Source organism: Nilaparvata lugens, chromosome 3 (genome assembly GCF_014356525.2).
Source record: "Nilaparvata lugens isolate BPH chromosome 3, ASM1435652v1, whole genome shotgun sequence".
Taxonomy (NCBI): domain Eukaryota; kingdom Metazoa; phylum Arthropoda; class Insecta; order Hemiptera; family Delphacidae; genus Nilaparvata; species Nilaparvata lugens.
Window position 1 is genome coordinate 62748764 of NC_052506.1, and position 140805 is coordinate 62889568.

The 140805-nt window shown below is 34.3% G+C and overlaps 4 protein-coding genes and 2 long non-coding RNA genes across 9 annotated transcripts; 4 read left to right on the forward strand and 2 right to left on the reverse strand.

Annotated features, from left to right (window-relative positions):
* Positions 1-20674: 20674 nt before the first annotated feature.
* On the reverse strand, positions 20675-89976 carry LOC111044187 (general transcription factor IIH subunit 1). 3 transcript variants are annotated; one of them, XM_039424303.1, is made up of 14 exons: positions 89848-89976; positions 87097-87263; positions 85588-85789; positions 84932-85088; positions 83696-83939; positions 80028-80175; positions 72044-72236; positions 70006-70098; positions 69413-69547; positions 68608-68704; positions 67744-67919; positions 65900-66600; positions 65395-65396; positions 63413-64298 (listed from the first exon to the last, which is right to left on the reverse strand). In XM_039424303.1, exons 2-12 carry the CDS (start codon positions 87248-87250, stop codon positions 66475-66477), a joined length of 1725 nt encoding a protein of 574 aa, XP_039280237.1. In that variant the 5' UTR covers positions 87251-87263; positions 89848-89976; the 3' UTR covers positions 63413-64298; positions 65395-65396; positions 65900-66474. The 3 variants fall into 3 exon arrangements, with proteins under 3 accessions (XP_039280236.1, XP_039280238.1, XP_039280237.1); XM_039424302.1 differs by lacking the exons at positions 63413-64298; positions 65395-65396 and adding an exon at positions 20675-25543 and having other exon boundaries at positions 66395-66600; XM_039424304.1 differs by lacking the exons at positions 63413-64298; positions 65395-65396 and adding an exon at positions 54479-54716 and having other exon boundaries at positions 66395-66600.
* On the forward strand, positions 37530-39281 carry LOC120350528. Its single transcript, XR_005570858.1, has 3 exons — positions 37530-37652; positions 38168-38367; positions 39078-39281. It is a non-coding gene; the product is annotated as an uncharacterized LOC120350528 (long non-coding RNA).
* On the forward strand, positions 50846-52153 carry LOC111046286. The gene has a single exon (XM_022331801.2). It carries the CDS (start codon positions 50846-50848, stop codon positions 52151-52153), a length of 1308 nt encoding a protein of 435 aa, XP_022187493.2.
* Positions 89977-91877: 1901 nt separating the features above from the next.
* On the forward strand, positions 91878-95332 carry LOC120350269 (protein ANTAGONIST OF LIKE HETEROCHROMATIN PROTEIN 1-like). Its single transcript, XM_039422862.1, has 3 exons — positions 91878-91887; positions 93117-93271; positions 94213-95332. The coding sequence occupies exons 1-3, from the start codon at positions 91878-91880 to the stop codon at positions 95038-95040; spliced, it is 993 nt and encodes a 330-aa protein (XP_039278796.1). The 3' UTR covers positions 95041-95332.
* Positions 95333-112165: 16833 nt separating this feature from the next.
* On the forward strand, positions 112166-139440 carry LOC120350529. 2 transcript variants are annotated; one of them, XM_039424306.1, is made up of 7 exons: positions 112166-112353; positions 130355-130551; positions 131157-131350; positions 132045-132303; positions 132778-132898; positions 137147-137551; positions 138793-139436. In XM_039424306.1, exons 1-7 carry the CDS (start codon positions 112326-112328, stop codon positions 139212-139214), a joined length of 1626 nt encoding a protein of 541 aa, XP_039280240.1. In that variant the 5' UTR covers positions 112166-112325; the 3' UTR covers positions 139215-139436. The 2 variants fall into 2 exon arrangements, with proteins under 2 accessions (XP_039280240.1, XP_039280239.1); XM_039424305.1 differs by lacking the exon at positions 112166-112353 and adding an exon at positions 128547-129457 and having other exon boundaries at positions 138793-139440.
* Positions 134447-137362, reverse strand: LOC120350530. The gene is made up of 3 exons (XR_005570859.1): positions 137128-137362; positions 135756-135979; positions 134447-135188 (listed from the first exon to the last, which is right to left on the reverse strand). It is a non-coding gene; the product is annotated as an uncharacterized LOC120350530 (long non-coding RNA).
* Positions 139441-140805: the final 1365 nt, after the last annotated feature.

Sequence of the window (140805 nt, forward strand, 5' to 3'; positions counted from 1 at the left end):
AAATGAACCACATGTTGTGAACATGGTCATGGAATTAACCACATGTTTATGTTTTGTTCTAAAGATGACGAATAAATCTAAAGTATTAAATGTGAAAGGGTTAGAGGTAAGGTTATATTAAATAATGTGTTATTAGGATAGATTAGGTTTTTGCTTTGAAATTGCAATATGCTAGAAGGGGCTAGGGTGCAGTTAGAGTTATGTTTTTTGATGTTTCAAATGTGAAAGGATAAATAAATAAATAAATAAATTTGTTTTATTGACCAATAAATACATTTGTACAGTACATTTCAGGCCTCGTCAAAAGTTCAAGATTACATGATGTAAGTCACTAGCATAAATACATTTTTCGTCAACATCTTATTCTTAATAAAACTTGAATGAACATTTTCAATAACATCAGTAGGTATAGCAAAATATTTCGAAACATTACATTTACACAGCATATAGATAAATAGCAATTCGTAATATATTAAAAGAGAAACACAAAGACTAACACTACAACTAGTACTACTATATAAAGTCATAACATAGTAATCACAATACTATTCTTACAATGTAAGTTACATTTTTATTCTAAGTAGAAAACGTTATATGCTATCAATTAAAAACTCTTCAGTAGAGTAGTAAGCCTTTTCTTTTAGCATTTGTGAAATGGCAACTTTAAATTTTTCTTGAGGCAGGTTCTTAACTTCAATTGGTAGTTTATTGTAAAATAACAACTGTAAATAGGGGTAGCTTTTCATGCTCTTACTCAATCTGAGATTTGGTTTCATAATTTTTTCCCTATTCCTAGTATTGTAAGCATGATATTCATTATGTTTGTGAAAGTTGTTAGAATTCTCCTTTACACTTATCAAATTGGAATATATATATAGAGATGGCAGAGTCAGTATACCCAGTTTGATGAAGTGAGGCTTGCAAGTTTCTCTTGGGGAAAGGTTCAAAATAGCTCTAACTGCCCTTTTCTGCCATATGAAAACTTTTTTATGTGTTGGGCAATTGCCCCACATTCTTATCCCATAACTAAGATGAGAATGGAAAAGTCCGTGATAGGTCATCAACAATACTTGCAGATTAACAGAACTATTTAATCTCTTGAGGAGGTATGTTACCCTTGAAAGTTTTTTACAGAGACTATTCACATGTTCCTCCCAACAGAGTTTACCATCCAATATTACACCTAGTAATTTGACAGGCTTAAGATTATTGTGGTTCAGAGTATGCCCTAATGTAAATGTTATTTTCTCTGTTTTCTGCTCATTTAATTCTAGGTCATTAGATAGATACCATGATTTTGCCTGATTCAAGGAAATGTCAAGTTTATCCTGAAGTTTTTCGATTTCAGCATCTGATTGGATTATTGAGGTGTCATCAGCATACAATACAGAAAGACCTGGTATATTGAAACTGAAATCATTCACGAAAACCAGAAAAAGGAAAGGCCCAAGGACCGATCCTTGAGGTACACCTGTATTTATGTTCAATACATCAGAGCATTTACCTGCACACTTTACCATTTGTTTTCTGCCAACCAAATAACCTTTCAATAGCTTTAACTCTCTATCTACTATACCATAATGTTCCAGTTTTTTGAAGAGAATCACATGTGAAACTCTCTCAAATGCTCTGCTAAGGTCTAATAGGGTTGCCCCTACTGCACATTTATTTTCAAAACATTGATGTACAAAGTCTACAATTTTCTCAACAGCGTCTATTGTAGAGTGACCTGGTCTAAAGCCATATTGATGGGGATATAATAAGCCATTGAAAATGAAATATTCATAGAGTTGCATTAGCAGACAAAATTCTATTATTTTACTGATGATAGGCACAAGAGCAATTGGTCTGTAATTTTCAGGATTTTTTGGATCTCCTTTTTTCAAAACAGGTGTAACACTGGACACTTTCAAACAATCCGGAAAGTAGCCCATGACAATAATAAGATTTATAATATATGTTAGAGGAAGCAAGGTTGAGTCAATTATTTCTTTGATCAAGTAATAGACATTCCAACACATCCTCACTACAAGAATTACTCATTCTATTAACGATGGATTTAACGGTTAACTTATCAATTGTCTTAAGTTTAAAATTGTGTGAGGCTTTGGAGCATTAATCAGAAAATTTTGAAATGACGTATCAATTTGGTCCTGTCTATCATCCAACCTTCTGGTTGGTACATTAACAAAGAGCTCATTCAATACATTCGGAGAGATTGGTATTGGTTTTTTACAAGCAGGCATGAGATTAGATTCTCTCTTGACTATTGACCAAGCAGCCTTACACCTATTATTAGCATTTGCAATAAATTCACTATTTACCTTTATTTTCGCTTGTTTCAACTTGAATCGGTAGTGCTTTCTTATATTTTTATAGACTTCTTTATCATATTCACTAAGTGTATTCTTGAATCTACTGTAAGAAATCAATAATAGAATGTGTAATTTTTCCAGTTCAGGTGAGAGCCATTTTGAAGAGGATTGTTTTTTACTTTTATTTTTCACCAAAACTCTAGGGCAGGAGCAATTTAAGGATTCAACTATGATATTTAAGAAACTATTAACTGCCATATCAACATTATTGTCAGTTTTATAAATTTTCTCCCAACAAATATTCATAAGAGACTTTCTCAAATGTAGCAATCTTTTCTTGGTAAGAAGTCTTATAGTCATGTCTCTATTTAATTTATTACATTCATTAGAGATTTTTGAAGATAACTTTCTTTCTAGATCAAACGAACACAAACACCAGAATGGTCAGATATTAAACCTTGTTCTAAAAGCGTTACTCTAAAATAATCCGCAGATATATTTGTAATTACATTATCAAGACATGACTCATACCTAGTTGGAGAGTAATTCGTACAGTAAAGGTTGAAAGATCTCAATAAATTCAAAAATTCTTGTGTGTCTGGTTCAAAATTTTTAAGAATGTCTACGTTTAGATCACCTGCTGGTATCAAGAATTTAAAGCCATTTACCTTACTTGTTACATATTCCAGTAATTGTTCCAAATTAACCATAAAATCTCTGAAACGGGAGCCAGGAGTGCGGTAAATACTAATTACTAGAGTATTTAATCTACCAATCCTAACAGCTGTTGCCTCACAAGAACCCTCATAACAGAAAGAGGTAATGTCAATAATATTAAAATCAATTCCTTCTCTCACAAATATTAAAGAACCACCATATGGAGTCGGTCGACAGTAAAAACCAGCTAGTTTGAAGTTTTGAGGAACATAAAAATTAATCTCTTCCTCACGTAACCAGTGCTCACTCAAGCAAATGACATCAAACTCATTACGACTCAAAATAGTCTCAAGTTCAAGTAACTTATTTCTCAGAGATTGAATATTTAGAGCGCAAACCTTCAAATCAGAGCTACGGTCCTGTTTTCTAGAATATTCTAGGATCGTTGTGTTTCTACCTATATGAACAGGACCACTAATTAGTTCCCCGATGACTCAGGTCATATTGAAGCTCGATAACTGTATTATTACCCTTTTCATCTAATATTGTTTTGATTTTATCAGTCATCCTCTTCTTGCCTCTCCAGTTCAGGTGTAGCCCATGCCTAGTAAAATGCTCTCTTTTAAGATCAGTAAGATCTATTACCTTAACATTTTGCATCCTTCCACAATACTGTTTTATTCTACTGTTAGTTTTTCTAATCTCTTCGTTAACACATGACCACTCCGGTAAATCATATCTTATTGGTATTGTAGAAATTAATACATATTTGTAAAATTTAGCACCTGAAGTAGAGAAAGCATGCTTTTTAGAAAACTACCAGCTTGATTACAGTATACATCATTTGCTCCTCCAACAATGACCACATGATCATTATTGGATAGATCTCTAGTACCACTCTTAATATTATTTACTATGGGGTTGAATTTGGCACTTGGCATGATAAAACCACTAGTTGTCTTTTCAAGTTCAGATCTATTCAAATTATCTACTAAATCACGACCATGACTGTTGCCAAAGATTCTGACTACCTACGTTTTTTAATGGTTTCATGCTAGCTGACTTTTTAAGTTTAGTTCCCAGAGAAATATCACTAGTCTTGGAAATCGTTATCTGTTTAGAGCTAGGATATGATATGTTCTTACTGCATGGAGAATCATTAGAGACTAACAAATCACAAGATTTGGGTTTTAGAAAATTACAAACTTTAGGTTTGGGGGCTAGGATTTTGCTTTGAAATCTAAATTATTGAATGTGAAGGGGTTAGGGGTTAGTGGTTAGGTTTTTTTGGATTATATTTAATGATGTTCCATAAGGTTAGGTTGGGTTTTTGCTTTAAAATTGCAATATGCTAGAAAGGGCTAGGGTCCAGGTAGAATTATGCTTTTTGATATTTCAAAGGTGGAAAGATAGGTTAGGATTTTGCTTTGAAATTGCAATATGCTGGAAGGGATTAGAGGTTTTTCAAATAGTTATATTTATTGATGTTTTAAATGTAAAAGGGTTGGTTGAGGGTTCGGTTTCTGTTTTGAAATGACAATATGCTGACTTAGTTATAGTGTTTTTTAAACATCAGTTGAATAACAACTGTTATATTTTATTAATCATATTTTTCAAAAGTACTCTTTCTTTTATTAGATAAAATGATAATATATTGATTATTATAATTGAATTTAATGATAAATCATCAATGGACAATAATATCTTCATCAAATAGAATGACGATTGGCTCCAGTTACAGTGCTCGGTAACCATCATCACAAAGAACGTTACATTCAAAGAATGTAACGGGAAAAACCCCGTTGCTAGCTAACACGTGCGCGATACGGTGCTGTCTGAGACAGAGAGTGGTTTGTATGATAACCTACCGTTTCAATCATGAAGTTTACATTAGAGATGGGAAGTTCGGATCACTTTACTGATTCGGGTCAGTCATTCACGTTCACTGCCGCGACCCGTTCAAAAAGACCCGTTCAATTGAACGGTTCAATTTTCTATAGCTTTCCTATAAACGAGCAAAAAAAAAAAAAAAAGGTTCACCACGGTTAATGTGTGTAAAGACAGTTAAAACAGGGGTTTACCCCAGTTGATGAACGGGTCAGGTCAAATGAACGTGTTTTTTGAATAAATGTGATCCGGATCACTCGTTCACCTAAATGACCCGTTCAATTCGAATGGGTCATGACCGAACGACACATCTCTAGTTTACATCCTTCCAGGATTTGAAAAAATATAGTGATGAAAAAGAAAAAAAAATAAAGGATGAGCTTGCATATTATGAATTGAAGTATAAATGTACTCATGGTGGTATAATGAAGAGTAAGTCCAAGTGGTAATCCCGTCCTGTCCCCAAACCTATGGATTGAAGTACAGTTAAGATTTAATTCACGAAAACGTCGACAGCCCCAAAAGTAAGTCTTTAATTTGCACTAACCTTGGAACTAGCGAGGAAGTGGACTGTATCTCATGTGTAGAAGTTACTGCTGACGATATCCTGTCTTTATGCATAGGCCTATATGATATTGTACATATATCATGAAACGAAACAAGGTAATTGCGTTCAGCTCGAACGCCACGGAACAGGAGAAACGGAACAAAACGATGTTGACTTCTCGAGCACGCTTCTTGAAGTGCTGGGTTGGAAGATAAACGAGGATGATGAAGGAGGGGTGAGGGAGAGAGGTTGCCTCCCAAAGAGGCAAGATATCCGATCCTCCGATCCTGCCGATCCTCCGTGAATCCACCATCTCCGCCCACCTTGGAATGCCCCATTTCCAAGAACATAAACTCAAAAAAAACTAAAATTTAAAAGTAAAAGAAAAACAAAAACAACATGCACTGAACGGTAGAAAAGGAAAAACAAAGGGAAAAAGAAATAGGAAAGGAAAACGGAAAACTTGGTGTGTGGGTTAAACTAATAGGGAAGAATGGGGGCAAGTTTCCTAACTGGCCTAACATACTCACCAGAGTTAGTTTTCACGTGAGCTGAGCGCACAACACCCTTAGCATCACTTATGATTTGGGTGACTCTACCTAACGAGTATGATAAGGGTGATGAATTGTCCTCTTTAATCCATACTAACTGCCCTACCTGAAGGTTTGTGTCACTCTCAAACCACTTATTCTTCTGTTGAAGAGTGTGGAGGTATTCACTCTCCCACCTCTTCCACAATCTCTGAGTGAAGCGATTAACCTTTTCCCAACGAGACAGTCTGTGCTCGTTGACATCACTCACGTCAATTTCAGGAACCGCCAACAGAGGGCGATGAACAAGGAAATGTCCGGGAGTCAGTGCCTCGTAGTCATCAGGAGATGAAGAGAGCGCATACAACGGTCTCGAATTGAGTATCACCTCAATTTTCATCAAAAGAGTGGAAAGCTCAACAATAGTTAGGACCGAATTTCCCACTTCATGAAACAAATGGAATTTCACATTTTTAATATTAGACTCACAGATTCCATTCATGAAAGGAGCATGTGGAATATTAAAACGAAATTGGATGCTTTTAGATGACATCGCATCACAGATGTTGGATTGATTTTCTGATGATCTGAGAAATTCAACAATTTCCTTCAATTGTCGCGCAGCACCTTTGAAATTTGTCCCTTGATCACAAAATATTTCTTTAGGCAATCCACGCCTAGAAACAAAACGATGGAGAGTGTTAATAAACTCTTCGGATGAAAGACTTGTAAGCATCTCAATGTGACAAGCTTTTGTTGCCAGACAGACAAACAGTGCAAAGTATGCCTTGTACATACAAGCTTTGGGCCGAATACTCTCTTTGACAGTGAAAGGACCAGCTAGATCGACCGCAGCCTTCAGAAAGGGAGCACTGGGAACAACACGAGAGCTGGGAAGATCACCCATGACAGGAGCAACAGGAGTTGCATTGAATAAACGGCAACGAGTACAATTGAAAATCACATTTCTGATAACACTGTGTGCTCCAACAATCCAAAAATAGCACTGAATAAGAGCACGCACTATTCTTGGTCCAGCATGAAGATGAGAAATATGATAATACTCAATGAGGAGTTTAGTAAAATGACTATCTTTATGTATCAAACAAGGATACTTGGCTTCATATCCTAAAGCACTATTTACCAATCTGCCACCAACACGAATCACACCATCACAATCCAAGAATACAGACAATTTTTGGAAACTCTTATCACAAGGTTTACCCTCTTTCAATAGGTCGAGTTCACGATTGAAATGACACTTTTGAACAATTTTAACACAATAAATTTGTGCACATTTCAACTCTTGAACACTAAGTGCGCCTGATTTACGACAGACACCACTAATTGATGCTTTACAGTTATTCACGAAACGTAAAACATAAGCACAGGAACGTAACAATCTCATGTATGAGGAGAAACGTGTTATCTGAATAACAGCAGTCTCTTCAGTGATATTCAAAACAACACCTTTATTTTGTTTCACATCAGGCAGAATTTCAGTAGCAGGGTAAGTCATAGATGACAACGGCCAACATGACAACGAATTAGAACACCACATTGGAGCATTGAACTAATCTTGCAAATTGCACAAGTTTTGGGGAGAAACGCCTCTTGTACCAACGTCGGCAATATTAAAATCAGTACCAATGTGATTTCAATCTGAAATATTAGTCAACTCTAATATTCTCACAACACGATTTGCAACAAACGTTTGCAACTTGTAAGGAGGTATATGCAACCAAGATAAAACAATAGTTGAATCACTGAACAGAAACGTAGATTGAAGATTGATTTTTTCCAGTGAAGGAAGGACTGAAACATACAATCGCAAAAGCAACAATGCAGCTTGAAGCTCTAATTGTGGAATAGACAGAGTTTTCAACGACACAACTTTAGTTTTAGCTTTCAACAGGAAGCATTTCACCGTAGATTCTGACGACACAACTCTCAAGAAGATACAAGCACAGATTCCTTTCTGCGATGCGTCGGAAAACCCAAGTATTTGACAAGAAAAAGCATCACCATAAATGCATCGAGGAATTGAAATTGAAGTTAGAGCAGGAAGCTCTCTCATCAGCTCGTTCCAGCATTCGTTGTAGTCAACAGGAATCGGCGTATCCCAATCGATGTCCAACTTCCACAGCTCTTGTAAAAAACATTTCATTTTGAATATTACTGGAGCTATAAAACCGAGAGGGTCATACAGACACACGATAACGGACAGAACAGTGCGCTTAGAGTTTTTCTTTTGAAACTCTGGAATGGAGACTTTAATATGAAAACAATCAGTAGTTGGGTTCCACATTATGCCAAGAACTTTCACATTTGAATTAGGCTCATCACTGATATGAAGTGGTACTTGAGTGTTTTCAGAACGAATCAAATCCAAAAACTCAGGAGAATTACTGCTCCATTTATTCAACTTGATATGAGCACAGTTTAGAAGATTACAAAGTTGTGATTTTATTTCACAGATTTCTTCCAACGAATTAGCACCTGTGAGAAAATCGTCATGATATATATCATCACGAATAGCTGCTGCTGCCAACGGAAATTTATCTCCTTCATCTTTTGCCAGTTGAATGAGAGCAAGTTGAGCAAGAAAACCAGACGGTTTCAAACCATATGTGATTGTTTTGAGCTCATAAACGACAATATCATCGAAAGGATCTTTACGAAACAATATGTGAAGGAAAGAACGATCTTCTTCATCAACGAGGATAGCACGATACATTTTCGTAACATCACACGTGAATATGAATGAGTGAAGTCTGAATCTAGTTAACACATCACATATGTCATTTAACAATTTTGGACCTGAATGAAGAACTTGATTCAACGAAATGTGACTCTTTTTAGCAGACCCATCAAATACAACACGAACCTTTGTTGTAGGTGATGACGGATTGAATACACAAAAATAAGGAATAAAATATTTACCTGGTTTTTTAGCAACTTCCATATGATCCAAAAGAAGATACTCTTCCATAAATGATACGAAATCAGATTTCAAACGAGCATCACGCAGCATACGATGCTCCAACGACAGAAAACGATTTAAAGCAACATCATGAGATTCATGAAACTTGAGTTGATTAGTGTCAACTTTGAAAGGGAGACGAACAACATATCTTCCTTCAGTATCACGCGTGTGAGTTTCAGCAAAATGTTTCTCACAAAACTCATCATCGGGACTAGGAAATTTATGATTAGGAATTTCTTCACTTTCCCAAAACTTATGAACCAAATTATTCAACGAGTTCTCAGAGGTGGGACACGTCATTAATGCAGTCAATGACTGATTAAGAAGACCGGAATGATTTGGAAATTCACCCAAAATAATGTCACCAAACACGGTAGGAATCACGCAAAACGAACACTCTTCACTAGATGAGACTTGACTATGATGACGTAATATTTTGTTGAATAACTGACATCCCAATAGAAGATCAATGGAACGTTGTTCATAGAACACAGGATCAGCAAGGTTGAATTTTTTCAACTCATTTTGCACTTTTGAACTGAGATAAATAGGGGGCAATGAACCAACTATTTTATCAATCACATAAGCCTCAGCTTCTAAACGAGGGTGATTTGAGCCCTTAGGTTTCAACAAACATTTCACAACACCAGAAGAATTCCCTACACTCGAGGAATTCAAACCAGAGAAATTTTGTTGACAATCATGAACAGATAAACCAAGTTTCATAACAAGATCTTTTGTGATGAAATTAGCAGTACTACCAGAATCAATCATTAAACGAACACCAATAAACGAACCAGATGAATTTTTAATAACTGCTTGAGCAGTACCTAGAACAACACTCGCTTTAGGAATTAATCTAACAATTGATGACTTATCAATAACATTATCAGTGATATCACAATGCTTAGAAGAATTTGAATTCTCAACAACATTCATAGTGCTATCAGTTTGAGTGATCGAATCAACGGATTTCGATTTCAAAGCAACTTTAGAGATGTTATCAGTAGACTTCTGATAACGAACAGGAAAATTCGAACGGCTATTATCACTACTACGAGGATAATGAAGTAATTTATTATGCATATGACCACAATAACACAACGATTTAGACTTGCATTGGTTTACAGCATGAAATTTGGAGAAGCAATTGAAACAGACTCTCAATGATTTAATAAATTCATTCCTAGCTTTTGGATCTCTTTTCATGAAAGCAGGACATTTGAATAACGAATGATTCGTTGAGTTGCAAAATGAGCATTTTGTTTCAGCACTATCATTCAATTCACAAGTAACTGAGCTGCTTTTATTTCGAACGCTGTTATCAGCCTGAGTAGATAAGACAACCTTTTTCTGAAAAGACTTATTTTTCGGCTTTTCGATAGATTTTTGTTCATTAACAGATGGCACATCAGATGCAGATAATTGATAAGATCTAACTCTCTTATTCACGAAATCAATCAACTGTTGACAAGAAGGAAAGCAGCTACCTCGAGCTCAAACAATTCATGTGATATTTTGTCTAATTGACAAATAGCCATTGAGTACAAAATATAATCAGCCAAATCGGGAACTTTCAACGACTTCAGAGTGGTAATACTATCACCTACTTTAACAAGAAAATCTTGAAGCGATTGTAACAAAGGTTTGAATGGGATTGAACTAGTTTTCAAAATCTCATTTACGTAGTAGTTAGCTAACACCCTATCATAACTCTCATAACGCTTGCATAGAGTTTTCCATGCCAAATCAAAATCACTACTTATCTGAAAAGATTTTTACTACTCTGGCAGCTTCACCTTTCAACAAATTACGCAAAATATGGGATTTATGAACAGGAGAATAATATTTATCATCCACAATCAATGATGAAAAGATATTTTTGAATCTAGGCCAGTCTGAAATATCAGAGCCATCAAACGGTTTTATTTCAGTTGGAGGTAATATCATGTTCAAACGGGGAGAATGAGAGGTTGAAGTTGAGGGTTCACTTTTCTCCTTCGGTTTCTCATTTTTAATTTGATTCAATTTATCACGAGCATTTATTATTGCACAGGATAAATTATCAATAGCGGTAAGTGATTGATATTCAGGTTCTTTAGTAGGTTCAACTTGAATAGATAATTCATTGATTTCATCTAAGAGTGCAGAATATTCTTTCACAGTATTTTCAATAGATATGCTTCTTATCAAAAATTGAGATTGAATTTTAGGATCATTGATGTCCTTCAACAAGTCATAAGCTTGTTGAACACAGCTAAACAAAGTTTCTTTCTTCTTCACACGAATAGTAAGCAAGGCTTGTGGGCTTGCCATTGTAACTAAGTAACTGATTAGATAAACAACGAGATTTGGAAAGGAACTTTGTAACTGGATTTAACATGGATATCAGTGCATGTATCAACAAGTAACTCTACTATTAACGAATTGAAATTTAAATTGAAAAATAAATCTCTTGGAAATAGAACATATCCCAGGCCTGGTCGGACCATGTGGTAATCCCGTCCTGTCCCCAAACCTATGGATTGGGGTACAGTTAAGATTTAATTCACGAAAACGTCGACAGCCCCAAAAGTAAGTCTTTAATTTGCACTAACCTTGGAACTAGCGAGGAAGTGGACTGTATCTCGTGTGTAGAAGTTACTGCTGACGATATCCTGTCTTTATGCGTAGGCCTATATGATATTGTACATATATCACGAAACGAAACAAGGTAATTGCGTTCAGCTCGAACGCCACGGAACAGGAGAAACGGAACGAAACGATGTTGACTTCTCGAGCACGCTTCTTGAAGTGCTGGGTTGGAAGATAAACGAGGATGATGGAGGAGGGGTGAGGGAGAGAGGTTATCTTGCCTCTTTGGGAGAGGGGGAAGGGGAGGAAAGCACAAACCAAATCAACCTGCAATCAAGGCTGCTGATCCTCTATGAATCCACCACCAAGTGACATTGACCAAAAAAAGTAAGTTTAAGGGATAAGATATGCAAAAAGCCTTTAAACGAATCATTATAGACCTAAGCTATTTATTACCTACCTAAGCTCCCGATTTTTTTTTGTTGTGTTGGAGAGGGGCGTAGGGGGTTCTGTACCCAAAACCCCGAAATATAGATTAGGAAACAACTTCAGAAGTGATACTTTCAGTTTCAGTTGGTGTTCAATTTTCAGCTGCTCTAATATAATTATTATGCTCTATTCAGATTATGCTACACCATACATCTGCACTAAGCTCACCTTTTCTAAATACAGTATTGTAATGCGTTTATGGATATAATATATGAGCATTAGGGTACGTTTATGTCAGAGCTGCGATTGGTGATAAAAGCTGCAATTCTAGCAATGCGTACATAATACCAATGTGCTTTCTAATAGGCCTGTTTATGTCGGAGCTGCAATGAAAATCGATCTTGGGTCCTGTTCATGGGAGGTTGCGGTACATGTACGATTTCGACCAAGGACACGAAAATGCGTTCGGTGGGAGCTTTTGACAGTTTAGGTACCGGTCGCCATCTTGGAACAGAGTGGAGTGGTGCATGCTCACTTGCACCACGTACATGCTCACTTGCACCGCTCGAAAAGTATGTTCCACAAAACCGGTACCGGGATCAACGCTTCTTATTGGTCGCGAGTTAAAGCGTTGGTTGTCTGCTGTTTTGTTAGGTTATGTCTTCACATCCAGAATCTACAGACTAAAAAAGGATGAGGCGTACAAAGTATTTCATACCATTGATGGAATTAATTACAGGATAGTCGAAAAGCAAGAAATTCATTCATTATTAATTGGCTGGAAAGTTTATTATTTTTCAGCTTTATCGACTAATCTACTAAAGTAAGATGTGTTTATGTTATCTATTAGTCGAAATACTATTATTTTGTTGATTCATTCCTAGGCCAGGATCTATCCAGATAGATCTATCTGGATAGATAGATAGGTCTGGATAGTAGTCATAAATCAAGAAACTTCAATTATTAACATTTTGCTAATATTCCATAAAACTTTTTATTCATTAACACCAATTGCATAGAAAAAGTAGTCAATTTTTTTAAATTAATTAATTAATTATTTAAAAAAACTTTTCAAGGAAAAACATGATTAGCCTAGTGCTTCTATAAGTACTAATAGTCAAATTTTTATGTTTATACATTCATCCACTCCAGCTTTGTTGTGATAAGATAACATAGGTCTGTTGCAACCTACATGAAATATAATATTGGCTTGGACAAGCTTGTATAATAAATTGAAAAATATATTTTTTTCAAATTATAAATTAATAATTATTATTGATTCAATAATGATAAATAATAGCTGAAATGTTCATATTGATAACACTTATATTATTTTGTCAACACCAATCTGTAAACGATTTATTTCAAAAGTACGCGCCAAAAACGGTGAACCAGAATTCGTTTTTCGTTCGGTGGGAGCAAGTAGTGGTGCACCACTCACGTGGTTTCTGGTTACTGCTCACTTCGCCGAAGCCGTACATGCACCGCAACCTCCCATGAACACAGTCAAATTAAGAGCATGGATAATGGCTCGGTCCATTTTCGAAGCTATTATCAAGGCTAGTATCGAGTTGTAGACTACAAAGTACAAACATGGACCAATATTTTTTCATGATTTGGGTTGATTTATATGTGGAGTTTCGTAAGCAAGTGACATCGTCTTTACTTTATTAAACTATTTCTTATTCAATTACAAAACTCTATCATGTTGTCAATGATAATAATGAAACATAATATAGACCTCTATGTATGCATTTCAAGAATAAATTCAATTGCTTCTATTCTATCAAAGAATATAACTTTTTTGTATAAACCTACTTACCTTAATGTAAGCATTAATCGCTCCTCTGTCATGATAGGACTTATGTGATAATTATTCCAGTCCTTTTGGAGATTATTGGAAACTCTCGTCAAAATGTAGTCGAAAGTTTCTATTTCCATTCTCATATAGTTAAAAAAATTGTTGGATGCTGTCTTAAATCTTTATTCAAATGATGATACTCCCCAAATACATTCCTCTCCACATTGATAGGATGTGCATAATATTCAAGTTCTCTACAAACTAGTAAGTAATGCTTTACTGAATTCGATGCAAAAATAAAATCTTCATCAGAATCACTCATTATAGCATAAACAAATTGGTTTTTCAAAACATGAACTCACGAATCAAGCTTTAAGCAGGACTGTCGGCATGAACAGTCCATAGAAGCTGAGCGCTACTCCCTATTAGCATCACTTCTTTCATCGGTGCTATAGTGAGGTCCACGTTATAATGGCAGTGGATAAAGATAGGAGAATAGCGATGCCGATTCTCTGCATTGATTAATTATTGTATTTCTGCACTGTCAGAAGCATAATTGGCATCGTTCTGGACCTAGAAAAGGATAGTACCACCGGCTTTGTGGAATGATAGACAAGGATAGCAAAAGCAAAGTTGATCAAATGCTGTCATTATAACGTGGACCTCACTATAGGATCGTTTATCACAGGTCCGACATAAACGTACCCTTATATGCTGCATTTAGACAAGGTAAGCTCAGGTGCTGTGACAAACGAAGTTTGTTGACGCATGCGCAAAAGAAGTCAACGTTACCGGAACGCGAACTGGAGCTACGGTTACCGTAACTGTAGCCACTGCGTAAAATATAACCCTGGGAAAGTAACCCCAGTAAATGAGTCTGTTATCACTGAAATGAGCCACATCAATTTAGTCGACAGTTAAACTCACATACAGAGCTGCAGGTGTAAACTTTTTAAACTAAAATACTGGTTAGGGTTACATCTTCTATAATAAGAGAGAGTAGGGTTGTGTTTGTTCGTGTGTTGGCATCAAAACATCTCAACTTGTGGGCATGTCATGTCATGCTTCCAGTTGTATAGACGCAGCTGAACATTTCTTTAAGGGACATTAGATGATTGGTATGATTATGGATCCTATTCAAATAAGAAAAATCTGGTGTGGCGCACTCACACAACTTTCCTTCCCGTTATGAAAATTGATCACCTGACGCTAGTGTACTCGCGCATCTCAAATCTACTATTCAAAGATATGAGACAGCTGGTGATAGGACAATAACGCTAGAGACACACGAGGTCTGCTATCTCTTCATAGTGAATGATTTAATAGAATCAACAGTTGCCACCAGTTCGCAATTGAATAATTATATTTTCTCAAATTTCAAGCTTATTTTCAATTTTGGGTGAAAATGTTACTGGACATTAATTGAAGAGATGTCCATGCTCAATCGTTTCTACTAAATTTTTTTGTTTATATCTGAGACCTGATAATTGGAAATCTAAAATCAAGCTTTGCATAGATGGGGCGGAGCTCCTGAAATTTTTACAGATATGGGACTTGTGGCAGTTGATATAGCTTATCAATGACTATTTTAGGTATAAATTTGATCAAAATCGTTGGAGCCATTTTCGAAAAAATCGCGAAAACCCTGTTTTTGACAAAATTTTTGCCCTTTTAGCCTCCATCTTGAATCGCATTTGATCGAAATTGTTCATGTCTCGGATCGTTATAGTGTAAGGACCTTAAGTTTCAAATTTCAAGTCATTCCGTTAATTGGGAGATGAGATATCGTGTACACAGACGCACATACACTCATACACACACACACATACAGACCAATACCCAAAAACCATTTTTTTTGGACTGAGGGGACCTTAAAACGTATAGAAATTTAGAAATTGGGGTAGGTACCTTATTTTTTTCGGAAAGCAATACTTTCCTTACCTATGGTAATAGGGCAAGGAAAGTAGCCTAATAATTGATTTTCTGTCGCATCAAAATTTTGTTCCGCCATTTTGAATTCAACTTCATTTTTTTTAGTCATATGACAACGTTAAAGACAGAAAACTAACGTTGGTCATATGATACAGAATTTCAAGAGAAAATGAATGGTGAAAACCGCACCGATTTCTCAAACCATTCAAAAGTTATTCTCATTCAAAGATACTGATAAATCATCCATCTATCCATCATCTTTACTATAATAATGGGAAGAGCTGGCTCATACACGTACCGTAGGCCTACGTGAAATTATGTAGGAAAATCATGTTTGACGCATCATCACGTCTGAACTACTGGACTGATTGATTTGAAATTTTGTATAAAGTTTTTTATTCTCCGAGGATGGTTATAGGCCTATTTTCAAATTTCGAATTTTTTATTACGTCAAGTTTTCAGTTTGCGAAGTTTTAAAATAGACCCTTGTGAAGCACGGGTTACCTACTAGTATATACTATCAGTCTAGTCATGTCATAGGGTGGTAAAAAGAGCCGATTCATTTGAATTAATTCCGAACATGCAAAATTTTATGTGCAATGATTCTGTTTTTATTAAAATTTGTTTTGAAAAATTGTGACAAAACACTCAATGAAGATACAAAGCTCCGACTTATTCCATTACATTCAACACTTTATTTTGAAAAAAGCAAGAGTGATTTTTTCTGTCCCATGACTCAATTTGGCAAAATTCTCAAAGAATTGGAGAATGAACCGAAAATCTGTTGTTTTTGGGGCAACCTCTGAAGAGCTTCAGGGCTAGGTCAAATTTTTGTAAATAATATGTTCAATACTCCAGAATTATTTGAATTTTATATCGGAGCTTAGCCTATATGGAATTATAAGTAAAATCACTTACCCATATTATTTTATTAAAGCACTAGCTGGCCCGGCGAACTTCGTACCGCCAAATAGTTAATGAATCTCATGACAAACTTTAGCTGGATGTGCACCTGAGGAGGCGCGATGCGGCATTTTGAATCCAGGTGCTTCTTTCTTACTGGTTTGAATGGAAGAACTCACACACACTGAATCGGGAATGGTGTGTTAAGGCAATCTCCATAAGATCAACACTTTTTATCGCCAAGCCGCGCCTCCTCAGGTGTGCTTAGCCTTAGCTTGATCTGATGCACTATATTTTTATGAAAATTATTATCCAACAATAATTAGTATTTACATTTATATCTCAACAATATTGACTTCCTTTGGGCTTAGTTAGTTGTGCAGCAGTTGGTATTTTTAGATATACCGTAGTTGAATGCAGCTTGCTGGGAAATTGAATGGTGTATCTCCTTGCTGCTGATTTTCCCGTGCATATTATAAATTTACAGCATTTCGAGTTCTACGACCCAGGTTTGGACGTCGTTCGTACCGGGGCATTATTATTGGAATTATGTGAATCAGTAGAAAGAAAATAAAAAATCTGGTGTGGCGCACTCACACAACTTTCCTTGCTCATTGAACTGTAAGCCCCATTCTCAAAGGAGAATAATTTAGGGGAATAGCATAATGACGATTGGCGGCAACATATTTGAAACTATGATCAGACTACTGTATATGTGTATATATAATTGTTTTCAGAGTACTTTTTCCTTTGTGTAAATTGTGAAATTCGATGATATTTTTTAACAGTCGTCAAAACAGCTGTTCTAGAGATGAAATATCTCGACTATGTGTTCTTTTTATGAACTGCTCAACCTACTACCTACCTCATGCACGAGAAGGAGGTTACAAAGTCCATTTCTCAAGGATGAGGTTTAGTTGGTTTAGTAATGGGGGATTAGTTTCCCAAAAAGGAGTTTCATGCCAGTTGATAGAGCTGATAAATAACTATACAGGGTATGAATTTGAAAAAAATCGGTCAAGTAGTCATTTTTGAGAAAATCGTGAAAAACACGGTTTTTTAGTAATAATCCGCCATTTTTCTCAAGAATATTAAGGAGCTCCTGCAATTTTCCCTGAAATGAGACTCATGTCAGTCGATAGGGCTTATGAATAGCTATCCATGTTATAAATGTGACGAAGATCGTTAGAGCCGTTTTCGAGAAAACCGTGAAAAACATGGTTTTTAGTAATAATTATCCGCCATTTTTTCCGCCATCTTGAATTGAATTTTATTGAATTCCTTATTGTCGGATCCTCATGGTATAAGAACCTTAAGTTAAAAATTTCAAGTCAATCGGTTGATTAGGAATGGAGTTATCGTGTTCACAGACACACACACACACACACAGACCAACACCCAAAAATCATGTTTTTGGACTCAGGGGACCTTGAAACGTATAGAAAATATGAAATTTGGGTACCTTAATTTTTTTACTTTCCTTGCCCTATTACCATAGGTAAGGAAAGTATTGCTTTCCGAATAAAATTAAGGTACCCCAATTTCTAAATTTCTATACGTTTCAAGGTCCCCTGAGTCCGAAAAAGTGGTTTTTGGGTATTGGTCTGTATGTGTGTGTGTGTGTGTGTGTGTGTGTGTGTGTGTGTGTGTGTGTGTGTGTGTGTGTATGAGTGTATGTGCGTCTGTGTACACGATATCTCATCTCCCTATTAACGGAATGACTTGAAATTTGAAACTTAAGGTCCTTACACTATAAGGATCCGACATGAACAATTTCGATCAAATGCGATTCAAGATGGAGGCTAAAAGGGCAAAAATTTTGTCATAAACAGGGTTTTTCACGATTTTCTCAAAAACGGCTCCAACGATTTTGATTAAGGTTATACCATCGATAAGCTCTATCAACTGCCACAAGTCCCATATCTGTAAAAATTTTAAGAGCTCCGCCCCATCTATGCAAAGTTTGATTTTAGATTGTCAATTATCAGGCTTCAGATACAATTTGAACAAAACATTTCGAATGGAAAAGATTGAGCATAAAAATCTCTACAATTAATGTCCAGTAACATTTTCACCTAAAATTTAAAATAAGCTCAAAATTCGAGAAAGAGTTATTATTTCAATCTGTTGGCAACTGTTGATTCTATTAAATAATTCACTATGAAGAGATAGCAGACCTCGTGTGTTTCCAGCGTTATAGTCCTGTCACCAGCTGGCTTAGATCTTTGAATAGTAGACTTGGAATTCGCGGGAACACTAGCGTCAGATGATCAATTTTCATAACGGCAAGGAAAGTTGAGTGAGTGCGCCACACCAGATTTTTGTAAAGCAATACTTTACTTTCCTATGTTAATAGGGCAAGGAAATTTAAAAACTGATCTACCGACGGCTGTTGGATGACGCAATGATTATAACAGCTGATTTTTATTTCTGTGTGTGGCCAGCTCACAAATCTTCTCCCATAAGGATTACATGTAAATTTTGAAGGACCATAGGAAAGAGTCCTGAAGTCGGATTATAAATTTGATAGGCCATAAACCTGGTCCTGAGCGTAACGAACACAACTAAAAAAAAAACATCAAATTCGGTGCACACATAAAAAAGTTATTTAATGTCAAAATTTGAGGCTCGATTTTTATTTATATAGATATTTTCGTGATTACCGACTTTGATATAATCTCTTTCAAGTTAATTTTTATGTTCCCAACATAGTTTTAGAACTTCAAACAGTAAGTTAAATGGTAGATTATCGCGACAATGAATTATGAAATCTCTTTATTAAATCATTGAAGAATATATTCTATTGACAAATAATGTAATAATTGATTATTTTTAAGAAGAATGAACAATTTTTATTAGATTGGATATACTGAGAATGCTATCTATCATTGCTGACAATAGTAAAGTAGAGAATCAGCACCTCTGTTGTCCTATATTTCCCACTGTCTTCTCAACATTCTCATATTAATTTATTGATTGAATGTCCTGGTGTTATCTATAGAGAACACTTAAAGTGAGTCTCACTACAGTTGTAGCACTCCTTGAGGTTGTGTTTAACACCAATTTTCATTTGTTTCAGTTTAAAAATGCCCCCTCTCTTGACTGTGGAAGAACGAGCCGAAATAGCAGCTCGTTATGTGGTCTGAGGATCTGTGGTGCGAGTACCACCTAATCATATTTAGCTCATTCAAGAACTGGAAAAGGAGCCGAAAATCTGTGGTTTTTGGCAGAAAGCTCCAGGGTTAGAAGGTTAACTTCATCTTGTTTTTAGGATGTACAATACTCCAGAATTGTTCACACATTACCTGATGGAGTGGGCATAGTTATTAGAACCACAGACAAAATAAGTAATAGAACTCACATGATGGGAGTTTGGCCCGCTGCAAAGTAGACCCACGCTAATCCACGGAAAGCAACCCACGCCATGGGATGTTTTTAAACCATTGTTATAGAATTATTCATAACCAATCAGCTGAAAAGTGGATTATTATTCATTGCATGTATTATTATCATTACACAGATGTCTAGAGAAGCCTAGCAATGGTTTACAAAACATCCTACGGCGTGGGTTGCTTTTCGTGTATTAGCGTGGGTCTACTTTGCGGCGGGCCTTATATTTTCACTGTACCGGTCTCTGTACCAAGCGCTTTACTCATGCAACTCCCTACAGCCCTATATCAATTCTATGGAAAAAGAAGATGGACTGACAGAAGAGCATTGGCCAACTTTACCTACATTGAAGTTTTAACTTGAAAATCTTGAAATTTAACACAAATAAGAAGTAACACAATGATAAAATGAAAGAAGATTGGCACCCTAATATTGCAATTTCATAAGATGCTTTTGGCGTCTTGGGAAGGAACATTTAATCAGGTCAAACAATGGTTTATTGAAAATTTATGCAATATATTTCATTTTGAAAATAAAATAATTGTAAACTGTTAATATCATGTAACTTAATGGATCAATACAGAAGTTTCATAATAAAATCGAAATTTCCAGTAAATAAGTGTATTATATTAATCTAAATTACCCAATTCGAATTTGTAGTTATTTCAAATCTAATAATTGCTCAGCTCTGAATATAAATGTTATAAAGAAAGAAAACATAGGTATTGCAAAGTAATACATTTTATTTACTTTTTTTGTGTTGAACAAAGACAATTCAATAACAACAAACATTGTTTCACAATAATTAATAGTAATCCTTGATACTTCAATCAGGTATCAAACAATTGAAATCAAACAATAATCAACACTTTGACATTAAAATTTGTACACTGAATTCAAATTCCAACATACATAACAGAGGAAAACTTACATTAACTTTTCTCAACAGAAGAATAATAATAATAAATGTAATAATTGAATTATAGTATACCAAATGTATGATATTACTATAGTATTAATATTGTAAAAGTATAAAAATGTTTTTTTTTTTAATTATATATTATAGGATAGGCACTGTAATACAAATTCTATAACACTATTGTGTGTAATAATACCATAGAGAGAAACAAAACAATTGTAAAGATTTTTGGTCAATCAACAATTAAGTGGTTTATAAGAGGAAGAAAGTACAACTGATATAGATGCAATAAATCATTATTTCAACAGTATTTAATTTTTACATATTTGATGGAGTATTTTCTCCACCTTTAATACATCCTTCAAAGAAATAAAATAGAAACAGAATTATAGAATTCTTGTTCTTCTACTCTTGTATCCAGCATTACTGGCTACTACAAATTTCCTCTACAACTCTGGCTGACAAAATGGGAATCGCTTGCTACAGCTCTCATATCCAGCATAACTGGCTCACGCCAAAAAGCTCGAACGCCCTCGTATCCAGCATGGCTGGATATTGCTGTTCAGCAACTTTTTTATTTTTAATAGAATCAGGATCGGATTGGTGGATGACTTCAACTGGGATTATTGTTCAGAACAACCACATGAATCAAAACAGTCACTTCTTCCATTGCAGAATGTTGTTAATGTGTTTCAAAAAATAAGCTTTTTTGAGCTTATAATAACCATTGCAACAAATGAATGTATTTTTCTAATATTAATTTTATTTATTTTTTAATTAAGCGATTAAAAATTAAAGCTGAATAATAATATGTCTTCTTTGAGCAAAAATAACAGGTGTTTTGAGTTGCGTAGTAACAGATAATACTCTAATGCCTAAATTGAGTTCAAACAAACACAATTTCAATTCTCAACATGAAGTAGGTAGTGAATTATTTTAGAGTGTAAGAGTGTAGAGTATATTATATTTTAGAGTTATTACCAAAGTTGCTAGTAAATATAAGTGATGAACTTGAGGAAGTGCTTCGATCCGATTCTATCAGGGACTTGCTTTTTGATGATGGGACAAAATTATGATATTGATATCATCATTAAAGATGACGGTTGGATGGACGATTCAGCAGAACTGCATGAGAGTGACTTTTTACAAAATTCAGAAGTTGTGAATGAATTATCTAGAGGTCAATGACTTGGAGTTGAATGGTGATCATGAAAGTAATTTGCCTGAAGAACAAGATGAAGACGATATAACTGACAGTGACAATAAAGACGATGACCCTTTTCCTAGGTTCAAGTGTTTACTAGAAAAACAAAAAGGATTTATAATTCTTGAAAATTTTGACAGGTCCTGTGAAATAAACTTTTTTAATCTGTTTTTCACCGATCAGTTACAACAAATAGTCCTGGAAAGCAACAGATACACCAAAGAAAAAATATTGACCACTGCGTAAGAACTCCACATGGCATTCATGGTACGGTATTTCTTTGCCTGAGTTAAAAGCATTATTGCTGTTATATTGAACATTAAACTCCAAATCAGAAATTGATGATTTCTTCTCTTCAGACTGGCTGGACTTTTTTTCAAAGACATCTTCAGTAAAGAGAGGTTCTATCAAATTTTTTGGACTCTCCATCTGTCACCTCCACCTAGCACTGGGCCTATATTAGGCACACTAACAAGATTGGGAAAGGTTAGACGAGTGATGGAGTATTTAGAGAGGAAATTCGCATCTCATTTTTGTCCCTCTGGAATGCTTATAATTGATGCTATAAAGTACAATTGGCTTCAAGGGTTGTATTTCATTCAAAGTTTATAATAAAGAGAAACCTACGAAATGGGGAATAAATGTATTATGTAGTTTGTGATGCTGTATCGGGATATGTCTGTGCAATGGAACCTTACATAGGATCTGCTATGAAAAACACAATGGTTAAGCCATATTTATTGGTAACAAGTAGTTGTATTGCCACTTGTAGAGAAATTGGAGAGATGTTATGGAGATGTCAGAGGGCTCCACATATTCACGGACCGTTATTATACAAGTGTCGAGCTAGCAAAAGAACTTTATTTGAAAAACATGCACCTAACAGGCACTGCGAATCGTCTAAGGAAGGGATTGCCAAGTGAAATTAGGAAGAAACCTAAGCTTAAAAAAGTTGAGACGATTTCTCTGAGGAAAGACCACACTCCAATCAACCCAGCATTTGAGCATGTTCTTGAATGGAAAGATAAGAGACCAGTTACCATGCTCTCTTTATTATATAATAATACAATTGAGGAAGTGAAAAGGATACTGAGAGGGGGAGTAACAGAAACTAATCAAAAACCAACTATAGTAAGTCGTCGTTATAATGATTTTATGGGCAGTGTCGACTTGGCAGACCACTACATTTCATCCTATTCTTTCACCAGGAAGTCTGTTAAATGGTGGTGAAAAGTATTTTTTTGGATGCTGGAAGTTTCTGTTGTGAATGCATTTCTTCTGTCCAATAACAATCGACCTCCTGAAAAACAACCAATGAGGCAGAGGAGCTTTAGAAGAAATCTTATCATGTCTTTAGTTGGTGATTTCAGAAACCCTAAACCGTATAGAATTCCTTCTGAGAAACATGATAAAGTGAGACTAAATGGAGGACTCCATGTGCCCGATCTTCTGGAACCAAGTAAGAGCAAGGATTTTCTTGTTTGCAGTAAGCAAAAAACTGGCAAGTGACAGGAAGAGAACCAGGAATTTCTGCCAAACTTGCCCCAACAAGCCCGGTCTTCATCCAGGATTTTGTTTCAAAAAGTACCACAAAGTGAAAAAGTTCAAAACAGAATAAAATGAAATCTATTTTTGATTATTACTTTTTGAAGCTACTTGCTGACTTGTCATACAATTTTACATTTCAATTTTTCCCCATAATATCTCGTACTGTATGGTTTCTTATATTTTTATAATAATTACGTCTTATGAACATTTGAAAATATTTTGACCAATTGATTTTTTTGTCAGTTAAAACATTCGACTTCTCATTCCTCATTTTTAAAAAGGTTCATGAGGTTTTTTCAATTTTATCAACCTCTATTATTCAAGATTTTTATAAAATATGTTCAATCTGAATAAAAAATTATTTATCAATCTGAAAAATTCATTTATAACCTTTTAATCCAGAAAATAACAATCTGATATGAGATTATATAAGATGTATTTAATAAAAATAAGGATTTTTTTATTGACTTATCAAAAAACATGAAATATATGAAATGAACAATACGATGAAATAAAATTGTACTTTGTAGAATAAACATAACATTCTAATATTTGGATACCAAATAATGCATTTTGATAGATTTTGAGAGTTACTACTGTGCAAGTGCCAGAGCTGTACGGCCAACTATGGAAATTCCGAGCAGAGATGTAGCAGGAAAAAAGGTTAGCCAGCGATGCTGGATATAAGAGCTGACGCACAGACACCCCTCTTTTAATTTCAGAGCTGTAGTGAGAAACGCAGTATCCAGCTATACTGAATATAAAAGCGCAAAGGGTTAAAATAGGGAGAGTAGAAAAGAGCCTTAGGTCGAGAATGACAGTAGTTGAGAGTTTAAAAAAAGTTGTTATCAAAGTAGAAAACTAGTGCAACACTGACTGAAAGAGAGTTTATGATGTTGATAAATATTACAAATCAAAAAATACAAATCTGTATTATTGTTTTTCCCACCAACTCCATTACAATAGTCTTTTGTTACAATAATGATGTTGAGGAGCAGTTCATTAAAATTAATAACATTCAACTAATGATATTCAAAAGCCCATAATTGTTTCAAGCTTAATCAAATATTTGTGAGAGTGCTGAAATGGTCTTGGAACAAAATTAAATTATAGTGAACTATGAAAAAATACAATAGGCTAGTGAAGTGTGTCAGTGTAAAATATAAAACTAATTCAACACCAAATCATAGATACGAGAAAGATAGAATTATATTCTAGGATGAAATTCAACTTTTTATAATTTGAAAAATCGACAAATGCTCTAATAATTTACTGGTGGAAGTACATTAAAATATAATTTTTTGCTCTCTATTTAGGCACACATGGAAATTTCAGTAGACTATTGATCTCAACAACTTTCAGACTATTTCACCCCATAATTATTAAAGTTTACTAATATTTTAAAATGAAAAAAAATCTAGGTAACTAACATTTTTAATCAATGAATATAAACATGATCAAATTATGTCATAGACCAATTATATTTTATAAAATACAATAAAAAATCGAAAACACAATTTTAATTTCAAAGCACGAAACTATTTTCATCAGTTTATACACGAAATCCAACCTGCAGAAATTAACTAAGATTTTAAGGTTAAAAATTTCAAAATTATATAATAATGACGAAAAATGTCTGAATAACAATATCGAAAAATACTGAATAAAAGGAATGAAATCAAAGTGAAAATTATCATACTGTAAAAATACATAATAATTTATAAACTTCAGTCATATTCATTTTAGTTTATAAATATGATAAAAAAATCTCAACCTTTCTTTTACAGGAAATTTTTAATGGTCTAGGAATGGTGTAAGATCAATAAATTAATTTATTATTCATTCATAAATGAAAATAACTGAACTTGCCAATCTACCGATGGACTAGCTCCGTTCTCTGGAAGAAATCCATTACTGAAAGCTGGAAAAGACAACTTATTATTATTATTATTATTACATTCTTTGGCATAGATTAGATTATATATGAGACACAACATGGAAATAATGTAGGGGAAATTATTTAGTTTCCCTAATGAAACGCCATTACTTAGACATCTGGGGGTGACAGTTCAACTATCATAATATTATTGTAGCTATTGTCAGCATTTTTTTTGAAGTAATATCAAATTCAATTATAAGCAGGTTAACTTATTGCTTTTGTGTTATCTATTTTCGCTTCTAAATCAATGCCTCACAGCGTGGAAGGAGGGACAAAAGTAGAGTGTTCAACAAGATATTGTTTTGCGGTGCTAAAAAAAACTTGAAAGACTCAAAAAAAGGAAGCTGGATAGGAAGATATGGAGAGATGAAGATATCAGTTTGGCATCTAGCAATGAGGAATGAAGTAATACATCTATTAAAGTAAAAAAACAATTTAAGAAGCTTTTGAAGAAAAGATAGAAGTTGTTCCAATGAACAACTTAGTTCTAATCCAGCAGTTGGTAATCTATTATTTTTCTTGTTCTATGCTCTCTGTTACTACTGGTGTTTCTATCCTTGTTTATAGCCTTTCTATGCTGTTTGAGCTGTACAAGTGCTTTTCCATTATTATTGTATTGAGAATGATGTGTTATGATAAATATTATTGATACCACAATACATGCAAGCTATATGAGTGAAAACTGCATAGAATTACAATTAACTTGTTTAGTCAGCATAGTCGTAGTGGAAGACAATATTGTATTCAGAGCTCAGTTCCTCCCTAGCGCACATAGCGAACGGACCTCATGAAGAACTTTGTAATGTTTTGTAATAAATAAAATTGTTAACCCTTTCGCTGCCAAATTAATTTCACAAAGTTGTGCCCACGGTGCTTTTCACGTTTATATACGTTTTTGCCAATTTGTCTGGACAGACAAATCCCGTAAATACCCGTTTTCAACTTTGAGCTCATTGTGCTATTAACGTATATTTACCATCTTGTTCATAGTGTATTAGATAGATTCCTTATAGTATTGCCAACATAACAAGCCAAGTTTCAGTCGATTCCCATTTTGTTGGGCGAAGATATCTAGGTTTCAGTGAGCAGCTGCACAGGCCACAGGCCCACAGCTGTGTTTATGTTCAGCAAGTAGTGTTGAAGCAGCTGAGTTCACAACATGTATTGAAGTTTTCTCATTTGAAACAAGAATGGATAATCAGCCGAGTACCAGCAAAAGATTTTCGGAACGTGAAATTCAAGACTTTCTCTTGGACTCTGGTTCAGAACTTGAGGAATCAGAAATTGAATTATATTCTTCTGATAGTGACGACAACCAGCTATCTCCAGTCTCAAAGCGGAAGCGATGTAGGGTTAGAGTGGATGAGCAGCATGAGATTGGTGATGGAAGAAGAGCTAATAATGTAAGTGATTCTTTTGAATGGGACTATAATAGTGAATTTACTCCAGTTGTTTTTGATTTTTGTGATGACGAAAGTGGAATGAAATTAGATGGTATAACAGATGAGTCCGAGGAGATTGATTTTTTTCTAAAGTTATTACCAATCGATTTCATGCAGAGAATTGCTACAGAAACGAACTATTACCATGAAAAAATCCTTGAAGAATTCTACATTCCTCCAAAGTCTAGGCTAAAGCAGTGGACTGAAGTGACTCATGATAAACTCTATCTATTCTTGGCTCTAACAATGCTCATGACCAGAGTAAAAAAATTGAGAATAAATGAGTATTGGTCTAGAAATCATCTCATATCCACGCCAATTTTTTCCCAAGTTATGTCTCGCAATAACTATCTCAATATTCTGAGTATGCTACATTTTGCTTCAAATGATCAGAAAAACTAGCAACCACCTGACAAACTGCGAAAAATTAGGCCAGTTGGTCGTGAGACCATTTTCGTGAAACCTTCAAAAACAGTTTCAAGCCATTTCAAAATTTATGCATTGACGAGAGGCTAATTCTTTTCAAAGGACGATTGGGTTTCAAACAGTACATTCCTGCGAAACGAAGTAGATTTGGAATAAAATTATTTGTACTATGTAATGTTGAAACAGACTTTATCCTTGATTTTATTGTTTATGTTGGAGCAGGAACTGAAATCACTGATTATTATGAGGTTGGTATGTCAGGGTCAGTTGTAACTACTCTTCTAAAAGACTATTTAGTAAAAGGACATACGGTTTACTTGGATAATTGGTATTCAAGCCCAATGTTATTCTTGGACCTTCATGAGCTTCAAACAAATTAATGTGTGCGGTACTGTTAGGAAGAATAGGAAATTCATGCCAAAGCTAAACAAAAAGTTGAAAAGAGGTGAAATACAATCCAGTCATACCAACAATCTTTTAGCAATGGAGTGGATGGATAAGAAGGAAGTTTGGATGTTGACAACACTTCACAATGATGCAAGCATTGAAAAAGTACAAAGAAATAATATGATCAAGTCAAAGCCAATTTGCATTGAAGATTACAACTATGTAGTGCAGTTGATAAGACTGATATGCTACTCTGCAACCTGAAATGCATGAGGAAGACTATCAAGTGGTTCAAAAAATTGGCTTTCCATTTCTTTGATATGGCATTTCTGAATTCATTTTTTCTATAAAAACAAAATGCAGGAGTATGCAGGAGAGAGTTCTTGCTCATCAACAACTAATGACAATATGTGAAGAGATAAAACCATACGCGAATGCCAACTTTTGCGAAAGGTTGTATGATAGAATGAAGTAGACGTAGGGATAACAATCTAATTATGGGCAACTATTTATTTATTCAATTGTTACTAGAGAGAAAATTTATTTTATATGTAAATGTTATTAATTATTTAACCATTTGTATTGTGTATTGTAATAAACATGTACAGATTTTCATTTAACTAATATTCAACAATTGATCGAGAAGTTTCATGTCCCTACTTATAACAAAAAACGAGGCAGACCATCAAGCATTGGCGCACCATTGAGCATTGAGGTTGACTGAAAGACATTTCCCCAGTGCTGTTCCTCCAACAAAGAAGAAAAAAATGCAGCAAGAACATGTACTGGTTGTGCACGTGCAAAGAAGAGGAGAGAAACCAGATATATGTGCGCAGAATGTGATGTTGGATTTTACATTCTTCCCTGCTTTGAAATCTATCATTCTCAAAAAAGTTTTGAGTTTCATGTGAGTAATTTACATTTGACAATTTTTTTACAATGACATTGACATTTACATTTTTTAATTATCTACATTTACATTTTATAGACGTTTTTCATTGATATTCACATAATATAATTGACTATTCTATTTGAAATATGAGTTATTTTTTCCCTAGATATCGAATTAAAAAAAAAGAAAATTATGGTGAAAATCAAAATTTTTTGTTGAAATTATGATAAAAGTTGACTAATAGCCTCATTAGTAAAAGGTCTAAAACAAGGTTTAAAGTGGAAATTTGAAAAAAAAATAATTTGGCCTGGTGGACTTGACTAAGAGGGATTAATTGGCTTGGTGGGCTCAAAGTTGTAAAATATACAGGGTGGTGCAAAAGTCACTGGACAGTTGGCTAAAAGAAAAAAAAAATAACAGGAAGATGTAGTACAATAGTTTTAGCCCATGATGTTGGTATTACAAAATGTTGATTAATTACGCCTCGTCAAGTTGGCAATACCATGCAATGACAAACACAACAATCGATCTAGTCAGTTTTTGAAAGCGTGTTCTGTGAGATGTGTTCGAAGCTGTAGTTTCCGAATTAGTTTTTTTTTTTAAACAGTTGTCACGATGTTAACAAAAGAAGAAAGAATCTTCGCTTTAAAAACATTTTATAAAAGTGGTGCTACTGCAGTTGGTAATGAATGGGGTAGACACTTTACATCAAAATCACCATCTAGACAAACAGTATACAACATAAGAGATAGATTTGAACAACATGGATCTGTTATGGATGCACCAAGATCTGGCCGCCCAACAACAGTCTCAACTGAGGAAAATGTGTTGCGAGTATGTTTAGCTGTGACCAACAGTCCACGATAATCAACCAGACGATTAGCATCTGAGCTGGATTTATCATGAAGGTCTGTGCAAAGAATATTACACAAACAGAATTTCAAAGTTTACATTCCACGTTTGCTACATGGGTTACTTGAAGATGATCCAGATCGACGTCTTCAATTTTGTGAATTGATGCTTAACCAACAGAAACACGATACTAACTTGTTCAATAAAATTGTGTGGTCTGATGAGGCTAATTTTAAGTTAAGCAGACAAGTTAACAGATATAACTGTACTTACTGGTATACTGACAATCAAAATCTTTTGTTAGAACAACAACTAAATCAACCTGGTGTGAGTGTCTGGGGGGCAATATCATCATTTGGCGTTCTAGGACCATATTTTTTTGAAGGAACTGTGACAGGAGATAAATACTTGGATATGCTTCAGAATTACGTGGTACCAGGACTCATGACGTGTGCTGAAAACTTTCAAGAAATTTACTTTCAACATGATGGTGCTCCACCACATTATGCCACTAACGTTCGCGATTATTTAAACGAAACTTTCCACAGAAATGTGATTGGACGAGGGGCAGATATAGACATGCCTCCACGTTCACCAGATATCACGCCCATGCACTTTTTCGTATGGGGTGTCATCAAGGACTTTGTTTACTCTCGAAAGCCTCAGACAATTGACGAACTGAAAGACTACATACACGACGCATTTGAAGGTTTGGACAGTGATACCAGGCTATGCCATAGAGTATGTCACAGTGTTCCCGAAACACTGGAAAGATGTATTAATGAAGATGAAAAACACTTTGAACATAAAAAATAATTCTAAGTATTTTTGTAATAAAAAAAATTCAGTCTTTGTTTATAGCAGTGTCCAGTGACTTTTGCGCTACTCTGTCTATATACACGTGATTGGCAGTGAAAGGGTTAAAAAGTAATTTATTGACAAACTATAACTGGCGCAGTCAGTAGGACGGCTTCAGAATTAGTAAATTCGTGAAATAAGTGAAAAAAAATTTCCGAAACATTGAAATAACTCGTCGGTTTTCACCGTTGAGAAGTCGTCGCGAACATCATTTGTGTCAAGTGAATATTGCCACAGAGAACTTCATTTGTGTCAAGTGCATATTGTCATCAGTGAAATAGTGTTAAGAAATCATAGTGCAATGTTGGATATTATCTTGTGAGTAGAAACAATTATTTATCTTTTGAACTATTTTATTATTGTGACATTTTTGACCCACATATTCATCATTACTTATTAAAAATGAATCCAGCACCACCTGCCCCTAAATTGCCAGCAGCAGGATCTTCTGTACCACCAGGTACTACTCCTGTTCTCAAGAAGGAGTATCTTGACATGATTCCTGAGTTCTTTGGAGAACCAACACTGTTGAACAGATTCATAACCATTGTAGATAAGTCAGTAGCTAAGTTTTATGTAAAAAGTAGCCCAGATGATTTTCAAAATGAGTATTTGTATTCAACAATTCTGTCTAAAATCAAAGGACAAGTCAATGAAGTAGTGAGTAGTTCAGGTAGCTATGATTGGCCTGACGTGAAAAACATAATAACTAGTATTGCTAACTATTTATCTAGACAAGAGGGACTGTTTCACTTTGAATCTAGAATTGAGTGAATTAAAACAAGAACCTGGCGAAACAGCTTTCAACTTCTATCAGAGAATCCAAAAACTTTTGAATCTTCAAATCGCTTATTTTGTTAACAAAGAACTACATGCCTCCAATGTTCTTTGCCAGTATGTATCACAATTAGCATTAAGAGTACTTCTGAGAGGGTTACGTGAACCCGTCGGTTCCCTAATGAGAACGAAAAACCCAAGCTCTCTTGAACAAGCACTCAACATGTTGTGTAACGATTTTCAATTCAAAATGACACCAACTCCAACACAAAATCACCAAAAACCAAACTTAGCAAGTTACTACCAACAAAAAAGAACCCCTGTTTTCAATGAACTGTCAGGCAACCCGCCAATCAAAAGAAATTTCCAAGGAAACCCAAATCAATTTCAACCCCGTCAATTCCAACACAATCACCACCAGTTTCAACCCCAGCAATTTCCAAACAGACAATTTCGACAACCACAACAGTATCAACACCCTAAACCACCACCACAACAACAACAGTACCAGCCTACCCCAATGAGTATTTCCACTCAAAACACATATGATGGACCAGCCAAGAAAAATCCACGTCTATTTCAAATGACTAGCAACAAATCCAGCAACAAAATCAAGTAGACGAAGCTACAAACAGTTTTAAAGAAATACCCAAATTCCAAAATCTATCGCTTGAAAATCAGCAGAACAGTCAAATTCATTTTGACGAACAAAAATTCAATGAAATTGAACAATCTGAGGAGAACCATTTTTTAGGTCACACCAGCCTACAAAACGATTCTCCATAACGAATCTCTGAGATAATGAGCTACCGTATTTCTATGACCCCAAAACAAACTTGAAAATACTAATCGATTCCGCAAGTACAAAATCTTTTATTAAACCATTTCTCGGACAAGAACTCTACAAAGAAACGATAGTAAAAGATCCCTTCGAAGTAACCACAGTTCATGGAACTTCAAAAGAAAACTTCAGTTGTGACATCCAAATTTTAGGAAAACAAAAATTGAAATTCCACCTATTTGATTTTCATGACAAATTTGATCTGTTGGCTTAGATAACATTAAGAAATTGGAATGCTCGTGAGACTTTGTAAATAATGTATTAATATTGCATGGGACAAAACTACCTTTTTTCTATCACAATCTAGATCAGAGAGAGAAGGCAAATAAAAAGGTAATAGAAAGTCATCTCATTGAAGCCAGAACATCGCGTATTGTTTGCATGAGGGTCAATGGATTTGTGAATGGTGATGGTGTATTACATTACAGAAACATCAAAGGCTGAGTCGCTAGTTAAAGTGACAGATGGTTGTGCATTGTGTACAATAATTACGAATCCCACTACGGAAAATAAAACTCTCAACTTCATTCAACCAATCAAAATTGAACCTATTGAGAACTATCAATGTGTATCACCCGAAAACTTTGAATCCAAACTAAATCATCCAAATTTCAACATGTTTAACCACAGTAAACCTACATTGGACCTCAACAAAATTAGGACAGACCACATGAACAATGAAGAGAAATATGAGATGACAAAACTTATAAGAGATTATAAAGATATATTTAATGTTGAAGGAGAAAAACTTTCCTTCACTAATCAAATCAAGCACGTGATAAGGACAACAGACGAGATCCCCGCCTACACAAGAAACTATCGATATCCAGAAGTCTATCAAACTGAAATCAATAATCAAATCGATGACTTGTCTGGAAGAAACATGGTGCTGGTAATGAAGCGGCTGACAAAGAATGCATAAGAAATGGAGAAAAAGCAGCTCTGGAACTCCAAAAGAAAATCAGGCAGATAAGAAATGTACTGAAAAGAAGACTGGAAGACCTTTATGAAGCAGATGAAGACCCTGACAATCCAGCTTACTGCGCAGGAGGATACTGATCTGTGAGCTACAACAAATATTATATTTTTTTGGTTTTCTTCACTTCTTGAAAAATTTTATTTTCAAACACTAAATGACATGTAACTCAATAACTATTAGAGATAGAGCTCTCAAATTTGTAGCACAGGTAGCTTAGGTGTATATCTAGTTCCACTCACAAGATTTTTGGACAAGGTTTATTGAAAAAAGAAATAAGAGTACATCGAATGAGAAAATTATGAGAAAAAAATTGTGTTTGAAAAAAAATCATAACTTTCTTTTTTTATTGTTGATTTGAAAAAACCTGTGGTACAAACTAGATATTTTGATTATCTTTCAAATAAAAAAAAATCAAGGCTCTATCTTCATCCATTCTTGAGATATGTGTCATTTAGTTAACATTGCTTGTATAGGGTTTTCGGGTGCCCTAGTATTTTGATCATCTTGAGACTGAGTTGAGAGATGTGCCACCATGCAATATAATCAACTATGATGAGACAAATGTTACCAATGATCTGAGCCGGAAGGTGGTCATATCTCAACGAGGGACAAAGTATCAGGAAAGGAAAGGGTAATGAACTCGACAAAATCCTCAATATCTGTTATGTTTGCTGCTGCAGCTGGTAATGCAACTGTTTTCCCACCATACGTTGTCTATACAGCACATCACATATTATATGACAGCTGGAGAGTAGGGGGTCCACTGAACTCCCCATACAACCGAATGAAGACAGGTTGGTTTCATTCATATTGCTTTCAAGACTGGGTTGAAACAATTGCTATAACATATTTGCCCAAACTTAAAGGAGTCAAAATATTGTTAAGTGGTAACCTGGCCTCACACCTTTCTGTAGATGCAAACAGGCTACGCCAGGAACATAACATGGAATTTATTTTCTTAACAACTAATTACATTCTCTTAAAGAGATGTATCACTGGAAGAAAGTAATGTTGTTGCGGGCTTCAAGAAATGTGGCATTGTTCCACTGGACAGGGAAAAAGTTCTAGAAATGCTGCCTTCATCTTGGGGCTCTATGGATTCGGGAGGTACCGGTAATGAAGCTGCTGCTGAGACAATGGATGCAACCTTCAAACAATACATGAAAACATTATGAGCATCTGACACACCCATGGCAAAGAAGTGTCAGTTCTTCTTGTTAAAAGCATTGATGTTGCTGACTTTCAACCTGAGATCCCTACTGGTGATGGTGATGACTATTCTTCAGGAGGACCTAGCAGCAAGAACAAAGAACAGAAAAGTGGAAGAAAGTATGATGAACAATCAGAGTCATCTACAGAAGAGTCAGTCTGAGTCAGAATCCTCTAAGGAAGATTTGCAGGAAAAACAATCAAATGAAAACGATTTGTCACAATTTTCTCTTGGGGATTATGCTGTGATCAAAGTAATGGGAAAGACCATCAATTCATATCGCTTGTATTCATATCGGATTGAATACATATCGGATTGACTATTCTTCAGGAGGACCTAGCAGCAACAACAAAGAACAGAAAAGTGGAAGAGAGTATGATATATAAGAAGAAGAGGGATATATTGGAAAATTTTATAAGAAATCCACCCATGGATTGAAATTTTCTGAAACGGATGAGGAAGCACTCTTTAAAGCTCTGGAGGATGTTATTTTCAGACTTCAGAAACCAAAACTGTGCTCATCTACAAACTTTTTTAATGGATGAATTGCATTTGAAGTTTAGATGGCTCAACTGTATTAAATCATGTAGTTGTTCTTGGAACACCTTTACAATTAAACATTTTTCACACCTTCAGAATTACAAAAAAATTCAATGATCTTGATTTTTAATTTTTCTCAATGTAAAATACTGAACAAATTAATACTGTGTGTTGTTATTAACCCTGTGTCATTTTAAACATGAACAACAGTGCATGCTTATGAGTGATGCTATTCACCCCAATTTGAGAAGTGAATCACAACAAACATATTTCTATTTTTTTAAATGTATGGTACAGTTCTTTCATTGAGTAATTCAACTAATAAAAGAGTATAAGACTGAAGTTTTAAAATATTAAAAAACGTTTTATAGCTTCAAAGTAGCTGTACTGGTGAAAAATGTGTAAACTGTTGCTATACACTCCATTCTACAGGATATAAAGATAACATTGAAAGTGCATAAGAAAAAATTTGTTTTGATTCATCATTTAAGGCCGTTTGCATAGTATAGATCACTAAACTCGATTAAGTTAATCTAGTTCAAGTTAAACTAGTTTAGCATTAAGTTGGTAATGGAATTGCAAAGTTTATAATATCAAGAAGGCAGTGCATTCAATTCAATCTAATTCTCCATCAATCCATGACCAGCTTGTGCTGGATAAATTTTGTTAGTGAAAAATTATACTCAAAAAACACAAAAGTCCACACTAATAACACTTAATCAAGATGGCATGCCAAATAGGTGGATAAAACTTGTGATCTCCTCATCGCCTGATGAGTAGAGTGGGAAGATAAGCAGTTTATCTCGCAGTACATTCCTGAATGACTTTTCTTCTAATTCACGAATACACTGGGGAAGTCTATTAAATATCTTCAGTGTGCAGATGGGATAGCTGCTGTGTGATTTAGTTAGTCTTGACTAAGGTAGGTTGATGTCATTTCGCCTCCTGTCTAACTCCGAAGTTTAACTTCGGGCTCACCAAAGGAAGGTGGACTACGCTTCAAGGTGCACAGAATATTTTGTGTCTTGGCCTCGTTCATGCACAGCCTGTTGACTCTAAATCACGAGCTGGCTTCCTCCAGCATTGAGGTTATGTAGCTACTCATTCGGAATTTGTGAATATATTATGATCTACAGAGCTGTATGGTGATGGAAGAGAAAAAGCGTTCAAAGAATTTCTCAAATGATGAGATACAATTATTATTAATTGTTAAAATATATTTTAGAATCTAAGAAAAGTGATGTTATTACACATAAATACAAAATGATGGCATGGAAGAAAGTAGAAAACAGTTTCAACAAATTAAGTAGAGAAGTGTTTCGCGATGTGAAAATATTGAGAGGGAAGTATGAAAATATTAAAAAGGTTTCAAAAAAGAAGTTTTCTGAAGAAAAAACATATGCAAGAGGAACTGGCAGAGGACCAAGTAAGCCATCAACAATTACAAATATGGACATACAGATCAAAGATATTCTGGGTGATCATCAGATTGAGGGACTGTTGTCAGAGTTTAATTCTGATTTTACAGAAATGGAATCATTGTATATGAGCAACAACATTGAAGAGGCAAGAAATAATGGGTTTGAACAACAAGTCCTGGATCTACCTATAATAATTGAACAAGAAAGTAATACAAATTTTGATTCGGATTTCCCAGGTAATTATAAAATAATAATAATATGACTGTTGATTGGGGGGACACAAAAAGTTTGAAGAAGAAAGTGACAACACCTCTTCAAGTAAAAAAATTTACTGGAAAAATATCTCAAGAGATGAGACTCTATTTCAACATGACCAAAAAAAATATTGCAGAACAGTTACTCAACTAAATTCCTCAACAAACTATGACTTGGTCTGAGGCTGAGAAATGAAAACCCTCCTTGAACTCTCAAACACTACATCAAAGCAATCTGCAGACTCTTTTGATGTTATAATCTCATTAGACAAATGGCATCAACGGTGAAGATCCAAATTCACTAGATGAGCTATTTGGTACCAAAGGGCCAGATCCGTTGACAAGTCAATTGTTAAGGCTCAAAATATGTTCTAAACACATTGATTTATAACTGAAGGTGTTCAAGAATACATTTGCTCTTTTGATGATATCAAGTTCAGAATGAACATTTCCAGAATGATGTTGGTACAAGACCCACTTGGTATCAATTTGACCATCTCAGGGTCTACTTCATCATTGGTGAAGAGGGTATTAGTTGATTCCGTGCAAAAGATCACACTACTAACAACGTAATTAAGAGGATGTTCAATACAATATGATGATGAAACACTTAGAGAATTGATCACATATATTAACTAAGTATGGTTGAACCATGCTCTCAAAGGGTCTTGATCGAGATATTTCGGTTATCACCAGAAGGGACAAAATGGAGCTTCCTCTCTACTTCCACTGACATGAGGACTATGCAAATATTTGCATATTCATATTTAAGCATGGGCCTATACATGTTACAAATATTATGGAAACAAATATTGGGTACTTGCACGTAGCAGACACTATTAAAATTGATTAGGTACCCTTCTACTATTTAGCAATGTATCTTTTTTCAGGGTGTCAACTGATATATCCGGGCAGCTGGCCTTCTCTTCTTTGAGGAGCAGTATGTACCGGGCAAAGATGATTGCACTGAATGCAATTCCAAGCACTTTGCCGGAATATGCAGCAATGCTGTTAGATTCATCAATGGGCAGAGCTATATCAAACAAAACAATCTTTATCGGGTCAGTAGATGATCCAATCTTTGGCTCAGAAAATTTCACAAATTTGCTGCCACAAGTGAAGGAGCTCCATTTTGATGGGACCTTCAAGGTCCGACTCAATGTGCCTGCATCAAAGCAGTTGTTGACTGTAATATCAATACATTTCAGTCATGTAAGTACAGTTTTACAACCTCAATTTGATCATTTCAAGTAGTTCTCCTCAGACAGGGAAAAAATACTGATCTATATAATAGATTAATCATACTTGAGTATGCTTAATCTATGTCTGTATTTAGCAGTTTCAGCTCTATGGATAACTATAATAAGTTCAAGTTTTTCATTTAAGACGATTCGTAGTGGAAAGGAAAAAATATACGTTGCCGCTAAAATGTAATGAACTGAGTCTATGCATCTGCAGTTTAAAGACTACTTATGAACTTATAAACTGAAATTGAGTTACACTGAAAATAAGTTTAGTAGCCTTGGTAAACTAATTATAAATACATTGATCTACAATTACATTTTTGTACATAGAATAACTTACATGTAAATGAGGAGATGCAACCATGATTCTTTTTATTAAATTTAAAAGTGGCATAAGAAATCTGTGACACTAATCTCTTCACCGAAAAGGCTAGGTGCAATTGGAAAAAATATAAAGGTTCTGTGTACTCATGCTTTTTTTAGGCTTTTCCAGTTTTCTTTGTAGTGATTGAAAAGAAAAACGTTGATGCATATCAATCACTCCTGTCCTTCATAAAAAACAGAACACCAGAAATCTGTCCCGAGGTGATAATATGTGATTTTGAGAAGGCACTACAGCAGGCTTTACACAAGAAGCATTTCCTCGGACCAATAATGCAGGCTGTTGGTTCCACTTAGCTAATGTAAGTAGAAAGAAGCAACATACATAAATAATATAAATCATTTACATTTATAAATCATTGATTGAATAATACAAGAAAATAGAATTTCTCCGAATACCACTTTGCTCTGACTCGAGCAATATACAAGAAAGAGTGGAATTTTTGTCAAAATAGCGGGGTGAATGTGCACGATTTATTGGTTTCTCAATACATTTTTAAATAACCATTTCATTTCCTAAAATGAATAGAAATGTTCTTCAATGTCAAGAAGATTGGGCCAAAAAACATAACATTTTGGACATGGCTAAAACCTCTTTTTTGAGAGTTAAGTGGAGATGTCAGCGAAAAAATTGTTCAGAAATAATTGAAATTATTATACCAAGTGTAAAAAGTGACTGTTTGAGGATCCCCAAGTCGTTTGAGTTCCAAAATGTAGATAGCGCGTAGAAATTAACCTGATTAGGATTAATCTTGTAATGTTGACTAAAATACATTACCTTATCTTGGTTAGTACCGAACTTGTATAATGTACACTACCCTTTGTAATAAAACACGTTACCGACCTATATGAAATTTTCAAAATTTCTGATTTGCCATTTTTAAATAATTGTTATTATTTCAAATACTCACAAACTGACAAAAGTGTCGTGTATGGTACTTAGCCATTCTTAAATCTTAAATCATCCTATTATAATTATTATTTATGTACATCAATTTATTGACCTTTTCAGTCAATGAGGAAGAAAGCAAGGAATCTTGGATTGACACGAGTCATGAACACCGATGTCCATGCTGGAAAATTGGTAAAAAATGGCAATGGCGTTGCTATTATTATCCAAATAAAATATTAATCAAGGACTACAAGACATAGCCACCTATGCAAACGAAAAAGGTTTGTCGGCTACTGTCGCACCATTTCTACATCTACAATACGTGCAGCGGACGTGGGTTGAAGGTAAACAATGATCGCGATGTTGCGGCGACTGCGCAGTTTGGCAGCTAAGAAGCGAAGCAGTTCGATTACACAAAGAACTGTCAAAGATTTTTTCAAACCTTTGTAACTTTTTAATACTTTAAAGTATGTACTACTATTATCTAGTTGTGTGGTTTTGAATATAGTTCATGTTGGTGTACATCACATGGTACGTATTTTTATTTGATTTCCTTAACCCCTTATTTAGATTAGGCCCTCCGTGTTAACCGAGTATTTGACTATCCGAGGTTGTAGCGGTCCCGATTGACTCGGTTAATCGGGACTCTAGTGTACCTCTTGGTATTTTTCATTTCAACACAACATGTTTTGCTTTTAAACAAAAAGTTTGTGAATTGAGAGCTGTCATTATTTTTATTTGTATGAAAAAGAAAATATATAGATGAGTAAAAAATCATATATAATACTGACTTGTAGAAATTTGATTTTTGAATTATTGTTCTTCTATTTCAGGTCAGGATATTCCTCAAACAGCCACTGCACCAGCTATACATGATACAGCATCACAATCAAGTGGACCTACTTCACAAGAGCAAGACGGGAGCCTTCATGCTGAAGATAGTATTCTTTCTGATGACATAATTGACAACACAGATGATGATGAAACATGGGAACCTCCAAGCAAAAGGAATAGGATGACTAGCATGAGTAGTTTACTTCGTAATTCAATAATCAATAACAATAATAATAATATTATAATTAATCATAATGATGATAGAGTTGAAGATAGTGACAGTTCAGATAGTGACAATGCTGACAGATCTTCAAAACGTGTCAAGAAACGCTTCAGGAACGAGTCTGAGTGGAAAAAGAACTCTGCCAAATTGAAACGAAATTCTGGACAAGCATACATCAATTCAAGTGGAAGAAAGATTGATGCTAAGTCTTTAAAACCTGGATGTGATTTAACAAAATGTCGACTAAAATGTGCATCCAAAATTAATGAAGAAGAGCGTGCTCTGATTTTGCGTCGATTCTTTGATCTGGGGGATGTAACTCGTCAAAGAGAATGGATTCTTAGAAATATTGAAAAAATAGAACGAAAATATAGGTATGCTAAGGAAGGAAGTAATCGCTCATTCAACATAGCATACTTTCTTTCTTGTAATGAAAACAGAGTCCAAGTCTGCAGAACTTTCTTCTTAAATACTTTGGGTATCAGTAAATCGGTGGTTAATACGGCTCTCAAGAAATTCAAGAATGATTTCCTTGAACCTGAACATCGAGGTAAACATGATCATCGGAAAAAGAATGACGAATCAATGATTCAGGGAATGAAAGATTTCATAAATTCCATACCTCGGGTGGAATCCCACTATTTGAGGAATCAGACAACAAGAGAGTACATAGATGGTGGGAAAACCCTTTCTGATATACACAGAGATTATCAGAATGAGTGTGTTAAAAATAATCTACCTCATGGAAACTATACAGCATTTAGAAAAGTGTTCATTGAAAACTTTAATATAAGTTTTTTTTCCTAAAAAAGATCTATGCTGCTTGTGTGAGCAATTCAAAAATTCACCTAATGACAAAAATTTGAAAGATTTGTATGAAATACATTCAAAATTGAAAGAGATAGCAAGGGAAGAAAAGAAAAAAGATGCTCTGAAAGCAAAGAATGGAGAATGTGTAACAGCAGTTTTTGATTTACAAGCTGTCCTTCCCACACCTTGTGGAGATGCTTCTCTTTTATATTGCAAGAGGCGTCTTTCTACTTTGAATTTCACAATCTATGACATAGGTAATTCAAATGCGTATTGTTACGTTTGGAATGAGGCATACGCTAAAAGAGGCAGCAATGAAATCGGAACATGTCTGCTTTTGTTCTTGGAAAAAGTTTGTCAAGGGAAAGATGTAATTCTTTATTGTGACAATTGTCCCGGCCAGAATAAAAATGATGCAATTGTTGGTGCATTTATGTATGCAGTGCACAAGTGCAGACGTGACTTCAATCACTCATAAGTTTTTAACAGTAGGTCACACCCAAAATGAGGGTCACATGGTTCACTCTCTAATTGAAAAACAGAAAAAATTAGTTTTGAGATCAGGTCCAGTATCTGTCCCTGCACAGTGGATCACTGTCATACAGACAGCAAAAAAAAGGGCAACCCGTTTATAGTGTCAGAGATCAATACCGAAGATGTGAAAGACATCAAATACCTGAAATCAACGGTAGGTAAAAACTTTTCGAAAAATGTGTCAGGGGAGCCAGTAAAATGGAAAGACATATCTGTGCTTCATGTAAATAATGAAAATTCTTTTAAAATTTTCTACAAAAACAACTTTGATGATGAAGAAGAAAAAATCATTGATACCAGAGAAAAAATGAGAGGTGGTGTTGAAATGGTTTTGAAAGTGGCCTATAAAGAGCCTCCAGGAATTTCTTATCTGAAAAAGAGTTAGCCTGTGAGGCTGAACGATAAAGTTGTTCCTGTTTCTTGTGAAGTGTGAATGTATCTGTGCATTGGTCGTTAAACTGCCCATATTCTTAATCACATATAATAAAGTTTTAAAAATAAAAATACAAGGTACAGTGAGTATGCACAGCCTTTTAAAATAATCTCGACAAGGATGATTAAACCCCAATCCCACTAAACATCTAATAGCCCGCTTTTGCAGAATGAATATCTTATTTATGTTCTGCAGAGACGTGTTACCCCAGAGCTCAATTCCATATGCAATATGTGAATGAATGAGTGCGAAATATAACGTTTTTCCTGTCTCAGGGGGCACACACTTGACTATGTTTCGCAGAACAAATAAACTGCTACTGATTCTGTTCACCAGTCTGTCAGTATGGGCATTCCATGAGAGATCCTTATCCACAATCAGTCCCAACAGACTCGCCTCTGTCACATTCTCCACAATAGAGTCACCAATGCTAATTACTGGTTCAAATACATAATGTTTGAAACCAAATTAAAGGCACTTACTTTTTTTAGGATTCACTGACAATAATGATTCATTATAATATTGTACAACAGAATTTGTCTGTAGATTTGCTTCCACCTCCAGTTCATTGAGGCTGTTGTTGTTGAACATTATTGTTGTATCATCAGCGTATAATGTGATACCCACCTCTACTGGGACTGACGATTGCAAATCATTTGTATAAAGAATAAAAAGCAATGGACCCAGAATGGATCCTTGCGGCACACCTCTTGTAACACTCAGTCGCATTGATTCAGCTACCTGGGATTGAGAGTCAATAGCAACAAATTGAAATCGATTTGACAAATAGGACTTGATTAAACTACAACCGATTCCTCTAATTCCTACCTCTGAGATCCTACTGATAAGTATATCAACATCAACACTGTCAAACGCTTTGGACAAATCCAAAAGTGTACCAATAACAAAGTTGCCATTATCAACCTGATCAAAAACACTCTCAATAAAGGTTATAGCCGCAGTTATTGTTGATTTGCCTCTCACAAAACCATTTTGACAGGACGAGATTAAGTCAAATCGCTCTAGGTAATCCATTATTCTGTTATAAATTAGTTTCTCAAACACTTTGGATAGAGCTGGCAAAATAGAAATGGGCCTATAGTTATTCACATCTGTTTTCACACCCTGCTTGAACAATGGTTTAACCTTGGCAATTTTTAGTAGATCTGGAAATATTCCAGTTTCTAAGGCATTATTTATTATGAAAACTAGTGGATCAACTATTTCATTACTACATTCCTTAATTACATCCACCGGGATATTATCAAATCCAACGCTATTTTTTGATTTGAGACTTCTTATTATTTCGAGTATTTCTCTACTACATGTTGGAAAGAAGAATAGGCTATTTCTACAATTTGATTTATTTGGATAGGGGGCGTCATTAATTCGTAGATTTAATTTTGGAACATTGATAGTGGGTGCCATTGATATGAAGAAATTATTAAATGCATCAGCTACCTGCTTAGAATCTGTCATAACTTTCCCATCTTCTTCTAGTTCTATATTTGGCCGTAAAGGTTTTTTCGCCACACTTGGATGTAATGAGCTGGTTTACGTGCGTCATATGGAGGCCGAAAGTGATTGTTTTCCGACCAGGCCGGTAAAACTTTACGGCCCTAGGGCTGTAAAATGACCTTGAATAACAGCTGATCGTGTCCGATCTCACAAAAATCATAGAGATAATCTCATAACGACTGTAATAATCTATATAATTATGTATCGTGAATCGCGGTATCATGTCTATAATATATTTTATGAACTACTGTTCATAATTTAATATTTATTATTGTGTTTTTGATATCAAACAATAGAATACGATGATATCTCCATAGCCTCAACAATATAATGTTGGCTGCATTGTCCATTGTCAGAAAGGTACGTATCGCAAGTATTAAAAAGTGAAGAATCGAATTTGAAATCAAAGTACAATAATTGTATCAACATTTAAAAATGAGGTAGAGTAATAATTGTTTCTTTTTTATTATCGAATTCCACTTCTTAATGCAATACAATCAACAATAATAATAGGAAAATACAGCAGAGATCTAAAGTTTAAGGTAAGCCTACTGGTGAAACTCAGCCTTGACTGAAAAATCCCTAGTAATTTTTCCGTAATTCATTATTAAAACTTTTAGATAATTTTTCTTCAATATCAAACCATATAGAGAAAACATTAGGCCCACTCAAGATTGAATCTTCGAATGTTTTCTCTATGATTTAACTATTTTCAGAGCAATATTTTGTTGTGAAAATGCCGGCAAACCGGCTTTAAAAGTTTGCCGCTATACACTATATTATAGTAGCCTACATACGTTACCTGACTTACAGGCCTCTTCGATCAAGAATATGCAATGGCCGAGAGCGTAAAGGCGTAATACATCAGAACGCAAAGCTCAGTGAAATACAAACATGATCTAGGTTCGAACCTCGGTCAGTGACATTTTTTTTGTCGATGAATTTCGACTTTTATTAGCTATTTTTTATATTAGTTACCGTAATTTAAATTTCAATAAATTTTTTAGATATTTTTTGAGACAAAACTGTGAAATATTAATTTTTCAATCACATTATTTCAAAATAGTAATGAAAATTCTATTCATCCATCTATCCATGAGATATCGCACCAGGCGCAAAGCGCGAGCTATAAAAATTCAAACAATTATTCGAAATATTAATAGTATAAAAATATTGTCACTATTGTAAATTATTAATTAGTAATATTGAAATTAATTGACAGTGAAAGTTGTCATAACCAAGATTCAAACTATCAAAATAGGCTGTTTGAATTTTATTTATTTTTTAATTTCTTATATATTGGGAAGTTTTTTTTTTTGTGTGGCGAAAAATAGCGTTCGCACCATGGGCAAAAATGTATTTCCGGCTCTCAATCTTTTCTAGTCCTCGGCCTACGGCCTCGGACTTAAAAAGCGATTTCGAGCCGGAAATATCTCATTTTCGGCCCTAGGTGCGAAATATACTATTCCTACCTCTTAATTCATTTATGATCTTCCAGCTTGTTTTTGATTTATTTGAAGATTTCAAAATTAAATTACTTATATATTGCTTTTTTGCTTGAACAACTTTATTATCATACATTTTTTGAATACGTTTTAATGGTTACTCTTTGATACTTACACCATTATTAATATTGTGTTTAGCTAGTTTTAGAAGATTTCTTATTTGCATAATTTCATCCGTGATCCATTCACCTCTAAATTTCTTTTTCTTCTGAGTCTTCTTACTTTGACGTTTGAAAGGGCAGTTTATTTTCAAGTGATTGAGTAAAGTTTCATGGAACCGCGCAAATTGGTTGTTTACATCTGATGCATTATAAACTAATGTCCATGATTCATCACCGAGAGATTTTTCAAGTTTTATTACATTCCCTTGTGAGAAATTATGGATTGGAGTGTTAAACAATATCTGATTAGTCTCGGATCTCTTGAAAATATGAGCGTATTGCGTATGAAAAACCTGTGCAGTATGATCTGATAACAGTGTGTGAAGAATATGTACAGCATAAGATTCTACTTCAATATTAGTAATAATATTGTCAATGGCTGTCCTACTTACTCCAGAAACTCTAGTGGGCTCTTTAGTGGTATAATGCAAATCAAATTGGTTTAGAATATTAATCAAGTTCCTATGTTCAGGTGAACTATTTAGTACATTTATATTATAATCGCCAGCAACAATAACTTTATCATGAGCATGACTACATATCCGATCAAATAACATTTCAAGCCCTTTAAAAAATACACTAATGTCACCGATTGGGGATCTATACAAGCCAACAATAGTATAGGAATGTCCACCAATCTTAAAACCAAAGCCACACATTTCAATATCTCGAATATTACATAAATCAGCAGTATTCACAATTGTAAACTTGCAATTAATGACATCTAAAAATTCAAGACTTGCATATATCGCTACACCTCCTTTCCTCATATTAACTCTGTTATAACTACATACTAAAAACATATCATTTATTGTCAGAGAACTAATTTCAAAGTCTTTCAAACCATGCTCAGTCAAAATAAGAATATCAGGTTGTTCATCTTCCACTAGCGTGTCCAAAAGGTTCACCTTACTAATAATTCCATCAATATTCTGATGTATTATTTTCAAATTGCATGAGTCTTTTAAATATTTTTTATATTTTTATACTTTAAGTTACGTTCTTTACTTATTTAAGTCACCTCATTAAATGAAATTTTTATTCAAAATGATTTTATTCTATTGCAAAATCCTAAAACAAGGCCATCAGATTTTTTTTAATGTTGTAATAAAATACGGTCTTCTTGATAAAAATATGGAACTTCATTTTGTAACTCACAAAATAAAGTTTCACTTATATAATTATTAATAATAGTTGCAGCTGAACAATTTATTGATAAGAGAGATTAAAAACATGAATAAAAAACAGTATATGCAATTCAAAGTTTTTCATCTTACAGTAATTCCGTTCTTGGAAACACTTTTCCTATGCCAAAAATAGGTAAGTTGAGATACGGCTTTTTCGCCTCTTCTAAGCTATTAACCTCGTTTTATGCCAAAAAGAGGTAAGTTAAGATACGGCTTTTTGACCTCTTCCAATCTATTTACCTCTTTTTATGCCAAAAAGAGGTAAGTTGAGATACGGCTTTTTTGGATAGGAAACACAAACAGTGAAAAGGGCAACTGTAAGGAAAAATATGAATGGATTGTTATATATTTCAAAACAGGAAACAGGATAGACTTAGAGTATGCTAGGCTAACAAAGACGCAAAACTCCCATTTCAACACTGGAATAAAACTTTTTAATAAATTACCGTTGAGTGCTAGAGAGGCAAATGGGAAAGTATTCAAGGTTGCCATTATTAAATGGTTGAAAAAGAAAGCATTTTACTCGGTAGGAGAGTTTTTAGCTGGGAGTACTACTGATGTAACATTTTGAAGCTGTTCCCTTTTCTTATCATATAAACGTTTAGACTTTCAATTATCTGAACTTACTGATAAGTGACTGAATGTTTTATGTAGCCTACAGTGTCTTAATGCATTAATTTTATTGATTCATTGTACGTATTTTGTACTTTCATTTGTTATGTGACTTTGTCAATGCTCTTGAGCGGGACGACAATAAATTATTCTTGATTCTTGATATTTATAAAAATATATTCATAGTCTTCTACATTAAAAAAGAAGTATTTTGAAAAAACAAAATTATTGAGATCGGTCACCTGGTAGAGTCAGAAAGCCAAAAAACGTGTCCCCCGGGGCTAAGATAAAACATTAATTTTCTCCATTTGACTATTTTGCAGATACGGCATTTTCGTTTACCACGGCAGAAGAGGACTGATGGATTCCATCACTGGGCAGTGATGGACAACATATCAGACCAAAGATGTGTCACAGTCTTCAGGGGTGCAGAAGTCGAACAAAAAATCGATGTAAGAAGTGTAAAGTTTATTTATGCCATTCAACAAAAAAGCAATGCTTTGAAAAATTTCACTCTTAATGTGCTCACTTTTTTAATTCAGTAACTATTGTGTAAAGATTTGGAATTATCACTCATAAATACTTAGATCAGAATCAAAGAAATATTTTATTATCACCCATTGTACTTCACAAAACTTGATGATTAAACTGATACAGCTTCCTGTCATATTTAATAACAAGTCAAATTTGATTATTTGGCATATTTTTTGGTGAGGAAACAAGAGGATTTGTTTCTATCTTGGGATTTCCACTCCCAGGTCTGAAAGGGTTAACCATGGTTTCATGGGCTTCCCAGCAGAAGACCAAGCTCTACAAGTTGACGTCCAAACAGTAGCTGATGAAAACAGTGATGATTCGAAACTTGGTAACACTTCTAACTACAATTATATTACTAATCGAAAGGACATTCAGTATCGACGCCGACCGTTCAATGAAGCTGCTATTGATTTTGAGAATACCAATTCTTTCAAAGACTTTTATGATGACTTATACCCTATTGAATATTTTATGAAATACATTACAGATGAAATATTCAAAATGTTTGAAGAATTCACTAATCTGTATACAATACAGAGCAATGTTACTAGGTTCAGGCCAACAAGTATTGCTGAAATCAAAACTCTATTTGGGCTCCACTTGGTGTAGGTGTGTTCAAATTACCTCGTGTACGAATGTATTGGGATTCATTCTCAGGTCTTAGTATGTTTCGTGATAACATGTCAAGAGACAGAAACAAATCTTCATTTGGTCAATAATTTGGCAATGCAAAATCCACGTCATGATGTATTGCAGAAGGTTCGCCCCATTTATGATTCTGTTAGGAATTGTTGCCTACAGCTGCCCCTTGAAGAGTTCATTTGCGTTGATGAGCATATTGTGCCCTTCAAGTATCAAACAATATGTGAAAGGGTTTATGTGAAGGGAAACCCTGCCCATGGGGAGTGAAGATATTTGTGCTGAATGGGAAAGGTAGGATAGATAGCCTATGAATTCCTTATCTATCAGGGTCAAACCACAAAAATTGATCAAGAACTGAAATCTAAATTTGGCTAACCGCATTGAAGCAGAGGGGCATAATATACTTTTTGACAACTATTTCTTCACATATAATCTTCTGGAAGTATTGAAAGCTAAAAAAAAATCAATGCAGCTTTCATTTCTGTCGTCTGCTATGTCATAGATAGCTTGATATGTAAAAACAAAAAATGTTCATTATTCATAGTGATAAAGTCTATTTGAATTCTAAAAAAAAATCGTAAAAAAATTCTTGTGGTTCAAAAAAAAAAAAAATTGAAGACATTAATATTATCAGAAAACAAAAGAGGTAAAAACAAACAGCTGGTGATGCCAATCGGTAAGATTTTCAATCTCTTTGTAACCTGCAATCGACTCTCTGAATAGATCTCGATAGTTTCCCCCTATCGATAGATCGATACTTGATTATCAAAATGAATAGTCGATCTAAAGCTAAAAGCGACACCCGCCGGGGTGTAGTGGATCAGTTTTCCAATATCTGTGTTCGGCAAGTGTTCGGCAAGCAAGGACATTTATTGTATGTCAAGTAATTTCTTAAAACGTATTATTATGTTTATATTGATCCCTTTGACTCAATGTATAAATGAGTGTCTAGCTCAGAATGTATTCCCAGATGAGTTGAAGTTGGCAAGGGTTGTACCAATTTATAAGAAGGGTTCTCGCCTGGATCCTAATAACTATAGACCAGTCTCAATTTTGCCAGTTCTGTCAAAAATATTTGAGATCATAATAGCTGGCCAATTGTATGAGTTCTGTGAGCTGAATGGTCTGTTTGCTGACACTCAGTTTGGGTTCAGGGCTGGACGGTCGACAGTGGGCGCTGTTGAATGTATAATTAAAGTGATATGTGATAGTTTTGAGGGGGGAGCCTTGCTGGGCTGACGCTATGTGATCTCAGCAAGGCTTTTGACACCCTGGATCATGAAATCTTGCTGTCTAAGTTGATTCTCTATGGTGTGGTTGGTGGCCCTCTCCAGCTTCTGCGCTCATACTTGGGTGGACGCAGGCAGGCTGTTCAGGCAGGTGGTGGGCTCTCACGGGTTAGAGCCCTGAGTTATGGGGTGCCCCAGGGATCTGTGCTGGGACCCCTTCTGTTTCTGATTATGATCAATGATGTTGCCCTTTCAGATCATAGGATGGTTGTATGCTACGCCGATGACACCTCTATCATGGATGTTGGCAGGAATATGCATGAGGTCCAGGACTTGATGAATGCATCCAGAGGGGCAGCTGCCAACTGGTTTGCTGCTAACCGGTTTGCCTTAAACAGTGAAAAGACACAAACCATTGTCTTCAGCCTTAGGAATGGGATGCAGTATGAGTTCCCTCCTGTAAAGCTCTTGGGCTTCCATCTTGATAGGAAACTTTCTTGGAGGAAGCATATACAGAGTGTCTGCTGCAGGTTGAACAGAGTCCTGTTTCTGCTGAGGAGCCTGAAGAGCTGTGTTCCCGAGGCATATCTCCGTATGAGCTACCATGCATTCTTCCACAGTGTGATGTCATATGGCATCACACTCTGGGGTGGAGCTGCTGAGGTGGGCGCTGTCTTGCTGCTACAAAAAAGGCTGTGAGAATTCTGTGTGGTGCTGGATACCTAGCCCCTTGTAGGCCACTCTTTGTTAAGCAGCGAATATTGACTGGTTGGCCTCTTCATTTTCAGGTCTGTGATTGGGGCAGTTGGGGAGGTGGGTGTCCTGCCTACAAGGGGTGATGTCCATGGGCATAATACCCGTAATAGGAATAGGCTCGACCTCCCGTATTGCAGGCTTGGGAGAACGCAGGTTAGTTCGGCTTACATGGTGGGAAAGATCATCAACAAGCTACCCATTACAGCGGGGACTCTGCCACTGGCAAGCCTGAGGAGAAAGTTGAGGCTGTTCCTTGAGGATCACCCATTTTATGCGCTGAATGAGTTTTTCAGTTGTGAGAGTGCTGCTTTGGATAGATCGATACTTGATTATCGAAATGGATAGAGTCGATCTAAAGCTAAAAGCGTCACCCGCCGGGGTGAAGTGGATCAGTTTCCCAATTTCGATTATTGCTCGTGTCAAGTCGATATTATATTCTAGAATTCGTCAACATCAACATAACCTATTAGAGAGAGTCAGTAGGTATCTCAGTATCAGTTCAGTAAATGTGTTTGTATGTGAGTTGGGATTGTTTACAGTTTTCATGAAGTGACTTAAAATGCCACGAAAATACGTAAAAAAAATTGGACTTGAAGGCAAACGAAATTATAACCCGGTTTATTTGGAGAAAGCCATTGAAGCAGTGAGGAAAAACAAGTTATCAATACGGGCGGCAGCAGAGCAATATGCAGTACCCTACACTACATTGAGTAGAAAGGTAAAAGGTGAGAGGACTAAATCATTTGGTGGTCAGACTGTTTTTTCAACTGAAGAGGAAGATTTTCTGTGTCGTGGGATTATTAAGTGTGGTGAATGGGGATTTCCAATGAAAAGACTAGATGTAAGAAAAGTTGTGCAAAATTATTTAAATCATAGTGGACGTGTGGTGAAAAAATTTTCTGACAATATGCCTGGAGAGGAATGGTTTACTAATTTTATGGGACGGCATCCATCTCTAAGTGAGAGAATGTCTCAGAACATTAAAAGAGTAAGAGCAGGTGTTTCAAGAGACACTATTTCAAATTATTTTGTCGAGCTTGAAAAATCACTTGAAGGCATTCCATCATCTAATATCATAAATTATGATGAGACGAACTTTACAGATGATCCTGGCAATGTGAAAGTGATTGTGAAAAGGGGGTCAAAGCACACCGAGCGCATATTAGACACTTCTAAAACCAGCATCAGTGTCATGTTTGCTGGTGCTGGTGATGGAACAATGCTTCCACCTTATGTTATCTATAAGGCAAAGCACCTGTATCCAACGTGGGTTGAGAATGGACCAGATGGTGTGTGCTTCAACAGAAACACAAGTGGCTGGATGGACCTTGAGATGTTTGAGGAGTGGTTCCAGAGAATTATTCTTCCCTATGCAAGAAAACTTACTGGGGAAATTGCCCTGATTGGTGACAATCTCTCCAGTCATATCTCCCTTGAGGTCGTTAGAATGTGTGAGGAGAACAATATAAAATTTGTTCTTCTTCCTCCAAATTCGACCCACATCTGTCAACCTCTAGATGTGGCATTTTTCCACCCTATCAAAAATGCATGGAGAAAGGTGCTTGGAAGTTGGAAGGAGAAGAATAGGGGAGTGCTCCCAAAAAGTGTATTCCCATCTCTTTTAAGGGAAACTATTGAATCAATTGGACTCACATGTGCGGACAATATTCGGTCGGGCTTCAGGGCGTGTGGGATTGTTCCCTTGGACAGTGATAGGGTCTTGAATAAATTACCTCATGACCATGAGGTTGAGGAAGGTGCCGACGAAGATGAGGCCGGTGAAAGGTGGAGTGAATCGTTCACAGAGGTTCTAAAAAAATTCAGAGAAAGTGACCAACCACCAACTCAACAGGGGCGCGGAAAAAGACTGAACATTGTTCCAGGGAAGAGTATATCTGCTTCTGATGTGGCCCCTGGGACAAGTTCATCAGGAGGACAGCAGCAGCAGTCACCACCCAGAGAAGAGGAAGAGCCTGTTGAGCCGATTGAAGAGGAACAGCCTGGTATTGAAGAGGAACAGCCTGGTGAAGATACATCTTCAGTGAATTACAGTGTTGGGGATTTTGTAGTGGTGAAGTTCTCCACAGAGAACTCCTCAAACTTGAGATTTTGGGTGGGGAACATTGTAAAAATAATTGATGAAAATCTTCTAGAAATTTCATTTCTAAGGACTAGAATTTTGCAGAAGAATAATTTTTCATCATTCTCATCATAATCCAGGACTGAAAGGGTTAAAGTTGTTACATAACCAACGTTTTACACAGTGTAAGCGCAGCTTTAAACAAAATTATAGAATGGATCAATCTGTTCTGAAAGCAACAAGATTCGAGGGTGATCCAAATTCTACGGATTCTACTGCAACTTGGAATTACTGGCTCAAAACGAAGAAGTTGACTCTACTTTCGGGATGAGTGCAGACAGTGAAATAATGGAAAATCAAAATATTGAATACGTTGTGGAAAATGATGATTAACCTGATCCCTATGTTTTTGCAGTTGTGAATGTTATTCTTAAAAGTGTTGTTTCTCGCAAAGGCCAGTGAACTAATACAAATAATCTGCCTAATAGTTCATAATTTTGTTGGTCATGAACAAATCCATATTGACTCCACATGTTCATTAGAAATATTTGTCATATTTTTGATTTTGATATTATGAGTAAGATTTGTTTCTGGATTAATAAGCGTGCTAATTCCTTGTTAATGGCTCCTTTGAAAAAAAAAAAACATTCGATCATGAACAATTGGAGACCAGTAAATTTGATAAAATTTGAAAAAAATTCTTAGGCCTATACTTGCTTATGGGGAATGTGAAATATCCTTCTATCCAGCATTACTGGTCAATATCACAACTATACTTTCATCCAATTTTTGGGAAAAATAATGTCTAGAAATAGATTTTAATCTATTTTGCATAGTCTCTGCTTTTATGAGCCTACATCTGACAAAAAGCTTCACAAGATAGACAATGTTTTGAATTATATTTTGAGGAATTTTACAAAATCATTCAGCCCTGGTAAAAATCTCTCTCTTGACGAGGCAATGATTCTTTGGCGAGGAAGACTAAAAGACATAAGTATGGAATAAAATTGTATGAACTGTTTTTGTACACCAAGAAGTAATTGAAGTAAGCCTATTGTGATTAAAAAACCAACCCCAAAAAGAAACAGAACATTTTACAGAAATCAAAATATAATTTTAATAAAAAAATATTTACCTGACGGATATATTTTGAACATGTTTTGATTTATAAAGGAGAAAACACATTAGTGCATAAAGAAAGCGGACACACATATTATGCAGTTGTGATTAAATTGATGGAAAAGTACTTGGGAAAAGGGCACTCTTCATTTTTTTGATAATTTCTACAATAGTGTTACTTTGGCTGAACTTTTGATGAATACACAAACCATTATGTGTGTGGAACTCTTCAACAGAATCGAGAGGGTAATCCTGCAGATGTGATAAAACAAAAACTGAAAAGTGTCAGCAAAAAGGTAATGAAATGGCGCGATAAAAGACATATCAAAAAATCTGGTGTGGCACACTCACACAACTTTCCTTGCCGTTATGAAAATTGATCACCTGACGCTAGTGTTCACGCGCATCTCAAGTATACTATTTAAAGATTTGAGCCAGCTGGTGACAGGACAATAGCGCTGGAGACACACGAGGTCTGCTATCTCTTCATAGTGAATGATCTAATAGAATCAACAGTTGTTGCCAACAGTTTGCAATTAAACTAGTAGTTCTGTGAACAGTAGACCTCACGCAGTATTCTCATCCACAAGTACCTGATTGAAACTATAGACCTTATGGAAATACAGCAATAGACTGGCTTCTCCATACATCTGTGTAATCACTTGTCAGCTGATTTATGATAAGTAATATTCTAGTCTGATTTTTACTCTAATATTGGCGTATGAAGGAGGCTCCTTTTTCCTTTTATATTATCCTTGAAATGCAAAATTTCCAAAAACCTTGTATATTCGTGTGTGAACTTATTAACGAAAAAAACTTTCGTAAAATGTCAAATGACACTAGAAGTAAATGGAAATGTATAGTGTGTAAGTCGGTGGCAGTAGCGGGTAAACAGCAGAAGCAGATAAGCAGTGCAGACGGCGCCAGTGCGGGTGACAAAGCGGCATTGTCTACTGTGGTTGAGGCGGGGGTCGCGGTGTCAACACAGAGTGCCGCCGCTCCGTCTACCTTCACTTCTACTAGTAGTAGGCCTCAACTACTCTCTCACAGGCTGACCTTCAAGCGATCGGCCAAGTTGTTAAACAGCTGATTCAATCGGAGTTGCCGCCAGATTTCAAAACTGACTTCGCTGAGTTTAAAAAATCGATTCAATTCATTTCGGAGGAATTTGAAAGTTTCAAAAATGATTTAACATCCATCAAGCTGGAGAATGAAAAAATTAAAAAGGACAATGAAAAATTGAAAAGTGATAATGAAAAACTGAAAACAGATATTGCGGACCTACAATCTTACAGTCGTAGAGATAATATTGTGGTTACCGGAATAACAGAAACAAATAACGAATGTGTCAATGAGGTTTTTAATATGCTTTCAAAAACGATTGGAAGTGAGTTAACTGCTAGAGACATAAGTGTTGCTCATCGCCTTCCCAGTAAGAAGAAAGACAGCATCAAACCGATAGTAATTAAATTCGTACGTCGTCAAGATAAGATGTCATGGATGGGTCATTTTCGTCTAGCATCTTCGCAGGACAATAGTGGGGCTGGTATATCGGCGAAAAACATTTCAGCTGTTCTACCTGAAACAAGGGTGATGGCTTACGAACATTTGATACCTTCAACGCTTGAACTGCTAAATACGACCAGAACAATCGCTCGGGAGAAAGGATATCGCTTTGTGTGGGTACGTGATGGTAATATTCTTGTCAAAAAAGACGAAACCAGTAAGAATGTTTTACATATTAAAAGTGATGTGGACCTTTCTAAGATGTAAGTACTAAAGACTTGTTTAACAATGAACAGTAAAATAATTTTATTATGGACATTTTTGAAAATTTAGATGAATTCGATGAAGTTGAGACATTATGTTTGAATAACTCTAATGATTATTACAATATTATTTCTAATCAACCCAGTGTAAATTTTGATATAATTCATAGTAATATCAGATTCATTGGGAAGAATTTAGACGAGTTCTGTTTAGAATTTGCTAATGTATTGCCATTTATAGACATGATTGTATTATCTGAGACGGGTCACCAAGGTGTTAGGCCCATAGGGTGTGATATACCTGGTTTTAATCAGTACTATTCAATGAATCACACAAATAGAAATGGGGGTGTAGTAGTTTACTTGAAAAAAGATTATGATCATGTTCATGTGCGGGAATGCACAATAGTTGGGGCTAGTTGTCTCGTGATAGAGCTGAAAATTTTTGAGGAGGAGTGGGTTATTGTTTGTGCTTACAGATCACCTAATGATAATTGCCAGGACTTTGTTAACTCTTTAGCTGAGCTGCTTTCGAATTTAAATTTAGGAAAAAATATTATATTTGTAGGAGATATAAATATTGATATCTTGAATAATAGAAATAACATCCACACTGAATCTTATTTGAATTTATTGAACGAAAATGGGCTTATATCTTATGTGAATTGTTTTACAAGGGTTCCATTTCAGGGAACACCTTCGTGTTTAGATCATTATTTCGGTAATGTTCACACTAATAAGCACATTGAACCCATGGTATTGAAGACTTGTATTACTGATCACTATGTTACTTCTCTTAGGGTTCGTTGTGAAATAGACTTGACTAACAATGCTGCTCAGTTGCCACTTGTTGCCACCAGGCTCGATTATGATAGGCTTTTGTCTCTTATCCAGTCTGAGGGCTGGCAGTCTGTATTTTCTAGTAGGGATGTTAATGTTTCAACAGATAACTTTGTAGCAACTCTACAAAGCTATATTGAAAAATCCACTATAATGTAGCCAAATCTAGTTCGAGGTTTAAAAAAATCAAGCCATGGATTACTCAAGGTTTAGTATTTTCTATTAGAAGAAAGCAAGCTCTATTTAACAAATGTAAAAAGGAACCATTCAATTTAAATCTGAGAAATTATTTTAGAAGTTATCGAAATAGATTGACAGTCCTTATTAGAGAAGCTAAACGATTGTATTATAGCAGAAAAATTGAGGAGGCTGGAAATGATGTAAAACGGACTTGGAATGTAGTTAGGGAGGTAGCTGGTTGTAAAATAAGGAAGGAGTGTTTGGAAGAAATTGAAATTGATGGTAATGTCTATAGTGCTAGGGATAATCCCAATATATGTGCTAATGCTTTTAACGATTTTTTCATCTCTATAGGAGAGAAAATGGTACAAAATATTCCTAGTGAGCCTGGTGACGATTTGCAACCAGACAATCCCCACAATCCGCAAGATTATTTTACTTTTCAATATGTATCAGAGACTGAGGTTGTGGAGGCGATCGAGAGTCTTAGAGGTGCATCTGGGCCTGGTCATGATGGCATTACTGTATCTGTTTTAAAATCTGTTAAAAGTATTGTTGCCTCTCCACTCAAACACATTATTAATGTAAGTTTTGAACAAGGTATTTTTCCAGATTCTTTTAAAACAACTGTAGTAAAACCAATATTCAAATCACAAGACAAAAGGAAAATTACCAACTATAGACCTATAAGTTTACTTTCGAATTTGGCTAAAATAATTGAAAAATGTGTAAAGAGACAGCTACATAAATTTTTGGAAGTGAATAATATTCTGTCAAAAAATCAATTTGGTTTTAGAGAGGGGATGGGAACACAGGAAGCAATTGCTGCTTTTGTTCAAGAAACAATCTTAAACTTGGATGTAGGTAGGAGACAAATAGCTATTTTCTTGATCTTGCAAAAGCCTTTGATACAGTTTGCCATGATCGTCTACTTGATTGTCTCCGTAGCCTTGGTCTTGAGGATGTGGCACTGGGATGGTTTTGCAGTTATTTAAAGAATAGGCAACAATGTGTTAGAGTCAATAACACTGTTAGTGAATATAAATCTGTTAAAATGGGAATCCCGCAGGGAACAGTGATTGGACCTTGCCTCTTCCTGATCTATATTAATGACTTTTGTAACCTTAATTTAATCAATGGGAAAATATTGTCATTTGCAGACGATGCAGTTTTAATTTTTCATGAAGAAAACTGGGCTAGCACATATGACTCAGCTGCTAGGGGACTGGGAGAAGTAAAAAAATGGCTTGATAGAAGAAAACTGACTCTGAATTTGTCCAAAACAAAATACATCTCTTTTTCCTTGAATATACAGAATCAGCCAGTTAATATGTCACTTGTTTTGCATTCTCCAAATTGTCTTAGTCATGTAGATTTAGGGTGTTCAGTTAATTGTAATAAAATAGAGAAGGTTAGCAGTATCAGATATCTTGGAGTAATGGTTGATCAGCATTTAAAGTGGGATGTACATTTGTCGCAGCTTACTACACGATCTAGAAAACTTATTTATTTATTTGTGAAATTACGTTCTGTTTTGCCTATGAAAGTCATGAAGATAGTGTATTATGCACTGGCACAGTCATTGCTCCAATATGGTATTGTGGGTTGGGGTGGTGCATATACAAATGTTCTAAAACCAGTAAAAACAATACAAAATTTAATATTAAAAATTATTCTGAAAAAGAATAGAATGTATTCAACAAGATTGGCTTTTTTGGAATTTTCAGTTCTACCGATTAGACAGATATACCTGAAACACATCATATTATATTATAAGAAGCTATCACTTTTTCATTTCATTAATAGAACGGATTGTGCTATTACAAGACGGGAGGAGTCAGGTCTGGTTACTGTTCCTAGATTATTGACTACTGCTGGTCAGCGTAGCTTCATATATTTATCTCCATTATTTTTTAATATTCTTCCAAGTAATTTGAGAGGTTTACTCGCCCAAAAAAACTTTGGACTACATTTGAAAAAGTATCTGGTTAGCTCTCATGGCTGGGATAGTGCCGAGAATTTCTGGATTACATTAGTATAGTAATTATTCCATTGAATAGATTTCATTTTGTACCACATCTTATATCATGTTATACACTGGGCTAGGCAATATCAGGTCATTATTATAATTTATTATAATTTACAAATTTTGTTGCATTCTAACACATATTGTATGTAAATATATTGATCTATTATAGCATCACTGATTTATCTTGTTTATTGAAAGGATTTGATTTTAGTTGTTAATGTATATACTGTAATGTTAATTAATAATAAGTAAGTAGTCAAAGTACGGCTGCTCCTTCCCCAAGCTCGAGCTTGCTCTTTTGGGGAAGTAGTTCCTTATGTTTATTTGTATTTCCTATTGATTCATTTTGTTGTTATATTTCTAAATTGTGAATTATTGTAATGCTTTTTCAAGGAATAAATAAATAAATAAATAAAAATAAAATACGTCGACGCGCAATTTAAAAAGGAACATACCTGTAAAAATTTCATGAAAATCTATTACCGCGTTTTGCCGTAAATACGCAACATATAATAATATATAAACATTTAAACATTAAGAGAAATGCCAAACCGTCTACTTGAATCTTAGACCTCACTTCGCTCGGTCAATAATCACATTTTCTCGAATTTCGAGCTTATTTTCAATTTTAGGTGACAATGTTACTGAACATTAATTGTAGAGATTTTCGTGCTCAATCTTTTCCACTTGATTTTTTTTGTTTAAATTGTATCTGAAGCCTGATAATTGGGAATCTAAAACAAACTTTGCATCGATGATGCAAAGCTCCTGAAATTTTTACTGATATGAGACTTGTGGCAATTGATAGAGCTTATTAATGACTTTCTTATGTAAGAATTTGATCAAAACCGTTGGAGCCGTTTTCGAGAAAATCGCGAAAAACCCTGTTTTTGACAACATTTTTGCCATTTTAGTCGCCATCTTGAATTTCATTTGATTGAAATTGTTCGTGTCGGATCCTTATATTGTGAGGACCTTAAGTTCCAAATTTCAAGTCATTCCGTTAATTGTGAGGTGAGATGATATAGTGTAAACAGACGCATATACTCTCATACACACACACGTCATATACAGACCAATAAAAAAAACACTTTTTTGGACTCAGGGGACCTTGAAACGTGTAATAATTTAGAAATTGGGGTACCTTAATTTCTTTCGGAAAGCAATACTTTCCTTACCTATGCAATTGGGCCTGAAAAGAGAAATAACATCAAAGCCGAGCATGATCGTTGCATACAACACATCTATGAGTGGTGTTGGTAGAAGTGACCAGATGATAAGTTATTACTAGACTCCTAGGAAAGCTCTACGCTGGTATATAAAAGTTTTTTTCCACTTTTTGGATGCTAACTTGTGGAACAGTATGTATTTGCATTCAAAAATCTTCCCAGACTTTAAAATGACGTAGGCCTATCTCACATTCAGAGAATTTTAGTCTTTGTTGCTTGTTTATAGCACAAGGACAACCTATGTCCCTATTGTTTGGGTATCATGTGATGTTATTCAATCATATAACTGTTTGATCCATAATAAGTTGTTTGCTTAGTTTAGTTTTTGTTATCTACGTGAATAAAGAAGGTTTCATCAAATGATTAAGAATTTATTAAGATATATTAAACATGGCGCAGTCAAGGAATTGAACAGAAAAGGAGAATGATAACGACAGGATTGAGTGAGTAATAATTGGGTAATTATCGAATTAATTTTTTCTTAAAAGAACAAACATGGATTTTAACAAGCCAGAACCTTTACTATACAACGGGGAAAATGTCTCAGAAAATTTCGAACTATTCAGGAAAAATATCGAAAATACAACCAAATCCAAGTTGCAAGATTGAAAAAAATTTTAGCCAATGAAGCTTTGAGTTTGTACGAATCGTTACAAGATGTGAATGAGCCAGAAACGGTAGAATCAATATTAAAAACATTAGAGAGCTAATGTTTACATTGTTTACCAAAAAAGAATGAAATCATGAATGTATACCATTTTAGTTTATAAACAAGAGGAAGGTCAATCATTCAATTCATTTTATGCAGCTTTGAAGGGGCTAGTGACAAGATGCGAAAAGAGAAAAGAGAGGTTTTAAAGAAGATGAAATCAAAGGTTGAAAGAGAAAATGTTCGAGGAGAAAGTAAAAGGGGAAGATGTTAGGATATCAACTGTTTGATTTAAGTTGTTTACTTAGTTTAGTTTTTGTTATCTATGTGAATAAAAATGGTTTCATCAAATGATTAAGAATTTATTAAGATATATTAAACACCAATTCCATCTCAGACTTCATGTTTTAAAACTGTGACTTCTGTGTGACGTTTGCAATCCATCCATCATGCATTCGACTACTAGCGATGACACCCTTACCGACGAGAATCGTCGACAGGTATCTGCACCAAAGAAGTTATAATAATATTCACTAGAAGGAGCAACAGCGCTAGTTTCGCTCTGCTAATTGAAGCTGACTTTGGACGCCATTTCCGGGGAGCAGACGGTTCTCAGACCTTTGTATACATTGGCTAAAGCAGTAAAGTACTATAATATAAAAGCTTTGCTATTACTTCTAGTAATATAACTTATGCAACAAAATGGTGAAGTCTTGTGCTGCGTACAACTGTACAAATAATGTGAAGAAATGTAAGGGTCTCAGCTTCCACCAGTAGCCTAAGTATATTTAAAATGCAAAGTTTGAGAGTCAAGATCTAACTGTTCATTCTAATGGAATATAATCATTCACTGGGAGAGATAGCAGAATAGATCTTGTCAGCTGATAAATTTCAAAATAGTGCATCATGTGATAGGTTGAATTTAATATCTAAATCACAAATGGATTTCGAATCATATTTATTTATGTCTTGTAAACATCACAATAGCAATAAAGTCGTGCAAGTGTGCCACACCAGATTTTTAATAATGGTATATTATTTGCAAAAAGAACAAATGCGACCACCTCCAAGAAAACGATCTGCAGCTACAGCACAGTTTCTAGTGCTTCAATTAATAGCATTCTACATGATCATTGCTATGATATTGATATTCAGAATAAGCTTTCAAAATGTAAGTATGTACTTGAAAGAAAAACAAAAGGAGTTGAAAAATACAAATCAAGATTAGAAAATAAGACTGCAAAGATCAATCTTAGAGACAAAACAAAATTTGTCAATGGCGCACATGATAGACGAGTTGAAGGAGAAGGTGCAGATCACTCAAGGGCTTGAGAGTGTACTCGAAAATTCATTTTCGGGTATTTTTTGTGAATTAGCTTTCCTGGCAAAAGGTGGAAGGAATGCTGGATATAGCAGCAATGTGAAACGATTTGCTCTCACTCTGTTGTTTTATTCTCCAGCAAGCTATAAATTTGTGAGGGACACCTTTGACAACTGTTTGCCACACCCAGCAACTTTGAGAAGGTGGTATAATGTGGTTGATGGCAATCCGGGGTTCACCGCTGAGTCATTTGCTATTATTAAGAAAATAACTGCGGATAAAAATTATCAAATCCATGCCTGTCTCATGATGGATGAGATGTCCATCAGGAGAGAGGTTATTTGGGATGGAGAGGAGACTTTGGGTTACGTAGACATGGGTCATATATATTGTGAAGGTAGAGAGAAAGGTCTTGAAGCTAGGAAGGCTCTCGTAGTGATGGTTGTTGCACTGAATGCCTCATGGAAAATACCAATTGGCTATTTCTTGGTGAATGGCATCAGTAGCAAGGATAAATGTACCATCATAATGCAAAGTTTGTCATTGCTACATATGTAAATGTAAATATAGTTTCTGTGACATTTGATGGATTATCCCGTAATCTAAATATGGCAAAAGAATAATTAGGATGTAATTTTTATGTAAATAGTTTTTGTTCGTATTTTAAGCACCCTCTCACTAGTAACAATAGGCTATATATGTAATTTTGGATGTGTGTCATATGATGAAATTAGCTCGTAATTGTATTGGAGATATGAATGTTTTATTAGATCAAGATGAAAATGAAATAAAATGGTGTTTTTTTGCTAAACATTTATCTCTTCAAGAAAATGAAGGTTTGGCTCTTGCCAATAAGTTGAGAAAACGACATATCTTCTATGATCCACAGAAGATGAAGGTGAAATTGGCTGTACAGGTTTTGAGTGCATCTGTTGCAAAAGCGCTTGAAGTTCTGGAGCATGATCTCAAGAATCCTCAATTTTCTGGCTGCATGGCAACCAGCAAATTTTGTAGCATTTTCAATAGGTTATTTGATATTGGAAATTCCATGCATCTAATCGCTAGGAGCTTCAAGCGTGCGATAACTGAAAATAATTTTACCAAAATATCTGAAATTCTTGTAGAAGCTGAAAGATATATTTTAGGTCTTCGAAGAGAAGATGGTAAATATTTGATTACTTGCACAAGAAAAACTGTAGTTGTGGGGTTTTTATGTCTTATACATGGTATCAGGGGGTTGTTCAACGATCTTATTGGCAGCAAACAGTTACAGTACATTCATATGTACAAGATGTCTCAGGATCATCTGGAGATGTATTTTGCTTGCCTAAGGGGTCGTTTAGGATGGAACAACAACCCAAATGTTGTCCAGTTCAAAGCTGCTTACAAGCAGCTGCTTGTAAAAAATGGCATAAGAGTAAGCAGCAATGGAAACAGTGTTCCCCAAGATCCAACTGAGCTAGGTATTGCAAATTGATGAAACTTTACAGTTGGATCCACTCATATTTTCAAGAAACAAGATAGTAGCAAAAGAGCCTGTTGAAAAAAGAGAAATGACTGATGAGGAAATTTTCTCCGATTGCAAAATCAATATTGTAAGCTTACAGCTATCTGAATATGCTGAAAATATTGTTGTATACATCGGTGGATATGTTGCAGGGAAAGTTGCTCAAGCATTCAATTGCGATACTTGTATGGGGGCTTTGTTGTGGATATTCCTCTTCAGAACACCATCTTTTTATTAATGGGAAGGACAATGGGGGGCTTGCATATCCCTCTCCAAGCGTGATTATTATTTGTAAGGTTGCTGAAAAGAACTTGAGATGTGTAAGCTCTCAACAGATGAAGAGGAATGCAATGTTAATGTTTGATATGGTTGAATGGTAATGGTAATGACTGTATTTTGACGTAGCCTATTACAATTAAGTTTAACGGCAATAAAAATATTCTTATCCAATGCAATTTTCATACTTTGTTTGAAAGCCTCAATGAGCACATTTTTGAAAATTAATTTCCGAATAATCATGTAGTTTTACTATCCAAGAAAATCATTGAACTTTATATCAGACTAAGAATGTTCCATGTTGCAAGATTGGAAAATGACAAACGAAGTGTTTCCATACGGAACAAACTGAATAAATGCATTTTGTTCAGAAATGAATAAAGCTATAATAGCTGCTTTGAAAATAAAAATGAGTTGTTTTTAGTTATAGGAATAGATTAATGTATAAATTTATTATAAAGCTTTATAGAATATCTGTTTTGAAAATTAGTTGTTTTTAATTATAGAAATAGATTAATGTATAAATAATTGTAAATTATATGCAGATATGTATCAACAATTTGCTAATAAATGTGTAGATTATTTGTTAATATACGTGTAAATTATTTATAAATGTGTTTTCCAAATTCCCGACTTACATTCCAATGAAAAATGTATTCCATTGATAGAGTAATAGATACGGTACATGTTCTCTAATATTGAATTATTTGTTGAATTTTTGGAGATTAACAGTTTTTTGCTGAAAAACTATTATTTATTTTCAAACTAGTTTTTAACATAAATAGCTTAAAGCTGTGTTCACACTGAACAAATGTTCGACATACATGTTTGTTGAGGGGCTCAGGGACAAACATTCTAAGAAGTTTGACAATCAATGTTTGTCAAGCAAAAATTACTGTTTTCCAAACTATTTAAATGTTTGCTGTAGATCATAAAAACCTCTTCTCCCCACTTACAAATATTTTGTTTGGTGACGCGTCCACACTGGCCACGGGCAAACATTGTTTGTTAAACATAATAAAATTTGTCCAACCATGTTTGTTGCCATTTGTTCATTATGAACACCGCTTTATAGATGTACGTACATCTAACTCAAAGATGAGATTTTATCTACTTCCACCTCAATATGAAGCACTGCAATGGTTAAAACTTTTCCTTAAATTGGAGAAAAATAAGAATTTGATGGTAATTGGTATGATCTCAAAGCAGAACCTACAATAATTTATTATACAAATTCACTGTTCATATTATACTAGTTTGCCTACTGGAAGGCTGCTATAATGATAATCTTAATACAGTTCCCTGCTGTATTACCTTTGAAGAAATCGTACCTACTGAATTTCAAAATTATATAAGTAGGCCTATGCTGTTCCGTATGGGTGTAGAGTTATGAAATTCTTCATTTTTTGTTTTACTTGAAAATATATATTTGAGTTGGTGGGTGAAAAGTTGGGAACGAACCTGAAAACGTTTTCAAAAATCCAGTATGACCTATACTTGAAATACCTTTATCATCAAATGATAAGATTCTTCAAATAGGCTATTATAATTATTCGCCCAATTGCATTAATAGTAAGTTGTTCTATTAGAAATTGGATACCTACAGAGATTGATGTTGTAAAGCTAGCTACCTACAGTATCTGGTGAGTCAGTTGAATTCAGTAAACTGCTACTGTTCTCAAGATGCGGAATGAACTAGGAATAATAGGATTTCTCAAACAGTGTTGATTCATTTCATAATCAATCCAATAAATGTGGTGAAAATTCCTTGAGTAGGCTCTGGAACAAACCTAGATCGTAGTCTGAAAAATACTCTACCAGTCTATAGCTTAAACGGCTCTACTAATGAAGCTATCGGTTCATCCATGATTCATAATTGATATTTGTCCATTTTATTGAGACAAAAACCTTCAGGAATATTAGTGATGAATTTGAAAGGAGTAATAGCTTAAGATTTTAATTCAAATAAAAGAAAAATAATTTTTATCATTTCTAGCAATACGGTTTTTGAATTACCGCGCTGAAAACTCCTCTGATTTTCGGTTGCTTTTCCAGTTCTTGGAGATTTTCGCCAAATCAAGTTATCGGACAGAAAAAAACACTCTCGCCTTATTTATAAAAATTGATAATTTTAGACGAGAATAAAATAATTCGGAGCTTTCTATCTAGAGCTGAGTTACAATTTTTCAAAAACGAGACAGATTTCCGGAAAATCCGAAATTTGGAGTAAACTCAGTTTTTAATCAACTATCCTATGCTATATCCTATAATATTAAGCGAGCAATTTCTGTTTATATGTTTATGTCATGTCACCGGATCTCGGAAACTGCTTCAACGATTCTCATGAAATATGGATCAAATTAGGTTTATGATATAAAAATTCGATTGCACTGGGTCTCATCCCTGGGATAACTCGCTGAAGGATTTAAAAGGATAATAATTCATCCTTGGAAAAACAGCTGGAAATTTCGTCGTCTGTCGATAATGGAAGTGAGTGAGCGAGTGTGTGTGTGTGGGTGACAAAAATTATGCCTGAGCTGTTGAACTATTGCATTCAATCCGCTGATCTCACGAGAAATATTATCCGACAAGAAATTAATCGACATGATCATTTATCTCGCGAAACTTTACGTTTCAAATTATTACAACTATTTTTCATGGAAAACTGAAAAAATGTGATTCAATTCTCGTTAAACAGTTATATAACAGTATTGTGAACCATTCTAAATATAAACTATAAATATATTATAATTTCCTAGGAGACTGCTCTTGAAGTCTGTACAATGGGAGTAGCAGGTATATCTCAATTTATCTGTAAGCTGAGCAGCGTGACTACTGAGCCAATCGCTTCCCTAATAGACATCTATTATAGGCCGTGATTTATAACATGAGACTCAACTGTGCATGGTTAAAGGGAAGAGTTTGGTGTGTTTGCTCTTGGCAGCCATCATGGTACCCTCACTGCCTTATGAATGCAGAGTAAGAGAGGAGTATGTGTGAGAGACATTACCACCCCTACATCCCTACCACGCCAGCCACTCCTTCACCGTTTGAGGGGTTTAGGTTCATGTTATAACTCACGGCCTACACTAAATCTAGAAATATTGATTTGCTAGTTTCGATTCCTATTATTGTACACAAACTTCACTTTGATTTCATTCCTTTTACTTTTTTGTCAAACTAGACACTAGTGATTATTTCAAGAAGAGACTAGAAAATAGAACAATCTTGATTTTGCTAGATAATGATCATTTTCGATTTAGCTAATTTGGTTCTTCATAAAATCTTGTCTGAAATTATGAGTCTGGCTTTTGCCTAGCTCCATAAACAACAAGAAACTTGTTGTATAAAAGTGGAACTGAAGAGATGCCCATTCTTAACTCAAGCAGCTTGTCAGACGCATCAAAATGCAGAAAACAAGGATTGAATAAGTATATACTTTCTTGTCTTAACCCACCTTGTACGGTTATATTAGTCAGGTTTGCAATTGATTCACCGACTAGACGATTGAGGTAATTGTGTTGCGGTTAGCAGGTGTTATCTGAGAGCAGGCTTGCGTCGTGACTGCCAAAGCTCGTATTTCGAGTAGGCGGTTGAGAGAAGTTGGTTGAGGTGGTTGGTCAGTTGGTGACTCAGAGGTGAGAACTCGCACATCACACGCTCCTAAAACATTATTATATGCATTTCTTCATTGCAGACAATTAATAAATCAACCCAATTTACCATGAACATTTAATAAAAAACAGAGAGTTCCCTTCAAATATTTAGCTATCATCAGTGGAGGTTCAATTATCCTTGACACCTCCTCTGACACTAATGAATATAATAAATAGATGTTATGAACTCCGTACAAAATTACTTCTGACTTGGGAGGGACATGCGCAGCAGAGAAGGCATACAGAGGTAGGGATACAACGACGGTGATGTTTCCGTTCTGAACCGGCCAGCATTCTCTCAATTTCTAGTGAGTATTCAAACGCTCATGTTAAACTTACGGAGTTTCCTCTCTGAAAGCCTTCAGTCGACTGATTCTAATAGACAAATTGGCAACTGCGCTTCTACCTATGACTCTATCCATCACAGTAATTGGCTGATCTCCCTCCATTTCTCTGCACCTCAAAGTCAAAAGTAATTTTGCATGGAGTATAATCTTTTATTGAAAGCTGCAATATACAAAGGCTATTGCCATCCTATTGCACATAAACTTGGTGCCATGTGGTGGAACTGGTTGTCTGTAAGGGGTGATGTAGAGGCCAACTATTATTATCAACACTTCAATACCAGTAAACTTCCTACTGAATGAAGGAAATGATTAGGGCTGGGAAAGCTTTCGGTGGTCTAGTTTCTTAGGCGGGCCACTAACGTTAGGACCTGCATGTGTGTATGATACATTATGTCATGATACATTGTTGTGACATCACAGCGAAAAGCTTCGCTAAAAAAGGTATAAATAGGTTGCTTGTTTCTTCTTCGCTGCTGTATTTGAGGTTAAATAATTTTTCTATCATTACAATTTGTAATTTCCCAGTGGTTTATTTATTGTTATTGGTTGCTATTTTATTATGTTAGAAGCCTCTCGCTGATGACAAAACATGCATGATTAATATGTGTGTATACAAACATGTACGTACATGCATGTCCTACCGTTAGTGGCCAGCCTAAAACTTTTGACTCATCATTGTCATAATAATTACTACAAACCTAATCCCTAATCTTCGTGCTTCAAGGAAATATGAATATCCCAAATAAGTAGAAAAAAATAATTGAAAATTCTATTAATGTAGTAAATGATAGGATATGATATACCTCAAATGGTTTGAGACGGGCAGAATGGAATCTATGGAGAGCCTCATGCATTCGAACGACTTTTTCTTGTAGCTCATTTGTAGTAGGAGGAAAACAAGCCCAGAAGTGCCTCAACAATTCACAGCCGCTCATGTACAGATGATGCAAATCTTTCTCAAGAGAAGGTGGAACCAATTCTGTAAATAAAAATTAAAAGTGATCTAGAGATGATTTTCAACAGGAAATGGGTACCTAAGGAGAATTGATTAATTTATTTTTAACCAGGAAAAATTTTACATATGTTCTACTTCAAAGTATTCGTATATAATACTTACGTTTGTATGTATTTTTGAATATTGACACTATTCCCATGTATCTGTACAGGTTAGTGAATAAAGATGTTTTCAATATCTAGATGATGATATGCCTACTAAAAATATTATATTATGTATTTATACTTCAAGTTTCAAACTTTGTAATTATCATCAAGGATAAATAAATTTGAATTTGAATTAAATTCAATAATTCAAATATAATACAAAAGCAAGTTAGAGCTTAGGTCGAATAGTTGGATGTAGAGAATAACACAGGAATTCTCAGAAATTAATTCGCCAATATTATATTGCAAGCGCTTGATGGTTGTGCCTTTTGATCTTAAGCCTACATGCAGATGGTATAAATAGCTATTTTTAACTGATTTTCTTTGATCCAAGCCGCCAGTTGTACACTTGCCAGTGAAATGTACATTGCTTGCAGCAGATTGGCGATTATAACCAACAGTAATTAAAAATCAATATCCCAATCTCGCGGAAAAAATAATGATTCTCAAAATTTCAATAGTTTTTCAAGGATATGAAACAAATTAAGTTGGAAGTTTTTACTCACGTGCTAATGATTCTTCATGAAATCCTTTCATGAGTGCTCCACCGGGAGTTAGTTCACCAAGAGCTGATACAGCGCTCTGGGGATTAACCGAGACAACCTACAATAATCCAAATCAATTTAGTGCCGTTGTCTAATAGTAGTGAGTGAACTGGAATTTATGCAAATATTAGTTGAAAATATAAAATATTTTTTCGATTATTTACGAAAACACAATCAATAATAAAACAAGACAAGTGACATCGTCGCACTGTGAACAAAATATGAGCAGTTGGCTTCACATTTCAAAAAATTACTAACATAACTGGATAATTAATCAAGTATCTTTCTATCTTAACTCATAACTAACTCAAATTAGCTTGGTTAACTCAAGGAACTAAGGAATAACTGAGAATTGAAGAGAGTCAATAGCTGTGTACTTTACATACCACCACAAACACATGCCTTATGCCCAACTCAAAAAGATTCAATGTAACGCAGACTTTTGTTACTTTCTCCTAGGTAAACATATTATGGTCCAATGCAAACAGAAAAGACGTGACGCTATATATAGGACGTGGACAATATATAGGAGTAGCGTGGAAGTGACAAAAGTCTGTGCCACGTCCGTTCTGTGAGAATTGTGCCTTACGCTCTTCATCAGATGATATGCTTATTATAGAGTGTTTCAGAAGCGTAAGGCGTTCAAGTCTGTAGGTAGCTTTGGATTCGTTCCAATTGATATACTGAGGAACCAATATAATTGTAATTTGTGAATTACTGATATTACTGTATCATTAATGAGAAAAGAAATATATTTTATACTTACATGACTTCTATTAGCTTGATTCAAGTTCCAACTGGATACACATTGTCTTAGCCTATCACAAGACTTCGAAACGTTTTCTACATTTGAACTTGATTCACTGGTTCCAGCTAAAGGTCCATGAAGGTAACGTTCAACCTGTTGAATACAATGTTCTATATTTTTTCTAATAGAAAGTAAGAAACATTCATACATTACATTCAATAATAAAAATGAAACAAATCTTTCAAATCGACCAAAAAATGTTTTTAAACCACTTTTAACAGATTCAGTATCTGAAAAATGTAACTTGAAGTTCACATTTTAGACTTTGACTACACTTCTAAGAAAAATCCTAAGTTCCTAAGAAAAATTTATAATGGATACCTGAAACAAACAATTTAGTACCTATTTTCAAATTTTACTGATTCCAATTTCATAGGGTTTTTATTGTGTAACTTCCTAATACCAAATTTTGCTGGCATAAAGATTCAGAAGGATAAAAGGCAAATATTAGAAGTAAATGAAAGTAAGTCATATTCAGGTCAAACAAAAATAATAAAAAGGGGAAATAGCTCACAACTAAAAACTAAATTTACTTGAAGATCACTTCTTACCTTGGTTAAATTTAAAGTCTTCACGTTATTGGAATTAAGTATATCACAGTCTCCATCAAGATCGTTATACCTCACTTTTTCTTGAATACGCATCTGAAAGATTAAAAATTAATACATATTAATGAAATTTATTTTGACTATTCTGCCTAAACATTGTTTACAATATTATTATTGTAAAGGATATCAAAATAAATAACATTATAGTGAATCAGTTATGTCGATTATTATTAAAACAATCAAGATCAAGACAATAACTGCAAAGATTTTGACTTTCAGTTCATGGATTCTTAAGGCCGTTTCCGAGCTTGGGATTTAGCCAAGTTTTTTAGACTTTAATTGGCTTTAAACTCTGGAGTCAGAAAATTGGCTTTCCGAGTCACAGCGTTAACGTAGTCGAGGACTCAAATAGACCCTGGGGTTTAGAGATCACATTGGACCCTGGAGTTTATAATTTCGCTTTCTGAGTGAAGGGCTTATGCGTCCAGAACTTGAATTAGATTCTCGTTTCTTTCCGAGTCAAGGATTTATAAGAAATCGTCAAGTCCAGAACTTAAAACAGCGTGATGGATGATGATTTTAAACCCTCGACTGAGGTAGGTTTTAAAATTAAGTTCTGGCCTTAAACTGAGCAAAAACATCTCAGTTATTGTTTTTGATTAGATGAATAGCCGAATAAATGTCTTGAAATACGTAAATTATTTGGATTAGTAAATCTAAATTCATAATTTATAGTTTGCTAGTCTTTTAAAATAAAGTTCTATCAGAATTATGCAAAAAAACTAACCTTATTTTACGACTGTGACATAACCTAAAAATTCTCAAGAATAATAATACAAGGATTGCCTTGGGATTTTATATTCCAATGTGAATGCTATTTAATCAATGTTATATTCAGCATATTAATAATAAAAATATAACAATAATACATCATTATTCCAGTTTTTTTTAACAATTACGTTTTCCAACTTAATAGCCTACTAAAATGTTTATTCCAAAATCACTATTGGGATCAATGATCAATAAAGCATAGCGTAGAATGAAATGTTTCAAAAGTTTAGGTTTTCCTTTGAATAGGCCTACAAAGTAATTGAAACGTATTTTGACGAAATAATTGTTACAAAATAGTTTGGAGAGCATGTTTATTTGAATTAGCCCGCTTCAATCAGCTGTTCTGCTATAGGCTATAGTGCCAACAACAAAAAATTATTGAGAATTTCTCTCTTGAATTTTGCAAGTCCTGGACTCAAATAAGTCGAGAACTTGATAGACCCCGAAGATAAACCCGTGTCTCAGAAAGTCGATTTAGAACCGAGAGCTTATTTTAATCGGGGACTTAATTTATAACTTATAGATGCCGAGCTCGGAAACCGGCCCTTAATTGTATTCTGAAATGAAGAGTAAGGGCCGGCCGGCCAAGCCACAAAAAGCGTCTTTTCAGGCGTTTTCGGACGAGTTGGCAGGGCACGAAACTCTTTGATTGGCTGATTGGATTGGCGTTCGGGAATCAGGTAATAATCAGTCAATCAGAGAGCTTCCTGCACTACCGACTCGTCTGAAAAAGGCTAAAAACGCTTCGTATAGTTTGGTCCTGATAGTACTGTGAACTTTTCTCACAATCTCCCATCTTCCAAATCCCTTTATATTCAATTAATATTATCATTCCATTATTAATAATAGAGCTCTAGTCTAGAACTTCTTAATAGAAACCAACCTCTTTTTATCTATAATATAATAAAGGAAGGAACTGACTTAGGCCTATACAAGTACGGGATAGGAAATTCACGAATGACGCATCATCACGTCTCAACCACTGGACTTGAAATTGAAATTTGAAACTTAAAATTTCGCATATAGATTCTTAATTTACCAAGGATGGTTATAGACCTATTTTAAATTCGTCAAGATTTCAGTAGGCCAAGTTTTCAGTTTGTCACGTGTTTAATTAGACCCTAATGATGCGGAGCACGGGGGGTTACCTGCTAATATAAAATGAAATTCATTAAAAACAAATAGACATCTATTGATTTGCGTTGTTTACCTTCTTTGCGCTTCTTTGCGCGTCATAGTCTTCACCACTGGTGCCCGGTAAAATATCACCATTTACATGGGGCTGAGTGGTGCATTTGTTTTCGTTGTTGTTTATTGTGGTATGCGTGGTTTCACCTTGTGTCTTATTACTATCACTGGACTGTTGGAAAGCTTTCAGCACCATTATTGAATGTTGATTGAATCTGCAATATGAAATTTTCAACAGCATTAATATAAACTCGAGGAAGCACATAAATTATTACAAAAAAATAACACTGAATAAACACACAATACGGAAAAATGGAGTATGAAATTCTAAGAATAAAAATGAAATGATTTAATAACGGGTTATTCATAAAGGACTTTACAACTTTGAGAATTTAAATACAGTACTACAAATCTTATTAAACAAGGTACAGAGCTGGTTTTTGTGTTGTTTTAAAGGAAAACACTCCAAGTTTTTTTACATTAAACTAAAGATGTTCTAAAGATGTGACTTCCGTTGGTTATACTGCAGACATCCCATCGATAGTCGATTTCTACCCAGACTCGCACTAGCATTTCAGGTGTAACTTGCTCAACAGCAGCGCAAATCCTTGCTCTAAGTTCAGGTAGAGAGGCTGGCAGAGGAGGTACGTACACCATATCTTTTATGAAACCCCACAAGAAAAATCCAGCTATGTTAGGTCTGGGGAACGAGGGGGCCATGCAATTGGCGCTTTACGGCCAATCCACTGATTTGGAAAGCGGTCATTAAGAAAATCCCAGACGTCAGTCAGATAGTGTGGTGGTGCGCCATCTAGCATAAAGAAAACTATTTGTTCTCAGTCATCCTCATCGATCTGAGGTATCAAAAAATTTTGCAACATATCTAAGGTACACGTTGATGGTTCTCTCTTGGAAAAAGGGGCCGCTTCTCACTTTTCTCTTAGTGTAGAAACACACAGAAATGCGTAGCGTAGCGTAAAGGCGGCAACATTCAAATTCAGATTCAATCCAATTCACAATATTATTTACAAATTATAAGCAAGAAGATAACAAGATCACACAGCTCAACAAGATGAAAATAATTAACAATTATTATTGAGTAGGCTCTATCTAATAATTATTAATTAGTGAACAATAACTTTTGACAAAAACTTGGAATATATAACTATCTATTATCAGGACTAATCCATGAATTGGATTAATGAATAAAATACTTGCAGAGATTTCAATATTCTGGGTCTGCAAGCAATAATGAATACCTATAAATTTATTAATCCATGGAAAGATGGAAAATAGAAATAAAAGGAAGATCAATTATTATACAAAAATAAAATAAATGAGTAGGTAGGCTACATTAGAAATTTCATAGATCAGACTTCTCTTTTAATAGTTTTAAATATTATATAAGTAGATGTTACTATAAGTTTAGTATTTTTTAATATTTTAAATGGTAGAATTTGATATTTTATTCAGATTTTCAATGTTCTCATTTATTTCAAATTACCCTTGTAAAAGAAATAATGTTAAGCTCTTTCCATGATTTCCAATAACTCTATATGTCTACATTTTTTCAACTGTAGCGTGTTAGAAAAATTCTATGCTGGGAAAGTTATACCTTATACTAAAAGGAAGATTATACCTCATAATATTAGTGCTACCTCAAGTTATGGGTGATTATTCATAATATAATCTAATATAATTATTATTATCATTTTATTATTCATAATATAATATACTACAATGATTATAACTATTGTAACTCAATAAGTTATAAGTTAGAATTATACCTGACTATAATAGAAGTTATTTTATCAGTATTATTCAGTGTTATTATTTATCAGTATTTTAAAAAATGAATATTTCTTATTTCATAAAAAATTATACTCATTTACAATATATTTGATTACCACACAGTGTTTAAATGCTCCCGTCAGTCAGTTATTGTGATCATCGTAATATTTGAGGTTATACGCTCGAATACGCTCCGAGAAAAACAAACTAGTTTGTTCCTCCTGTATACGCTACTCTACGCTACGCTCCAATACGCTATCCAGTGTGTACAACCACCAATCAATGCATGATTTTGTATCAAAACATACGCTACTCTACGCTGCACTACGCTACGCTGTCTGTGTGTTTCTACACTTACTGAACGCACAAAAAACGTTCACTTTAGGGCTATATATCACGGGCTATTATATCACGTACATGTTGCAATGTTTCATGCGGATTTTCACTGCCCCAAATCCTAGTTATGTGTGTTAACTTTGCAACTTAAATGAAAAGTTGACTCGCCAGAAAAGATTACCTATGTTATCCAAGAAGTGTTCATCATCATCCACTTGATTCAATATATCCACACAGAAGTTCCTACGGGCAATGTTATCAGTGTCTTTAATTGCATGTAAAAGCGAATATCGGTATGGTTTCAAATGCAAACGTTTTCTCAATATTCGTCAAACTGTCGATTGTGGGAATTGAAGCTCTCGAGATGCAGGCCGGGTCGATTTTGGAGGGCTCTTGACAAAACTTTGTCTCACTTGCTCAACGACTTTGTCATATGTGCTTGGACGACCTGAGGATTTTGTATGTTTTACTGGACACCCTGTTTCTAAAAAACATTTTGTCACTCATAAATTGTAGGCCTACTAGGAGGATCTTTAGTGTACTTGGTACGAAAATTACGCTGAACTGTTGTAAACTTCGATTCTTTAAACCAAAACAAACAGCTAGCACGCTCGGCCCAGTGAAAGCAGCCATCTTTGATGTAACTGCCACTAGCGCTTATGCGGCGTGACCAGGCACTAGCGGATACCGCGAGTCAAAACTTTGAGTGTTTTCCTTTAAAACAACACCAAAACCAGCTGTGTACCTTGTTTAATAAGATTTATATGAATTTTCAAAGTTGTGAAGTCCTTTTTCAATCACCCGGTATAATAAGTATCAGTATCAGTTCGAACGTCGAACGTAAAGGTTGATAATTTCGGAGCTCTGTTATCGTGTTGTGTTTCGTGTCTGCCATTGTGACTGTGATGGATTTTTTCTTTTTCTCTTTCTGAGACTGTGAATTTTTGTTTGTGCTGAAAATATGCTGGTATTTTTGCTTGTTGAAATGCAATGTTGAAGTGCTTCTGTTGTAATACTCCCGTTGATTTGGCCGAGCTTATAAAGTGTTCAATCTGCCGAAACGCTTTTCATTTTAAATGTGTAGGAATCTCCGAAGCTAACTTTAAAAAACTGTCTAAAGCTAACTTGGCCAAGTGGAAGTGTTCATCGTGTAAAGTTAATAAACTATCTCCTGTTACTCAAAAGCAAAACAAAATGGAACTAAATCCTGAATGCAAGAAAGAAATATTGAATGAAATAAAAGGTATAATCTCTACGGAACTTGCGTTTTTTAGGGATGAATTGAAGAAGACGAACGAAAATGTACTCGAATTGCGTAAATCAGTGGAGTTGTTCTCAGCTAAAATTGATGACTACAAGTTGATAATAGATGATTTTAAGACTGAACAATTTGTTATAAAAAAGGAAAATGAAAAACTGTCCAAGAAGGTTCACGAGATGGAATTACAAGTCATCGAGCTGCAGCAATACAGCAGGATTAACAACCTCGAAATTCACGGAATACCGCAAACGCCAAACGAAGATGTTTATGCTATAATCGAAGATATTTCAAAAACTCTCAAATTGAAAAATGATGCATTGAAGATCGATATTGCTCATAGACTCCCAACTACGAATAAACATGCTATTCCACCGATACTAATAAAATTCAATAATAGAATTGCGAAGAACAACTTGTTTTCTCAATATAAAAAAATACAGAGTGAGCTGAAAAAATTGGAACCACCGGGACAGTTAAGAACCACATCAATAAATAGAAATCTACAAGACGGGCCAGTATACATAAACGAAAATTTGTCTACTTACTACCGAGGTCTGCTGAAAGGTGCTAAACTATTTGCGAAGGAAACCGGCTATAAATTTGTGTGGGTCATGAATGGTAAAATATATGTTAGAAAGCACGAAGACTCAAGACCCATCCGACTGGCAAACCACGCTGATCTAGATCGTCTCAGGTGTGATGACCCAATTTCTTCTCAAATGCGCTCCAACAGTGGTGGAGAATAAAGATACGGCTTCCCTGATTTTTACTTTATTGAACTCTGAACTGTAATGATAGCAATAGAGGAAATCTACAATTACTTAATAAGGAGTTAAAATTAACAAATGTAATTGACAACTACTGTGAATACTTACCGTCCCCAGGAAATAGACATAAATTTTTCAATATATTTCACATGAATATTAGGAGTATTGGCAAGAACTTTGATGAACTAATTTTATTTTTGAGTGATCTACGTTTTGAATTCGACATAATTGTTCTGACAGAGACCTGGTCTTGTGAAGGTATTCCATACGAACATAAGATCAATGGATATAAAACAATAAATAAATTCTCAAAGTTGAATAAATGTGATGGTATTTGTGTGTTTGTTAGAGACTGTTTTGACTTTGTAATCCATTCAGTAGATATTGATGAAGCTAACTCGCTGAGCTTGGTTGTTGAGATAGATAGTGGTATCAGGTTACTGATAATTGCAGTTTATCGCTCACCTAGCGGTAATCTAACTGCATTTTTGGATAGCCTTGAAAATAATCTTCAACAGCTAGGTGATAGAAACAGCTGTATTTTTATGGGAGATTTAAACATTGACTTGAATACTAGTAATACAGTGACCGATGAATACATACACACTTTAAATAAATATGGCTTCGAGTCTTTTATCAATTGTAACACGCGAGTAACGGAGACCACACACTCATGCATTGATCATATTTTTCTCAAGAATAGTATTAAAATAAATGAACATTCTATCGGTAATGTTTTCAAAACATCAATCACAGACCATTTCTCGACTGCTCTACACATGCACATGAAAGATAATAATAATAATAATAATAATAATAATAATAATAATAATAATATTAAAAGCTTAAAAAAGAGTATTCACGTAATTGATTATGATATTCTCTTAAAAAGACTTGAAGTAGAAGACTGGGGATTCTTGTATTCAGATAACGTCATCGATGTTGACCTATTGACGGAATTATTCGTTGAGAGAATTCAATGTCTAATAGAAGGAGCAACTAAAACCAGAAATGTTACACACAGGAACCGAGCATTAAAACCATGGATCACATCCGGTCTCATTAAATCAATTAATGTTAGGGATAGAATGAAATCGCAAACTATAAAGGAGCCGTATAATATAACACTAAAAAACAGATTCAGGGAATACAGAAACAGATTAAAAGAATTAATAAATATCACCAAAACAAACTATTATAGAAATAAACTAGATGAATACAAGAATGACAGTAAGAATTTGTGGAAAGTTATGAAAGAGATCATAGGAAATGACTCTAGTGAAATAAGCGATGTTAAAATAGAGCCTGACAAACTAAATAAGTTTTTTTCAGAAGTTGGTAAAGAATATGCATGTAAGATTCCAACTGTGTCCACAAATCTTAATGAATTATACAAAGCCCCTTTACAGTCAATATGTCAATCTCTATTCCTCAGACCTGTCACAGTGGAGGAAATAAGAAATATTATTAAAACATTGAAGAATTCAGCAAGTCCTGGGATGGACCAAATCCATAATGTTTTAATAAAAAGAATATCCTGTTGGATCGAAACCCCTTTATGCTATATTATAAACAAATGCTTTCAAACTGGTAAATTTCCAAAATGTTTCAAGATAGCCAGAGTCAAGCCTCTATTTAAATCCGGTAACCACAAACTTCCTGAAAACTATAGACCCATAAGTTTGATTAGCAACCTGGCTAAAATAATGGAGAAAACTATAAAGATTAGACTAATGGATTTTATTGATAAGCATGATATAATTGATAAAGATCAATACGGGTTCCAAAGCAATAAAAATACTGAGGATGCCTGGCCAATTTTGCAAATGAAGTATCTGATAGTATGTCCTCTGATAAAAATAAGTGCCTTGCCATATTCATTGACCTTGCTAAGGCCTTTGATACTATTCCCCATAATAACTTACTCAATAAATTAAAAAGCTACGGGATTAGAGGTCTCTCATTTGAATTAATCAAAAGTTACCTAAATGATCGATCACAACTGATTTCTGAGAATGACCATTATACATCAGATATTGTAGAGCTGAATGATTTCGGATTGCCGCAAGGTACCGTCTTATCACCGATTCTATTCCTACTCTATATGAACGATATATTCAAAGTAAAAATTGAAGATTCAAGAATAATTTCCTTTGCTGATGACACAGCCTTAATAGTTAAAGATAAGTCATGGACCCAAACGTCTTTAAAAGCAGAAAAAGTTATGTCAAATATTAAAAAGTGGCTTGATCTGAATACATTGAGTATGAATACTACTAAGACTAAATATGTTGCTTTTTCTCCCACTGTGATTGGACAACCACCAGAGGAAATTGTACTTAAAATACACACGAATTGTGAATCGGAGACGTGGGGAGAATGTGCTTGCCCGAAACTAAAACAGGAAAAAGTGGTCAAGTATTTGGGGATTATGGTAGACTGTCATCTCAAATGGGACATGCATATAGCATTCATTTGTAAAAGGCTAAAATTTATATCTTATATATTTTACAAAATCCGTAAATTATTAAATATACAGGAGTTAAAACTAATTTATCATGGATACGTTCAGTCAATTCTGCAATATGCGTTAGGAGTATGGGGGGGAACTTATGATTACATAATAAATAGGATTTTTGTCATTCAAAAAATGATAATAAAGACTATTCTGAATAGACCAAGAATTCATCCAAGCAGGGACACATTTGATGAATTCAAGGTAATGACCATACGCCAACTATATATTAAAAAAATTCTCTACTACATAAGAAAAAATAAAGATAAATTTACAATAAGGAATAATCTAGCCACATATAATTTCAGGTTAAATTTTCATAATTTATTCAACATAAATCACACTAACCTAACAATATTACGTCGACAATTAAATTATTTAAGCACAAAATTAATTAATTTAATCCCAAATGGTATGCAATTTTTAACTGAGGATAGACATGGGGCACAGATAAATAAATGGATAATTGAGACATTTTTCTTTACTCTCGATAATATTTTATAATATACATTTTTTTTCAACCTTATTTTTTGTTTACTTACGTGATTCTAAAATTTTGCCATATTTATTTTTATTTATAATAATAGAATAATATTTGATATAATAATATTGAACTGATGCTCACGCCCAGCGGACAGGATTTTCCTTGCTGGGTTGTTGCCTTAATGAATAGATTTTGATTTAAATATATTTAATTTATAATTTTTGTTTTGATTGTAAGCTATGTTTTATTTTTATTTCTATGAATTTCTTGAATAATTTTTTGTAAATTGTATTGATGGCAAATAAAAAGAATTGAAAAAATTGAAAAAAAAAAAATAAACGTGAAAAGTTTGAACAATATACCACCCAAAAGACAATCGCTTAGTTGGAGCTAGAGCTAGTAACTTTCATGTAAACCACTAAACCGTTCATGGTTTCTACCCCTCTTATCATATTTTGTACTAAAAATTACTCCATTGCCCATATGCACTTTACAAACATCAATTGATGCTGGAAGCACTAGCAAAAGATGAGTTCAAAATACACTTCAACTGTATGATTTACTAAAATAAAAAGTTGTTCGACCATGCTTGTTGTAAAACAATAGCTAACTAATTATAATAAAAAACATCTATTAGATGTAGAATAAAAAGTTCAACTGCCTTCCAGCTAAGAGCGAAACGATAAGCAGAACCCTGAGTATTAAAGATTCAGCATCTGACATTTTAATTTTTCTACGTAATTGCAGTTAATTATAACAAGTGCATATAAATCACATTATTTCTGTAAAATAGATCCTTAGTTCAAAATATTAGTAGAGTTTAAAGAAAATGACAACGAACTGTGAACATACCTTTTTATCATACTTTGGTGTACAATATTCTGTGTGCTAGTAGGCTTTTCAGTAGTTGATCCGTATCCCTCGCCTAATGTTTTGTCTTCAAAAGCCGTTAGATCTAACAATGGATCTTGAACGCCAGCTGACATGTCCTTTTTCATTTCTGGAAACAAAGATTTTGAAAATAATAGCTCCTGGGAGCTTATAGAGATTATCATAACTAGCAGGAACCCGTGCTCCGCAAGCACCTATTTTAAATCTTGACAGACTGAAAACTTGACGTAATAAAATTTTGAAGAATTGAAAATAGGTCTATAACCATCCTCGGTTATTTAAGAATCTATATGCAAAATATAAGTTTATCAGTCCAGTAGTTCAGACGTGATGATGCGTCAAACATAATTTTCCTATCCCGTACGCGTATAAGCCAGTTCTTTACTTTATTATAGATAATATAGTTAACGACTGCAAGAGATAGGAAGCTGTGGAACAGAATAGTAGTAAAACTATGATAGCGCTAGAGGTGCCTAAAATACAATAGTAGATAGCTTACATGAACTTTTTGAGTTATTTGAAAAAAAAATGTTAAAACAGAACTGAAAGTTGTCAACCTCATCATTTTACCTCTACTTCAAGAGGCTTTTGTTTGAGCTGAATGTAAATAGTGTTATTGATAAATAGTCAACGCTGAAAAAGACAGGCTCCATCACCTGGAATACTATAAATTCTATGAAGGACCAGTAAGCCATTAATTTTGAGTAGCTCAATAAGTGAACTGTAGTTCAATCACTTTCATTATGTTAAAATTAATAGGTATGAAATTAATTAGCTACAGAATAAAAAACCCTTGGATTGCAGTGTCCCCGACTACAACAATATGAATAACCATTTGGATCAAATATAAGGAATTAATCAACTCGTATCTTTTATTCACAACATATTAACAAAAAATAGGCCTACAATATAGGTTTTAATGATTGAACTCACGGCTAGTACTCAAGTTTATCTTTTTTTGGATGGCCGTGCTAAAAATAAATGTAGGTATATGTTTGACATTTGTTTTGTAATATTGTCTATTAAGAAAGATTATAATGTGATTTTTTATGGCAATAAAGTTTGAATTTGAAAAAAGAATTATCAACTAACTCCTAACTAAAGAAAATCTCTGTGCTCTGTTCTAATCTGAATAATCTATAAATTATTTATAGATGCGTACAAATTTTCGAACACGCAATTCACTTTTAATCAGCTGATGGTAAGCTTTTTACTTTCCTTGCCCTATTACCATAGGTAAGGAAAGTATTGCTTTCCGAAAAAAATTAAGGTACTCCAATTTCTAAATTTCTATACGATTCAAGGTCCCCTGAGTCCAAAAAACTGGTTTTTGGGTATTGGTCTGTATATATATATATATATATATATATATATATATATATATATATATATGTGTGTGTGTGTGTGTGTGTGTGTGTGTGTGTGTGTGTGTGTGTGTGTGTGTATGAGTGTATGTGCGTCTGTGTACACGATATCTCATCTCCCAATTAACTGAATGACTTGAAATTTGGAACTTAAGGTCCTTTCACTATAAGGATCCGACACGAACAATTTCGATCAAATGCAATTCAAGATGGCGAAAATGTTGTCGAAAACATGGTTTTTCGTGATTTTCTCGGAAACGGCTCCAACGATTTTGATCAAATTCATACCTAAAATAGTCATCGATAAGCTCTATCAACTGCCACAAGTCCCATATCTGTAAAAATTTCAGGAGCTCCGCCCCATCAATGCAGATAGATTCCCAATTATCAGGCTTCAGATACAATTGAAACAAGAAAAATCAAGTGGAGTAGATTGAGCATGAAAATCTCTACAATTAATGTTCAGTAACATTTTCACCTAAAATTGAAAATAAGCTTTAAATTCGAGAAAATGTGATTATTCAATTGCAAATTATTGTTGATTCTATTAAATCATTCACTATGAAGTGATAGCAGACCTCATGTGTGTCTCCAGCGCTATTGCCCTGTCACCAGCTGACTCAAATCTTTGAATAGTAGACTTGAGATGCGCGGGAACACTAGCGTCTGGTGATAAATTTTCATAACGGCAAGGAAAGTTGTGTGAGTGCGCCACACCAGATTTTTATACCTGTATCTTACCGTTTCTGTGCAAATACAGAAATATAATCAGCTGATGAAAAGTGAAATCAGTAAGCACCTTATGAGACTCCATTATGAAGCTTTCCAATGATTACAACATAATTATCTTGGAATACCACGTGTTAATTATCTCAGTTTCATATAGCGTTCACCTTACATGTTTATAAGCTTACTCAATGGGATCCTTTTTTCATTCTTTGAAACCCATAGAGGCAAAATAAATTAAAACCCTTTCTTAGTGCGCGTTTAGCATGTTTGAAGAATATTTGTGCAACATTTTATGTCTGTAGGTCACGTAGTTTGGACTGTAGTGTGATTTTACAAGATTTTTCGTGTGATTACAATTTTTCGAAAAATGTCCTCTCCTGGACCCCCCTGTGCTCATAGTCGGAATTTTTCTGCATAGATGTTTTTTCTTAGCTGAACAAAAAAAGTTCCTCATGACTTTGCTGTGCAATAAGCGGTTAAAAGTACAACATTTTTGGGGGGCCCCAGCTCCCTCAGGGGGGCAAATTTTTGAAAATCCTTTCCTAGTGGATGTCTTGAGACTACCATAAAGAAGTGTGCCAAATTTAGAGTTTTTAGGCTCAGTAGTTTGGGCTGTGGTGTGATTTCAGTCTGTCGGGACTTAGTCTTTTATAGATATAGATAATAAGCAACCATTATCAATGCTTATAAAAAAATAGCAAGCGTTGACAAATAAAAGCCATCACAGGAGGCGATTCAACACATAAAATCCTTTTATAAGTGGAATAAGCGACTTTAAGTAAATTTGCACTTTCCACATTATTTATGAAGAAATAATTGATAAAACTTAATCAACAATATAGTTTTTGATGGAGACGATTTACTCGAATACAATCAAGCTTTCAAACAAAACTTTGTACCAATTTTGAATTCAGTACTAATAACCTTCAGTACTTAATGGTAGTCACAAAGCTACAGTCATGGACTGGAGAGTTTATGTCTATTTGTCTGGTGCGGAGGCGGGCGGAAGTCGAAAGAAGCCAACTGCGCATGCCTGAATGCTGTTTTCGTAATAAGCAAATTACGACTGACCGGTGTCGAATGATACTGGTCGAAGCATCGGAAGCCAATGTTTTGTTAAGTGTATCAAATTGTTGGTAAGAACTAATATGATTTATTCAAGAAAAAATGAAACTGAGTGAAGAAAATGTATTATAGTTTAATACACTTTGCATCTTGAGTAGTGCGGCTTGCAAGGCAATTTGACTCAAATAGCTGGCTCGTTGTGACTAATGTTCTTGCTATGCAAAGCAGCGTAATGATGCAGTGGAAGAGTAAATCGACCCACAGATCAACTCTCATTCCACTAATGAAATGTATCTAATAATTGAGAAATTGACATGAAAAATCTATTCCCTTACTGATATAACAATTTTAAATAGAAGTATCAATCCCGGTTCAAATATCTCATAAACACTAATAATAATTAACAGGAAGCAATAATTATTAAGTTTCCTTTTTTTAATTTCAAAAATAGATAGTATCCTAAAAACTTACCTTGATCATCCAATTTCGCACACTCTGTGAATAAATCTTTGGTTCCAGTATGAATTCTATCTCTATGAAAATAGTGAGACTGAAAGAACTTGGTCCAGAATTCGGATTCAGTCATTTTGGTAGGAACATATTCCAAATGCTTTTTACGCACAGCCGGATAGGTTTTGAATATGCATTCAATTATATCTGCAGTCAGATTGTATTTCAGTCCGTTACATCCATCAGTCTGAGGCTTGATATCAGCCTACAAAAAAAATGTAACAAGATTATCAACAGAAAAACAAGAATCAAGCGAATAAATTATTAATAAATATTATTTAAATTTAAAGAACATATTATTAAAGGCAGAATCCTGTTCTAAACACAGTGTTAACTTATCGTCTAATGCACAGGTTCTTAAACTGTGTGGTGCGACCCCCAGGGGAGGAGTTGACATGTAATTATAAGATAACTGCTTGGTAACAGGCAACTGTACCATTTTAGAAAGATACTACAGTCCAAATCAAAATGTAGATATCACTATATTTTAATCTACATTGAATCTCACATTAATTCAAACTAGTTAGTAAATAGCACTTTGTATTTCTTAAATGACCTTTTGTCATTTAGAATCTGTTTCTTTAATAAATTATGCTTTTCAGTTTTAATTTGCGTGATTATAAAGATAAATATTCTGATATTCTTGAATATCAAATAGTCTCTCAGGGAAAATTATCAATTTATGAGCAGTCATGGTACATTAGTACAAGGATCAAAATCAAATAATTATCATGAGAATGACAAGCAAATACACAATAATAATAAAGATAGCTATAATTATAAATATATAATATGAATATATAATATAAATATATAATTTTAATTACAATAATATAAATAAAAATTATAAATACACAATAATATAAAGTGGGTGGCTCGTTGGAGTGCGTGATACGCGCCGGTCTAACAATCAAGAGAACCAGAGTTCGAATATCGACCGGGGCAGAGTTTTTGACCACAGCACAATCACATAGATACGACCACCCCGTCTTTCGGAGGAGACGATAAGCCGTCGGTCCCGATTACCTAAAAAGTGGTCGTGATCTGCTCTCATTATCATCCCTCTCAAGGGCTTATGTGGGCATCACCCTCAGTATTATCAAACAGTAACGAAGTAGCAAGGTAACTCAATATTTCAACCCACAAAACAGAATAATCGGGAAAAAATCAACAAACAAACTATTAGGTTAAACTTACGAGGAATGCTGATGAAACACCAATTTGTTGCTTTTGGTTGTGCTGTTTTTGAGTGTAGTTGACAGCATGCTGACTCCAAAACTCTTCCGGCGATATAACTTGAGTTATTACCAAGTCTTTGTACAATTGGAGAAGCGCGGGGTTTTCCGACAGCAATCTGAACAATAGACGTCACAATAATTAAACCAATAAGCCCACTATATAGGTTATCAATACAAATTTAATAATAAACTTGACTGCACCCTAACTAAGTTGGAGCAAAATATTTGTTTTAGTTGTATTATTTATATTAGTTGTATTTATACAACTCAAAATATTATTCACCTTTTATTAGTGTAACTATCAATAATCCTCGATACTGATATCAAAAGGTATAGAGGATAGAAAAAGATATATGCAGATTCTATAAATTAATATTCTTGTTTGAGGAAGTATTATAACTCATGTTTACAAAATTAATACTGAATTGCATTTTACTGTATAGACTGGATCATTGTAAGGTCTAAATGGTCATTGCGCCCACTTCAGTTCTTCAAATTTAATAAATGGACATTTTATAGTACGTTATATTAGTTTCCTAAATTACCAATACACTTCTCTGCTTTTCTGAGCTCAAAACATGATTACGAAAAGACTTGAAGAAATAAAAAACTTGCCTATTTTTTTCTTCCAGCTCTTTATTGACTTTACGTTTGAATTTTGGTAACAACTGGAATAGAAGGTCTTTGACTTGGTCACGTTCTTTCAAGGCGGTTTGAGGGCCGGCACGATTCACAAACTGAAACGTAGAAGTGGTATTGTCATGAAGTACCACTTGTAGCTGAATCTTTGCTTTACCTTCAGGTGATATTTTTTGCACTGCAAGCAGAAAACATACGTTTGACATACAAGGCAAAGACTGGAATACTTACAATCAGATGAGATTATAAATGTAGAAAATGAAAGGGAAAAGAGAATAAAGTACAATTGTAGAGAAACATACATTATGGCAAAGTTGACCTAGCTTGTAAACATTTATCAAACAGTTTTATCGTTATTCAAATTAACAGTTTTCATCACTTCAGTAACTTAGATCGACATTCCATGTAGATGAAAATCGAGATAGCCTTAGATAGTAAGCTGCGTACAGACTTACACGCCACGCATCTCATGAACGTTTCTCAAACAACAAAATCTGTACGGTGCTCGCAAACAGAGCGCAGTCAGAGCTTTTTTGTCACCTCATCAGCTGGATTCCCTCTGGATCGTTGAAATAATTAATTATGACGAGCAGTAGAGATGAGCAACAGTTGAACTTGTGAGCGGCGTGTGATTCACTTTCTGTGAATTTTAGGGTACCTCAGGGTTCAATACTTGGGCCGATCAAGTTTATGGCCTGGACAACAATCGCTCAACTCTACTCTTTGCCAACGATAAATCATTGCTGTTATCTGGCATTGGCCTTCAGCAGGTGTTGGAGATGTCGGCGGAGCATCTGCAGTCTTCAACTTCATCCTCATGATCAGGAACCTGTGAAGCTGCTGTGCTTTGTCGTGGATTCGAAACTTAGCTGGGCTAGCCACATCCAGCAAGTGACTAAGAGATTGTCACGAATCTGTTTCCTGTTGCTCAAGCTGAGTGGACATGTGACGGAGGCATATCTGGACATGGTGTATTATGCACTCTTACATTGCCATATCTCCTATGACTCATGTGGGGTATTTCAGCCAAGGTTGTTGATACGCTGAAGCTGCAAAAACGGGCTTCTAGGATTATAAATGCAAGGGAAGATCATCCACATTGTAAGCCCATCTTTGTTAGGCTAGGAATCCTGACAATAGTCAGCCACTTCCTTCATCTCTGCTTCATGTATATCAAGAATCAACAAAATTTGTTAACTCGGACTGATGTACATCTCCATAATTATGTACATCACCATGTTATTGTGATTGATTTAATTTAGAAGAATTCTTTAATCCAAATCTAAAAATGATTTTTTGTGTTTTGAATTGTAAATTGAGTGTGTAATTGAAGAATGTTAAATGACATATAATCTACATTTGGACTGTTGTATAAATTAGAATTGGAAACGTTTTGGGCTTAAAAGCCTGTGGTACTTTTGTGTAAGTTGTATAATTGTGAATAATTAAATAAATAAATAAAATAGAGCACACTTAATGACTCACTTTTGATGTCGGTGTACCGATGGCTGACAGAAACTGTGTCTCGGTTGTCCAACATCCATGCCAGCCGCTCACTCATCACGTATAGGGTTCCATCTCCTTTCTTATACCTCACCTGTCCCACTTGCAGTAACACATCTTCGTAAGAAGTAGTCATCTTTCATGCAAATCTGAAAAATTATTCAGAAAACAATAAATGAAAAAAAAAATTATGTAATTAGATGCCCACATAAGCTTTTTGCTTGAGCGTGAGAGATTTATGAAATGATATGACCGGCGGGATTCAAACCCACAAACAGGCAGACTGAATGTTTCAACGCCCTGGACCACTAAACTAACTAGGATGATGTCGATAACTTCATGGCAACAAAATCATTTAACCAAATTTATGGCACATAAATGTGTTATTATTCATATAAAATTGCATTGACATGCATTTGCATATCATAGGTCTTTGATTTTGTATTGAAATTTTTTAAATAAGTGCAATATTTCTAAAGTTTTTAATTTATTGTGATACATTCTGTGATTCATTTAGAGTATAAAAATCAACCTTCAAAATTTTAAATCATCATTCCTGGACCGAAAATAAAGTAACGAAGCAGTATGTGATTACATAACCTTATCTTTTGGACAACATTAACATTTTATCAAAATTTTTGGAGAGAAATAGTACAGGCTCAGCCTAGTTTTTTCTCCAATGTCATAATTGTATTATGATTATAATATTTTATACAATAAATGAGTTAATTCTATTAGGTATGCCTATACAAGATAATTTATTGAATTTTTATTTCAATCTACAGTAAAAAATTATTTGTACAGTGATTAACCATTCACTTCATTTAAAGAAGCTGTTGGAAGTTTTTTCTAAAAATGAATCTAAATCTTTAGTGGCTCACACATTACATACACCTTAAAATTGTAAATAATTGACCGAGCGAAGTGAGATCTAAGATTCAAGTCGACCGTTTTGCATTTCTCTTCATGTTTATATTTATGTTTTTATGTTCCGCATTTACAGCGAAACGCAGCAATAGATTTTCATAAAACTGACAGGAATGTTCCTTTTTGAATTTCGCGTGGACGTATACATACGGTTTTTTGAAATTTTGCATTTTAAGGATAATACAAAAGGAAAAGGAGTTTCCTCAATATTACCGTAAAAATCATTCTATAGAATTATTCATCATAAATCAGCTGTCTAGTGGACTATAATACTACCATAGCCACCTCTAATACAAGAACCGTTCAAAAACATCTAACATCTTGAAAATGCATCTTTCCATCAACGTTGTCACAGAAAGTTGCAGCCAGACCTGATAACAGCGCTCACACTCATATTCCGGGACGACACGTCACGGTACGATAGGACAGGAAGCTCTATGTTTATTTAGGATTTTTTCTAGACATTTTAAATTGATAAATTATTTATTAATTTTTGAGAAAACATAACAGGTGAATGTAACTTACTGAGCGCGAGGTTCACAGAACTACTAGTAGATAAGTAATGATTCAATCATACTAATAACTAATAACACTAAGTGCCTGTTGCACCGGTTAAATTTTAATCGTGATTAATTTCACGAGAACCAATCAGGGAAGCCGTCTTATCAAAAAGGCCTTCTCTGATTGGCTCTCGTAAAATTTATCACGATTAAAATTTAACCGGCTTTTGTGCAACCGGGTCTAATAGATATATCAATACATAACAGTATGGGTAATAGTTCAGACTATTCTTACTCAGCCCGACCAATCTATAGACCCAACATACTTGACGCTTTATAATAAATAGTCCTATATCTAGCAATAAAAGTAAAGACAATTCAAGTGTATACCTTGAAGTTTAAATTACCAAGTTTAAAAACTGGTGATGGTTGATTGCAGATTTATTTTTGAATTTGGCTTTCAACAATTAATTTTGCAATTACAAAAGCAATTATTCAAGTTTCTCAGTAGCCTACAGTATTTTCTTGTAAAGGTAGCCAACCCAGATAGTCCTTCTCAATGTTCAAAAATTACAAACAGCCTATTTTTATCAAGTTAACCCCTTTAAGAAAACAGCTTTGAAATTACAACGTGAACCGTTAATAAACCATTTATAGAGATTAATAAAAATAAAAAGATTACAAGGAACAAAAATTGCCCAAATGTTGACATAACTATAAAAGTGGTCAGCGTTAACTATTTTATAAGACTATTATCAATGTGAAGGCTAATACATGACTACGTTTCAACTGCGTAGCTCTTTAATCAGCCATTTGCTAGAGAAATATTCAAATCAAATCAATAAAAAAATTTGCAAATATATTTTTGCATACATAGTTACTGTAAATGAATTTCGTTATAAAGCCCATATTATCACAATCTTTCTTATTCAACTTACAAAATTATTAAAACTGTAATTTACAGTTTACCGAACTTTCATCAAAAATGTTTTAACATTATATTAAATAAACGACTAAAGAAACTAATAATCAAAACGTAATCACTAATTTTATCGTGTAATAACCAGTTAGAAACAAACAATAAATTGAAAAAAGGAAGATTCAACGTTCGTCATTGTTAAGGAAATCACAAAGATAAGTTCGGCCATTGCTGTTCAATGGTTCTAACGTGCAGTGCAATGAATCAACGTAACTTTTACTTGAATAAATAATTTTAAGGATGAAAATACATCATTTAATTGCAGAATATGATAGCCCAGTGACAAAACAAGTATTTGCTATAGTTTGTGTACTTGGATTGCCCTACCTGAGAGAAATATCAGAAAATAATGAAGAGCTCGGTGAACAGCCGACCAATCAGTGGAGCCATAAGTAACACACAAAACGTGTAGGCACATCTCTGCAGAGGAGAAGCTCTCACTGAAATACGAAGCAGACAGTCACAAGAGCCGGCTGATCTGTAATTCTCTGCGGTGTTGCCAAGTTCTTTTATCGACCACTCCTCAATATAAAAATGTAATTCAATCTGGGAAATTGATTTAGAACAAAGATTGATCATGATTTTTCAGAATTTTATTGAAAAACGTAATTTTTTTGTAAAAAATATTTAAAAGAGCATCTCATTTGTTGAAGACTCACTAAGAATATGGCAACACTGTATATTATTATTTTTGTTAAGGTATTTCTTCAAGCATGAAAATTGTCCATTCGAATATTTTCAAACATAATATAATATTGGATTTTTTTCTCTAAATTCATTTATTGAACATAATATTTCGATTCTATGGATTTCATTCGAAAAAGATTAGAACCATCTTATGTGGGTGGACGACAGTCTGTGCAATCTGCATACAACAAGCTGGAACCACTCAGTAATATTATGGTCGCCTCTATTGTCGATGTCGTGCCCCACTTTGCTATCTGATATTTTTAACCATCTGTTGCGTTCACCAATCTGAGGATGTGGTCCTCAGTCTTCGTCCAATTTGAGAAAAGAAAAAAAGAGTACCTATAGTGAGTTCCACGATATAATGGCAGTATTTGATAAACATTAGTGTTTCTATCTTTATCTATCATTTGTCAAAGCAGATGGGTCTATCTTTTTCTATATCCGCCGAGTTGCCAGATTGCTTCATCTGGTATTATACCAGGCGCACACCGACGCGAATATATGGCAAAGTTTTGTTGCGGTGCGAATTCAATTCGGAGAACTTGCCGTGCGGAAATTGATACTAGGCCTACTGCGGTGTATATGCTGGCGCAAACTAATGCTTTGCGAAATATTCATTTGTGAATAATTCACAACTTTTGCTACATGAAACATTTGCAGCGCTTTTCCGCGTAGCGAATTTTTTGGTGAGTTCTGGAAATACACTAGTTTCATCTGCCTTGTAAACAGTAACAGACATTGCACGACCACAAGTAGGAAAATAGCAAACACAGAACAATTGTTGGAGATAATTTATACCTATCCAAAATTGTATGATCTTAAACTCATGCAGATTATAGAAATATAAGGATAGCTGTCTATCCTTCATCAATTGTGGTACAAGAGTATGGTATTCTCCAAATTGAAGTCTATCTTTATTAATGGCATGCACCCATCATTTTTGGCCTTTCATCTTTTTCAGAGTCTGCCGCCACAGCAAGTAATAGAAGGGCTTATGATGATAATTATCATGATGGAACATCAGTAAATGTTTGAGATGAAGTAGCCTACAGTAGTACCGTAAATTTTGGATGATAAAAGTGCTAAACTGTTTGGTTAGTATAAATCAAATATTCCTGCACTCCACATTGCGATTATATCACTTCCCAGTGTGTGTGCCCCATTTTTGGCCTTTCATCTTTTTCAGAGTCTGCCGCCACAGCAAGTAATAGAAGGGCTTATGATGATAATTATCATGATGGAACATCAGTAAATTATTGAGATGAAGTAGCCTACAGTAGTACCGTAAATTTTAGATGATAAAAGTGCTAAACTGTTTGGTTAGTATAACTCAAATATTCCTGCACTCCACATTGCGATTATATCGCTTCCCAGTGTGCGTGCCCCTGCATTGCAAATATTTCACAATGAAAACTTCGTTTGGAAACCGCAGTTTGAATTCTTGAAAATTCCGCAACGAATTTGAACGCATTGGTGTGCACATTGGATTTACACGGCTTGAAGTATCAAGTACAGACAAATATCTAGGGCTGACCATTGACTCAAAGCTGACTTGGAACAATCATTTAAACAATACACTGCATAAAGCTAATGACAACCAGAAGAATTGCAGGCTCCATGTGGGGGATAAAGCCTCACATAGCTCTCTGGCTGTACAAGGCAGTAATATGGCCTCAGGTAACTTATGGTGTTAGATTTCATCTGCCGTCCATTCTTCACTTATCAGCTTTTTCGTAGTAGTTGCGCTGGCAGTGTTTGAATCTTGGCGCGCTTCCGCTGCCAACTTTATTTTGATCAGCTGACTTGTTGTTTGTTCTTGCTTTTCATCATTCTTTCTTAATTATATCTTTAGAATACATTGCATATTTTTTAAAGGTTTTCGTCGATTATCCTAATTAGGTTGTTTTCAGGTCTAAACTTTTATGGCTTATTTTTTGGTTTTGCATTGTACAATACTGCTCTACCCCCTGCTTCGTCTCTCATAAACTTGTTTTTTCGTTCTTCATTTTCGCTCCAACTCGCTTTGTCCAGGGATTATGTAGCTCTGCATTCTTCAAGTTTTGAAACCATCTTTTGCACTCTTCAAAAGATCACTTTTCAAATGTTATGAAGTGTCTACAATCAAGTCAACAATCAATCTTGAGTTTTAAACTTTGAAGTCTTAAATTTTCATAACTTTCAATTCAGTGCATAGCAACTACGTGTTTCATGTCTACTCAAGTGTTTTTTCCAAGTTGCTTTGGACTCAGGTTTCAATGAATTTCAATCAAATTGCATCTCTCAAACATTCGTTCTGAAATTCTAACTCACTTTTTACAAATTTGAGTTGAGCTCCAAGTTATTCACATAAGATTGTCTCGCTGTTGCATCACGTTGCACTGTTACTTTACTGCATCATAGCTGTTAACCACTAAAGCTGCGGATCCACCAAACTTGTGTGCGGAACATGGTGTGCGCAAACATTTCTTCGCACAACAGTCGTTTTGAAAACATTTTATTAGACCCTGCTCCACCTACAGTAAAAGTAGCACACATTTTGTGACAGACACAAGTGCACAAAGAAAATGTGCAGCACATTTAATTCTGTGGAGCTTGCAGTTGCTAACAAATTTCGATTCAGTATCCACCATGTCGAGTCTGGAGGAGGATGTTTTAATTTGTTCTGCTGTTTTTATAGTTTTGGGTAATTTATTGAAAAAAAAATAGAGCAAAACCGCGAGTGTGGGTGCAGCCTTTCCTGAAAAATCGTGAGTCAACAAAAGAATTTGTTGAAGAATTAAAAATTGATCCTTTGAGTGGCTTTAAAAATTTTACATGAATTTCTTGTCATGATTTTGAGTACCTTTTGGGAAAAATTGGACCAATTATTGCTAAAAGAGACACAAATTATAGACAATGTGTTTCAGAACAATTGAGACTCGCCATAACATTGAGATATCTAGCTACTGGTGATTCTTTCGTAAGCTTGATGTATTTGTTTAAAGTGTCTAGACAACTGATATCTCGTATTGTTCCCGAGGTGTGTTATGCTTTAATCTCTACGTTGAAAGAATTCATAAAGGTAAGTTTGTACAATTACCCAATAATTAAGATTTAAGGTGAGGGGTGGGGAGGGGGAATAACATGCATCCTACATTTTTCCCTGTGTGCTCTTCAAATTATATTATAAAATAAATATTTTATTATAACAATATAATCATAATAATTATAAATATATTCATATTAATTTTCATTTCGAATTTTTTGTTCAATCTTACTTTCGATAACAATATTAACTCCTGTGTGTGCAATATTTCTATTAACACCCACTACAACTTCACAATAACAAGTAACGTTTTGTGATTACCTCTCGCCTCTAACACAATAAAATAGAAAATAAGTAATAAAAAATGTTGATTTATTATAAAAAAATTATAATACAAATTTTATGTAACTTTCAATGTAAATTTGTAAATTACTTCATGTATCACAAATCGTCTACAGAATATTCCGTACTTTGATGGTCCACCCTTGTATCATTTGGGTTAGCTGTCGAATATAACTCATTGGACCGTGAAGATGGAGAAATACTTGTCACGGTATGATGACTCCCCGAATATGGTGATGGCATTGGTGTAGTATGATACTTTCCAATGCCAAGTATTGCATCATACAATAAGTTGTCGATATCTCTTTGCACTAGAAGTTTTATGCGATCATTTGGAATTTGCCGCAATTTAGCTGCGACACCAGTAGAAAAAACTTGTATCATCAACTTGTGTCATTATTTGTACGGTCAAGTTTTTCTTGCATACCTTTCATGACTTCATAGGCTTCTGATACCATTGCATCGTTTTTATTGTGTAGTCGCTGTCTTTTAGCTGTAGAACGCTTGATTGGTAGATTGATTGATTGTAGTGAGGTATCAACAGATTCCTTTGCCACTTGTTCATTTTCAGTAAACAGTTCTTCTCCACCTTGTTGTTGCATTTCAGTTAACTGAAGATAAAAAAATTGTTTCAGTTACCTAATACAAAAGATGAATGGATGGAGGTGGAACGTGGATTCAACGATTTATGGAATTTTCCTAACTGCCTGGGCGCAATAGATGGAAAACATGTTGTCATCCAAGCACCGAGAAATAGTGGAAGTGACTTTTTCAATTACAAATCGCAGTTCAGTATTGAACTTTTTGCATTAGTTGATGCCAAATATTCTTTTATGTATGTGGATGTAGGATGCAAAGGAAGAATTTCAGATGGGGGTATTTTTAGTAATAGCACTTTGTACAATAAACTGCGACAGGAACAATTAAATTTACCACCGCCTTGCAATTTACCAGGGAGAAATAAACCAATGCCCCACGTGATTCTGGCCAATGATGCTTTTGCATTAGACATAAATGTGATGAAACCTTATGCTGGAAAACACAACTTGGGAAGTAAAGAAAGAGTTTTCAACTATTGTCTAAGCAGAGCAAGGAGAATAGTTGAAAATGTTTTTGGAATAATGTCCTCCGTATTTCGAGTTTTAAGAAAACCTATGTTACTGGATAACGAAAAAGCTCAAATTATAACGTTGACATGTGTTCATCTACATAATTTTCTGATAAAGTCGCGAACGTCATCTACACTGTACTGTCCGAATGGTTCGTTTGATAACGAAAATCTGAATACACGTGAAACCAATCCAGGATCATGGAGATTAGATAACACCCCAATGGGAAATTTATATTCATTACCACAAATGAGTCGTAGATTAAGAAGTGATGCTAAAGAAATCAGGGAAGAATTTGCAAACTATTTCAAATCAGATATAGGAATGCTGTCATGGCAAGAAACTGTTGCGTAATCCAACAAAAGTGTACTTGTACTTAATGTTTATAGTAGCAGACATTGATGTCATTCAAACATTGTATGTCAACTAATTAATAATAATTTAAAGTTTTATATTTTTATTTGAGAAGTTATTCTTAGCAAGATTTTTGTATAAATAAAATAGAAATGATAAATTAAAAAATAACATTTTTTATGATAATGAGCTTATTATCAATAAAGTCATTAAAAAAAGAGATAGTCTGTTATTAATAATAAATTAATTTCTTAATACTAAATTATAATAATAATAAATTTATGTGATGTCAATTTTGTAAAATTCATACATGAAAATGTAGCTCACCTGATCATTTATGTCGTCTAGTGTGTTTATGCTTTCATTGGGCTCATCTCTGTCGTTTAAAAATTCCAAGTGTTGAAATCCGAACCACTTTGGGATGTACACTTCAGAAGCTGCAGAACCCGTACGTTTTGAAGCTTTAATTTTTTGTTTCTCCCGTCGAAACTGTGCCAATATTATCTTCCATTTCCGCAGAACCTCTGTTGTGTCACACTTGAAAATTTCACTAATCTTATTCATTGCGTCATGTTTTTTATTTCTATTTTTATAGTCCACATGACACACATCCCACATGACTGGCCTCATCTCTATTTCATTAATGAAACTGATAATTTTTTCATTTGTCCATTCCATTTTTTAAAGAGGAATATCACAATATAGAAAAGTAAAAATTGAACGGTCAGACAGAAACACAGGTTACCACAAAATGTTTTCGCTCCGGTAGCAGAAGCTAAAATGAAGTGTGCAACAATCAAGACAAGTGCTGCACAAATTGTACGCGCACAGCCAGGCAGAGTGCGCAAACATTGTGCGTGTTTGTAGTACCATGCTACACCAGAGAGACATTTTTGTGCAGCACTGTGCACCACACTGTTGCGCACTGTGCTGCACTGCGGTGGATCTGCACCTCTACAGCCACATTCAATTCAATTTATTATTCAATTCAATTTATTAATGTCAACAAAAAATTAATATACAATTCATACTTACAAACATAAAATACAAATTCTTTATAAAATAATGAATGTTTACATAAAATATCATATTCTAAATAATATTGTTGCATCCCTCTTTAAGCAAAGCTTGTGATGAGGGATGATGTATCTCTAGAATGTTGGATAGCATAAGATACTAATATACATCGTAATATTAATAACATAATTAGATTTTATAATTTTACATTACAATATCAAGAAAAAAAGAAAATTCCATTCTCTTATGCTATTTTCATACAATGTTGCTCTTGTAATCAGTATAGCCTAATTGAGATTCAACTATATGTTCTACATCAAAGATAAAGATCACCAATATTTAAAAATAAAACAACAAATTCTCTTCTGCTCTGTTATACTAGTAAGATATGTATTTAAGAATAGAATTGAGATTTACAAACAGATTGAGAAATAAATCAAAATTAGTCTTCATTTTGTCTCCCTAATAAGTAGTGTCGAAGATACTGTCTAAAAGTTTTGAAGTGAAAGAATAATAACAAATTGGTATACATTGGGATGCTCCAGAAACTTCAAGCAACAAACGGTTTAAAAGTCTAGGACCATAATACGCTGCATGAGCACTGGCAGCCGCTGTTCTACAAGGTGGTTCTAGCAAAAATCTCTCAGATTGTCAACGAGTAACATAGCCGCCATGAGGGGCTATAGGGAATCTATTGGGCCACGAATAGACAAAACTAGCTAGGTCAAGATCATACAAGTGCTCAATACTGAGAACATTAAATTCTTTATACAGCAAATTGTTGGATATCTAACCGGTTTTTTCAAGCATATTTTAATAATTTTCTTATACAATACTATAAGAGGCTTAAGAACGGTAACACCACAACCACCCCAGCCAATTATACCATATCGCACAACTGACTGCACAAGCGCAAAGAAAACCATTTTAATTTGCTCAACTGTAAAAATATTTCTCAGTTGAACAAACTTATACAGCATCTTCCTCAACCTAGAACATAAATATGAAATATGGTCTCTCCATTTCAAATGCTTATCAATGATTATTCCCAAGTATTTGGTGCTGTTCTTAAATATTATTATAGGACATAGACAACTATTATCATCGCATCCAGTTTCATGAAAAGCCAAACTCCCCTGGTTATCTGGCTGATCTGCTGAGGTCAAAGAAAACGACACTGCAGTAGTTTTTGCTATATTTAAACTAACTAAGTTGAAATCGAACCAGTTTTTTATAACTTTCAAACCCTCATTAGCTCTACAAAAAACATCTTCCCATTTTGATGCACAGAAAATAGCAACAGTGTCGTCAGCAAAAAAAACAAAGAACAGCTCTCAAGCTCTATCTTGAGTAAGTCATTAATGTAAATCAAAAATAATATTGGACCAGAACTGTTCCCTGTGGCACACCCATCGTAATTTCTAATTCTGAGCTCATTATACCATCAACACCAACCACCTGTGATCTACAACTGAGATAGCTTTTGAAGAAACCCAAAGCAACACCTCTAATTCCAATACCTTCTAACTTTCTAAATAAAATATTGTGGTCCACTGTATCAAAAGCCTTCTGGAGATCTAAAAACACAGCTATACATTTTTCTTCCCTGTCCAGTGTTTCAATAATTCTCTTAGTAACATTATATACAGCATCAGAAGTACTTACACCCTTACGAAAACCAAATTGGCAATTAGATAAAATTTCATATTTTTCCAAGAATTCGACCAAACGAGTCTTAACACATTTCTCAATCACCACTGACAAACATGAAAGCAGAGAAATTGGGCGATAGTTCCCTGGATCACTTTTGTTACCATTCTTATGCAAAGGAATAACAGTGGCCTTTTTCAACTCGTCGGGGAAAACACCATTCAAAAAAGCATAAATTTATTACATGAGCCAGAGGAACTGAAATTATGCGAGAATTTGAACTCAGACATTTAGAAAAAATTCCATCAAATCCTGGTGCTACCCCTTTCTTCAAGTTTTTAATACACATATAAATTTCCTCTGCTATATTGTTGCCAATATAGACAATAAAAACATTGTTGCCATTTTTCTTCCCTTGGAACGACTTCATCATTTTGGATCCTTGCTCAACTCCATGTTTCTCTTGATTTGTGAGAACATTTGCTCCTCCGGTAGTCCTGCCTCTGCTGCAGTTTCCCATCGACATGTCCTGGCCTGGGCATGTCCTATCTCTTGGCACTTTGAAGCTGCTAACCTTACATTGAGCTAAGTATTTTGTATTAAATTTACCTTTTCTTTTACGTACACGTATTATCTACTGTTTTTGATTTTCAAAATTGTTAACCTAAAAATCAGATTTTATTGACCATTTATTCATAGGCCAATTACATTGTGTCATTTTGAAATTTAGCAAACTTTTTTCCCATTGCCATTCACTGGTTCAAACCTGAATTATCATGTATTTTGTACACCAAATTTTTGTGAATCTTTTCAATTATCTTTCATTCTAGTCAAAGCTATTACAATTTGACTTTTGATTACAATTATCAGCATCAATTATTTTGGTTCTTACTTCCATTCCCTTGTTTGGATTTGTAAGAATCTTCTTTACATTTATCAGCTTCAATTATTTTGGTTCTTAGTTCCATTCCCTTGTTTGGATTTGTAAGAATTTTTATCATGAATGTTAATGTTTGGCAATTCCAAGCCTTTTTTTACAAACTCTAGTTAATCAATTCAATTTTAACAGCCTCAATCGATTTGTTCTTAAGTCTATTCTCCAATCTGGACTCACGAGAATCTTTGTAACATTACATATTATCTTTAGTATCTCAGTACTCAAATATTACATCTTATTCAATTTTGAAGATTAATTCAAGTTTTACAATTAGATTTGATTCAATTATATTTTCATTAACTGCACTACAAGTCATAACTGCATTTTAAGTCACTTTCAAGATTGTATTATCAGTATTGTATTTCTCGTTAAAATTGCATTCCAGTGATATCACTTATATCAAATTTTATCAGAAGGTTTTCACACTCAATCCTTTTTAATATTTTCTAATACTATAGTTCTCATCTATTTTATTTGAAATTTTGCTTACTTGTAACTACAACTCAGAAGTATTTAGAAATTTTAGCATCACATTGTTTGGTGATTGCTCACATTTAAAAAACATCACATTTTAAAGCGTAGATATTAATTTTTTGGAATTTCATCAATTGAATCATTATTATTGTCAATCATTCTTGACTAGGTATATGTTTACTTGCACTTCTAGAACTTTTGTATGTTCAAGTTTTTTCTTGCACCAATCTTTGATTTATCAACATATATTTGTTTATGATTATAAACCTATTGTTCTCATTTGGCATTGACCTTTCCTAGTATTCATATATTAATTAATTTTCCCTAAGCTATCTAGCTACCAGATACTTCAATGATCGTTTTGCATTTAATTTCTGATCAATTTTGAATGTACAACAATCATTTAAAACTTTATGTATGATTGGGTTAGATTCAGAAATAACACTCTTAGTTGTTTCATTAATTTATTACCACAGTCCACTGCTCTTTTCATCCAGATCATACATATGGATCACTTATCACTGGTCAGGTGGACAAAGGAGAACCAGGTTACAGCCACAGCCAACTCACAAGTCTACAAAGGATGCAAACACTTCTAGTCACTGCAGCTTCCAGGAGCAGCCCATCAGCAACTCTTAAAGTTGCTCTTGGCTTACTGCTATTGAACATTTTTATTATGGCAGAAGCACGGAAATCAGCCTATCGACTGAAAGTTGCAGGCCAAAGCCTGTCTGGAACAGGCCACTGCACAATCACCAAAGCTGTTGCTCTGAGCCCTGTGCTTGAGATGACGTCAGATGTCATGAACACGGAGTTGGTTTTTACTAAACCTTTCTCTGTTTATCGACAACGTTAATTTTGTGCAGCAGAGCTACATATAGTTTGGAATAAGCCATTGTTCAATTAGGATTCTCATCTTTTTTCAAACTTCTAATCTCTCCACGTTCATAGCAACCGAAATTTCGTTCAACACGCGTCATATTTTTTGAAGTCAGCACTCTTTGTGTTCCATATCAGAGGTTAATCTATGAATAGTTCAATCAACTTAATAATATTGTCTCTATTCCAGTCAAATTACAATATTCCCCATCATTGCACAATAGTTTATAAATCACAAAGAAATGCTCACAATGCACAGTAGCCTACATACCAGCTCTCTGACAACAAATGAGTATATTTGGTGTGTAAACCCAGCAAGTAAGCACAAAGTGGAAGGAATTCTTTCTGCTCTTTGAAGTAGGCTACTTACAGCTGCGGCAGCCTTTAGGGGCTCAGGGACGTAACTATGGGGAGGGGGTGGCATCTGCCCCAGGCGCCAAACAGGCAAAAAATGACATTTTACCAAGTTCTCTAAAATACTATGACTGATTGGAGTAAATTTGTATTTGAAAATTTCAATTAAAAGGAACAATAATATAAATAATAAGTTTTTTCATTTTAAAGTTTGTTTAGTACTTTAATTCTGTATAAAAATTGATTCATCATAAAAAGTTTTGTGAAATTAAATAATGATCATTTGATATCCTACATTGAGCACTTACTTACCATATATCTTCCTCCTTTTGGACAAAGAGTTTATAAATTGTGAACAAATGAAATTCATCAATTATATTTATAATTTGATTCATTGGTATATTTAGATAGTTGAGTCATGAGGTATCAGGCCTAGGGGGGGGGGGCGCCAAATTTATTTCTTGCCCCGGGTGGAATATTGCCTGGTTATGTCCCTGCAGGGATGGAGCAGTTACATCTAGCTCTGCTATAAACAAAAATTGACATGAAGCAGAGCTACATATAGCTCAGATTCTCTTAGATGATTACCAAAAATTTTGGATAATTATAGCTCATTTTCTGCTATATAGGAGCAGAGAAAATAGGCTTAAAGTTGCTAGATAGCCGATCTCCAGTGCCACTTTTTGAACTTGTGTAGCTGTGCTATGTAGCTCTGCTACATAGTGTAAAGCTAGCTGTAGCCTAATTCGTCAATGAAACCACAATTTAACATCTGGGAGGATGAAGATGTTGCAAACGAAAAATAGTTGTTGCTGTCTCTTGTTATTGTAAAAATAGTTGTTGCTGTCTCTTGTTATTGTAAAAATAGTTGTTGCTGTCTCTTGTTATTGTAAAAATAGTTGTTACTGTCTCTTGCTATTGCAAAAATGACAGTAAGGCTTTTCTTATATCAATTCCTTATTCCCATAAATTAATTATTGTAAAAATGACAGTAGAATTAGTGAGGTCTTTCTTCTATCAATTCCTTATTCCCATAAATTAATTGATTTGATGAAGAAATTTATTTATGATCACAGACTGCAAAACTCAAAAAGAAACACGCTTATATTATAATACTGAGCACTTTGTGTCTTAATTAGAATTAATTGGCTAGCGATTTATAATTTATAATTAATAATGGAATGATAGTAGCCTAGACCTTATCACCCAATCACTTGAAAATAGCATTAGTAACCGAAACATGTCGTGACAAAATAGTTTAAAAGGGTACCTACTCAGATTTATATACTTATTATTTAAAAATAGCCCTAAAGGAAAAAAAGACACCTAGACTACAGTTACTATATACAGAGTGTTGACGAACTGCCTACCAATACTCTAGGAAAGGGCATTGTTCTAAGCTAACAAACATATCTAAATATCATGTTTAAATTGTCTGCAAGTCTGAATTGTATTGTTTCAAGCCTGTATTGTATCTGAAGCCTGATAATTGGGAATCTAAAATCACACTTTCCATTGATGGGGCGGAGCTCCTGAAATTTTTACAGATATGGGACTTGTGGCAGTTGATAGAGCTTATTAATGACTATTCTAGGTATAAATTTGATCAAAATCGTTGGAGCCGTTTTCGAGAAAATCGCGAAAAACCCTGTTTTTGACAACATTTTCGCCATTTTAGCCGCCATCTTGAATTGGATTTGTTCGAAATTGTTCGTGTCGGATCCTTATAGGGGAAGGACCTTAAGTTCCAAATTTCAAGTCATTCCGATTATTGGGAGATGAGATATCGTGTACACAGACGCACATACACTCATACACACACACACACACACAACACACACCACACACACACACACACACATACAGACCAATACCCAAAAAACACTTTTTTGGACTCAGGGGACCTTGAAACGTATAGAAATTTAGAAATTGGGGTACCTTAATTTTTTTCGGAAAGCAATACTTTCCTTACCTATGGTAATAGGGCAAGGAAAGTAAAATATGATATTTTTTCAAATTCATAAAACAAAATGGCGGCTATTTAAAAATTTGTTTTCCAAATAACTCAGAAACCGTTGGTTTTACAAAAAAATTATAAGAATAACTTTTTTTTAGTAAATTTAATAACCTATCGATTGGTACAGGTAACTGACTTTTTAAGATTGGACCAATAATATAATAATAATAATAATAAATTTTATTGCCAAAAACAATGCATACAAAATAATACTTAATCATCTAGAGCATAAACTAATAATAATAAAAATAATACAATTATGAATATTATATACATTTAATTGTCTTGACAATAAATACTCTCATGCAAGGGAAGCTTCCCTGTACGCATGGAGGAGTTGCTGCAGACCCTAGAAACTCTCTTATAGTAAAAAAAAATCATTCTATTTATTGAATTCCTTACATAATGTATCCAGTAATTATAACTAGGAAATGAAAAACAAGGCATTGATAAACAAAAATAAAAGTCATACAACAAATAAAGAATAAGATGAAAGCTAACAACAGAGAAAATAGTAATTAAAATAACTTTTAGAATTTGAGAAATGTGATCTCTCACTGAACAACAAAAAACATAGCTTCGACCGCCTCCGGAAGAAGACCGAATAGCCACTCTCTGATCAATCTACTGTACAAGGGGTACGATTGGCAAGATCTTACATTGTCAGGCAAATTATTGAAGAATTTTGGACCTAAGAACAAGAAAGATTTTTGGAACATGGTGGATCTTGGTCTTGGCAATTGAGCTCTATTACCATGTCGCGATGAAGATCGAATAGTATCCACAATTGCGCCAGCATTGCCACTCCTATTAAAGAACATCTGCAAAACTCTAAAAACGTACATATATCTAAGTGGCAGAATATTTAAATTTAAAAAGAGAGGAAAGGATTCATGCAATCTTGTTTTCTTCATCATTATTCTTACAAAAGACTTCTGTAATCCAGATAGCGGCTTCACATGAGTATGATAAGTACTACCCCAACAAGTAATAGCATAGTTTAGTCTGGAGTGCACAAATGCAAAATAAATCTGCCTCATGACACTCAATGGACACAGAGATCTCAAAAAATAGAATTTGCGCATGAACATGTATAAATAGTTTTTGAGAGATAGGATGTGCTGCTTAAAACTGAGCTTTTCATCGACCATTAAACCTAAATATCTTACAACATCCGTTTGTGGAAAACTGCTACAAGGACAATCATTTAGCCGCCCCTGACAATCAATTGAATGATATTTAATGGGAGTGAGCATTTGAAAACCTTGAGACAGTGAAAAATTAACAATTACAGACTTTTCAATATTCAGACTTAGCCTATTACACGTGAACCACAATGACAGCATTTTAACATCGTAAGTAACACTCTCCATCAGCAATTGAGTTGTTTTTTCACCGTAGGTTAGGGCCGTATCATCCGCAAAAGCTGTAAACTCTCCTTTGAATGATGAAGAGTACAGATCATTAATGAAGATAAGAAACAATATTGGCCCAAGGACCGAACCTTGTGGTACTCCACTATTAATTTTCCTCAGTGAACTTTTTTGACCATTGAGGAAAACATATTGATGCCTTTCTTCCAGATACGATGCAAACCACTTATGTACCAGTCCTCTTATTCCAACCCTTCCATCTTCCTGAGGAGAATATCATGATTAACCGTGTCAAATGCCTTTCTTATATCAAGAAAGACACCTGTGACTCGGTTTTTATCATTAGAGTTCAAACTATTATGAACCAGCATCATGAACCTCCGAAGGGCCATCTCAGTGCTCAGACCTTCCCTAAAACCAAATTGGACATCAGAAATCACATTCAGCTTATCCATGAAATTAATCAATCTAAATTTTACAATTTTTTCAAACACCTTTGAAAAAACTGACAACAAAGATATTGGTCGGTAATTGCCAATCGAAGCAGCTTGTCCCTTCTTGAAGATGGGAACAACTCTAGCGATTTTCATATTTTGTGGAAAAATGCCCTCTGCGAATGATTTGTTGAAAATGTAAGCCAGCACAGGAGAAATAACATGTGAAATTGTCTTGACCAGAGCTGTAGAAATACCATCATCACCTGTCGCTGTACCTCCTTTCAGTCTTGAGATAAATAATTCTACTTCTTCACAAGATACTGGAGACCAAAAGAAAGAATTTGAAACGTGATTTGCATTAAAAACTCTATCATATGCTTCCTTTTGGTCTGTACTGGGAGCAATAAGGGAAGTCGACAATGAATTAGGCACATTAACAAAATACTCATTGAATTGTTCAGCAATAACTTTTGGGTCGTCAACAGTTTTACCATTAATCTGGAGACTCTTTACACAATTTTTCGCCTTATTATTGCCAGCTAAAGAGTTAATGACCCTCCACTGAGCTCTGGAATTATCCTTGACCTTCTCAAACAGCCTACTGTAGTATCTTTCCTTTGTTTCCTTAATCCAAAGATCAATTTTGCGCTTGAAATTATTATATTGAAGCCGAAGTCGAGCATCGTCAGGCGACCTTGATACTTTTTTCCTTAGCTTATCTCTATTCAATATTGCCAGACATAGCCCATCCGTCATCCAAGGTTTCAGTTTCTTCAAGCGGCGATCACTAGGACGAGCAAGAGTTACTTTACTCTCAGCAATTGAATCATTCAGTATTTTAATAAAAGAGTCAAATGATTTATTACAACAATCAGCCGAGTACACGGACGACCACGACTCCCCAGTAAGGATATTTAACAATATATTGTAATCAACAATTACTCTCTCATCACTGACATTGTGGGTAGTATGCTCATAAGTGCATGCCAATAAACAACCAATGCTTCGATGGTCAGTTATTTGAGGATCAATTACAAAGGCCTCATTCATAAGTGGCTTATTACTTCTGAATAATAAGTGATCAATACAACTGGAAGTGGTGTCTGTCACTCTCGTATTTAAGTTAATCATATTCTCAAAACCGTTGCCACTAAAAATACTCTTATATCTATCAACTATCTCATTATCCAAGTTCAAATCAATATTGAAATCACCTACGCATATTGCGGTACGATTAGTACCTATTCCAGCTATTACGCTCGAAAAACTATTGAGGAAGTCAGCAACAGGTTGACTATGCCACCTGTAGATAGCCAGAATAGTACAGTAAACAGACTCTCCCAACAGCAAGTCGAACATTAAAGAGTCAGCTCCTTCGATAAGAACATTTGTTTGTTTACAAGTGAGAGGCTTATCTTTAGAATAGAAGACAACGATGCCACCAGCCCGTGTGCGGCCGGCCACCGATAACGATTGATAGCCATCCAACTGATAAAGACTATCATCGCCCTCCCTTAACCAAGCTTCAGTCAGAACTATCACATCGGGCTTAGTATACAACGTGCTTACAAATGATATGAACGAATCAAAATTCCTACTGATACTCCTAATATTCTGGTGCATTATAAAGAGTGATCCACTATGACACATAGCATTGTTGAATGCCAACGCATCAGAATAAAAACTAGTAATTATATCATCCATTTAGATTAAAATAATTAAGGGTATAGCTTGATAAACTTGAAAACATATGCAATTAAAATGGATGCTCTCCTGTGAAATGTGAAATGTAGACGCAAAAGAAGAGGTGACCCTCAAATCATTATAGTAGCAATGTAGTGAATCGAACGATAAGGATAAAATTGTCGAAATAGCAATGGATAAAGGAAGCAGACAGATAGAACACTTATATCATTTATCGGCATTAGACTAATCAGAAATAAAATAATGATTTTTAAATCAATGATTTTTAGTAAGCTCATAATAATATATTGAAAGTTAATATTTTCCTTGGTATTGGATATAGTCCTGTGAATAGTGAAAGATTTTGAACTATACATTTGCACTGACCTTAGAATTGTTAACATCATGAATCGTAAATGAGCTTTGAGATAGTAGCATATCTAATTGTCCACTTGATTTGAGTTCGATCACTGGGCTTTTTTCCTGCTTCCTTATTAGAATTTTACAGTCTCTCACCCAAAGAAATTTAAAACGGTGTTCCTTGTGCGCTGATCTAGCCAATGCGAAAAGTTTCCTTCTTGACGGCGACAAACACTCATTGATGTAGATAGGTTGATCAGTATTACAGCCGATATGCCTGGTCGAAAAATCGCGCTTCACTCGCCTCTTCTGTAGGAGCGTGTTTTGTCGGTTCTCCTAATGAACTTGACGACAACCGGAGCAGGCCCCTCCGGTCCAGCGCGACCCAGGCGATGACACACGTCGATGGCATCCTCCCCGATCTGGCAGCCGAGAGCACTCGATATGTTGTAGACCATCGAGTTCAGGTCTTCGTTGGGTTGCTGAGGCAGGCCTCGTATTTCGACCATGTTAATTCTCGAGTATTGTTCTAGATCCTCTACACGTTCTTTCAATGCAGCATTTTCCCGTTCCAACTTCACAACTTTCTTAGTTAACTCCTCTATAGTTTTTAGACAAGTTTCAAATTTCTCGTTCCGCTCCTCTTGCTTCACATTTAGCTCGGTGATTCCTTCATGGCAGGCCTCCATAGACTTCCCGAGGTCCAACTCCATCCTCTTTTGATCCTCCTTCATGACGTTCAGCATAGCGACTACGTCAGCAATCGTCAATGATGAACCACTTGAGACCGGTGTTTCAGTCGACATACTCTTCCTGCGTTCCAAGCTGCAATCGCTGCAGCGCCATATTTGATTATTTTCTGTCATAAACTTGATGTCATTAATTTTAAGTCCGGCACAAGCCCCATGTACCAGGGACGAACACACTCCACAAGCAATTTTATCATTATTACCGCTTCGCACTGATTTAAAGCAAATTTTACACGACATATTATACGGTTTAAAATGTAAGCAGAGAAGTAATATAAATCAACCCGAATTCACCGGTAGAAAACGAACTCACAGATACCACAATCGCTAACCAAGATAACGGAGCAGCACGAAAACGAAAAACGATGCTCTCTTCACAACGTCTGAGCTAATGAGATATTAACTGAGATAATGTAGCTTTAGTGATAGGTGACTGATGGGGGTAGGTTGCAGTGCATGCCAAGGCATGCGGCTAAAGTCTGTCACAACAATGCAACAGTCTCTGAGCACTTTGTGTCTTAATTAGAATTAATTGGCTAGCGATTTATAATTTATAATTAATAATGGAATGATAGTAGCCTAGACCTTATCACCCAATCACTTGAAAATAGCATTAGTAACCGAAACATGTCGTGACAAAATAGTTTAAAAGGGTACCTACTCAGATTTATATACTTATTATTTAAAAATAGCCCTAAAGGAAAAAAAGACACCTAGACTACAGTTACTATATACAGAGTGTTGACGAACTGCCTACCAATACTCTAGGAAAGGGCATTGTTCTAAGCTAACAAACATATCTAAATATCATGTTTAAATTGTCTGCAAGTCTGAATTGTATTGTTTCAAGCCTGTATTGTATCTGAAGCCTGATAATTGGGAATCTAAAATCACACTTTCCATTGATGGGGCGGAGCTCCTGAAATTTTTACAGATATGGGACTTGTGGCAGTTGATAGAGCTTATTAATGACTATTCTAGGTATAAATTTGATCAAAATCGTTGGAGCCGTTTTCGAGAAAATCGCGAAAAACCCTGTTTTTGACAACATTTTCGCCATTTTAGCCGCCATCTTGAATTGGATTTGTTCGAAATTGTTCGTGTCGGATCCTTATAGGGGAAGGACCTTAAGTTCCAAATTTCAAGTCATTCCGATTATTGGGAGATGAGATATCGTGTACACAGACGCACATACACTCATACACACACACACACAACACACACACACACACAACACACACACACACACACACACACACACACACACACACCACACACACACACACATACAGACCAATACCCAAAAAACACTTTTTTGGACTCAGGGGACCTTGAAACGTATAGAAATTTAGAAATTGGGGTACCTTAATTTTTTTCGGAAAGCAATACTTTCCTTACCTATGGTAATAGGGCAAGGAAAGTAAAATATGATATTTTTTCAAATTCATAAAACAAAATGGCGGCTATTTAAAAATTTGTTTTCCAAATAACTCAGAAACCGTTGGTTTTACAAAAAAATTATAAGAATAACTTTTTTTTAGTAAATTTAATAACCTATCGATTGGTACAGGTAACTGACTTTTTAAGATTGGACCAATATTAACTGAGATAATGTAGCTTTAGTGATAGGTGACTGATGGGGGTAGGTTGCAGTGCATGCCAAGGCATGCGGCTAAAGTCTGTCACAACAATGCAACAGTCTCTGACCGCTTTGCATGTCTTTTGTAAGCTGTTTGAAATAATTTTGTATGCATTGCAACTAACCCCTAGTGATGCCCTATCACTATAGCTGCCATATCTCAGTTGATATTGATCGAATTTGAAAAAGTCAAGTACTAATCGATAGGTAATTATTGGATTTATTAAAAAAAAGTTATTCTTGTATTTTTTTGTAAAACCAACGGTTTTTGAGTTATTTAAGAAACAAAATTTTAAATGACCGCAATTTTGTTTTATGAATTTGAAAAAATATCATAATTTTTGTAGCTTCGTCTAGTTGTTACAAATGATTGTGCAAAGTTTCAATTTTGTATATTCAACCATTATTCAGGAAAAAATCCTATTGTATTAAGCGAGCAATTCTGTATTTATGGTTATGTGGTTATCTGGTTATGTGGTTATATCGGTATATTATTTATGTTCAACGGATCTCGAAAACGGCTCTAACGATTCTCACGAAATTTGGAACTAAGTAGGTCCATGATATGAAGATTCGTATGCACTAGGTCTCAACCCTTGGATAACTCGCTCAAGGACATTAAAAGGATAAATACGTCCTTGGAAAAACAGCTGGAAATTTTGTCGTCTGTCAATACCGTAATGGAAGAGAGTGAACGAGTGCATGTGTGTGGGAACATCCAGCTGATCTCACGAGAAGAAAAATTCAGCAAGAGAAACTTATTTTCGTTTATTTCTCTTTTTTAGAAAACATGTTTACTTCAGAAAGTCCAAAATAGTAACTAGATGCTGTTAGTATAGAATAGTACATAGTAAATATTTTAGCAAACATAGTAAATCAATATCGGGGACCGAGCTTCGCTCTGGAGTACAAAAGCATAAAAAAATTATTACGAAAGAAGAAATTATAGTAGCATTCATAGAGAAACGTTCTATCTAATAACAGTAAATTGAGATTAATTCCCAGAGGAATGCAAACATTTCCCTCACAAAGGCCCAGTTGCACAAAAGCCGGTTAAATTCTAATCCTGATTAACTTCACGTGAACCAAATCAAAGAAGACCATTTCAAAAAGATGGATCTACTGGAATTAATCAGGATTGAAAATAACCCGGCTTTTTTGCAACCGGCACTAAGTACCTCATTGAATGATTACAAAAGTTCAACAGCTGATTCATAATTTTGACACAGTCCCACACACATGAACTCGCTCACTCACTTCCATCACCAACAGACGACGAAATAATTATTATCAGCTGTTTTTCCAAGGATGAATACTAATCATCCTTTTAATGTCCTTCAGCGAGTTTTCCCAGGGATGAGACCTAATGCAATTGAATCTTTATATTATAAACCTACTATGTTATGAATTTCGTGAGAATCGTTAGAGACGTTTTCGAGATCCGGTGAAATACAAACATATAAACAGAAGTTGCTCGTTCAATATAGGATAGTAAATCGAATTCATAGTATATCTATTTGTAATTGATGATGTGTTTGTTTTTTGAAGTGTGAATGAATTGTTATTTTGATGAGTGATAGTACAAGGACGATCCTCCTTGTGATAGTAGCTTAACCTAGATTTTGATTTGGACTGTAGTATAAATTTGAAAAGGGACAGTTTTGGTCAAAAGCCTGTTGTGCCTCCTCATAACTGTAAAAATAATTGTACGACTGAGAAAATGAATAAATAAATATTAAATTATAAATTCAATCTTTCGTTACAAATTTTCTATGCTTTTACACTCCAGAGCAAAGCTCGGTCCCCCAATATTAATAAGTGAACAAAGCAAAATAGCTGATGTTTGAGTAACTGAAGACTTCTGGACAATCTAAACATATGATAATTTCCTAATGAATATTTTTTATAGCCTAATCTATTATGTAAATAAAAATCGAGCCACAAATTTTTACGTTCAATAACTTTTTTATGTGTACACCGAATTTGATGATCTTTTTAGTTGTGTTCGTTATGTTCAGGACCAGGTTTATGGCCTATGAAATTTAAAATCCGACTTCAGGACTCTTTCCTACGATTCTTCAAAGTTTACATGTAATCCTTATGGGAGAAGATTTGTGAGCTAGCCACACACATAAATAAAAATCAGCTGTTATAATCATTGCGTCATCTAACAGCCGTCGATAAATTGTAGACAAGAGTGTGTGATGCTCCATAACCGCCCATGTATTTTATTCTAACCCCCCCCCCCCGACTAAAAACAAAATGACTGTTCTGTTGTAACCATCCAGCAGTGCGGCCTCAGGTTAAAGACATTGCTTTTCTTCGAATAATATTGTGCTGTCTTCGGTTATTAGAATTAATTGATTTTTAGTAAATCATTTATTTTTGAGTTGAATAATTATCTAAATAAATGAAATCCATTAAAATCCCCCGAAGCCAGTTACTTATTCAAATATCGGTTACTCATTCAGTAACATTTACAGTATATTAGTTACAGTTATTACCTATTTTTGTTATTAGTCACATATATTCAGTTACTTATTCAGACTCATTATTAATCGATCTCTTTCAATACTTCACCGAGAATGGTAATAGGTCTATTTTCAATTCTTCAAGATTTCAGTAGGTCACGAAATTTATTTGGACCCTTGCGGAGCACGAGTTACCTGCAAGTTTTTAATAGAAGTTGGTATTTGAAGTAATCACTGAAAAGAGTACCGTAATCAATTTTGTACCATTGATTTCTATCGAAACCCTCTATTCTCCAATTATAATTCCGACATCAGGGTTAATCGTCACTCACTAATTATTTAAAAAGTTTGTGATGCAATATTTATTTCCCAGCTATTTTCCAAGGTCACGCATTAGATTTTTTATAAGAGTTTTTAAATAAGCTAGTTTTAAATCCCCTGAATGTTTTGAGTGAGTGAAAGGAGTGGACGGGGAGCACATGTGATTTATGCAAAAAGATAGCATAGCTTAAACCACACGTCAATTATTAATGATATGCGTGATCAATTATTAATTTCTCAGTTATGATTTCATCGTAAACGCACATGGAAGAATATGCTGAACTGATTATATGGTCAATAAAAAAATAATAAGGTGGTATGGATTTGAAGATTGTTAATATGGGTTATAGATTTTGAGGTGTGCATCCAGCTAAAGTTTGTCATGAGATGCATCAACTATTTGGCGGTACGAAGATCGTCTAGCCAGCTAGTATCCAATAAATCGAAAAACTTTGAAAAATGTCACCAGTAAAAAGTTTTTAAACCTAAGATGGAAATTATGATGAGAAATTGCATTTATATTCAAATGCTGATCGATAGATAATTATTATTAAATGGAAATCCAATGTTAAATACTGTGAACCACCCTGAAGACTTTTAATACTTCAAATATTGACAAAAGGGTTATCAGCTAGATGAAAATTCGATGAGAGCTACTATCCAAAAATTATTTGCCAGCCCGGGAATCAAACCTATCGAAATCTATCTAGAGGTTGTCAGTTTGGTGTGAGCATACCGTACCTGACTAGTAATTAGGAGGAACAGAGTTCGATTCTAGGGCTGTACGATACACACCACAAACAATAAAATAATATTAAGATTTTGATAAAAATTTTAAGCTAACAGATGATGGTTCATAATATAATACTACGGAGAGTGAATGGAAGAAGAGATCCTATAAACATTTTATAACATATTTAAACTATGAACAATTACTTTCAAGATAATCAAGGTAGGTGCTTCAATATTTCAAATTTTTTGTAACTATTTTAACCAGCGACAAAAATTAAATTTTCTAAAGAAATTATAAAAGGAATCATTAAAAAACTAATAAATCAATACTATTGAGAGGTTATCAAAAGAAAGTCGAATTAATTAATATTAAAGAATGAGATTTATATTTTACTAGCCGTCAGGCTCGCTTCGCTCGCCATATCCGTCTAGCCAGGGGTCTCCGCCCCCTGGACCCCCGACTGCATCGTCCAAGGATGTGATCAGCAGGCTCGCTTCGCTCGTCTGCAAGGACGATCCAGTCGGGGGCCAGACTAAACGTCTGGCTGAACGGATATGGCGAGCGAAGTGAGCCTGACGGCTAGTAATATAATATTCCCAGGAATAGCTCTGATTGAAGTAGCAGTGCCCAATCAATTTTTCCGCGATAAATGCATTTCAATCTTCAACTTGGTGCCAACCTAACAAAGTCAACTCAACTTAATGCCAACCTGACAAAATTATTAATTTAGTTACCAGTTAACAACTGTTTCAAAGAGGTACTCTCTCTAGATTATAGTACTATATTAACATATGGTATGGACATTTTTCAATTATAATTAAGAGAATAAGAAGAAAAATCTGGTGTGGTACACTCACACAACTTTCCTTGCTCATATTTGAAACTACACGATAAGACTTTTGTATATATGTGTATATATAATTGTTTTCAGAGTACTTTTTCCTTTGTGTAAATTATGAAATTCGATGATTTTTTTTAGTCGTCATTTTTTTAAAGTCGTCAAAACAGCTGTTCTACAGATGAAATATCTCGACTATGTGTTCTTTTTATGAACTGCTCTACCTACCTACCCCATGCACGAGAAGGGGGTTACAAAGTCCATTTCTCAAGGATGGGGTGGACCCCATTAGTTTCCCAGAAAGGAGACTCATGCCAGTTAATAGAGCTGATAAATAACTATACAGAGTATGAATTTGAAAAAAATCGGTCAAGTTATTTTGAGAAAATCGTGAAAAACATGGTTTTTTAGTAATTATCCGCCAGTTTTCTCAAGTATATTACGGAGCTCCTGCAATTTTCTCAGAAATGAGACTCATGTCAGTTGATAGGGCTTATAAATAAATAGCTATCCATGGTATGAATTTAAAGAAAATCGTTAGAGCCATTTTCGAGAAAACAGTGAATAACATGGTTTTTTAGTGATTATCCGCCATTTTTCACAAGAATATTACGGAGCTCCTGCAATTTTCCCAGAAATGAGACTCATGTCAGTTGATAGGGCTTATAAATAGCTATCCATGGTATAAATTTGAAAAAAATCGTTAGAGCCGTTTTCGAGAAAACCGTAAAACATGGTTTTTTAGTAATTATCCGCCATTTTTTCCGCCATTTTGATTTCAATTTTATTGAATTTTTTATTGTCAGATCCTCATGGTATAAGGACCTTAAGTTTAAAATTTCAAGTCAATCGGCTGATTAGGAATGGAGTTATCGTGTTCACAGACATACACACACACACACACACACACACACACACACACACACACACACACACACACAGACCAACACCCAAAAATCATGTTTTTGGACTCAGGGGACCTTGAAACGTATAGAAAACTTGAAATTAGGGTACCTTAATTTTTTTTGGAAAGCAATACTTTCCTTACCTATGGTAGTAGGGCAAGGAAAGTAAAAATCTGGTGTGGTACACTCACACAACTTTCCTTGCTCATTGAACTATAAGCCTCATTATCAAACGAGAATAATTTAGGGGAATAACATAATGACGATTGACGGCAAAATATTTGCAACTACGATCAGACTACTGTATATGTGTATATACAATTATTGTTTTCAGAGTACTTTTTCCTTTATGTAAATTGTGAAATTCGATGATTTTTTTGAAATTTGTCAAAACAGCTGTTCTACAGATGAAATATCTTGACTGTTTCTTTTTTTAAACTGCTCTACCTACCGTACCCACGGTATATGGAAGAAGAAAAAGTAAAAACCGTGTACCTACCTATATCATGCACGAGAACACGAGAAGGACAAAGTCCATTTCTCAAGGATTGGGTGGACCCCCCATTGTACCTCAGGAAAAAGACTCATGTCAGTTGATAGAGCTAATAAATAACTATACAGAGTATAAATTTTAAGAAAATCGTTAGAGCCATTTTCGAGAAAAACGTGAAAAACATGGTTTTTTAGTGATTATCCGCCATTTTTATATATACATATATATATATATATATATATATATATATATATATATATTATATATATATATATATATATATAAAAACACGTTCACGTTCATTAAAACTCAGTTTTTAAAAAGAAATTTTATTATCAAAAAATACATGTTAACACATCAAGTGGCTGGAGTAGACTAACTAAATGAGCGCGCTGAGAGCGACACTAAGCGGTACTGACAAAAATAGTAGTCAGCACATCAATTGTTTAAGTTTACATAATTCCTCCCTCCTTAAGTTTTTTTCGTCTCGAAAAATAAATTTGGGACACTCAAAAATTACAAAAATTGAAATGAAGTTACAAATTAAAGTTTACTAATTTAGATCTAATTTCTAGGCGGTACAATATAGCTTATGGTAGGGGTTGATGATATTGGTACTTGTGTATCAATTCGGTAATTTAGTACACTGGTTGGCTTCTTAAATTTGTAATAAACGATTATCAAAATTACAAGAAGTATAAATGTACTTAAAACAAAAATTACAATGTGGCGTGTCTTAAGGACGAAAGAATCTTTAAAATTTATAAAATCAAAATCTCTAGGTTCAATATCATCAAGTTCACTAACATCTTTCAAATCGATAAGTTTAGTATGAATTTTATTTGGTACATGATTTAATTTTTGTGCATATGATTGTGGTAACTGAAGTAAACGGTAATTTTACATCTGTCATTTTATCATTGATATTCAGATTGATAAGGAAAGATGAAGGAGTATTTATAGTGCCATTATTGATATTAATTTGATGAAACTTATATGCTAAAATACAATTACAATTTTCGAAATAATTCATAAATGGTCTATCATTAATTATTTCTATTCTTACACAACTATCCAAATCCTTATTATTTACTACAGACAAAATACAGTTATCATGTATAATTTCTCCTGAAGTACAAAAAGAAATAGAAGAGAATATTTGACAATTGGTCAGTTTCCAAAGCTTTTTGTTTTGAGACACAGATATCGATTTTTCTTTTAATTTCATGGTGTGAACATTTGATTCCATTTCAACAGGATAAGACAGAAGGTCATATTTTTCAAATAAATCGTTTAATTTCGGTAAATGGATAATGTAAGTTATAACAGATTTCGAAAAAATACAAGTGCTATTACTAATTTCCCATAAAATACTGGAATCTCTACTAGCTAATGAATAATTCTTAATTAACCTACGAAAATCATCAAAGCTCAAAATTGATGGATGAAGTTTCCCTTCTTTGCAATACGTCAACGTTGCTGGGATCAGGAACAACAGAAGGATGGTCATTGCCTTCATCTGCAACAATTAGATTATCTTTTACTTTTTTACGAGGCCTTTTCATTCTGTTAGGGTGGATTTTGATTACATTTCTTTTCAATTTAAACCTATCACCTTCCTTAGTAGCTGTGCTATACCTTGGAACATTTCTGTGAAATTTCGGGTTTTTGATGAATATCCTATCTGGTATTTCAGGTGGCTCCTCTCTATTTTGTTACATTTTTCTGTTCGTTTTTCTTTTTCCTCGATTATTTTCTTGTAAACGGCATTTCAACGCTTGTATTTCTTTGAAGTATTGATTAGCAAGTTCTTCAGTGATTACTGCGGGATTATCCTGATCTTGATTTTTTGGTAAATAATTCTGAATTCCGAAAGTTAGTTCATTTGGGCTTTTGAATTGATCTTTTATCGAATTGTTATAGGTTCGCAAAGCTAATCGAAGTTTTTGTTCAACACTATATTTTGGGAATTTAATTTCGAGTCCTTGTAGAATTTCAATAATTGTGGAGTGTGTTCTTTCTATTAGTCCTTGAGTTTGGGGATAATAAGGTGTGGTGAAGTAAGTTTCAATACCATTTATTTCAGTGAATTGTTTGTATAGTGCATTGTTGAATTCTAATCCGTTATCGGTTTGAATGCATTTTGGAATTGGAAAAACTGAAAGATAGTTGTTTAGATTTTTTATTGTTAGCTGATTTCAATGTGTATAGGCGGAAAGTCTTTTAGAAAACGAATCGACAATTGTGAGGATTTTAATGTGAAAGTGTCAATCTGAAGTTTTTCGAAAGGTTTAGTAGGTGTGGGAGTTACTTTGAATTTAGTTTTAATTGGGTTTCTTTCAAACTTGGTTTTCAAACTTATTTCATATTTATTTACAAATTCGGTTATGTCTTTGTGCATTGCGGGCCAATAGTAGTTTTTACGTATTTGTTTATAATTCTCGTTAATTCCTCTGTGGAAGTTTTTGTCTTCATGACATCGTGCTATTATCATTGTTTGTTCATCTACATCAGTTATGTCGGCGTTTATTCTTTTGTAGATTTGGAATTTTATGTTGGGAAATATTTTGACAATTTCATTAGTCATTGAACTTAGAATTTCTGTTTTTAGAGCTTCAAACAATGGACTTTTATTTGAAAATACTATACCGTACACAGTATCAGGTTTCAAATTCAATTCAATTCAATTAAAAAATTCTTTATTCCTCATAGAAAACAAAACAATATGATTTACAATCTGCTGTCAGTTCTACATACTCTTACAAGAACTGATACATAAAAATAATATTTTGTACAATAAAAAACACCAACAAATTAAAATTAAATCAAATATGCTCAAAATTGAAATATCTCATCTATATTTTCTATAAAATAAATAAAATTAAAAACAGGGAGATAATAAGAAAAATATATTTTGCATATGCACATTCCTTATTCCAATATATCATTGAGGTGTGGGGTGGAGCTTTTGATACGCACTTGAGAAAACTGTTTGTCCTCCAAAAACATATTATAAGAGCAGCTCTAGGGAGACCACGTTTGTACCCAAGCCGAGATATTTTTATTGAACTTGATGTACCAACATTGAGGCAAACGTTCATGAAAACCGTAATACTCTACATAAACAAGAATCACTTTCTATTTTCAGCTCGCACTACCCCTTACAATATGCGAGTAAATCATTTCAATAGATACAATATGCATTTGATCAAGCTCACTACATGTAGGCATCAATTCTTTTATTACTGTAATCTTTTCATCAACTTAGTTCCGTCAAATTTCATTATAGAAAAACCAACTGGTAAATATCACAAAACTGTGGAAGAGTGGATAAACAGGAATTTCTTTTTAAATTAACACTACAATAGATTTAGTTACTCTTAAGTATCTTTAGTTATTCGTAAGTTTTTGATGATGATCAATCATATATATATATATATATATATAATTATTTAAAAAGCCAAATAGAATAAGTATTCTACAAATTTTAGTTAAAGCGCTAAACTTGTTAAATCTAATAATGTAGACTCACTGCTGGCTCTCAAGTTCTTACTTATGCCAGCAGTCGCCAAAATAAAGATAAATTAAGTTTTGATCTAATAATTAAGTTTGAGTTTTGCTTATTTGTTTAACACTTTGTAACTTAATATAATTGTAATATTGTAATTTTTTTGGCAATAAATTTCAATTTCAATTTCAAATAGAAAGTGGTTCTCAAAAAATACACAACCTGGTATTTTATCATAATTGAGATTCATAACTTATCAGGGAAGAGTCGTGAACCGACAGTGCTTTAATTCAGGAATGATCTTCACATGGACCTGCGGTCTGTGTGTGAAGACTGGGTAGTTCTTCGGATTGCCAATACGTTTGGAAGATTCCGAGGAATGATTCAGATTTTTGTAAATATGCACGTTAATAAGGATTGATTTTTTTATAAGATAATATGGTAAATTGATAATATTATACTAGATATTACAAAAACAACAGTTACAATAATCTGTTGGTGATTGTGTTTAATAGCACTATGTCATAGGGTATTGGTTCGCAGACCTGTTGTCTGGATGACGATGACTAATCCACAAGAAACAGGCGCGGGCCCCAACAGATTGACCAATTTGGGATATTGTAATGGTCTCAAGTTGTAGAATAATAATAATAATAATAATAATGAAGGGTTAGTTTAATGTTAAAAATGAGTAATTAAAAAGAAAAAATGTAGTAAAATGTGAAAAATAAAATGTAAAAAATTAATAAATTTATAAACCACGTAGATTTGGAGGATGAGCCAGAGGGTGTCCCCAGAACCATGCGCGGGCTCTCATTCATCAGGTTAAAAAAAAATTAAAGAAAACACTCTCGTATTTCTTCTACGTTGTTTCCAATGTCACGTGCGTCTCTGTATTTGAAAATTATTCTGTTTTTATTAAAGATCTTTTTGAATTGGGGTTTTCCTTTACCTCGTGAAATAACTATTTGGTTTGCTTCAGTGTTTATGATACTATTTTCGTCCATTATACCTATTCTATCATCTGAACTTTCTTGAGAATGTTGTGTCATTAGTGAGTCATTGTCATTATCATTATTAGTATTATTTACAAGGTTTTCGTTGCCAGTTTCCACATCATTTTCATTAATATTATCAATATTTGCATTAACTATCGAATTGTTACCTAATTGTTCATCAAGATCATTCAATATACTTTCATTTACCGACGGAGGAGCTTCATTGTTATGGAATCTTAACAGATCATTGATATCAATGTCATCGTACTCATCATTGTTATTGGCATTGTCGTTGGCATTATTCGAATTATTTTCCGCGGGAAAGCCTGGGAACAATTCTGAATCGTCAAAACCTGTAAATTCATCACTACTTTCCATCATATTTACATTGAAAGGCCGTGAGAGGCAATCGGCAACACAATTCGAGCGACCTTTTATGAATTCTACGGTGTAATCATACTCTTCCATTAACAATTTCCATCTCATTAATTTAGCATTTGGTTCTTTTAGAGAATGAAGCCATTGGAGTGGCTTGTGATCTGTTCTTAGGGTGAATTTTCTTCCGTACAAATATGGCCTGAAATGTTTCACTGCCCAAGTTATTGCCAACATTTCTTTTTCAATAGTGGAAAGATTTTGTTCAGCGGGATTGAGTGTTCTAGAAGCGAATGAAATTGGGAGATCTTTATTGTCAGTCATTTAACTAAGGACCGCCCCTAAGCTTACATTGGATGCGTTTGTTGTCAAAATATATGGACCATTCAATTTAGGTAACTGCAATATTGGTGCGTTAGTAATTGCTTCTTTCAGAAAATTGACAGCTTCAATGAATTTAGGATCTTTTGGGTTTATAGTGGATGTTTTTCTCAATGCGTTAGTTAAAGGTTGAGCTATTTTAGCAAATCCTTTTATCATTTTTCTGTAGTATCCTGCCAAACCTAAAAATTGTTTTATTTGTTTAGTAGTTTGTGGAACGGGACAATCTTTTATTGCTTTTACTTTTTCAGGATTAGGCTGAATGCCTTTTTCCGAAACTTTGTGACCTAGAAATAAAAGTTCTTTCTTAAAGAATTCGGTCTTGTCCAATTGTATTTTTAGTTGATGAGTTTTCAATCGTTTGAATACAACGTTTAGGTGTTTCATGTGTTCTTGTGAGCTATCACTAAAAATAATAATAATATCATCAAGATATACAAGAACATTTGGTAAATCACAAAATATCAAGTTCATTGTCCTTTGAAATTGAGGTGGACCATTTTTCAACCCAAATGGCATTCTGAGAAACTCATAATGACCATTTTCAGTACTAAAAGCTGTTTTTGGTATTGATTCGGGTTCCATTTCAATTTGATGGAATCCTGAAACAAGGTCAATAGCCGAAAAGTACGTTGCTCGACCGATTTTGAGAAAAAGTCTTCAATATTCGGGAGAGGAAATCTATCATCTTTAGTTTTGTTGTTCAATTTCCGATAATCTACTACAAGACGAACTTTGCATTTTCCTGAAGCATCAGGTTTCTTCGGCACAACCCATAAGGGAGAGTTGTACGGAGAATTAGACGGTCTTATTATATTTTGTTCGAGTAACTTGTTTATTTCATTACTAATATCCTGCCTAAATGAGATAGGATAGCGGTAGTTTTTTGAATAAACAGGTTCTTCGTCTGTAGTCACTATTTTATGCTTGAGCAAGTTAGTAGCAGTTAATATATCACCTTCGAATTTTATTATTTCGGGATATTTCATAAGAGTACTAATAATGCATTCTTTCTCTTCTGAGTTCATATGCTCAGTTCTCAATAAAGAAGTGATTTCGTCAATGGAGAGGGGATTATCGATCATCTCACCCATGTACAATTCACATTCTTCTACAGAAACTGTTTCGATACTCAACGTTTTGTCACAATCAGAAAAATATTCAATCTCAATAAAACCATTCCTATCAATATCAGTTACAATATTATACAACTGCAATTCCTTAATACTAACAGCACATAGCTTATCTGATGGAGTGCAAACATTAGTTTTAATTTTCAATTCATTCCAACCCTTGTTGATTTCAATATGATTCATTCCTAACAGTGGTATCGTGCAATCTTTCGTTATGAGACAATTGGTCTCCAAATCAATTCTTGCTTTCAACCCTTGCAATGTTTGCTTTCCAATAAGAGCATCATAATTATCACTAAAATCATACACATAACATTTTTCATCTTTATCAACACCAAGCATATTCTTAACATTAATATTTACACAACCTTTTCCATTAGATTCACCAGCGGTGTACGAATTTTATAATCACAATCAATTATTTTTGTCTGAGGAGAAACCATTTGAGGTTTAATGAAATTATATTTACTACCTGTATCGATCAAAATTCGTGAATCATTGTAATGAATATGAGGCAAATCAAGAGAGATCGTATTCAAATCTAATACTACGTTTTTGGATTGTTGTTCGAGCCTACTTCTAAAAAATGATTCATTTTCTCGCAAAGGTCACTTACAGCATTTTCCATAGAACTCATTCTAGCATCCATGCTTTCAAATTCGGAAAACTCATTTTCAGAAGATTCAATATCGTGAACTGGAAACTTTTGAAAGTTGGAAACTGTTCTCATGCTCACATCGTTTGATTTTTGATTCAAATTTTGGTTGTTATTATAGAAGTTTGCATTTGGATTACGATTGAAGTTGTGATTTTGGAAACTTTGTCCATTACGAAATCTACTTTGAAAGGATTGTCCTCTGTTGAAATTATGTTGAGGCTGAGAGAAATTTCTCTGATTGAAATGATTTTGAGGTTGAGAAAAATTTCTCTGATTGAAATTGAAATTACGATTTTGAGATTGAGAAAAGTTTCTTTGATTTGAATTGTTTTGGTTTTGAAACTGATGGAAATTTTTCGGATGCGAATTTTGATTGGAATTTGACGAGTTTTGTTTTTCTTCAGATTTACTGAAAGTTTGATTCATTTGTGTTACATCAGTAGTAAATCCTAAATGTTTCAAATAAGCACTAATCTTATTGATAATAGCCTGTCTTGCATCACTGAGGTCTTTGATTCCTAGCGTTTGTAGGTGAGCTCCAAGCTGGTGGTTGATTCCTTCGACTAAAATCATTACAATTTGTTTATCCAACTGAGATGAGATAATTTCAAGAATTGGACCAGTTAGTCCATCGAGTTTGTGTCTTGAGATAATCACGGTTCTTTTTTGTTGCAGTCTATTTATGAATTGGATAGGGTGTTCTTTTTGGTGTGATTTCATAGCAAGCAGTTCCATAGTTAATTGTTCTACTGTCCTGTTATCGGCAAAGTTGTTTTTTAAAACATCAATCAAATTTGAGAGGTCATCTACTGTAATGTTGAGGATTACATCTTTAGCAGGTCCATGTAATTTGTTTTTACAATAGTGAAGGAGAATCCAATGATTGTCTGCTGCTTCCGCGATACGATTATTACAATAGTCATTTTTCAATTTTTCGACAACTTCAAGAAAGGTAAGTAGTTCTTTTAGGTTTCCTGTATATTCAGGTATTATTGATATTAATTTGATGAAACTTATATTTTAAAATACAATTACAATTTTCGAAATAATTCATAAATGGTCTATCATTAATTATTTCTATTCTTACACAACTATCCAAATCCTTATTATTTACTACAGACAAAATACAGTTATCATGTATAATTTTCTCCTGAAGTACAAAAAGAAATAGAAGAGAATATTTGAAAAAGGGGCATGCCGGATGTGTTAGAAACGTAAGTAACACGTTTACAAACGTTTGGTGAAAAAGTAACAAATATCAAGAAAGTAAGATGCCTAAAGACAAAATAAATTCCAAAAAATCGAATAGTACAAATATTAAAATTGAAACAGCAAATAACACGACGAATAATGCAAATAATATAGGAAACCAACTTGATTAGAGCAGTGCCGTAGAACCGTGACTGTGACGTCACCGGACAATGCAGACGGAAAATGATGACATGATGTCTACGTAGTAGCGGAACGAGTAACAAGTGGAACCGTTACAAAAAATGCTTTGTCAGATTTTACAAAGAGCATCATAATTATCACTAAAATCATACACATAACATTTTTCATCTTTATCAACACCAAGCATATTCTCAACATTAATATTTACACAACCTTTTCCATTAGATTCACCAGCGGGTGTACGAATTTTATAATCACAATCAATTATTTTTGTCTGAGGAGAAACCATTTGAGGTTTAATGAAATTATATTTACTACCTGTATCGATCAAAATTCGTGAATCATTGTAATGAATATGAGGCAAATCAAGAGAGATCGTATTCAAATCTAATACTACGTTTTTGGATTGTTGTTCGAGCCTACTTCTAAAAAATGATTCATTTTCTCGCAAAGGTCACTTACAGCATTTTCCATAGAACTCATTCTAGCATCCATGCTTTCAAATTCGGAAAACTCATTTTCAGAAGATTCAATATCGTGAACTGGAAACTTTTGAAAGTTGGAAACTGTTCTCATGCTCACATCGTTTGATTTTTGATTCAAATTTTGGTTGTTATTATAGAAGTTTGCATTTGGATTACGATTGAAGTTGTGATTTTGGAAACTTTGTCCATTACGAAATCTACTTTGAAAGGATTGTCCTCTGTTGAAATTATGTTGAGGCTGAGAGAAATTTCTCTGATTGAAATGATTTTGAGGTTGAGAAAAATTTCTCTGATTGAAATTGAAATTACGATTTTGAGATTGAGAAAAGTTTCTTCGATTTGAATTGTTTTGGTTTTGAAACTGATGGAAATTTTTCGGATGCGAATTTTGATTGGAATTTGACGAGTTTTGTTTTTCTTCAGATTTACTGAAAGTTTGATTCATTTGTGTTACATCAGTAGTAAATCCTAAATGTTTCAAATAAGCACTACTCTTATTGATAATAGCCTGTCTTGCATCACTGAGGTCTTTGATTCCTAGCGTTTGTAGGTGAGCTCCAAGCTGGTGGTTGATTCCTTCGACTAAAATCATTACAATTTGTTTATCCAACTGAGATGAGATAATTTCAAGAATTGGACCAGTTAGTCCATCGAGTTTGTGTCTTGAGATAATCACGGTTCTTTTTTGTTGCAGTCTATTTATGAATTGGATAGGGTGTTCTTTTTGGTGTGATTTCATAGCAAGCAGTTCCATAGTTAATTGTTCTACTGTCCTGTTATCGGCAAAGTTGTTTTTTAAAACATCAATCAAATTTGAGAGGTCATCTACTGTAATGTTGAGGATTACATCTTTAGCAGGTCCATGTAATTTGTTTTTACAATAGTGAAGGAGAATCCAATGATTGTCTGCTGCTTCCGCGATACGATTATTACAATAGTCATTTTTCATTTTTCGACAACTTCAAGAAAGCTAAGTAGTTCTATTGGGTTTCCTGTATATTCAGGTATTATGTGTAGGTGATGTTTCGCAATTGGTCTTGAAATAAGGGGGTTATCCATTGTGCTTTCATTTTTATTTTCAGAAATCATTCCTAATTTAAATATTGGTTGAGTGAAATTTCCTTCAAGGATTCAATAATGTCAGAGGATATGTAAGCGACTTGCAGATTATTAATATGAGTCTGTAATTTCAAAGATTGTATTTTAAGGTCAGTCACGTTAGTAAAATGGATAACTTTGTATGTGTCGTTAATGAGCATAGATTGTCCTATTTTAATCGGAATTATTCCTGCTGTCTTTGTCAAGTCTGTCAGTCTGTACGTCAACGTTGCTGGGATCAGGAACAACAGAAGGATGGTCATTGCCTTCATCTGCAACAATTAGATTATCTTTTACTTTTTTAAAACTGACGAGTTTTGTTTTTCTTCAGATTTACTGAAAGTTTGATTCATTTGTGTTACATCAGTAGTAAATCCTAAATGTTTCAAATAAGCACTACTCTTATTGATAATAGCCTGTCTTGCATCACTGAGGTCTTTGATTCCTAGCGTTTGTAGGTGAGCTCCAAGCTGGTGGTTGATTCCTTCGACTAAAATCATTACAATTTGTTTATCCAACTGAGATGAGATAATTTCAAGAATTGGACCAGTTAGTCCATCGAGTTTGTGTCTTGAGATAATCACGATTCTTTTTTGTTGCAGTCTATTTATGAATTGGATAGGGTGTTCTTTTTGGTGTGATTTCATAGCAAGCAGTTCCATAGTTAATTGTTCTACTGTCCTGTTATCGGCAAAGTTGTTTTTTAAAACATCAATCAAATTTGAGAGGTCATCTACTGTAATGTTGAGGATTACATCTTTAGCAGGTCCATGTAATTTGTTTTTACAATAGTGAAGGAGAATCCAATGATTGTCTGCTGCTTCCGCGATACGATTATTACAATAGTCATTTTTCAATTTTTCGACAACTTCAAGAAAGCTAAGTAGTTCTATTGGGTTTCCTGTATATTCAGGTATTATGTGTAGGTGATGTTTCGCAATTGGTCTTGAAATAAGGGGGTTATCCATTGTGCTTTCACTGTTATCTTCACAATTACTGTCACTGATTGTAGATGTAGAAGACGTGTTACCTTGAACTGTGGAGTTGGATACAGCTGCAGCCAGAGCCAGGTACGATCTTAACCTTGGCCGGTAATCGATAAGAAGTTTATGGTCTGGTCTGCTATCCTTCTTGCCTTTCTTCCCCAGGATGTGGTTGGTTGGTTGTTGGTGTTGATGAGTCACTCTTCCACTTGACGGTCTCGATGATGGTTCATAGCAGTTGCGACCCCGACTTTCGAATTTTCCGCGATCACTTGTGATTGATAATTGATCAATATAAACTGGCGGTTAAATGAACAGCACAATTTTCACGAAAAACTCTTCAGGGTCCCTGTTCGAGCGCCAAACACGTTCACGTTCATTAAAACTCAGTTTTTAAAAAGAAATTTTATTTGCAAAAAATACATGTTAACACATCAAGTGGCTGGAGTAGACCAACTAAATGAGCGCGCTGAGAGCGACACTAAGCGGTACTGACAAAAATAGTAGTCAGCACATCAATTGTTTAAGTTTACATAATTTATATATATATATATATATTTGTAGCACTTAACAGAAAACACTTTAAAGTATTATAATATAAATATAGACAGGATACACACGACACGGATAGATTAAAAACACTTATAAACTTACATTTAAACGAAAATTTTCGGGGAGCTGGGCCCCCTTTGTCAATCAAACAGGAATTATAGATTCAAATCTCACCACTTCACTTCCTGGTTGATTGACAAAGGGGGCCCAGCTCCCCGAAAATTCTTGTTTAAATGTAAGTTTTTAAGTGTTTTTAATCTATCCGTGTTGTGTGTATCCTGTCTATATATATATATATATATATATATATATATATATATATATATATATATATATATATATATATATATATATAGATTTAAAAGCATTGTAAGCAAATTATATTATTAGGTAAATAACGAATGACCCGGTTGGCTTGGGTCTATTTTGAGAATTCTTCACCTAATTAATTCAAGTATTCAACTGAAGAAAATGTACCATCATTCAAATCAACTATTCATTGACCGATTTCTCAGTCAAGATTATTATCTTGTTATTTTGATAATCAATAAAATAATAAGTGTTATTTTTTATTTATTATTCGGTCTGAGTGAAGCGTTCATCTATAGTCCTGCTGCTGTAAAACGCGACACGGGAATGTAGACAGAATCTATATAATGAAATTAAAACGACCAGCATGGCGTGACCATCTTTCTCTTGCAATGATGAGGAATGAAGTGGAATTTTCAGTTTTCAGTTCATGTGCTGAAATTTGGAAGAAAGCAGATCACAATTTCAACTCTTGGATCCTTGTTGCTTCTTAAAGCGGCCGAAATATAGTTTATGAAGTTGAATTCAATATTCAAGTCTACTACATTTTTTCAGATCAAAAAATTAAAATATGTTTACTATTTTACAGCTACGCTTTTAAAAGTGCTATCTATAGTATAAAAACTAAAATTTCTCAACAATATAAAAATCTTATATTTTGGAGATGTAAATTACTATAAGTGACGGTATGTCTCTAGTAAGTAAAAAGGTATGTCTCCATCCAGCACATGTTTTGATTGAAGAATTTCAAACTAAGTTTGAGTCGTTTCAAACAATAAAATTGCGTTACATAACCCTTCAAAGGTGGGTCACTAACAACTGAAGCTGCCATATCTCAGTTAATATTGGTCCAATCTCAAAAAATCTGATACCATTCGATAGGCGATTAAATTTACTAAAAAAATATATTCTTGTTAAGTTTTTTAAAACCATCGGTTTCTGAGTTATTTAAGGAACAAATTTTAAATGGCCGCCATTTTGTTCTATGAATTTGAAAAATTATCATAATATATTTTTGTAGCTTTGTCTAGTTGTTGTATGATTGTGCAAAGTTTCAATTTCATATGTTTAACCATTATTTGGAAAAACATAATAAGTGAAAAAGCAAAATGGCCGCTGTGCGAGTAACTGAAAACTTCTTGACAATTTAAATATGATATTTAGATATGTTTTTTACCCAGGAACAATGCCCTACAGTATTGGTAGGGAGTTGGTAAACATCCTGTATATTATAATTAACAAATTTTTGTTCATTGAAGGTACCACTAGTTCATTAAAATCTATAAAAATTACTTTTTCTTGAAGGTAAGGCACTCTATTATTATGAGCTAGGCCACCGTAATTCAATTTTCTAGTATCTTACCTATTGTTAAAGTTGCCTCTAACAACAAATCGACTTGCTGAACTATGTCGCCGAAGCAAAAGGCTTTCGTGTACAGGGATCATAAATCAGCTCGTTATGTCTTCTTATTCAGTTTAGTAGCCTCTACCCGCACACAAGTCAACCTAAATAAGAGGGATACATGGTGGGGGGGAGGGGGGGGGAATTGGTTGACTATAGATGCACGCATACAGCATACAACCAGTGGAATGTGTGTTTTACTGCGTTATTATTTGGTCGAATCTTGTCTACTGAGCATTTATTTTTGTTGATGTGGGGTTAAGCGCCCTATAAAGCAGAATTCTGGATTGGAAGTAAACTCCCTGTCGTGGCAAGTTAGCTTGTAGCAATAAAAATTGAAGTCAGTTGTTGCAGGTCCCTAGAATAGTGCGGTACGGTAGTCGAATTACTTGACTGACAGCTAAGCCGGCAGATGCCAGTAATTTGGTTAGCTGAATCAGATCGATGTCAGAACCTTATCGCATAAAAATTCGCTCGCTGATTACATCATTGCATATATTGTCTGTCGACCTGTCGGAAAGACAGGCCTTCACCATTATATTATTAGAGTTGCTCGAGGGTTATTGTATGTAGGCTATTTCGAAGCAAAAGTCAAAAGTTGCGCCCAAATAAAATCGTGTCGTGTCAAGACGTGAACGGACCGCCAACTTTTAACTGCTGATTCCAACGAGACCTCTACAAAGTTAGCCAACTGCTCATTATGCTAGAGTGTAGTTTCCAGTACGGTAGTGGGTGGCAGCTAGTGAGTTAGTGTACAGTGTTCAGCTACAATTAAAATCGCCAATCTCAATTCGACTCATCATCACTCAAATAGAAAACATTCTAGTTTACAAAAAAATTATGTTCAATATTAAATTTTTCGAACTTTTGTTTAATTTTTGTTTGAAAAATCTGGCTATTATATCATTTTTACATTTTAATATTTAGTTCTATTTTGAACATACTATAAGTAAATCTGAGAAAAATTTACTTAGACATTATTGGGAAAGTTAATTTTTATTCAATATTATTTATTATGAAAGAACGCATGTGAATTTTTCATTAAATTATTATAAAATGGTTCAAATTATTTTGAGGAGTTTATCATGATATATTTGTTTCATTCTTGGGTAGGACATCGCAGCTGCAATTATTGATAAAATTTTGATATATGAGAATGTAAACTTACTGTATAATTCAGAAACTCGAATGATAAAAAGTGAAGTATTAGTAAAATTCATCTTATCTCACAAGAAATTCAATCTACCGAGTACTAAGTAAGGATTATATATTTCTGAAATTTTTATAAAGACATATTTTTGTCCATTCTCTGTATTAGGGGGAAACAATGAATTTTATGATATTTTTCCTTTATTTTAAATACTACCGATATTGAAGTCTCGGTGAATTTTTAATCCCTTTTCATATTACTTATAAGTTTATTAAAATTATTGTTTTCAAACTTTCGTTTGGAATTTTCAGAGAAATTGGAACTTAGTGCAGAAATAATTTCTGTAGATTTCAACTCCTATAAAAATGAATATTAAGACATGACTTTTTTTATTTGTGATATGATAGATTCACGTTTGCGTTCAGGTTTAAATTCTCTGAATGATGGTTTCCTATAAAATAGTCGTGAATAATTTCAAGTAATAAAATACAATGGATGAGGCTGTAAATACTGAAGAAAAATGCGATGAAAAAGATAATCAATTTAGGAATGTTATAAGAAGCATAGATGTGGCAAAATTGGTAGCAGTTCTAGGACAGACATTAAGAAAGAAAAGAAAGTTCAAAGAACTAACTCTGTTCAACAGCAAATATGAGGTGAAAGGTAAGATATAAAAATGAATATAGGATCCATCAAGTAAAATTGATAAAAAATAATCAATATTTTTCATGACTGTTTGTCAATTTCTCGTTAAAAAATTAACCATGGTAAAATTCAGGTTGTATCTTGATCAAATTTATTATTTTAAATAAGACTACAGTATATTGAAAGTTGTGAAACAACACCTGTCATGCAGCGTTCCACATGTTGATGAATGCAAATATGTTGACACTACAAATACCATATCAAATCAAATTTTATTCTCTTAAAGTATATTGAATTGAGATCCATTATTTTTTTCGGTCGTCTGATAATATCAGGTCGGCGGATGATATACTGTGTCCTATTAGTATAGGTCTTAGTATCTGGCTTGCATCTGTGGTCCTACTGATTTAGAGGGTGCCTATGGCATCTTCTGTCTTCACACCCATTCCCCTTGCGCGCCTCCAAGCAGCTATTAGTTGGCCACCAAGAAGACAAATGATTCATTGAAAAATTAATTCATCAATCACCGAGTGAGCAGCGACTGCCTGTTCAGGTGGGGCCACCTGAACAGGTGCGACCGCTTCCTTGTGCACCTGTTCAACAGGTGTTGTCTCCTCTTCAGAACGGCAGGATTACTAATGGCAGCATTATTATTGATTACTCATGTTAGGAATTGGCACGGGACAAAATGACAAATGTTACTGAAATACATGGACTAAATTTTAAATTTAGTTGAAAATCTATATTTTCAATTATATTAAAATTATAAATGTGAAAATTATATCACAGGTTAACAGATGGGTCCCCAGCTTAATAAATGTTATATCATGAAAAACAACACCAAGGTTCTTGAAGTTTATTGTTCTAAATTTCATTTTAATATTTTTACTGATAATTCGTGAATGGTTTCAACAGGCTTCCAGTATGTAATTCTGAAGAAGGAACGCCCAAAAGTTGCTTTTTTATCTGGACAAGATCGGAAATTATTTTATGAGAAGCGTGATACATCCAGACTAGCATGTGACGAGCTAGATTTCTCACAAAAAATACAAAAAAGTACTGTTTATCATAAAAAAACAGAAAATATATCACATCCTTACACAAAACCCAAGGTGAGAACAAGTCAGTAAAATTTTAAATTTTTGCTGACCGAAGTTATTATCAATAATATTAAATGCGATCAATAATAAAAGTGAAATGAGAATATAGGGATTTCTAACAATCTTGAAGTTTTGGACTAAGTGACAAATTATTAATAAGTTGTACATTTTTCATGGAAAAAACTTATTGGGAACTTTACTTACTGTATTTCTCAAATGGTTTAACATCTTATAATGGGATTGATTTATTCCATGTTCTCATAATTTAAGTATTTACAACTTTAAACATTTAACAATGTAATAAATATATATGGCTCTGAATTTAGTGTAAATAATATTTCTATTATTCTTACTATATTTATTATTATTTTCTTCTGATTTTTTCTTTTGAACCCAAACAGCACTATACAATATGAATCTACTTAATTTAAAAATACTCCTTCTGAATCAAATCAATAATCAAAACACATTCACATATTTTTCCAAGAATCAATCGGGATTTTCAAATTAGTAATGTGATTATTTTATTGAAGATTGGTGACATTGTAATTTTTCTGGTGCCTATTGAGTATACATTTTCCGAATTGATTGAATAAGATAAAGTTCCTTCAAAACAGATATTCAGCAAAATTGGCTACGGATCTTTGGCAAGCCGGGGTGCGCGAATAACGCAAGAGCCTCTGTCTTGCAGCCCTGGACCACAAGCTTATCACACTCAACCATCCACTAAAACCAAACAACAATGTTTGGCTCCATTCAACAGTAAAACTCTGCGTGAATCAAAATTAATCAAAATCAACAATAACCCCGGGTGAGTACCTTGGGCTTCAAATTATTTGGCATCTTTTGCTACATCTCAACTATGGCCAAGCTACTTGGCAACTGATGTTAAACTTGGAAAAAATAGAAATTTGTGAAAGAAAAAATAAGTCAAGCTCGAATAACAAAAAAGACGTTACCTCTTTATTTATATTATAAGTTGAAAGTTTATGTTTAATAATACTATTTATATTGAAAACATCTTATTACAATGCGAGAAAAAGTTGGATTTACTTTATGAAAAAGTTGCTTTTGGAAACATTACAAACTATTCTGCCCCAAAGGATTTGCAATAAGATTATATAAGAAAATATTATGAAAGTTAATGCAAAACTCAAGGAAAACAGTTTTTCCATGACAAGTTTTGTTTGTTTTAACTTATAGAATATCAATATCGTGGTGGGGATGAAGTAACATTCAATAGAATAATTCAATGTTTCTCATACACTGCACTGCACGATCAATGCATTATTTTTACAAAACACAAAACTTTCTTCATTTCCCATCTCAATTATTTACTTGATTGATGTATTTGAAAGAAAAAAAATTACATACGAGTATATAAAACTTTACAAAAATTTATTTTGGTACAAAACATTAATTTGTAATTTAGTCCAGTAGAATGTTAGAGGCTGACAGGTATTTTGCAAGTATTTTAATATGAAAGTATTATACTTGTTCCACAGGGTAGGATCTTACGACATAACTTACATTGAAAAGTCGCACGCGATTAGAATGGAGCATTCGTTTGGTGGCAGAGTTAGACTGAAGCAAATTGTGAATGTTGAGTGTAGATCAACAACGGAAAACATTTGCAAGGGTTGCGGCTATCAGATTAATGGCGATTATTGGCGTAAAAATAAAGACATGGTTTTGTGTGACTCATGCTATCGAGTACATTATTACAAGAAAAATTACATCAGGAGGCAGTTTGACGAGTTTCAGGTGAGAAATGGTTTCTCCTAAGCGTGGCAATAAAATTTATTTAAATGAGTTTTCAATTTGATTGATTTATATAATAATATAAAGATATATCATTCATTTGAGAAAAATAAAAATATATTTTAATACTCACATGTCCTACAACTTGATAGATCTTGAAATTATCGAATCAGTTGAATGGTTAGGTGATTGGAGTGATACTGCAGCACTATACTCTCCTTCTCTTTTCACCCAGATGCCGTATTTGTAGGAGTATCATCAACATTCCTCCAATTGTATCCCTGGCTCTGGAATGCTGTACAACATGAGGTTTCTTCAATAATTTCCTTCATCCACTATCACTATCTGGCCTTCTTGTTCTGATTTCCATGAACATAATTGATTATGACATTATAGTGAGATATATATTTAAAAAAATAGGTGATTTGTCTAGAAAAATCAAGTAGGTGTCGAAATAAGAACATTTTCATGTTATAGAAAACAAGAGATTGCTCCTTCATGCATCTTCATGACGGGACAACGGCTACATATCCTTTGATGACAACAAAGGAATTTCGGAACCAATGTGTGAATGAAAACTACTTTTCAACATACACAGGTAAGACTACACTTATCTATAAATGTCTAGCTGAGCATGGTGAGTGTGTTAACTTGGTAAGTGGGTAAACTGACTTACGGTACCTACTCTGCTAACGGAGGGATTGATTCCTATTCAACCTGCTATTTCTATCTTCCTCCAACATACCAGGCACAAATTTCTTGAATTTGAGTGGGCATCAGAAGAAAAAGGATGCGGTTTATTGATAAACGCAGCATTACAGCCACTTATTCTTGATCCTCTCTATTTAAATATTAAATTTCCCCATGATTTTTTTCAATAATAAAACGATTACATTTATTGGTTATTCAACGATTATTGCAGCAAATGTATGCATCACTGATTGTAAACAAAAGTTTTCACAGACTACGGAGTACTCAATCTTTGTACCAAGTACTCAGTCTTATTAGTGTTCAAGATTTTGATTTCTCTTGAAGTTATGCCACATTAGGTGAAAATTTGGCACCCAACCTCATCGAATAATACTTTTTCAACCTCAAAACACCTTTCCATAGAAAGAAAACTCCGTTCATCTTGAAGTTAGAATAATTTACTACTAATGTACTAATATTTCTTTAATTTCTTCACAAATTTCAGATGCTCCAACGTCAGATTTACAATTAAAAATGGTATGGAATTTCATATATCAGTTCCGTGACTGAATAACTTCATCATTTTATGAATTTTGCAAGGTGAAAATATTACTAAAGATAACGGCATGCACTGCTCGTCTAAATGAACAAAGGAATGTATAAAAACTAGCTGTATATTGCATTGATATTGATGGGATTTCGGATTTTGTTTTGATGGATGTAACAATTGGTAGGGTAGACGTTTGGTTCAAAAACCCGTTCATATTTGCATGGATACTAAATTCAGATTGTGTAAAACGTACTCATCACCTACTTACCCTAAAAATGACATAATCTACAATAGGTTTTAATCAAGCGGTTTGACTATCCCAACTGGTTTATAGAAAAAATACTAGTTTTTGTCAGGACCGATTCATGATAATGACCGACCAAGAATACAAAAGAATGTTCAACTCAAGCCGATTTGTCTTGTTTAGTTTCAAAGAAATCTGTACAGTATTAATTTTTACATAGTGTATTTCACTATAAATGAGCACTGTAAATTAGGACAGTGTATTGACAATAAAGACTGAAATGGTAGTATGCCTTACATATTGAAGGAAATTGCATGTGATGATGGAACATTCGCACAATTGAAAACTTAAATATCATGTTATGAAAAACCAATAGTTTATAAGTATACTGTGTTTATAGAAAATGTAATAGTATACTGTATTTATAAAAAATGAATTATACTAAGAATGCAATGATGCGTACACAAAATTGATACCGAAGTTAAAGATCATTTCACATTAAATAGCTTAATAGAGCATTATGGAGCAAGAAGCACGATAGAACTTTACTTGGTATCCACTATTATTATTGAATATTGTTATTGTAGAACTATGGTGTTAACGTTCAATAACTAAATAGGTATAAGTAGGAGCACTAATCACATACATGAATGACTAGTTAATTTTGTTCAATAGGTGATGGTTTATTAGATATCATTTTTACAATAAAGAAATATTCAATAGAAAATTCATGAAAAATACTAGTTTAGAGCAAAAATAATCTTATTAGAATAACTTTAGGGGGAAAATTCACAATTGTGTTACAAACTGGGTGAAAAATGTAAAGGTATCTTTGATAAATATGGAAAATAAACTAAATCCGAAGTCGAAGCTCAGCAAATAAATGATCAGGAAAGAACTCGAATAGAAAATTTTGTCATTCTCTTAACCAGTATCTAACTTTCCTGTAATATTATTTTGTAATCTTTGGCATTGATTTTATTCTAGAATTATCATTCCTGATCAATGTTGTCAGGAGTATCAGTCTTTGTGCTAGAGTCATCGTCATATGAATGGATAGAGTACGTTCTAAATTGGAAGTCGTCTTCTCGCCTGTTATCATCAGAAGGGGCTTCTTCTTGATCAGTACAGTTTCTACTGAAATATTCTGAGCCAGATTTCCTATTAACATTGAAATCCCCAACTTCATTTGAACAAGAACTACCAGTTAAAATTTTTGAAACTGCAGAGCTTTGCGTCTCATCAACATTTTCATTACTATATGCCATTGCCAATTTATCAATGCTCAGCGATCTCCTGGATGTTGGCAATCTTTCAGCTGTTTCCTCAGTTACAGATCGTCCACATTTTCCAAATTTCATTTTTAAAGCATCAATCAGTAATTCCAATTCAGAAAGTTTCGATCTGAAAACAGTAAACGTTCTTGAATCAGTAATAATGTATTCATGTCGATTCTCAAAATATTTTTAACCGTTTAAAATCAATCAGACATGTGAATCACACAATGGCCTGAATAAAGATTGTCAGATGTTACCTGTTAATGGATAAACACTTGTAAACAAGGAAATCTTATGCGGGAACCAAAGATTTATTCATTAAATTCGCTATACATTAAAGTTGAGAATATTCATGGAATTGATGATAGGAATTTCAACTTTTTAAATCCACAAGGGACGGCAGAATGCATTTACGTACATGAGCTTAGCAAGTTGAGCCCACCACGTGTGGGACTGAGCTGAGATGTAGGAGGCGGTCGACATTGTCATGCGTCCCCGGCAAAGCCATACTCAAAACTCTGGATGCATACCCACTAAACTGCCTAGTGTTCCCCAAGGGTAAGACTGGAATTCTCATAGAGATAAAGCCATGAGATAAATCCGCCATCTGGAGTACATGGTCACCGAGTCATGGTATACGTATACGCCATCTGCATCCAACTCAACATTAAGTTTACATTCAAATAATACTTACTTTAGTGAAGTTGTGAGCTGGACAGATGGAGTTTGATTGTTTCTCCCGTGTAGCTTCTCAGTTCCATCAATCTCTACGTTAGAAAATATGGAGTTTCCAGAATGCTTTTGACATGATTCATCTACTATCTGATTGTCATTACTGGTCCCAACTGTCACCTTCACTGATGAATCTGGTGAGTCTAGTTGCAAATTTGCAACGTTGTCAAGAGGAGTTATTTTCACCTGAAGAACAAGCGTACGGGTATTGCAATTTTATCAAATTGATTAGAACTGGAGAACATATTCTCTCATGGATAATGGTATTATGCACTCGTAGAATCAAATATACATCAATTCGTCAAATTACAATCAAATCACAGTATAAATCAAAAATGTAACCGCCGTTCATCATGAGTTGTACATTAGATTTCTGACAGTAAACATAAAGTTGACGTGATAAACATATTTTTTAGAATACTCCTATAATCTATCACTAAATAGTATTTAATAACTTATAAACCACTGATCGATTTTATTTTGATGATATCATTAGTACACATTTTTACTAATTGTGCTTTTGTCTTGTACGAAGTGTAAAGAATTGTGTGGTAGAGAGGACCTAGAGTCCTAACTTTGCCCTTAATAAAGGCAATTCAATTAGTTTGACAGTCTCAAAAGACTTTCAAACACATATTTAAAGAAATACATTTTTAGAATAGATATGGCTTTAGAGATAAAACTTTACAAAGATAAACCTTTCTCTATCCAAGTCTCTATACTCCTATTCTAAGACTTATAATGCAGGCGTAAATGATCACAAGATTAATAAATGATTTTGAAAATCCAAATTAAAATGTAATGAAGCAATAGATACTTGGATTATGGAGAATTCCTCCTTTTCTCTCTAAGAGCTGAATGGTGCTAATATGTTATTTTTTCCATTTAATTGTAATTGTTTAATAACCTAAATCACACCTTACAATGCACGACAAACATTTAGAAAAGCAAATTCAACTGACACTAATATGGTGATTTGTAGGATGCAATTTCCCTATAAATGTGAAATACTCTCTTATGAGGTTCCTTAAAACTTTCCTTCAAATGCTCCTATTTACAAACTGAAATAAGAAGTCTTGAATTGGATTAAATCATCAACTGACGTTTTCGGTAAAATAGGACAATAGCTTTTGTTTCTTATTACTTTACTATTAATATTATGATATTCTCCACTATTATTCTCACAATTTAATAAATAATATAAATGCTGACATTTTTGCAAAAATTTTTACTTCAATCTAATTTCTTTGCAATTTTGTATGGAATTATATAAAAATATATGTTTGAATATGATATGGATATGAAAATATAAATTGAATGTGAAATGATCTTACCCTGATCTGGCCTTTACAGACACCCGAAACATCAAAAAGGTTGAACCAGCCGCTGACAAGCGCAAGTCCAGAACGGAGTACACCAAGGCAGATAGCAGCCGTGCCGAGCAGCTGAGTCACTCGTTGCCGTTTCTCAAACACCTGGACGACAAGCCGCTCGCCGACACCCTGAAAAAGCGGTTCCTATCAAAGCAAGAGCTGGCTGCCTTCTACGAGCCCGTGTCACTCGTGCCTGACTCGGACCAGCTAGCACATGAGTGGCAGTTCGAGGCCTATCGGCCGTTTCGTGTCACCGACCAGAATGTCGTCTCTGACGAGGACATCCAACCCGAAACACCTCCACTGAAGTTGAAACAGCCCGACAGAACTGACAAGTCCGCAGAGCAGACTAGAGTTCCGTTTATTGAACCCTCTAAATTAACAGGTACACCAAGTAATCTGTAAATCTATCAGTTTTAAATATTGTGCAACGTAAGACTTGCTATGTACAAATAAGGGATTAAAATAAAGTATTTTCTTTAGTATTGAGTGTTAATGAGAATACAGTAGTTAAATAAATTTATATTGAACAGGACAATAATTATACCTTTTAAATAGAATATAAACATACAGTCTAATTCAGGTATGAAGCCTTTCAATTATTCAAGTTCTTCCAGTTGAAATATTTGCAGGTGAAGAATAATATTAAAACATTGCATTTTAAATAATCTATCTGTTCTGGAAGATAGGCACGTGAGCTATGATATGATGAAAGGTATAACGAACCATAAAATGATCTAATTCAATAAGTGTTTTTGTGAAGTACAATTCACAACAATATTATTGTTCTGTCAAAATAAACCATTCCAAAAAGACTTTATATAAATAATAAATGTTATAAAAACACTTCACTTAAATGGGCTACTTTTATAAATTAATAAAACAATATTGAAACTTGAAGTACCCTTTATTATTTAAAATATTACAACATTTTCAAGTTGAAATGACCTATGGTCGAAACTAGTTGTTGTAATATTTTAAATAATAAAGGGTACTTCAAGTTTCAATATTGTTTTATTAATTAATAAATGGTTTTTAGTTGAAAGTTTGAGAAAGCTTAATATTAGTTTAAAAGTCTAGGGAATAATATCAGGGGTTCCACCTTGAACTGGGAATATTTTGCGTGGATCCCTCAGTTCTTAATAAGCAATAATAATTAGTCATTAATGTACAAGTTATAGTTACAATGTAACACGTTTTTGAGTGTTCAAGTTTAGGAAGAAAACATCAATCTCTGGGGTATATATTTGAAGTAACCAAACTAAGACATAATATAGAACCTTCAGTTTGAGATGAAACTCCTCTTTGTAACGATTCTCGAAACTGTACAAGGGCAGATGTAACATGCTTTACCAGCACTATCAAAACAATGAAGCGACGAAAGCTACATGGATAAATGTGTATAACAGACATGGTTTTCTTTTGTAATAAAACTATACCAGATCTCCAATGCCTTAGCTTGTTTTTTTTGTAAAGGTTTGAATTATATTCAAAGTAACTGATTTATTAATTTAATCTGATTTTTGACCAATCATAGTGATAATGATAAAAAATATTATGAAGTAGTATAGAGATACTGCTACTGTACTACCAGTATTAAAACTTGAATTTCGTACGTTTTCCCAGAATCCTTGATAGATATGATCGATGTGATGGACAGAACTTGTCAAGAGATTAAGTTGGAAGATGACTCTAAAGCAGAAAAGTCAACAATAATAGAATTTGAATTGGAAGCCGAGCAAGTGGAAAAAGAAGATACAGAAACAGAAGCAGAGAATGAGATGGTAGATGTTGAGAATGACAGCGATGACGATGGAGAAGACGAGTTGATCCTAACACAGGATCCAAATATTCCACCACTGGCAAATATTTTCCAAGTGGTGGATAAGGTTTGTGTGAATCCAGAAATCGCAAGTCTCATGGTGGAAGACCAGCCACCATGTTCTCTTGAATATGAAATTACTCCTGCCTCTATTGTTCCATTCCATCATTTGAATTTGAACAAAATGTCTACTCAATCCCTAAAGGTTCTCGATCGGTGGCCATAATCACTTGATGTACATTTTGAAACATGCAAAATAAGTCATTTTTAAAGGCGATATTTTTGGAAACCATAAATGTTTATTATGGAAACAGAAACAATGGATTGTTTTTCAATTTAAAACTGAGCTGATAATAAAATTCTATTGAAAAGTCTGAATATTTATTTTGAATTGAGAATTTGAAATAGTTTTGAGTCAATTACTTCACATTTTCAGGTAAATAATTTGTCAACCCTCGTAATAATGAGTCCTTTTGATCTCAGTCTCAACTGAACATCTCAACAATTTGAGATGTTCTCAGTTCCAATAATAATTTGAAATTCTGCAGTACTTGCTGTTAAAAGTTGAGAACATTAGCTAAGAATAAGAATACTGAGAAACAATAATTTATGTTTGAAATTACTGTAGGAAAAATATTATTATTATTCGAATATTATTATTATTATTAAAATATCATTAGAATTTTAGACAAAGAATACCTCATTATAACAAGATGATCATTTTTCTACTAATTGTCATAGCAATTTTGTAGTGGCGGGACGGTACTCCGTGGAGATTACCGGGGGGTTCGGGGGGCCTTCCTCGAAAAAATTTAGGAGTATTACCTTCTCTTAAAAAGTTGAAAACTTCTTAAGTATTTGAAAAGTGGAATCTGGTATTAACAAAAATTATCATTTTTAATAACCTATTTTAAGGGCTACTATGGTAGTATATATCAGTTACATGAATTCGATTATTTTTCGTTCTTTTTTTACTACATTATCATGTCTGCACGGAAAAATGTTTATTCATTCAAAGTCAAATTTTCTATAATAATCTTTCAAAATTTATTTTTCTATCAAACGGCGTTCCGGCACCATAACAGCCCTGCTACTAAGTACAACGAACAAGATAAATAATATTGTTAACCAACCTGCTTCAAAAGGGCTGCTGGGAGATCCACATCAAAAGAGGCCATCCAAACAGGATCACAGCTATTCTCCACCACGTTCGAGAAGAGTCCTTCATCTGATGAGAGGCACGACGTTTGCAGTTTCACAAATGTGTTGGGATTCTCGGCAAAGCCCGAATGAGAAAACGGATTAGTAACTTTTGGCAAGTGATAACCACGTTCCACTTCAACTTTGGCTTTGAACAGTTTCTGCTTCTTGTGAGTCTTGATAGATTTGTATTTTGTAAAAGCGGAACTTGTACTTTTGGAAAATACTTCGGAGCTGGCAGAACATTCATCAATCTGTAATCTGTTTCTGCTGATAGACAAACTATCAACTGAGCATTGAGGACTTGCAATCGGTAGGGCGGCGTTACTTCCACTCTCCTTGATCCCACTCGATTCAGAATGATTGGAATTCCTTGTAGCTGATGGAGCACATTCTGTATTATAAACATAACAGTCATTGTGACTATCTATTGAGTAGGTTTTTGCAGAAGAAATATCTTCTCTTTCTTTGTTCCCTTCCATTCCGGTAGACAACAAATCAGATCTGAGATTCTCTGTATTACTATTACTCTCATGTAAATTAGATTCTATCAAGTCTAATTGACTTCTTATTTCTTTGGCAACATTGTCAACATAAGCTTTCAATTCACACAACAA

What these genes read in the sequence shown, in the direction of transcription:
- LOC111046286 (XM_022331801.2), top strand. Translation starts at nt 50,846, where the DNA reads ATGCCTGGAGAGGAATGGTTTACTAATTTTATGGGACGGCATCCATCT.
- LOC111044187 (XM_039424302.1), bottom strand. Translation starts at nt 87,250, where the DNA reads ATGACTACTTCTTACGAAGATGTGTTACTGCAAGTGGGACAGGTGAGG. An exon ending in GTGTTTCATCAGCATTCCTC is followed by an intron (nt 83,940 to 84,931) that starts GTAAGTTTAACC and finishes TTTTTTTTGTAG; the next exon opens with GCTGATATCAAGCCTCAGAC. An exon ending in ATCAAGCTAATAGAAGTCAT is followed by an intron (nt 68,705 to 69,412) that starts GTAAGTATAAAA and finishes GGATTATTGTAG; the next exon opens with GTTGTCTCGGTTAATCCCCA.
- LOC120350269 (XM_039422862.1), top strand. An exon ending in CGTTGAAAGAATTCATAAAG is followed by an intron (nt 93,272 to 94,212) that starts GTAAGTTTGTAC and finishes AAATTGTTTCAG; the next exon opens with TTACCTAATACAAAAGATGA.
- LOC120350529 (XM_039424305.1), top strand. Translation starts at nt 129,286, where the DNA reads ATGGATGAGGCTGTAAATACTGAAGAAAAATGCGATGAAAAAGATAAT. An exon ending in AAAATCAACAATAACCCCGG is followed by an intron (nt 131,351 to 132,044) that starts GTGAGTACCTTG and finishes CTTGTTCCACAG; the next exon opens with GGTAGGATCTTACGACATAA. An exon ending in TGAACCCTCTAAATTAACAG is followed by an intron (nt 137,552 to 138,792) that starts GTACACCAAGTA and finishes ACGTTTTCCCAG; the next exon opens with AATCCTTGATAGATATGATC.